Raw genomic sequence first — 144,179 nt, forward strand, 5'->3', positions numbered from 1 at the left:
GATTGGAACACTATCTCAAGTAACACAAAGCACGAGATGGGTTGACTGTATAAGGCCAGAAGGGCTAAGAGGAAGACTGAGGCCATATGTTCCAGACATTGCTGTAAATCTCTGGGCTCATGATCTATTGCAACAATGGAATACACAGATTAGTATTCCTCCTGTATCAGATATGAATGATAAACAAGCTCTTGGTGGTAGAAAAATTTGTGAGGTAATACAGAAGACAGATGCCAACCATACAGGCTATACAGAAACAGAATATGAGTGACAAACCTACAGAGGAACCAAAATTCCTACCCTTAAAATGGCTAAAAGATGAACCTGTCTTCATAGGGCAATGACCTATGACCTCTGAGAAGCTAGAAACTTTAGAAAAGCTGGTTCAGGAACATTAAATGCTGGACATATTGAAGAATTTACCAGTACGTGGAATTCTGCATTTGTTATCAAAAAGAAATCTGGTAACTGAAAGATGCTTACTGATCTGAGAGGTATCAGTAAAGTAATTCAGCCTTTGGGCTCTCTACAGCCTGGGTTGCCATTGCCTTCTATGATGCCTAAAGGATGGCCTAGTATAGTAATTGATCTAAAAGATTGCTTCTTAATTATACTTTTACAAGAAAAAGACAGGGAAAAATTGCCTTCACAGTACCTACCTATAAAAATTGTTAAACAGTTAAGAGATTTCAATAGAAGGTTTTGCCTCAGGGAATGTTAAATAGTTCTATTTTGTGCCAGTCTTTTGTGCAAAAACCTTTAGAAACAATTCACAAGCAATTTCCACAATCCATAATCTACCATTGTATGGGTGACATACTGTTGAATAATTTGAAAGAAAGAACATTGAAAAAGATGTTTGAGGCAGTAAAGGAAATTTAACATCACTGTGAATTACAGACTGCCCCTGAAAAAATACAAATAGGAGATTCTATTAATTATTTAGGTTATAAAATAGATCTACAAAAATTAGAGCATAAAAAGTACAGATCAGGAGAGATAATTACCAGAATCATAACAACATTCAAAAACTACTGGGACAGATTTCTCAACTACAGACAATTATTGAAGTAGAAGGACATGATTTAAATCACTTAAAAATGACCCTAAAAGGAGTCAAGGACTTAAGTAGTCCATGAATATTATCAGCTGAGGCTGAAAAAGAATTAGAATGGGTGGAAAAGAGAATACTAGAAGCACATATGAACCGTGGGGATCCAAAACTAGACTGTATTCTGGTTAATTTACCATCTATAGAATACCCCTCAGGGATTTTAATGCAGATGGAAGATATCATATTAGAATGGATATTTCTGTCACATAAACAGAATAAAAAACTGAAGGCATATATAGAAAAGATCTATAATTTTATTTTAAAAGGAAAATTAAGGCTTCATCAACTAGCTGGAAGGGACCCAACAGATATTATAGTACCTTTAACTAATGAAGAAATATCCTCCTTATGGAAGGATAATGAATATTGGCAAAGGGCTTGAAGTAACGTTTACAAACCATTAGCAACAATTATGCCAAAACTGAGAGAATCAAATAAAACAATTTGAATCCTTCCATGCATTGTAAGAAAAACACCAATCTCTGGAGTTGCTACATTCTACACTGATGCAAACAAGTCAGGAAAAGCAGGTTATAAAACAGGAAATATAAGTAAAGTAGTTCAAAGCTCTTGCAACTCTGCATAAAAGGCAGATCTGTACGCCATTCTCATGGTACTTCTGGATTTTACAGGACCTCCCAATATAGTTATTGATTCTCAATATGCAGAGAGAGTCATCTTACACATTGAGACTGCGATGATATGGAATTAACCTCATTGTTTATACAATTATAGGAAAATATCAGAAATAGAATTCATCCTACATATATTACACACATCAGATCCCATACAAGTCTGCCAGATCCTCTATCACAAGGTAATGATGAGATTGATCATTTATTAATAGGAAGTGTGATAGAAGCTTCATAATTTATAAAAAACAAACAAATAAAACACCATGTTAGTAGCAAGGGCTTAGAAAAGGATTTTTCAATCACTTGGCAACAAGCCAAAGAAATAGTAAGAAACCGCCCCACCTGTTCATTCTATAATCAAACTTCATCACCAGCAGGCAGTAACCCTCAAAGGTATTCACAGAAATGAAATTTGACAAATGTATGTTTTCACTTTCTAGAATTTGGAAGTTTAAATTATGTGCAGCATGCCATAGACACATTTTCAGGGTTCCAATGGGCTACTGCTCTTAGCTCTGAAAGGCTGATTGATTCTGTTATCACACACCTTTAGAGGTGATGGCTGTTATGGGTATACCTGCACAAATAAAAACTGACAATGCTCCAGCGTATATCTCCAGCAAATTGGAACTGTTTTTCAAATATTATAACATAAAGCACATAACTATAAAATCCGACAGGGCAAGCAGTGGTTGAGAGATGTAACTGCACTTTAAAACAAATGCTCCATAAACAGTCAAGGGGAACAAAGACCTCCAAACACAGATTACATAATGCCTGATTAACATTAAACTTTCTTAATTCTAATGAGAAAGGAAAAACAGCTGCAGAAAGACAATAGACTACAGAAAAAAAATTCTGAACTAAATCAGCTGGTATATTTCAAGGATGAAATGGCCTCAGTTTGGAAACAAGGATATGTGTTATGTTGGAGAAGGGATTTTGCCTTTGCATTTGCATTTCCTGATGGTTAAGTATGTTGAGCAATTCCTTTTTCTTGATTGCTTGATTTATTTGCTTTCATAAATTTTATTTAAATTAGAAACAATCTTATTTTACGTACCAATCCCAGTTCCCTCTCACTCCCATCCTCCCATGTCCCCCCACCTAACCCCCATTCCCATCCCCTGTCCACTGTCCAGGGAGGTTGAGGTCTTCCATGAGGGATCATCAAAATCTGTCAAGTCATTTGGGGCAGGGCCTAGGCCTTCCCCTGTGTATCTAGGCTAACAGAATATCCCTCCATGTGAAATGGCTTCCCAAATTCCATTCATGCACTAGGAATACATCCTGGTTCCACTGCCAGAGGCCCCACAGACTACCCAGTGCTGCTAGATGACTTCCATGTTCAGGGGGCCTGGTTTGGTCCCATGTTGGTTCCCCATCTGTCAGACTGGGATCAATGAATTCCCATGTGCTCAGGTCAGCTGTTTCTATGGGTTTGCAGCCATTTTAGATTCTTCTATTCATTATTCTCTATTAAGTTCTGTGTCCCACTTTTTAATTAGATTATTGCTGTTTTGGTGACTAACTTCTTGAGTTCTTCGCATAGTTTGGAAATATGCCCTCTGTCAAATGCAGAGTTGGTGAAGATTTTTACCCATTCTGTGGGTTGCCATTTTGTCTTATTGACTGTGTCTTTTGCCTTTCAGAAGCTTCTCAGTTTAGGGAGGTCCCATTTATTAATTGTCAACCTTAGTGTCTGTGCTACTGGTTTTCTGTTCAGAAAGTGGTCTCCTGTGCCAATTCTTTCAAGGGTACCTCCCACTTTCCCTTCTAAGAGGTTCAGTTTGGCTGGATTTATGTTGAGGTCTTTAATTCATTTGAACTTAAGTTTTGTGCATGGCAATAGACATGGATCTATCCACAGTCTTCTGCATGCCAGCACCATTTGTTGAAGATGCTTTCTTTTTTACATTGTATAATTTTTTGGTCAAAAATACCTGTTAATAGAGGTGTGGGCACATATCAGGGTTTTCACTTATATTCCATTGATCTACCTATCTATTTTATGCCAATACCAAGCTGTTTTCAGGACTATACCACTATAATAGTGATTGAAGTCAGAGAGTGTGATGCCTCTGGAAGTTCCTTTATTCTATAGGTTTGTTTTGGCTATCCTGGGTCTTTTGTTTTTACATATAATATTGAGTATTGTTCTTTCAAGGTCTGTGAAGAATTGTGCTTTTATTTTGATGGGGACTTCATTGAATCTGTAGATTGCTTTTGGCAAGATTGTCATTTTACTGTGTTGATCCTACCTATCCAAGAGCATGGAAGATCTTTCCATTTTCTGGTATCTTCTTTAATTTCTTTCTTTAAAGACTCAAAGTTTTTTCTATACAGGTCTTTCACTTGCTTGGTTAAATTTACCAAGATTTATAATGAAATGATGCAATCTGAGCAGAGCAAATTACAAAATGAAAATGAAAATTTTAAGGAGAGAAAGAGAACCAGGAAGTTTAATAGAGCTAAATTCTATGTTCAAAGATTTAAACAAATTTAAAAAACGGAATAAAGGGAGTGGTGACCTCAGTGTAATATCCACACAGCTAAATTTCCTACTTGTGAAAAGGAACCAAAGAAAACCTTAAAGCCAGCTCTAATCCCATCAGAGGGGATGCAAAGACTGGTGAATCTCTGAGTTGAGGCCAATCTGGCAAGTTTCAGAGCAGTCAAAATTAGGTAGTGAAAGACAGAAAGTTGGTGAAGATGTAATTGAGTGAGATAGCCATGTTCCCGTCCCAGCAAGTGTTGCACCTGCTGTGCAGCCTGTATCCAAGAATGTGTCAAGGTAGTCGGGATAGATGACACAGAGACCAGTCGGTTGCATTAAGAAAACTTTATGTTCCCCAAATCGGCTTAGGAGAACTTCCCAAGAAAAAACGCTTCCCTTCAGAAAATGCTTCTGCCATCCATACAAGCACAAATCTCCAACAGACCTCTCATACACCTCTCACAGCCCTCTCCTTCCTCCTGGCTGGTGGTTAAATCTCTGGTACCAGAATCGGAAAACAGCAGGGAGTAGCTAGCCATTGGGAAGATCAAAGTCAGGGTGATTCAGTGAGCAAGCCTTATCAGGAGCTTATGGCATTGGATTGTTTTCAGTAAACATGTTTTTAGTAAACATTGTCTCGCAGCTGCCTGCTCCCAGGCTGATGGAGAGGTGGGTTTCCAGCCAGGGTCTGTGATCCCCACAAGCAAGAATCAGAATTAGGCAATTTCAGCCATGTGACTCTGGGTTTAGAGTTAAGGACAGAAGAAAGGGAGTGAGGCAAGGGAGGTGTCAGTGGTGTACCTGAATGAAGGCCTATTAAAAGTTCGTCACATGAAGCTGTGAAGTTGAAACCTGAATTACCTTAGAGAACCTAAGATGTTAGAGATGCCAAAGTCATGGGATGCCTACTGAGGAGAGCAACTACAGATAGTGGAAGAAGCACAAGAGAAAACATAGTGTTGCAGTCAACAAAGCTGATTGGGCAGGAGATATGGAGAGCATTCTGATATCAGACATGAAGATGCAGACTTTTAGAAATTTCCCAGCTGGTTTTCAGTCTTGTTTTGGTCCAATATTTCCTTGCTATGCTCCCTTGCCTTCATTTTGGAAAAGCAATGCATAACCTATGCCATTGTATGTTGGAAGCATGTGGTCTGTTTTTATTTATTTTTATTTTATAGGTGATTACAGTTAAGAGATTGTATAAATTGCAAAAGGGACTTTATTTTGGACTTTAAAACATTGTTGAGACTGTGATAGACCATGGGTTCTTTTGAAATTGGACTAAATGAATTTTGAATTTTTATATGGGTGCCAGGGAGTGGAATGTGGTAGTTTGAATGCAACTGATCACCATAATCTCATAGAGAGTGACAGTATTAGGAAGTTTTGTAAAGGGAGGCTTTTCCTTGCTAGCCACTTTGGTTTATCACCCGCCGGTCGCCTGGGCTCTGCCGCGTTGTAGTCCCCAAATAACACACAAGGCGCTGTATTAATTATGAAGCTGTTGGCCTTGCTTGTTTCTTACTGGCTAGCTCTGACTTAAGTAATTACCCCATAATTGTTAATCTAAGTATGTCTCTTACCGGAGAAGTTTCCAGGCTTCCTACTCCATGGCGTTACATCTCGACTCTCCTGTGTTTCTCCTTCCCAGAGTCCTCCTGGACTCCTAGTCCCACCTATCTAGATTCCTATTGGCTCAACAGTGCTTTATTGACATAAGACTTCCCCAACAAGGTTTGGCTTTACTGGACTGGGTATGTCCTTGGTGGAGGAAGTGTGTCACTGTGGGGACAGGCTTGAAAGTTTTCTATGCTCAGAATACTGCCCAGTGTCTCAGTCAACTTCCTTTTGCCTGCAAGATATGGGACTCTCAGCTCAAGCACCATTATGCCTGCATGCCACCATCCTCTCCACCATGATGATAATGAACTGAACTTCTGAACTGTAAGCAAGCTAGTAGGCAGCATCACTCCAAAGGCCTCTGTATCAGCTCCTGTTTCCAGAATCCTGCCCCATTTGAATGCCTGTCCTGACTTTCTTCAGTGATGAACAGCTTGCTGCAGTATAGACTAAATAAACCCTTTCCTCTACAACTTACTTTTTGGTCATGTTATTTTGTCAGAGCAATAGAAACCCTAACAAATATATATATGGAAAACCAAAAAACTTCGAATAGCTGAAACAATCCTATACAATGAAACAACTTCCAGGGGTATCACTATCCCTGATTTCAAGCTCTGCTACAGAGCTATAATAATAAAAACTACATGGTATTGGCATAACAACAGACAGGTAGATCAATAGAAATCGATTGAAGTCTAGAAATAAATTCACACACCCATGACCACCTGATTTTTGACAAAGTCAAAATTATACAATGGAAAAAACAAAGACTCTTAAACAAATGATGCTAGTCTAACTGGATATTAGCATGTAAAAGAATGCAAATAGATTCACATCTATCACCCTGCACAATATTCAAATCCAAGTGGATCAAAGACCTCATTATAAATCTAGATACACTGAACCTGATAGAAGAGAAAATGGTGAATAGCCCTGAATGCATTGGCACAGTGACAAATGTTTGAACAGAACACTAATAGCACAGACACTAAGACTGACAACTAACAAATTGGAACTCATGAATCTCAAAAGATTATATAAGGTCAAGGATACTGTCAATAGGAAAAAATGGCAGCCTACAGAATAGAAAAAGGTTTTCACCAACTTCACATCTGACAGAAGGCCAATTTCCAAAATATATAAAGAATTCAAGAAACTAGACATCAACAAACCAAATAATCCAATTTATAAATGGGATACAGAGCTAAACAGATAATTCTCAAATGAGGAATTTCAATTGGCCAAGAAACACTTAAAGAAATGTTCAACATCATTAGTCATCAGGGAAATATAAATCAAATGACTCTGAGATTCTATCTTATCCATGTCAGAATGGCTAAGGGAAAAAGAAAACCAAAACTGTCAGCTCTTGCTGATAGGATGTGGAGCAAGGGGAACACTCCTCCATTGCTGATGGGAGTACAAACTTATGTGGAGCAAGGGAAACATTCCTCCATGGATGGTGGGAGTACAAACTTGTACAGCCACTATAGAAATCAATATTGTGGTTCCCAGAAACTTGGGCATCAATATAACACAAGACCCAGCCATACCACTCCATCATACCACAGGGAAACTTTCTCAGTTATGCCCATAGCGCCTTTATATTCAGTAGTCAGAATTTAGAAACAACCTAAATGTCCCTCAGTATAAAAACAGATAAAGAAATTGTGGCACACTTACACAATGGAGTATTACTCAGCTATTAAAATCAATAATACTGTGAAATTTGTAGACAAATGGATGGAACAAGAAAAAATTATCCTGAGTGAGCTAACTCAGACCCACAAAGACAAACATGGTATGTACTCACTTATAAGTGGATATTAGTTGTAAAGTAAAGGGTAACCATGCTACATTTCACAGCCCCAAAGAAGATAGGTAAAAAGGAGGGCTCAAAGGGGGGAATAGATGAATATCCCTTTGGAGTGGAAATGGAATAAACATCTCAGGCAGAGGAGGGATGAGTAGATGGGAATGGGAGGGATAGGGTGTGGAGAGGATTGAGGGAGAGAGTACTGGGAGAGATAACTGGAATAGAGATGGAGAAGGAGTATAAAGAGGCACAGATAAGTTGGGAGGGGAAAGGACTGGGAATAGAGGAGGGAGGGAAAATGGAGGCCCAGATGTAAAAAGTCATCAGCATCATCACCATCTTCATCATTATCATTTTTTAAAGAATATGATTAAAAAACAGAACCATAAAATTATGAAGCATGTTGCTGTGGACAGAAGTTTCTGTCCTGCCAGGTCCTGTGACCGTTTAATCCCAAATAAATATGTAGAGACTTATAATAATTATAAACTGTTTGGCCAATAGCTCAGTCTTCTTATTGGCTAGCTCACTATTAATTATTAACCCATTTCTATTAATCTATGTATCTCCATCTGGTCTCATCTTTCCAGAGAATGCCCAGGACTCCTGCCATCCTGGTAGCTACATGGTGTCTCCCTTTTTCTTTCTTTTCCCTGCCATTTTCTTCAGAATTCCCACCTAGCTAAATCGAATTTATTCTTCAACCAATAAAGCCAACACAGGACATCTCCCATCATCTCCTTTTTTATGTCTAAATAAAAAGTAAGGTTTTAACTTTAACATAGTAAAATTATACATAACAAAACAGTTGTCAAGCAAGTACTATCTTTAACAATATGTAGTCCATTAACATTTGGCAACTTTTAAAGAAAATTTTCTATCATCTGTGCTATCTTTGTGAGTTTAAAATTTTATATGTAACTTATCTTTTGCCATAACTAAAGAAAACCATGACCTTAACTATCTGCATTTAACTCCATCAAAGACCCCATAAGGATAGTACATAAACTGTGGAGTTGACAGAGACATCCCACTGACAGGACAGTCATGCAAAGTTTCTCTGTAACTTTGGAGCATCCATCTTCAGCTTATTGGTCCAGAATATCTAACAGACTTTTTGATGAAGCAAGAACCTTGAAGGACTATCCTGTCCCTTTAGAAATCACTTTTATTTGTAACCTGCTTATCCAATTTTGAGACTGTGCTATCAAGCAGTTCAGGCAAGTCTTGTCCAAATGGCTATCCTTGCCATATTAAAGGCAAACTACATAAAGAGTTTCTTCCATGCCCATCTTCCTCTCTGCTGTAATTGGTATTGCCAGGGGCATCTGTGTCTCATTGTTATGAAAAACCCTAATAAACCATTTTAAATGCCATATTCTGGTAGGTCTTTGAAAGGTTTTAAAGAATATCTATCCATTCAAAATATATTTCTGTTTATCTATAAAACCTAACTAACCTAAGTTTTGACTATTATAGTTGACTATCTATAATCTCCATTTAATTATATATTACATTTTTAAAAGAACTGTATAAAACTGTACCTAAACAAGAGTAGAAATATACATATAACAAAATTGACATTAAATTTGTATCAATAAACCAAAATCCATACCAATACAATTTTATATCTCCAGGATATAAATTAGGAGATATAAATAAAATGATTTAAAGTCTTTATAACTCTGTGCAAAAGCCAAAATTGTATGCTATTTTCATGGTGCTTACAGACTTTACAAAATTTCTCAATATAGTTACTGACTATCAATATGCAGAGAGAGTTGTCTTACACATTGAAATTGATGAATTTATTCCTGATGATACAGAATTAACTTCATTATTTATATAATTAAAAGAAATAATCAGGAATAGGAATCATCCCATATATACATCAGATCCCATATGGGTCTACCAGGTCATCTAGCATGAGGTAATGATAAAGTTGATCAATTATTAACAAGAAATATTATGGAGGTCTCAGAATTTCATTAAAAAACACCATGTGAATAGCAAAAGTTTTAAAAAATTTCTCCTTCACTTGGAAACAAGCTAAGGAAATCATTAAAAAATGTCCTACTTGTTCCTTCTATAATCAAGCTCATTTTCTGGCAGGGAGTAACCCTAACGGTATGCATAGAAATGGATGTGTTTCATTTTGCAGAATTTGGAAAATTAAAATATCTACACCATACAATAGGCATGTTTTGAAGATTTCAACAGGCAACTGCTTTAAGCTCTGAAAGGGCTGATTCTGTAATTACACATCTATTAGAAGTAATGGCTATTATGGGTATACCTGCACAAATAAAAACTGGCAATGCTCCAGCATATGTCTCTAGTAAATTGAAACAATTTTTAAAAAATTATAAACCATGTTACAGATGTCCCACACAATCCTACAGGACAAGCAGTTTGTTTTGAGATCTAATCACACCTCAAAAGAAATGCTATAGAAATAGACAGGAGGCACCAAGACCCCACAAAAGAGATTGCGTAGTGTCTTACTTACCTTGAATTTGTTAGTGCTAATGAGAAAGAACAACCACTGTGTAAAGATGTTAGATGATAGAAAAAAAACTTCTGAAGCCAATATACTTCAAGGATGTGCTGATCTCAATGAAAACCAGGATATGCACTATGTTGGGGAAAAGATTTCACTGTTGTTTTTACAGGAGAAGAAAAGCTATGGGTACCATGAAAGCTAAATACAATTCAATTTAAACAGGAAAAACCTCTTGATGAGGTTTTAGCTCATCCATTAGGGTAAATCCCACAAGTTATGGGGAAACCTCACAAAATTTGGGGCAGGTTTCTCCTTGTCTTTGCAGGTAAACAGAAAATACCCATCTTCAAGAAGTCAAAAGACACTGGACATCTAGATGCCTAAAGAAGAAAGGATAGCTATTCAAGAAGAATTACAAAACAAAGAAGAATCTGACTTGTTGTATCAATATCTAATACAGGGTAAGATCTCACTAACTAAATTCCTATATCTCCGTACTTCCCTTAAAAATAGAAGCTGGCTTTGGAGTGGGACTATAGGATTATCCTTCTCTAAAACCAAACATGTTAAAATAAAAATTCAGTTTCTGTCTCATATCAGAAGAGCCAACTAACGTGAGACAGAAGAAAACAAAAATCTAGGAACTATTATTGTCAAAACTTTGTTATCTCTCAAAAATCCTAATTTTCTTCATATTTATGTTCATCTTATTGGTATCTTTCCCTATATTAATACTTATTGAAATGTAAACTTTCCATTTTGATATTAATGTTTAGACTTCCACAGTGAACAATAAGATTTCCTGACATTTATCTCTGAAGTCTCCAGAAACAAAATGGGGCCCCAAACATCCATTCTACTTCATGTCTTTGAAGTAGCAAACAACAGTCAAGGATCAGTGTTGAACCAAAACTGTTCTAGACAACTCCAAATTAGAAAGCTATGAAGGGCCAACTTCTTACAATGCTCTGGTCAGAGCTTCAGATAATAACTTCTGATAAGCCTCACCTATTACTCAGAGACCAGCTACAAATGTTACAGCTAGTCCTCTTGAGACTTAAACATTGCTTTAGTTTTTTCCCCTTTGGAATCCCAAAAGGACACCTGAAGACACCCCAAAACAGCTGTAAGTAATTCTAAGAAAACAAGACCCCTTTTCCCTACAGTTGGCTTAAATGGTATTTTGGTTTCTCCCAAGGATATAGACAATTGTCACCTGCCTAAGGATGGTTTTAGATTGTGTAGGGTTGGGGTTGGAGAATGATATTCAGACTTAGGAATCTCTTTGGAAAAGTATAAGGGGAATGAATGAGATGGGCTATAGGTAGATTAGTATATCTTCTTGCGAACTATTTTAGCAACTATTAACTATAGACAACTTACATTGTTACAGATTCTTGTATATTGATACTTATGTAAAATTACTTTTGTATTCCAATCTTGTATAATTTATATATTGTTTCAAACTTGAAATTATATTTGTCATATTGTACAGGTTTCTCTTTCTGTTTACAATGTTTTTGCACATAAATGTAAAGTTATCTTTATCAGATTGTTTGTAGTATGTTTCTACATGTGCTTAAGATATTTTGTGTATTGATACAATTTAGGATATTTTTATCATGTTGCACTATACAGCTCTATCTCTGGACAAGATATTTCAGTTCTACCTCTGATCTAGATATTTACATGCATGTGTATATATTTATGAATTTGAGGTCATTTTCTTTATGCTGCACATCTGTTTAAAGATTGTATTAATTATATATGGGAAGCTGCAGTCAGTAAATACTATGTTTTTGAGAATTACAGATTATAGCGACCCATGATTCTTATACACAGTGATGTTAGTCAGGTTGTCTGTGTGCTCAGAAATGTAGTCAATATAGATATTTGATCTTCAAACACTTCAAAGGCCTACAGAATATGAAATATAAATATTTTAATAATTTAGAACTCTGTTGACATGAGACACATTTGCTCCTGGCAGCACCAAACTATTCTTGAGAGTATGATGGGTACCTATGAAACTCCATTTGGAGTTCATTTTCTTCTTGGCAATACTTGTCCTTTGGACAAAGAACTGCCCTTGCCTTGACTGTTGACACTGGACTTGCTGTTCTAACTGGACAAGCATGGATAAACAAATAGAAACTTTTGAACCTTGCCAAGTCAGGGTAGGGCAGTCTTTCAAAATTTCCTGCTTCTGATATGGCCTATCAGACAATCTAGGTCTTAGCCAAAGTTGGTTGTCCTGATGTTACTGTGAAACTTTGGGTAACTGTCCAGATAGCCTGTTGTTTCTGTTATTTCTTGTACCTTTAGGAAGTCACAACCAACTTTGCCCTGTAAAACACTCTAATAAATTTCCTTTGTATAAAATTTTTCATTGTATAAATTCTGTTTCTTTGGAGAATCCTGAATAATCAAATTGATGAAAAAAATGGGACATAAAGTTGGGTGGATAGGAAAGTAGGGGTAGATCTGAGAGTGTTGGGGAACTGTGAATATCAGCAAAACATACTGTATAAAATTCTCATAGTATTGATTGAAAAGAATGAAACAAGATTTATTAATGGATATCTTATTTGCAAGGATGCAAAAATTCTTTTTATCTACCTAGAAATCACTATTGGCTATATTCCTATCACACAATATATTGCTGGTCTCTTTCTCACTACATTATATTTACTCTGTGGTATACATGGTGTAAATATGCTCTATTGTTTATAGTCATTGTTAACATTTAGTGTTTAATGTAAAAGTTTTCCCCCAAGAAATAATTTTTACATAATCTATACAATATTTATACATTGTCTACTTTTTCTTAGTGTCTAGGCTTAGCTTCAACATCTAATTTTTAAGTATGTACTTACTCATTTTAGCTTAATTTACTATCTGATTAAGTTAGTAGATTTCCAGAAAATGCCCAAAGACATTCATGAACAGATAATTTCTTACTAAAGATTTATACCACATCGAAGTTGTTCCATATGAGAATGGAAAATACGACTAGGCTTCTTTTGGAATCTTGTTTGAAAGTACAGGAAAGTCCATAGAGGTGTTTCTATTATTTGCCTTTTACTCTACAGAGAATTCACTTTCTACACCGTTGGATGCAGTCAGAAACCCCTGACTGAATAAAGGCTTAAGAAAGCAATGATCCTAGGGCACAAAATAGAAGTTCTAACTGCATTGCTTAAGTAATACAAGTCAAAGGTAAGAATATATAATACAGATACTGATGACAGCCATTCAGGTCATGGTTTTCTTTGTTTGTGATTCTAAGTCATTTTTAAGACTCGTAACCAACCCACTGACTGTAAGATAATGAGCTGAATGAAGTTTCCTTGTGCTATATTCAGAAATGATGCCTAAACCTTCCTAAAAGGGACATATAGCCACTGCATTTTGGTTTCCTAGTGGGGAAGAGGGTAAAAATATATTTCAATAGAATTTACTAAATTGGCTTACATGATAAAGTCTGGGTAGTACAAATAATAGCATATTCACACTTGCTAGTTTGTCTGACCAAGACTCCAGATGACTATGCAGTACAATCTGGAACTGAAGGATTTCTCCAAGAACCACTGATCTTCAGTCCACTTTGGAAGGTTGAAAATTCTGAATATTCTCATAGGAGTGAAGGCTGTAGGTAATAGAAGCAGCAACTGGACAGACAAGAAATAAAATGAACAAGCTAGCAATACTATTTTTATTTCAGACTCTTTTATTTCTGAGCTGTCAGAATATTAGAAAGTGTTGCCTACTGTTAGAAAGGATATTACACGTTAAGTTAATGCTTCCTGGAAATAGCTTTACCAACCACAATCGTAGTTGGTTGCAGAGCCAATAAAATTGACTACCATGATCAACCAAAACAGCCAGCTTATCAGATAAGACACAAAGACACACTTGAATACCCCAAGCACAGGCCCAGAACTAGCTGCATGTCCACTGCATCCGCTCTCAGAATAGGAAGTCAGAATTCTTCTCAAATTCATGAAAGGTTTACAAAGACATAAGGGATAATGAAGTTTCGATTATCTATCATACCAAATAGGAAGAATGGCTAAAATAAAAAATAAATGTGGAAAAAGTAAAATCCAACCAGAAAAAAATCTCAAAAAATTTTATAAAAAATAAAATAATAAGGGGAGAATTTTATCCAGTAATTTGTTATTTTCAGGGCCTGAATTGAAAAGTCTTACTAGAAGCCGGGCGTTGGTGGTGCACGCCTTTAATCCCAGCACTCGGGAGGCAGAGGCCAGCCTGGTCTACAAAGTGAGTTCCAGGACAGCCTCCAAAGCTACAGAGAAACCCTGTCTCGAAAAACCAAAAAAGAAAAAAAGAAAAGAAAAGAAAAGAAAAGTCTTACTAGAAAGAATCTTCCTTGAGAAATTGCCAATGAAAATTCATGATACTCCTGAATATAACCCAAATTACAGAGGTAAGACTATTATTTCCATTCTCTTTGCTTTAACAGACAATGGTAAAGAGGGACCCCAATACACCCAAAATGCTCCAAATAGAGTTCTCTCCTGATATGGCTTTCATGTCACCATTGGCAGGTGACAAGGCGATCAGCACTCTGTTATCCATACAAGACTTTTATTCCTCTCCATGTATAGTGCGGTTCACCACACCACCATTCATTTTTCTCAAGAAAATCCTATTAGAATGCCAATGCCTCCAAAAACAGCTCATCATTCCTCTTGCCCACAATACAGTCATGAATTAGTGGCTTGTCTCTGTCATCTAGGATGAAAGCCTTGAAGCAAAGATTCACTTTTCTTTTTGTCCTGTGTCCCTTGGACTAAACAATTTTTGACTCATACAAATGCATGAGTGAATGAATTGTCTGCTAAGGGTCAAATTATCCACCAACATGAAAAAGACTAAAGAGCTTTTGCTGATTCTCTTACGTGTCCATAGTCTGTATCAAAATTCTATTGTGAAATAATTAATCTTCTATATTTTAAAATTTTTATTCATTTTCATGCCAACCTTAATTAATCTTAGTTATTTGCCTATTTACAAATAATCTTTTGTGAAAAAAGATGCAGGCAGGAAGTAGAGTGCTCATGATGTATCTGTCCTTGTGGCTTACAACACAGTTGGCTATGTTTCATTTTATGTATCGTATTGGTCATGTTTCGTTTTATGTATCTTATTGTGTTTCCTAAAGTAATGAATGAATATATACACAGAAAAAACAATTATTGCAAATGTATAGAAAAATACAATTCATTTTTATTCAATAGAAATATGAAGTAATATAAAATTCAATGACATGAGAAAAAAAATTACTCTGGCAAAAGAAGTCTAGGATCTTTAAAATTCATTTTTTTATCAAAATTCTTTGAAGTATTTTTACCAAGTATTTTTTGATATCATTCCCACTTTAGAAGACTTTCAGTACTTAAAATATAATAAATGCCAAAAAATTATAGAATGCTTAGATGATTATATTGATTAAATTAATTTTTGTGAATAAAAAGTCATGTAAAATGTATAAGGCATATTGAAATTTTGAATAAATTTTTATTGAGCAATGTAACAAGGAAGGCTTTGAAATAAAATTATTGGTTTTCTTTGGAAAAACATATCATAAGTTTAAAACTTAAAAGTAAAACTATAAAATATGAAACTTAAAAGTAAAACAGGAAAATAAAACTCAAATATTTTTAGTGAAAATACTATGTGAATTTAAAGAGTCAGTACAAAGCAGTTAAACTATGAACAAGAAAAACAGATATTTTTAAATTAATTCACAGGAAATAATACTCTTGTTCTAAACTTGGATAAAAACATAAGAGTAAATGATAAAGATAATACTTTATTTGCTAAGCACGTATCTCTATTTCAATAAGTAACTCAACAGGACAGAACACCAACAATTCACATTTTAAAGTTCTTATTATCATGATTTAGGGTCTCTATGAGAATGCCAGAGCAGGCCTCAAGATGGACAGAATCAAGCAGAAATAGCATGATGAATGCTAAGACTGAATGCCCAAACAGACAGAAATTATCTGGGACTACTTCAGAATAAAATCTACAGTTACTGTTTTTCTTTTAAGTTTTGTTTGCAAGAGAAGGATTAATGAATCATAAAGGCAAATGAAGGAGGTAGGGATAGGGCCTGTGAAATTACTTTTGTAATGTTCTTGTCTATAAACTTAGGAGATAAAGTCTAAAAACTTGATTAGGAACTTATAGAGTTAAATCACTATTATTAAAGTGATCTCTACATGGTTCTTGCCAAGTATATTCTAAAATCTTTTGTTCATACTCAACTTCTGGTAAATTGGATAATGTATACACAACTTACTTTAAAAATTCTAGAGAATTACTTGAAATGCTATGAATGGTTCACTGTTGGGCAAACAAGTTTAAATTTTTTAATTAAACAAGAAAAAGGTAAAGTAATAGAGCTAATGCTTTATGTTAGGATTAAGAAAAAATTATACATATACAACTTTGTATATAAAAATAATTGATATATAATATATGCTTATGTACATACATAGGTAAAATTTAATAAATTAACATTAGATACATAAGAGTCACATTTTATAATTATAAGTGAAAATTTAGGTAAATCATTTAATTTTACCATGAAAGGTAAAATAACAACATTTGATGAAATGGGAAGCTATGTATCACATTCTCATATCTAAACTATAGAATTTGTAAGGCACATTTAAATACTTGAAAACAATTTTATTTGTTAGATAGCTGAAGTATTTAAGAAGAAACATTATTATGTTAAATTTTTAAAGGCAGATTAACATTAAGAAAATTTAATTGCTGTAAAAGATGACTCAAAGTGAACTATTAAATGTGATAGATTTATTAAAAGAATAATAACAATTATTAGTTAACACTAAAAGCTTATAGATCAATATATTTTAACTTGAATATGAAGAAAACACTAATTTTAAATATTACAACATTAAATTTAATTTTTATGTCTTCACAAAATTTATCAAGGACATGGGAAAACCTCTCAATGACAAGAGAAAATGTAAGAGTTGGCTAGCTTTGAAACTCATTCTATTCACTTTAAAAGAATGTGTATTAAGTTTTCTCATTCTAAATAAAAGCTTAATATGTATCTCTTAAATTTTGACCTTATTAAACCAACTGAATTTATATACATATATATGCTAAATTATATTTGCATTCTTAAAGTCATCATTTGTAACAAGATAAAAATGACTATTTTTATTTATCATTCTAGAGGAAAAGCAATATCATTGAGTAAATAGCTGTTGATCAGCTTCACAGAATCTACATTCATCTAGGACACATCTCTGAAAGATTATCAATATTAGGTTAAGTGAGGTTTCGAGATGTACTTTAATTATGGGTGAAGTTATCAATGATCTGAGGTCCTAGAATTAATAAAATGAAGAAACCAAGGTGAACACGAATATTCACTGTTCTCTGCTTCCTGACTATTGGTGCAATGTAACCAGTAACCTCTTGATCCTGCTTTCTGGACCATAATGAACTTCATCACAATGATCTGTAAGCCAAAATAAATTATTTTCCCTTAAATTCCTTAGGTATTTTCTTATAGCTACAAGACAATGAATTAATCCAGAAATTGGTACTGAGAAGTGGAGCCATTGATGTAATAAACTTGACCAGTGATTCTTAGGCTTTTGGAATTGGTTTATAGGAGGAACGTTGAAAAGTTTGAACTATGGAAAAGAAATATCTACTCCAATGTTAGAAACAGCTTAATGGGTAATTCTATGAGAGTTTGGGAGATAAAAGTACTGAAAGAAACACAAACAGTGAATCATGAGGTTTCTGAAGGAAAAAAAATTACTCTATGAAGAATTGAGATAGAGTATATTTCTGTGATATCCTGACAAATCTGGCTGCACTTTGCCCATATTCTGGCATGAGATGTTCTAAGTAATTTCATTGCTTTCTGGTTCAAATCAATTAAAAAGAGATTTTTTTTCATTTGGTTTGGTTTTCATTTTGGTTTACAAAGAATGGGGTAATACCTGTTGCATGAGGAGCCTTGTTATGCGATTGTATTTCTCCTGTTACTGATTCAAATAGAAACATTTGTATATCTAAGCCTTGCAGTTACAATATTGCTTAAAATACTTTAGAAGCTAGCATGACTACTGTAGTTCTTCTGCGCTCTTTTGAATCACAAATCACAATTTCCTGAGCTCCTTTCTCCACCTTTGAGAAATGATGATAGTGAATGAGTGATAGTTAAATCCATGAGCACTTGCTGTATCGTAGGAATTAGCAATGAATACAGAGGTAAGCTGGGCACAGTGATAATACATTTTCAATGGAAATTGTCAAATCTAATTTTTGTTCATTTTCCTCATTCATGCATGAATTGCTTTCATGTATTGAGGTAAAATCCAACACTTGAAGATTCATCTTTTTGGGGTCAGTTATTCCCAGAAACAAGCACATCTTACTGGTTACTTGAAAAGTGCCTCAATCTAGAGGAAGTAATACAAACATTGGAATGATTAATTTGTCTTTTCCTTTACTAACAACAAAAATACTTAATCATCCCATAAAATAACATAGAGATGACTGAGACTGTAGCTAATCAAATAAGGCACAAAATAGAGATGTTCTACACACACAGAATCAATGTTTGTGATTTCTCTTAGCTAATAGAAAGCATAGAAACAATCTACTTGATGTTAGATTGGTATACGATTCTCTTTCCTTTATAGCTATTGGCATCAACTTCTAAGAACCACATTGGAAAACATTTCAGCTATGTTAAAATCTCTAGATATTTTTCTATCGTGGTATTATTCTGGTTTCCGTTACTTCAGGGAAGGACAGGACAGACTCTGGAATATCTGCATTTGCTGGGAGAATTTTTGTATCTCTAGGTTGTGTTTTAAGTGAGTTAATAGTAACAAACTTAGTGGTATAGTTGTGCTTGTATATATAATTAATCAGTAGAATTCATTGTCATAAGAAAGGCTGCCTTCTCCTTGAAAAGAGAGAAACAAGCTTCTAGGAGCACATTCATTTCCTTAACAAAGGAATGTGTATTTCTCACAACCTGAGAATATGCTAATTACATCTAAAGGGTAATGCTTCCTCTCCCCAGGTGTCACCATCACTTCCTCTCCCCAAGTGACACCAGCACTTCCATCAAGTACAAATGTAAAGACTATCTTTTGTAAGTCACTTGGAAATTCAGCCGTAGTTACTTCCCATTTCGTTTCCCATTTCGTTTCATTTTTAAAATAGCCAAATCCAAAGGAACAACCTGACCAGTTACTTCCAGCACAATTACAAGAGAGTAATAACCACAAATCTTTGGGGACAGCTCTGCCTCCCAAGTTCCATTCAGCAAAGGTGAAATGACACTGAGACAACTAGTCATTACAAGACAAATGCAGTTCTGGGGAATTGGAAGTAGTTTGCTCTCTGCTTCCTGGCTTTCATATTCCCACACCTAAAATTATCTCCAGTTACAAACCTCAAATGAAGGTGAGTTTTAGTTAATGCTTGGTGAGGGTTTCTTTTCTGGGGAACCAAAGACTGGATGCTAGGTAGACATTTCCAGTACTGTCATGTCTATCAGTCAAAACAAAATATGGAAAATAATAATACACCAAGAGTACCTATGTTCTATTTGAAAAGCCCTCTTGATAATCCAGGTATCACTAATGATTCAAAACCACTCCTAAAAGACTTCCAGAGCAGAATAGCCTTTTTGTAATGTTTTTGAGAAAATGCATGTGTATATCATATTTTTCTATTATTGCAGACCACACTACTACATCAGTCCCAGAGACCTGGCATGTAAATTCTGTCTACCAAAAACCATTGACATCTTAGTATTTCACCTTATAAGGTTCCTTCCACCCTCAACTTTCTGACACATATATGTCCCAGTTCACTTCAAAGTGATTATATCTTGAAGTACAAAGAATCGTTGCATTAACTATCATTTTTAAGCTGTAACACACACACACACACACACACTCATGTGTCAGGGGCATAGAGTACTGATATTGTTAAATATCCACTTCTCCAATATCAGGTATTATTATATAAATGATTTCACTCAACAGGTAAATTTTAGAAATGTCGTTATGACGTCAATTTATAAAATAGGGAAGTAAAAGGACAGGTTAAAAGTTTGAGTTACTCTGCAATCTGGGAATGATTTGTACTATTGCACATTTAGTTCATTCAGTCACAGCTGAAAGTAATCTTTTTAAAAAGTGATAGTTCAGAAATAACACATCAATGACTCTTATTGCTGGGCCTTGTCCTATGCACTATACATGCTTATGCTTTCATCATGGAGCTTATATTCCAGTGGAAAGAGAAGAGATACACAGCACAGGTGAGTAATCATTGTTCACCATGTGTTTAGATGGTAACCATGTCAAGGAGCAAAGCAGAGCAAAGCGTACAGCACAGGATGGGGGCTGTTTGGTTGGACTGAAGTGGTAAGGAAAATCTTCATTAAGAAGGTGACTTTAAATTGAGTGTGATTCATTCACTCAGAGTGAGACAAGAGAATTGCTGTGAGTTCTGAATGCCACTTTGAGCTCTAGATCAGACTAGGTTACAGAGATAGAGACAGAGACATGGAGACAGACAGAAAAACAGAGAGAGAGAAAGAGAAGGGGAGGAAAAAGGAAAGGAGAAGAAAGGAGGGGAGAAGGAGATGGGAGAGGAGGAGAGGAGAGAGGAGAGGAGAGGAGAGGAGAGGAGAGAAGAGAAGAGAAGAGAAGAGAAGAGAAGAGAAGAGAAGAGAAGAGAAGAGAAAAGTGGTGTAAATGGCACTATTACAGGAAGGAGAAAAGAGTTAAAAACAAACATCCAGAGAGAGTCATCACCAGTATGAGAAAAGTCAGCAAAGTCTGCATGGGGAAATGATGAAAGGCAATACAGTTACAATGGAATACCCTTGTAGACTTTAGATACATTTGGTATTTAGTGAGGCACAGAGCTACTAGAAGGTTCTGCAAGAAAAAAGTCTATTTAACATGCCTTATGCAACAGTGCTTTTGGATTACCATGTTAGTGATAGAATGTTCAGCAGAGATGGAGTAAAGAGGACAATGGGGGTCTAGTAATTACACAGGTGCAATAATATTGGCTTTGACATGGAAGACATGGTACTAAGAGACTAAGCATATGAAAATGGAGACCACAGGTTTCCTTATAGTTAGATGAAGGGTAAAAATAGACATAATTTAGCACAGATTTTTGTATTCCGGCATGGAAAGCTGAATTTGTAGACATCATCAAGATGGACAGTAGGAAAACAAAACCAAGGACATTGCCATGAGTTCAGCTTTAGACATTGAATATCCAAAGGTATAAATTGAATTGTTTGGCTTCCTTATACCAGGGTGGAGATGGTGAATTAGTGGTTTGAAGTAAGTGGCAAGAAATTGTTTCAGATCTTTACTTTTAAGAAGACAACATTATCTAAGTACTGTGCACGAACCAATTGCATCACTGGGAGAAAGATGAGGGGAAAAGGGGAGGGGGAGGAAAACATGAGGAATCAGGAAGGTCAAGTTGGGGGAATAATAGAGAGGGAGATCAAGGAAAGAGACACCTGGAATAGAAGGAGTCTTTATGGGCTTTACTAGAAACCTGGTACAAGGGAAATCTCCAGGGATCCACAAGGATGAGCCTAACTAAGAACCTAAGCAGTAGTGGAGAGGCTACCTTAAATGTCCTTCCCCTCTAATGAAATTGGAGATTACCTTAAATGACACCATAGATCCTTTATCCAGTAGCTGATGGAAGCAGAAGCAAAGGTCCACAGCTAAGCACTGAGATAAACTCCTGGAATCCCCCTATAGAAAAGGAGAAGTGATGAGCAAAGGGGTCAAGATCAGAAACAGCTGACCTGAGCAAGTGGGAGTTTAAGGACACTAGTCTGACAGCTGGGTAACCAACATAGGACAGAACCAGGCCCCCTGAATGTGGGTGTCAATTGGGAGTGCCTGGAAAGTCTATAGAACCTCTGGCAGTGGAAACAGTATTTATCCCTAATGCATGAATGGACTTGGAGAGCCCATTCCCTATGGAGGTATACTCTCTCAGCCTAGATACACAGGGGAGGGCCTAGGTCCTGCCCCAAATGATGTGACAGAGTTTCATGATTCCCCATGGGAGGCCTCACCATCCCTGAGGAGTGGATAGGGGTGGGATGAGGAGATTGGTGGGGTCAATGGGAGAGCAGGAGGGAGAGAGAACTGGGATTGGTATGTAAAATAAGATTGTTTTTAATTTAAATAAAAATTAATTAGAAAAACGAAAGAAGACAACAACATAAAAGCATCAGTCATGTCAAAAATGGTCACAGTCATGTGCAGCCTATTCAGGACATGAGCTGAGCTACATGCATGTTTGAGAACAAGACAACTAACAAGTTCCTTATTGGGAACATGTTATTGGTCACTGCTATTAGGTCCATTTCAAAGAAAGTATCTTCCATGCTTATGTGCTTCCCAGGCCATACATGAATCTGTGATACTGTGTGAGTTGTGCCATTCATAGAAATGGAATGGATCTCAAGAAGCCTGGAAAGACTGAATACATTCTTTCCTATGTACCCCTGCTGATGCTACCTCATGACTTGCACTAAAGCCCAAACAGAGTGCTTGGCTTTTAATAGTGGAAGAAAAACCATCTTCTGGAAAAATAAAAGGAAAATTAATAATTTTTAGAAAAATAAATAGAAGTCCAGAGGTTCATACAGAGGTCTGAGACAGAGATTTGAAGTTTAGTAGTACACTTAAAAAATGCAACAAAACAAAAGTTCCAAAACATAAGTTTGTTTCCTTCCAATGTTTAAAAAATAGGGGAGAAGTAGAACCAATGAATGATTAAGCATCTACACAAAGGTAGGTCTAAAATGTAGGACCTGCATTTTCCTGTAGGACATGTAAGAAGTAAGTCCTTCCAGAGTGAATGAATGGTTAACTTGGCCAGGTACCAATAGACGTTTACCACTCACTTTAACAATGTGAAGATCATTAGTAACCACAATATTGATAAAAATAAAGAAATAAGAAATATCGAGTTTGGCAAAGGAGAACTCAGCAAGAGAAGGTTTGAGATTGCAAGTATGGGTAATTCTTCTGAGGAAATTTGTTTTCTTACTTTAATAGAGGGGAAAAAGGATGAAAATGGTTTGTAATTTGCCATCATCTCACTCAATAAATATTTAGTTTTTGTTTGTTTTACATAGAGATTAAATATAGAATCTTGTGAATGTTGATCGCACCTTCTACTATTGAGCTATATACTACAAGACCATTCAATAAATACCTGTTTGATGTTTTCTTGTATTAATTACTAGTCCTTGATGCCAGAGATAAACAACACTCTGAGAAGGTTTTCCCAAAAATCTGAACACTTGGCACAGAAAAGTAAAATAGAATTGTAAAAAGAAGAATGATGAATAGTTACTTGGGACTACCAGCTCAAAAGCACAGCTCAGAACATTCCAGGATCACTTAAATTAATGTAATTCTCTAAGAAGATTCACAGATTTCTCAAAATAGCTATTACAGGGAAAGGATACAAACTGAGACAGTACAAAGAAACGTATGGAGTCTAGTGATATACAAAAACTGGTTATACCAGAAATTTTGAGTGGCAACACTTGTTGAGTATTGCAGTCAAGGAGCTACTCAGATTCTGGTGTCCACAATTTTCTTTTGTTTTGTTTTGTGTTGTATTGTGTTGTTGTTTTGTTTTTGTTTAGCAGTTGGTCTTGTAAAGATGACTAGCTGTTTACCATGATAACTACCAAATTGACCAACTTATGTTACAGAGTCTTCAACCCTTGCAGAAGTCAACTAACATACAATCACCTAACAGAATTCAAAATGCTACAATAAATGTCTCAAGTGACTCACATTTCCAGACCCACATTCCTTTCAGGCTGAATAGTCTAAGTTCTTAAAGACAAATTTCCATCAACAAGCCTGGAGCAAATCTTTTTGGAATAATTTCTCTAGCACAAAATATTAATATCTCATATATATACATGTATTTATCATACCTCTAATACTAATTTCAATCTTTAGAAGAATCTGGCACCTTTTATTAAGCAGATATCTAAGCTTTCAGAAATTCAACTATAATTTCAGGGTATTTCAACAGTTCAATCTTTTTATCTTTCTATTTCTTTGGGTAGAAATCTGCTAGTTGGTTTATGTTATTTGGTTTTCAAGAAGGCTTTGGACTAAATCAATCATGTCTGCATTGGTATACAGCTTAATATGATTTACCAATTTTCCTTCTGAAGAAGAAAAATGTGAAATACATGTAGCAACTGAAAAAAAAATCCTGTCAGTATAGTGGAGTGTGAAAATTTTTAAACATATTGTTTTTCATCATAGAAATTAACATTTTAAGTTATCAAAATATTTCATGTTAACAAAATTAATATTTCAAGTTATAAAAATCAAACATCAATTTGTGACCAAAATGGTATGTCTGCAATGTACAAAGTAAACAATGTACCAAATCCAACCTATGTCCATTGTCATAAAGATTTAGGAACTCCTAAAAAAAAATACCACAGCAAGGTAAATCCCATCGTAAAGATTTTAGATTTACTGTGGTGTTGTGTGACAAACTTTTCCTGGGTAATGCTACATAGACATCTATTCACCAAAGATAGGGATCCCATGACAGACCAAAGGACAGATACCACCAAAGCCTAACTTGGTGAACCATTGAATTTTGTTGAGTTACTTATAGTAATATGGGTGAGAGGTTACTTACAATTTATTCAAAAGACAGAGGCACCACCAAGGCCCATCCCAGCATGGGTGACTGCTAACAAAAAATGGGAACCTGGAGCACACTACACAGCCTGCAGGCAGCTCAGCAGGTTGGATATTGTCCTTTCGTCATGATTAAGTTGTTCTAAACCTTTTCCAGATAGCTGGTCTAGTTTCTGCTTCTTCTAGGCAGCTGGTGGTCACAGAATTTTCTTTGCGACTTGATTTGCATGGTAGTTTCAATAGTAATGGGCCCCATAGGCTTGTAATATGACTCCTTAAGCACAAGGAACTGGAATTGTTTGAAAGGATTAAAAGGATTAGGATGTGTGGTATTGTTGGAGCAAGTTTGGTCTCATTAGAGGACATATGTCAGGGGACTTTAAGATTTCAAAAATCCATGCTAGGCTTTCTCTCGTCTCGCTGCCTCTGAATCAGAAGGCAATGCTCTTAACTACTCCTCCAGCATTTGCCTGCATGCCACCACTCTCCCTGCCATGATCATAAAGGTTAAACCTCCGAAACTGTAAGCAAACCCCTAATTAATTACTGTCATTCATAAGAATTGCTTTGGTCATGGTATCTTTTCACAGCAATAGAACAGTGACTTAGACAGCTTGCCTAAGAGTTGCTCCCAGCAGTCTTCACTCTTAGAAGAGAGGTATCTAGTGAATTTGGTCAGTTTTAGGGACTTACTGAAACTATTTTGAGTTGTTTACCTTTTGTCTTAAAATGCTTCCCTGAAAGACAGAATGTTTCAGTCTTAGAAGAAACTGCTATACAACAAATTGTAACAAAAGCCAGGAAATTCAGTATGTTGTCTTCACTATCAACATATATCATCCCAGCCTGGAAGCAGAACACTCATCTCAAATTTTGATTATATGTACATTCACAGAAGACAAAATAAAGCAAGGATATTCACAAACATTCAAAATTTTGGTTACCACCATTGCATACTAACCTTAAGGCTGCAATAGTGACATCCAGATCTTGGTGGTAAGCAACATCTCTCTAGGTGGACTTAAGGCTCTTTAAACACAAAGGAAATCACGTCTGATACCAGAATCCTAGTAAAATTCCTATGTCATGGATCTTAGAGAAGAACCTACTACCACCATTTACTAACCCAGCATAATTCTTAACTGCATTCTAAATATCTATATTTATACCCACAGATAATTCCAGCTCTTACCCCTTAAAGAAGAAACTTCTCTTTATCACAGAAGGAAACTATTATTAAAAAGTAAAGCCACAACTGGTCAAAATAAGGAGAACAAGCGAGATCTCTGGTTGCCTCGTCCCAATTAATCCATCTACAACACAACTTCTTTAACTTTATACTTTGTAATGACCTTGAGTAACCATGGAAACTTTGCAATCTGTGACCTTCAGTTTTATGTTCTTTCCCTTTAAAAGCTTCCCTTAATTGCTGTTTGGTGTTTCACTTCCTCCTGATGGAGTGAGATACTGACTGGCCAGCTTGAAAATAAAGAAACCTTTGCTTTTGCATCAGGAGAGTCAACTCCTTCTGGAGGTCTGTTTGGAGTTTTGCAAACCTAGCATGACACAATCTTGTGTCATATTCCTAATAACCATAGCATATGCACATGTGGCTAGCTCTGTTCCCTAAATGAGAGGCACTCTCTGCTAATCTTGCCCCGAACAAAAGCAAAGTCATCTACTGGCTCTTTTCACATCTGTTTTCTCAATGACCTCACAGTTTTGACCTTTGTGAACTATGGTTTTGCATTCTCTACCCAGTGTACCTTAGGAACACTATTCTCTCATTGACAAAACAAAACAAAGTTCTTTAGAATCTTTCAAGAAGTGTGACTCATAGGAGCTACCAAAATTGTATAAATCAACTGGTGCTATGACACAGCTCCCAAGTCACATCTGTATCTCATATGTATACTGTCCTTTCTTGGCTGACTCCATTTTTAAAACAGGAGCCATTATGCTGTATTTTTAAAAATAAGTTTCTATAATGTGACAGGTGAGCTGCTCTCTGTTTCTTGGAACCTGAACATGCCCAGTCTATGACCTTAATTTGCTTTTTAGAATACTCTTATCTTCTCTGACCCTCCTTGACACTCTAATTATATGGTAGTTGACCACATGATTTTTTTTAAGTTGCTTTGTTCTTGTTGTTGTTGTTTCCTTCTTGCCCCATTGTCTTCCTTCTATAAAGCTACTCATGATTTTTCTTCTTAAAAGGAGCCCAACAGATGGACTCAGAGCTGCTCTCTCTAACCTGACTTAGGAGGCAGTGGCTGGCCAGCTTGTGGGTGCACCCTAATAAAATTAAGCTTGCTTCAAATTTGGCTCAAATTGTGGTAGTGGTTTTATTCTGGACATTGAGATTAATGCCTTCTCTTCATGAATGCTGATGTTAAAATTTATGTTAAAACGTGTTCTTTATAATCAACAACTTTGCTTCACACAGAGTTCCTGAAATTCACTTCCATGGTTAAGGTAATAACCCCATCTTCAACTAAGTGGATCTCCAAACAGACCTCCTCAGGCTGCTACAGGCTGTTGCAAGGACTGCAAATAGCAAAAGAAGGTGCATTAGAATTAGAGCAAGGCACCAATTGAAGTTACCTGCATGCTTTTCTGAGAAGCTAGAAACTAGGTACTGCTTTCTTTGTGGTTTACATTACAAAAGGGTGGCTTCTAGGTCCTTGAGGAAAAATGTTAATACATAAGGGGAATAGTTAAAAGCTTAAAATTTACATCTCAAAAGAACAGGAAAAGTACAATTCTAGGTTTTTAAAGTCAGTGCTATAAGAAAGAGGATGAAAGAAGATAAAGCTAAGGCTGTGTGAGGGTCTCTGCTTGACTCCAATCCCTGGCTTGCTCTAGCTATGCTCAACAATTTGTTGTTCTTTGAATGTCCTACCTGCTGTCTTATTTTATGTCATAGTTACAAAAACCTTTTTCCTAGTGAAGTAGAGAGCATATTCAAAAAATGTCAATAGCGTCTGTACTCCATGATGTGGGATGGAGCAATTTTAAAATTGCTTCTGAGCCTTTCATCTCTTACCTTGACTAGAGTTTCATCTGACACAAACTCTTCTCCAAGGCTCAACTCTAGTAGAGTATTTATTGTTGCAGTTCAGGTGGTTTTTCTCATGGTCTTTACAAGGATTTCTTAGTGTGCTATGTATGTTTCCTTCTACCAAATTCTTTGCTCTTAATTTATTCCATCTTTCACTGTACTAAACACAAGCATACTTAATCAGTATTTCCTTAGGTTACACTTGGGCACATCAGATTTATGATATTCTTTTTTTGTATAAAATCATTTTTAATGTGTACTTTGGAAGTGTACTCTGAGAAAAATTATAGGGAGAGCAATTTTATTGATACTGTTATGCCCAGTTCACAGGACCCCCCAAAAATCCACCATCAAGGAGGCAACTCACTGAATACAAGAACAAAGGTTTCTTTATTGACAAGCAGCTGCAGGGATTCTGGTCACTTGGGATCAAGCAGATTATGGTTTACAATTAAGGGGCGGGGAGGGGGGTAAAAGGGAAAGTCCAAAAGACTCAAAGTCTCAAGATTACATAGCTTCCAGGATATCATAGGACAAAACAATAACTGTATGTTTGGGCAGGATACAATTAAGTAACATATTGTAGGGGAAATATGTTTGTTATTTGTCTCCTGAGCCAGAGTTTTTTTTACACGCATGAATTGATGGCTATCTGGCCTTCTTTAAGACAGAGAAATGTTGACACAGCTGGTGTGTGTTATCTGGTCCCAGGCCTCTAGTCATTACCCAGTCCTTTGTTTATCCTTACCTGCCAGGCTGCCTTTAGGAACTCAGAGGAGCTTGAAAGTATTCTTTTTCCTATATGGGCCTTGAAGTCTATATTTTTACACTTTTATCAATTGTTCCTATTTCAATAGAAAGACTCAATTTTGAGTTAATGCTTTCTCAGAGGCACAAAGAGAAATTCAAGCAATATTTGTTACTGGTCAAGAAATATATACTAATTAAATATCTAATTATAAAAGATTATAAATTATAATGACAGTAATTAAACACAAGTCTATTTAATTTTGTGGTGTTGCTGCTGATGCGAAAAATACAGCTCTCATCTGTGAATGAAAACTGAAAAGAAGTCATGTATGCAGAGATCAACTGATTATAATTTCAGTGCTATGGAGGGAAAGCTTGTTTTGAGGCTGACACAGACAGCTTGCAGTTACAGATCATCTTAATGTGTTACACCACAATGATATCTTCTGAAAAATTATTCACCTCTTGTTTTTTAGTTAAATAATAATAACAAAGTAATAAATGTCAAACATTATCCTGCTCTATTTTTGATGTCTCATAAACACTAATAAAAGAAAAGACTTTTTTCTTTTTAACAAAAACCCATTTTAAGTCACCGGTTGTAATAAGTTAAATCTTTAACAAGTAATTAACTGAAATTTGGTTAGGAATACAAAAACTATTAATGTAACTGTTAAATATCTAAGATATCATGTTTTCTGTATCTTAACTATAGGTCCCAAGGTTTAATTTAAGATTATCTCACTAAAATTGTTTTCTAAATTTTGCAATAGTAATCTTAAGGTTAAAACATGTTGTAAGTGTTGCTTAAAAATAAATATGGTTGCAACTATTTAAAAGTAATATAAAGGTTATAAAAAGTGGGTTTTATGCTGTCTCATTGGATAAAGCCTTTGCTTTTTGAATAATCAGTCATTGCTTTAACCATAAAAAAAATCTGTTTGGAGTGTTTGGAGTGTGATGCCTACTTAGAGTATGATTGTGAAGCTTATTTTAATAAACAAATATTATCCTATCAGTTTCTTATATTACTAGGATGAACAATGCCTTCAAGGCGCATGTCAATCCTCATGACATCAACAAAGAATTATAGGCAACTGAGGAAAGCTGGGGGTAGGAGAGGTGGCACTCATCAGGGAAGAGAGCAGCAATTGAATGTTTAGTGCCCAACTGTCAACTGTGAAAGCATACATACATGTAATGTTATATGAATTTAACAGATTATATCTGGAAATATATATGCATACATCACACAAACACACACACACACACACACACACACACACATGCAATAACATTTTTTAAAAGGCCATGATTGTGTAGAAGAGTAAGAGTAAGAGCAATAAGGCACCACTGGTGCTACAACAGCAAGACCTGAACATCCTCTACCTGACGTAGAGGAAAATAATTTAAAAATAACTATATGAGGCTAACTGAGGCCCTTAAAGATGAAAGAAAAATCCCTTAAAGAAATGGAGGAAAAGACAAACAAAAATTGGAAGATATTGACAAATCCCTTAAGGAAATCATGAAAAAGCAATCAAACAAGTGAAGGAAATGATTCATCACATGAAATCTGAAATAGAGGCAATAAAGAAAACACAAACCCTGGGAATTCTGGAAATGGAAAATCTGGGTAATCAATCAGGAACCACAAATGCAAGCAGAAAGAACAGAATGCAAGAAACAGAAAAGAGAATTTTAGGCATTGAAGATACCATAGAGGAAATAGATGCATTGGTCAAAGAAAAATTTAAATCCAACAAATCCTTAATATAAAACATGCAGGAAATCTGAGACACCATGAAAAGACCAAACCTAAGAACATTAGGGATGGACAGAGTAGAAGAACTCCAGCCCAAAGGCATAGAAAATATGTTCAACACAATCATAGATGAAAACTTTCCCAACCTAAAGAAGGACATCCTTATGAAAATACAAGAAGCTTACACAATGCCAAATATACGGACTCAAAAAGAAATAGTCCCCTAGCCACATAATAATCAAAACAATAAACATACAGAATAAAGAAAGAATATTAAAAACTGCAAAGAAGAAAGGCAGGCAACATATAAACACATACCTATTAGAATTGTACCTGACTTCTCAATGGAAACAATGAAAGCCAGAAGGTCCTGGTGAGATGTTATACATGCACTAAGGGACCATGACTGCCAGGCCAGCAAAACTTTCAATAACTATAGATGAAGAAAGCAAGGTATTCCATGATAAACCCAAATTAAATAATACCTATCCAAAACTGCAGTCCAACAGAAAGTATTAGAAAGAAAATACCAAGGAAATCACCTACATACACAAGAACACAGGCAATAGATGGGTTTCCAACAGCAAATCACAAAGAAGAGAATTGGATATACAATGTCATCACCAATAACAAAAATACAGGAACTAGCAAGTGCTGGTGATTAATATCCATTAATATAAACAGTCTCAATTCACCTATAAAAAGACACAGACTAACAGAATTCATCCTTATGCTGCATACAAAGAACACACCTCAACTTCACAGACAGACATTACCTCAGAGCAAAGTGTTGGGAAAAATTTTCTAACCAAGTGGACCTGAGAAACAAGCTGGTATAGCTATCCTAAAATCTAACAAAATAGACTTCAAACTAAAGCCAATCAAAAAGATAAAGAAAGGCTTTTCATATCATCACAGGAAAAATCTATCAAGAGGAAATCTCAATACTGAACAACTATGCCCCAAACACAAAAACTCCTGCATTTGTAAAAAAAAAAAAAAAAAAAATTACTAAAGTTTAAACCACAAATCAAGCCCCACACACTAATAGTGGGAGATTTCAACACCTAGCTCTCATCCCTGGACAGATCTGCCACATAATAGCTTAACAGAGAAGTCAGGGAACTAACAGATGTTATGACTCAAAAGAACTTAGCAGAAATCTATAGAACATTCCACCCAAAGACAAAAGAATGTATTTTCTTTTCATCACCTCATGGAACCTTCTTAATAATTGACCACACACTTGGTAACAAAGCAAACCTCAACAGATACAGAAAAGAAATGGAATAAACCCATGCACCCTATCAGATTACCACAGCTTAAAGTTAGAATTCAACAGCAACATTAATTTCAGAAACCCCACAAACACATGGAAATGGAACAGTGATCAACTAAACCACCACTGGGTCAAGGAAGAAATAAAGAAATAAAAGACTTCCTAAAATTTAATGAAAATGACTGCACAACATACCCAAACTTATAGGACACAATGAAAGCAGTGCTGAGAGGAAAGTTCATAGCATTAAATGCCTACATAAAGAAGCTGGAAAAATCCCACACTAGTGAATTAACAAAACATTTTAAAGCACTAGAACAAAAAGAAGCAAACTAACACAGAAGAAGTATACAGCAAGAAATAGTCAAATTGAAGGATGAATCAGTAAAATAGAAACAAAGAAAACAATGCAAAGAATCAATCAGAAAAAGAGTTGGTTCTTTGAGAAATTCAATAAAATAAACAAATCTTTATCCAAACTAACCAAAAGGAAGAGAGAATATCCAAATAAACAAAATCAGAAACAAACAGGGGGACATAACAGCAGACACAGAGGAAATCCAGAGAATTCCAGAGACTTACCTGTTCATACTTTGAAAACCTGAACTCCATGAAGCTGGAAAACTTTGAGGAGATGGACAATTTTCTAGATAAGTACCACATACAAAAATTTAATCAGGAACAGATAAACAACTTAAATATACCTATAACTCCTAAGGAAATAGAAATAGTTATCAATAGTCTCCCAACCAAAAAGAGCTTAGGTCCAGATGGAATCAGTACAGAATTCTACCAGATGTTCAAAGAAGAGCTAATACCAATAGTCCCAAATTAGTCCACACAATAAAAACATAAGGAACATTGCAAAATATTTTTATGAGGTTGCAGTTTCCCCGATACGCAAACTACACAAAGATACAACTAAGAAAGAGAATTACAGACCAATTTCCCTCATGAACATACATGCAAAAATACTCAATAAAATACCGGCAAATCGAATTCAAGAGCACATCAGAAAAATCTTCCATTATGACCAAGTAGGATTCATCCAGGAGATGCTGGGATGAATCCATCAATGTAATCCACTATATATATACCAAATGAAAGAAAAAAAATGCATGATCATCTCGCTAGATGTTGAAAAAGACTGCAAAATTCAACAACTCTTCATGATAAGGGTCTTGAAAGAATAGGGATACAAGGGATACAAGGAAAATACCTAAATTTACTAAAGGTAATATGCAGTAACCCAACAGCCAACATCAAACTAAATGGAGAGAAACTCAAAGCAATCCCCCTGAAATCAGGAACAAGACAAGGGAGTCTACTCTCTCCATATCTGGTAAGTATAGTGCTTGAAGTTCTTGCTCTAACAATAAGACAACAAAAAGAGATCAAAGGGATACAAATTGGAAAAGAAGTCGAACTGTCACTATTTGCTGATGATATGATCGTTTACATTAGTTCCCCCCCAAATTCTTTTTTTTTCTTCCTTTTTTTAAACATTAGAAACAAGTTTGTTTCACATGTCAATCATAACTCCCTCTCCCTCCCCTCCTCCTCATCTCCCCCACTAGACCCCTCCCAGTCCCCCACCCAATTTCCACTCTGATCCCCAGGGAGGGTGAGGCCCTCCATGGTGGAACTCCACAGTAGGTTATGTCATCCAGAGTAGGGTCTAGGCCCTCCTTCAAGAGTCCAGGCTGAGAAAGCATCCCACATTGTGGCATGGGCACTCAAATCTATTTGTATTCCAGCAATAAATACTACCCAAGATCCCATAGATTACCTAGGCATCCTCAGTGAAACCCACATTGAAGTGGTCTGAGTGACCCAAAAAAATTCTACCAGAGAATTCCTACAACTGATAAACATCTTCAGTAATGCAGCAGGATACAAAATTAACTTTAAAAAATCAGTAGCTGTAGAGTCTGTCATTTCACTCAGGGCAGGGTTATGTGGAAGGAAGTGGGGATAGGGTGGGAGGCTGGGGGGGACGAGGGGGTGCAGGAGAAGGGAGAGGGAGAGGGAAATAGGATTGATATGTGAAGCAAGCTATTTAAAATTAAAGTAATAAAAAAATCAGTAGCTCTCATATGTGTAGATGACAAACAGGTTGAGTAGGAAATCAGACAACATCACCCTTAAAAATAGCTAAAAATAATGTAAAAAACTCTAGCTAAACAAGTGAAAGACCTTCATGACAAGAATTTCAAGTTTTTAAAGAAAGAAATTAAAGAACATATCAGAAAATGGAAAGATCTCCCATGCTCTTGGATAGATAGGATCAACCTAATAAAAATGGCAACCCTATGAAAAGTCCCCATCAAGATTCTAGCTCAATTCTTCACAGAACTTGCAAGGACAATACTCAAGTTCATATTCAAAAACAAAAAACCAAGTATAGACGAAACAATCCTGTACAATAAAGAATCATCTGGGGACATCACCATCCCTGACTTCAATATGTACTATAGAGGTATAGTGATAAAAACAGCTTGGTATTGGCATTAAAAACAGACAGGTTGACCAATGTAATTGAATCAAAGAACCCAATATCAACTCACACACCTATATCCACCTAAAGTTTGATGATGAAGCTAAAAGTATAAAATGGCAAAAAGAAAGCATATTCAACAAATGATGCTGGTGTAACTGATTGTCAACATGAAAAGGAATACAAATAGATCATGTCTATTGCCATGCACAAAACTCAAGTCCGAGTGGATCAAAGACCTCAATATAAATCCACCCACACTGACCCTCATAGAAGAGTAAGTGGGAAATACAGACCCTCATAGAAGAGTAAGTGGGAAATACACTTGAATGCATAGGCAGAGGACACCACTTCCTAAATAGAACATCAGTAGCACGGACACTGAGAGTAACAATTAATAAAGGGACCTCCTGAAGCTGAGAAGCTTCTGTAAACGAAAGAGCACTGTCAACAAGACAAAACAACTGCCTACAGAATGGGAAAAGATTTTCATCAACCCTACATCCGACAGAAGGCTGATCTCCAAAATATGCAAAGAACTCAAAAAACTAGAAATCAAACTACCAAATATCCAACTAAAAAGTGGGGTACAGATCTAAACAGAGAATTCTCAACAGAACAATCTCAAATGGCAGAAAGACACTTAAGGAATTGCTCAACATCCTTAGTCATCAGGGAAATGCAAATTAAAACTACTTTGAGATTTATCTTACACCAATCAGAATGGCTAAGATCAAAAACACCAATGACAGCTTATGTTGGAGTGAATGTGGAGAAAAGGGAACACTCCTCCATGGCTGGTGGGAGTGCAAACTTGTACAGCAGCTGTGGAAATCAGTATTGCAATTTCTCAGAAAATTAGGTGTCAATCTACTTCAGGACCCTGAAATACCACTGTTGGGCATATAGCCAAAGAAGGCACATTAACACCACAAGGACTTTTGCTCAACTGTGTTCATAGCAACATTATTCATAATAGCCAAATCTTAGAAACAACCTAGATGCCCCTCAATTGAAGAATGAATACAGAAAATGTGGCATAATTACATGATGGACTATTACTCAGTGGTAAGAAACAATGACATGCTAAAATTTGCAGGCAAATTAATAGAACTAGACAAAACTATCCTGAGTGAGCTAGCCCAAAACCAGAAAGACAAATATACTATTTACTCACTCATAAGTGGATACCACACATAAAGAAAAAGATACCGAGCCTACAATCCACAACCCCAGGGAAGCTAGAATTCTCTCCAGAAACAGACGGAAGCAGATCCAGAATTCCACAACTAATCATTGGGCCAAGCTCCTAGAGCACAACTGAAGTGAAGAAGGAGCAAAAATGTGAACAAAGGAGTCAAGACCATGAAGAGAAACCCACAGAATCAGCTGACCTGAGCTAGTGAGAGACCACTGACTCATGTCTGATAAAGGAGGAAACCTGCATAAGACCAAACTAGACTCCCTTAAGATAGGTGACAATGGATCTACTGGGACAATAAAAGAGGCCACTGGCAGTGGGTCCAAGATCTAACTCCAATGCACAAACCGCCTTAGTGGAGAACATTCTGTATGGAGAGATACTTTGCTCAGCCTAGACACAGGGGTGTGGAAGGGAGAGGTGCCTTGGTCCTGCCTCTGCAAGATGATGAGACAGGCTCAGTAGACTTCCTAGTGGAGTCCTTACCCTCTCTGAGGAGCAGATGTGACATTGGGGTGGGGTGGGAGGAGTGGAGTTTAGGAGGGAGGAGGAGCTGGCATTGGAATGTTAAAAGAATATTAATAAAAAAAAACTATCAGTTTCCTTCTCAAAAATGAAACAATCAAACCACCAAGCTAACAGGCACAGTATATAAACAGAGGGCCTGGTGCAAACCCATGCAGGACCCATGCTTACTGCTTTACTCTCAGTGAGCCCATGTGATTCCTGTTTAGTTGATTCTCTGTTCTCCTGTTGTCCTCCATCCCCGCTGACTTCTACAATCTTTCTTCACCCTCTCCATGGGGTTCCCCAATCTCTGAGGGGAGGGACCAGATGGATACCTCAAATTTAGACTTTCTCTGCATAATGTCTGGCTATGGGTCTCTACCCACTCCCATTTGCTACCAGAGAAATTTTCCATGATGACTACTGGACCTGACACTGATCAGTTAATATAGCAGAATATCATTAGAAATCATTTCCCTGTCCCTGTCCCCCTCCCTGTCCCCCTCCCTGACCCCTCCTGACCCTCCTTCTCATTCCCATCCCCCTTCCCCTCCCCACATCTCCATTTCCCCCTCCATCTCCATCTCCATCATCTCCATCTCTCTCCACCCATCTCTCTTCAGTCATGGTTCTTTCTACCCTAGGTTGCTGGGCTATCCATGCTCATTTTCCTGACCATCCAGGCAATGTAGGGCCTCAAGTAAGAGCAAACACTGGTTGGGCACTTTCACAAGTTCTGTCCTATTATATCCCCAGCACACCTTGCAGACAGGATAGATTGTAGACTGAGGGTTTTGTGTCTGGGTTGGTGTGCAGGTTTCTCTTTCTGTAGTATGAACAGTACCTTCATAGCCAAAATTGCTAGAATGTAGGGGTGAAAGCTAGATGCCCACACCAACTTGACCTCTCCACATTTAACAGGCTATGTGGATGTTGTCCTAACATCAGCCTGGGTTGTTTAGGAATTGCCATGGGGACTCCCTAGGCCAACAATTCAAATGAATGCAACCCAGTTCCACCACGGGAAGCCTTTCCTAGCTAAAAAAGGTGGCTAGTTCAGACTCTGTATCCTCCATTACTAGTGGTCCTCACTAGTACTACCCTCATAGATTCCAGGAAGTTTCAACTGCACTAGGTTACCACCCTCTCAATGCTCTCCAATTTCAGCTGTTTCTACCATCATTCTTTCCCTCCATCCATTCCCCCCACCCTTGATCATTCCCACTTACATCACTTCCTGGCCCCAGTCTACCTGCAAAATTTATTCTGTTTTCTCTTCCCATTGCGGTTCATGCATCTCCCCTCCCTACCTCTGTCGATTGTATCTTGATTATTTTTACTTAACAATTTATACACACTTATAAGTGAGTACATACAATATTTGTCTTTCTGGATCTCAGTTTATCTCACTTGGGGTGGTTTTTTCTACCTGCATCTATTTGCCTGGAAATTTCATGACATTACTGTTTTTAATTGCTGAGTAACACTCTATTGTGTAAACGTACCAACAATTTCTTTATCCATTATTCTGTTGAGGGATACCTAGATTGTTCCAGTTTCTGGCTATTGTAAATAAAGCAGCAATGATAATAGTTTAGCAAGTATCCTTGTGGTAGGATGGAGCATCCTTTGGGTTTATTCCTACAAGCAGTACAGCTGGGTGTTGAGGTGTATCAATACTCAATTTTCTGAGGGACCACTGTTTTGATTTCAATAGAGGCTGTGTAAGTTTACACTCATGCCAACAGTGGAGAAGTGTTTCCCTTCCCTTCACATCCTCAACAGTATGAGCTGGCACTTGTGTTATTGGTCTTAGTCATTTTGACAGGGGTGAGACGTAATCTCCAAGTAGTTTAGATGTGCATTTCCTTGATGTCTATGAATGTTGAACATTTCTTTAAGTGTTTCTCAGAAATTTGCTATTTCTCTGTTGAGAATTCTGTTTTGGACTCTACTCCATTTTTAAATTGGATAATTTTTTTGTTTTTATATGTAGTATTTTTCTTTAGTTCTTAATGTATTTTGGATATTAGTTCTCTATTAAATGTTGAGTTAGCAAAAATCTTTTCCTATTCTATGGGTGATTTTTTGTTCAAGTGATGGTGTCCATTTATTAATAGTTGATCTTAGTGCATGCACTATCAGTGTTCTGTTCAGAAAGTTGTTTCCTATGCCAACATGTTCACGGCTGTTTCCCACCTTTTCTTCTACAATGCTCAGTGTTTTAGGTTGAGATCTTTGATCCACTTAGAATTTTGTGCAGGGCGATAAATATGGGTCTCTTTATATTCTTATACATGCAAACATCCAGTTTGATGAGAACAATTCTTTTCATTGTGTCTTTCTGGCTTCTTTATCAAAAATCAGGTGTCCATAGGTGTATGTATTTGATTCCATTGATCCATTGATCAGTGCATCTATTTTCATGCCAATACCATACCATTTTATTTTTTTACTACAGTGTTGTAGTACAACTTGAAATCAGGAATTATGATACCTCCATCAGTCCTTTTATTGTTCAGAATTGTGTTAGTTATCCTGTTTTTTGTTTGTTTTTGTTTTTCCATATTAAGTTGAGAATTGTCCTTAGAAGGCCCGTAAAGAATTGTCTTCAAATTTGGGGGGTGTATTGCATTGAATCTGTAAATTCCATTTTTATAGGATGGCCATTTTTACTATGTTAATCCTACCAATCTGTGAACATGGGAGATATTTCCATCTTCTGATATCTTCTCCAATTTCTTTCTTCAAAGATTTGAAGTTTTGATCATGCAAGACTTGTCCTTGCTTGGTTAGACTTACCCTAAGATATTTTATTTTATTTGAGGCCATTGTGAAGGGTGTTGTTTCCCTAAATCATGGATTTATCAGCTCTCTTTCCCATTTTTTTCTGTCTCTATTCTTCCCTTAATTAAATAAAGATTGCTCTGGAATAATGATAGCCTGTGACTATAAGACTATGAAACAAATGGATTTTCACCTGCACTGCTAGCTGGAGTGCAGATTGGCACCTTTCTGGATATTACTGAGCAAATATAGATGTTTGAATTATATTTGAAATCATGGTTATATAACATCCAGAAAGGTGCCAATCTGCGCTCTAGTTTATAATCACAGGTTATCATCCCTTCCAGAGGAAAACAAAAAGGAGGAATATTCTCTAAGTTATCTTGTTTTAAGAAGTAGACTCTCAGACTGCTACAGAGCCTCCCCTCCTTGAGGGAGCCATGCACCCCAGATTTCTGGTCTTCTCTTCCACCAACAGTCCCAGGGGACCAAATAAACCAGGCCCTGTATCTGGGCCTACCTTCCAGTGCCTGGTAACTACCTGGGGACTGCCACAGGACCAGGACCAAGAGAACTACCAGAGTATTGGACTTGCTTTCACCCACTGACAGGGAAATCTGGTACCCTAAACATCAGGCCAGTAAGGGGCTCTTTCTGCACCCACTAGAAGAAGGGATGGGAAAGAGACAATGCAAAAACACACACAGCAACAGAAAAACAAATATGACATGCCAGATTCTAGAGACTCCACACCAGCAAGACTCCAACATTCCAATGTAAATGAAGCAGAAGAGAATGACCTTAAAAACAACTTCATAAAAATGATAGAGGCCCTAAAAGAGAAGTAGGAAAATCCCTCAAAAAAATGGAAGCAAAACCAAACCAAAAATGCAAGAAATGGAAGAAAAAATAAAACAAAAAAGTAAAAACATGCAACAAATTGACTAAAACACAAAGCAAAAAATGCCAGAAACAATTCAAACAGTGCAAGGGTTGAAAACTGAAAAAAGACAATAAAAAAATCTGAAGGAAGACTGGAAATAGAAAAGCTGGGCAAACAGTCAGGTAATATAGATGAACACATAACCAAGAATACAAGAGAAGGAAGAGAGAATCTCAAGTGTTGAAGATACACTAGGAGAAACTGATTCATTGACCAACGAAAATCTTAAGTCCAACAAATCCCTAAAACAAAACATCCAAGGAATATGGGACACTAAAACTCAAATCACATATAAAGCACCACACACTTATAGTGGTAGACTTCAACACCCCACTCTCACCACTAGACAGAAATACCAAACAGAAATTTAACAAAGAAGCAAAGGGGCTATTAGAATTTAGGAACCAATTGGGATGAACAGACATCTATAGAACATTCCATCCAAATAAAAAAGAATATACCTTCTTCACAGCACCACATGGAATCTTCCCAAAAATCAACCACATACTCGGCAACATATCAAACATCAACAGGTACAAAAAATTGGAATAACTTCATGCATCTTATCAGACAACCATGTCTTAAAAGTAGAATTCAACAACAACACAAATTGCAGAAAGCCAACAAACTCATGGAAATTGAATAATGCAAAATTGCACCATTCCTGGGTCAAAGAAGAAATAAAAAGAAATTAAAGACTTCCTAGAATTCAATGAGAATGAAGACACAACCTATGGGACACTTTGAAAGCAGTGCTAGAGGGAAGCTCATAGCACTAAGTGCCCACATGAAGAAACTGGGGAATAGTTACACTAGAGAATTAACAGCACAGCTGAAAGCTCTAGAACACAAAGAAGCAAACTCACCCAGGAGGAGTAGATATGAGGAAATAATCAAACTGAGGGCTGAAATCAATAAAGTATAAACTAGGAAAAAAATACAAAGAATCAATGCAACGAAGAGTTGGTTATTTGAGAAAATCAACAAGATAGACAAACCTTTCTCCACACTTACCAAACAGCAGAGGGTGAACATGCAAATTAACAAAACAGAAATGAAAAGGGGGACATAACAATGGACTCTGAGGAAAATCTGAGAATCGTCAAGTCATACTTTGAAAACCTGTAGTCCACAAAACTTGAAAATTTTAAGGAAATGCAAAATTTTCTCGATATCTATCACTTGCCAAAAATAAATCAAGAAGACATAAGCAATTTAAATAGAACTATAACTCCTATGGGAATAGAAGCAGTCATCAAAAGTCTCCCAACCAAAAAAAATCCCAGGTCCAGATGAACTCAGTGCAGAATTCTACCAGAAATTCAATAAACAGCTTATACCAATTCTTCTCAAAGTATTCCATGAAATAGAAGCAGAAGGGTCTTTGCCAAACTCTTTCTACGAGGCTTCAATTACCTTGATCCCCAAGCCACACAAAGACACAACTAAGAAAGAGAACTTCAGACCAATATTCCTCATGAACATTGATGCAAAAATACTCAATAAAATACTGGCAAATCGGATCCAAGAACACAGCAATACAATCATTCACCACGATCAAGTAGGCTTCATCCCAGGGATGCAAGCATGGTTCAACATAAGAAAATCCATCAACGTAATCCACCATATAAACAAGCTGAAAAACAAAAATCACATGATCATCTCACTAGATGCTGAAAAAGCCTGTGACAAAATCCAACACCCCTTCATGATAAAGGTCTTGGAGAGATCTGGGATAACAGGACCATACCTAAATATAATATAAGCTATATACAGCAAACCAATAGCCAACATCAAACTAAATGGACAGAAACTCAATGGAATTCTGCTAAAATCAGGAACAAGACAAGGCTGTCCACTCTCTCCATTCCTTTTCAATATTTTACTTGAATTTCTAGCTAAAGCAAATGACAACAAAAGGAGATCAAGGGGATACAAATTGAAAGGAAGAGGTCAAACTTTCACTATTTGCAGATGATATGATAGTTCACATAAGTGATCCAAAAAACTCTACCAGGGAACTCCTATAGCTGATAAATACTTTTAGCAATGTGGCAGGATACAAGATCAACTCAAGAAAATCAGTAGCCCTACTATATACATACGATGAAAGGGCTGAAAAGAAATCAGAGAAACATCACCCTTTACAATTGCCAAAAACAAACAGAGAGGGACTTGGAATTGACATTTGAAGCAAACTTGTTTCTAAGTTAAATTTAAATTAAAAAAATAAATAATAAATAATTGCCACAAACAACATAAAATACCTTGGGGTAATACTAACCAAACAAGTGAAAGACCTGTATCGCAAGAACTTTGAGTCTTTAAAGAAAGAATTTAAAGAAGCCCTCAGAAAATGAAAAGATCTCCCATGCTCTTGGATAGATAGGATCAATGTAGTAAAAATGGCAATCCTGCCAAAAGCAATCTACAGATTCAATGCAATCCCCATTAAATTACTAGCACAATTCTTCACAGGCCTTAAAAGAACAATAATCAATTTTATATGGAAAAACAAAAGACCCAGGATAGCCAAAACAGCCTTACTCAACAAAGCACCATCTGGAGGCATCACCATCCCTGACCTCAAGCTCTATTATAGAGCTATAGTCCTGAAAACAGCTTGATATTGGCACAAAAATAGACAGGTAGACCAATGGAACTGAATTGAAAACCCTGATTTTAACCCACACGCCTATGAACACTTGATTTTTGACAAAGAAGCTAAAAATATACAATGGAAAACAGAAAGCATCTCCAACAAATGGTGCTGGCATAACAGGATGCTGGCATGTAGAAAACTGCAGATAGATCCATGTCTATTGCCATGCACAAAACTTAAGTCCAAATGGATCAAACACCTCAACATAAATCCAGCCACACTGAAACACTTAGAAGACAAATTAGGTGGTACCCTTGAAAGAATTGATAAAGGAGAGCACTTCCTGAACATAATACCAGTAGCACAGACACTGAGGTCAACAATTAATACATGGGATCTCTTGAAACTGAGAAGCTTCTGTAAGGCAAAGGACACAGTCAACAAGACAAAAAGGCATCCCACAGAATGGGAAAAGATATTCATGAACCCCACATCTGACAGAGGGCTTATCTCCAAAATTTACAAAGAACTCAAGAAGCAAGTCTCCAAAACACCAAAGGATCCAGTTAAAAAGTGGGCTACAGAACTAACCATTAACCAAAGAAAGTATTTCTCTTTAGGACCTAGACCAGCATCTCAAAGCACTGCCTGACCCATCCTTGAGAGACTGAACTCATCTAGGAATCTGTATTCAATCAGTGACTTCAGCACCCAATTCTATTATTGGTCATCATTTTATTGGGCAATTGAAGACCACATACAATGTTGACCTTTACTTAATGATTCTTAATTCCAGAATTTCATTACCATTAGTATACTAAGCCATAGGAAATGTAAGCAGTCAACAAAGATGCTGTGTACATTGGATTTGAAAGTTAAGCAAAGAGGTATACGTTGAATTGGCCTACCACCCAACTCACTAGACATGCACTAGAATGGTTTCTCCTCTTTACATTTTTTTCTTTCCAATTTTGAACCCACAGAGCTATAGCTTCTTCTGAATGCATGGCCTACTATTCTATGTAAGAAATACTTTTTTTTCTTTCTGGTTTCATTTCTTTTCTTTCCATTTCACCATTATGTGAAATTGTACTCAAAGAATAAGACACACTTGATTATATCCAAGATGCTCCTTCAGCTGAACCTTACCTAAATGATGAAATCATGGGCCTTGAGCAATCAAAGGGTGTAAGGAATTGTTGATATGGAATGTCCTATATGCTGCAAATATGTGTTGCTTTTATTGGTTGATGATAAAGCTGTTGTAACCAATGGCCACACAAAATATAACTAGGCAGGAAATCTAAACAAAGACGCTGAAGGAAGGAAGGCTGAGTCAGGGAGATGCTGTGTAGCCACTGAAGGAGTCACATGCTGGAGCATTACCAGTAAGCCACAGCCTCAAGGAATACATAGATTATTAGAAATGGGCTAATTTATAAGAAAGAGCTGGCCAGTAACATGTCTGAGCCACTGGTCAAACAAATATACTTTAATGTTAAGTCTTAGAGTGTTATTTCATAAGTGGCTGAGGTATCCAGTGGGTGGGAGAGGAACTGGTCCAGTGAGACCAGATGATCCAGAGGAAAACATCAAACTACAGATCGTGGTTGATAGAACAAGTGGGAGATGAGAACATATTTTGCAGGTGGGAGAGTTGTGAGTCACCAAGAACTGGGTAGCCAACTGACAACATCTGTGAAAAATCACAATCATTCTCATCTTTATGCTCACGCCTTTGGAGTTCTGGTTCTGAGGTATTGGGGATCTCATGCATAGAAAAAGAGAAGTGTCTACCAATGAAGGCTAACCAGCAATTGACATCCACAAGGAAATGAACATCTCAGATTCCAGCCCCCTGAACCAGAATGTCCTTGAAGGAGCTAGAACTGGATTCTCCCTAACAGCCATCAGAAAAAATCCTAGACTTACTAAGGCTTGTAAAAACCCTAGCCAGCTACTAAACTTTTGTCCTACACAAAATGATAGTTTCAGTTGTTAAGCAATCAAATTAGTGATAATTTGTTACAGGTGCAATGGAAAACCCAACATAAATCTATTGTGAAGAAGATGATAGTTTTAAGTGGCACAAATCCTGATGTAAAATGAAATTAAACTGAAATTTAGCATATTGATAAATTAATAAATACCTTTTCATTGTCTAGATATGTGGAAATAAATGTCAAAAAAACAGTTAAAAATAGTGGATTCAGGGGTTGGAGAGATTGGTAGAGCAGCGTCTTTGCTGCTCTATCAGGAAGACAAGAGTTTGGATCCCAGCATCAATGTCAGGCCCAGCACAAATGCTTGTGGCCATAGCTCCAAGGGCACCCTATTCTACCCTCCTCAGGCACCAGCGTGCATATATGCACAAACACTCGCTTAAGCATACACACAAAAATTTTTAAATGATATAAATAGGTTTCTGTAGAGATCAGAACCTGAGCAATAGGAAGACCTGGGTCTTGATAAGATGATTATTATTATTATTTGATTTTCACATATATGTGCATATACACATAACACACTAATAAAGTGTTAATAGAAAATATGTCAGCATTATGAAAGGCTTTTATTTTCTCTTTGAAATATTTTTTAGGACTTTAAAACTTCAATTATTATGTTTTTTGGTTACAGGGAGGGTCCTTTTGACAGCATAGCCATAAGAGTCTGCATTCTAATACTATGACAACATGTGTGAGACCAAATATTTATTTTGGTTCACAATTCCCAGGGTTTTATTCCATAGGCATTTGGCTCCATCACTTTGGGGCCTGTGCTAAAGCAGAGCATCATTGTGGGGAACATGAGTTGAGCTAGGAAGGAGGGGGACTAGTGGGAAGAGGGAGAGAAAGAATATACAGTTCAAGATAGTCCACTATCCTAATAGCCATTTGAACTATGGGTCTCTTAATGAGTCAATTTATGATGAGGTCAGAAGCCTTATGAGCTAATCACTTCCTACTTCTGATCACTGATGCACAACTGACCAAGATAGAAACATTTTGCTTTAAGGGGAAATTCAGATTCTAGGCACAAAAATCATTCATATTTCTATATTTAACATATTTCTATTTTTAGAATAGCTTATGATGTAATCCAGCACCTAACACAGTCAACATGGCAGCACTCAGCCAATACTGAATAACCATTTAAAAATAGCATTTTTATTTGAAGCACTCCCATGTCCAGTTAGATCTTGTAGTGAATTTTATTTCTTTTAATTACTTCTTTAAGACATTTGGCATTGGCTTTCTAACCATTGGTTGTTGGTATTGACTGCTGGTATGAGCGGTTGAGTTTGCATGGGGAAAAATACAGACAGAAGGAGAAGCAGTCATCGGGATAGTCCCCAGGGCAATCACTGAAAAAAGATCCCAGCCCTGAAAACAATTCCAGATATTGTTCTGTTTCTGTGACTTGTCCTTTCACTCAGGATTTATATTATTACCACATTGCATTTTGTCTTTAGTTGTGAACTGAAAATCATAACTATTCTATATCATGATGATGCTTGTGCTGCCATATTCCCTTATAAACTGCATACTCAACCCAACAAAACATGTCCTGGCAATCCAGCCTCTGAATATTTCTATCCTACATCCATTAATAATGTTGATTTTTTATAGCATCCTGTGAATTGGCAAACAACCAAGTGTACTAAAGTCATATTTTTTTCTGTCTTTTAATTTAATTTCATTTCATTTTTATGAGATTGGTTTATGTTATTTGATTTCTCATTAAATTTTATATTTGTGAGTTTATTTTATGATTTCTCTGATATGCCAAGACTCCCTTGCTGCAAACGACCGTAAAAAGATGGATAACCTTGCAGAAACAGTTTATTTCATTTAAAAAAAGTTTCTATACACTTCTACCAACAGTATTTTGGTATATTCATGATCTGAAGAATAACTTAAGCATCTAAATTCTTTTTGGCTTCTTTTAAAGCCATCCTTCACGTCATGTATGCACTAGTAAAAATGCAGTGTATGAGTGCTTTGCATTTCAAAGGTCTACACTCTGACTAAGACTTGTAAATGAATCTTACCTTATATGCAGAGTTAAGGTGAAACTAAATTGAATACCTCAGACCACTATTCTTGTTTCAAAAAGTATATATGATAGTATTAACTCCCTATTCTTCACAGGTCTAATATGAGAGTGAACAATCTTGATGACATGACCGAAGCCTAGGCACATGCTTTGACTTTATTTCTCATTCTCCCTAGACCATTCATGCAGCTCCATAGTGATTCACAGTATGCCAGCTGATTCACTCTGACTCTTTCACCTAATACCATCCTGTTTGGTTCTATTTGAAAACAAATGAATTGACAACTAAGAAGACTAGTTCACAAGGTTACTATTGTTTGTGATTCAATATCAAAGGAATGCAGGGATTGGAAAAAATGGGTCCAGTGATGCAATGGTTTGCTACAGCACAAGTAATTCTAGCAAACTATTGAGGTATGGCAGGGAAAGCTTACTGAAGTACTCTGCATGATCTAGGCAAAGAAGTAAGGAACTGAATTTAAAAAGGAGCAGGCAGAAAGTGAACTAGTGGTTGTCACAGCTAGAGAAGAGAAGAGAAGAGAAGAGAAGAGAAGAGAAGAGAAGAGAAGAGAAGAGAAGAGAAGAGAAGAGAAGAGAAGAGCGATGGGGAACAGGCAATGACTGCTCAGGGGTAATGATTATGTTTCTTTTAAAAATGTATTATTTTGTGGAGGTGCATATTTACAACCTGTGTGTGTACATGTGTGTCTGTCCTTGTCTTTTTCATCGTTTGAGACAGGGTATCCATTCTTCTTTGATGCTTCAGGACAGCTGGTGATCGTGTGCTCTGGGCTAGCTGGCTTGCAAGTTCCTTGGGATACTTCTGTTTCTGGGGTTACAGACGGAGGAACTGTGGACTGCTTATAGATGACTTCCAGGGATATGAACTGCTGAGGTCATCAGAGTTGTATGGCCAGAACTTTTTACCATTGAACCATTTCTCTGGCTTTCAGTATTATTTTCCTTGGAAGATGAATACAATGTTTTAAAATGTGCACAGTTGGTGGCTTCAAATTTTCTGAATGAATTAAATGATTTTTGAATCATAGTTAAGTGAATTACTTATTGAAATGTTGTGGAGTTACATTCTTCCAGTTATAAAACTTATGTAGTTATGACATGAGTAATTAAAATTAGCATACAAGGATTACCTAATTCCTTGCATTTTATACCATTTTCTAAAAAATGTTTAAAATGAATATGATTTTGATTGAATGTGGGGCTTTAGCTTATAGTAGGAATTCTTAACTCAGGAACCATGCTCCTATCAAAGATAGCGTGTGCTGTGCTCAGTCTGTAATTACTGTTTTTGTGACATTGTTTTGATTCGGTGAAGCACCACGACTGAATAACATGTGGGTTTAAAAGAGATAACCTACACAAGACCAGCTTGCTCTCCCCCTGAATGTTGGCTATAACAGGAAATCACAGTTAGCCAAAAATGGCATAATGTTTCTAGCACAAACATACATAAGATACTAATATCACGAAGAATATTGTGTACGATGCCTAGGTGGAACTAAGACTATCAGATTGAACTACCATGTGAATACCAACTGAGATGATAAATGGTGTGAAAAATGTAATCATTTCAATGGGAGTAGGAGTATTTGGCAAAATCTTAAAGTATTTTTTGACTAAAATATGCTAAAAACTAGGAATAGAATAAAACTTAATATCACAGTGAATACCTGTAAACACCCTTCAAATAACACTCTGCTTATTAGAGAATGAATGAAATGCTTGTCATGACATCAGCCCCAAGATGAAGGTTTTCTTCAACATTGCTATTGAATATCAACTTTGAGGTTCTATCCATGTCAGCTAAGCATGAAGAAAAAAAGAACACTAGACTGAATGGAACATTTGAAGCTGTCTCTATTTGCAAATATGTTCTTGCATGTATGAATTTCTAAGTCCCCCCAAAACTCTTTGAATTCATATAGTTCAGTAAATCAGGGTACAATATCACTATATCAATAAAATTATTGTATAATAAACACATAAAATTGCGTGTTGTAACAGCATGTATCAATGTATAATATAAATAATAACGGTGTACATAAATTTTTTTCTAATTCTTTCCCCCTTTTATTAAAAGTAGATTCTTATACAATATATCCTGATTATGGTTTCCTCTTCCTCTATTCCTTCCAGTTCCTCCCTACATCCCCTCATGCTGATCCACTACCTTTCTGTCTCTCATTAAATAGGCTATTAATCACTAGCATTTATACCTAACACAATAAAATAAAACAAAAATCATTACATCACAGTTGGACAAGGCTTGGATAGAAGGAAAGGAACACAAGAGAATGCACAAGAATCAGAAACCCACTGTTCACACACTCAGGAGTCCCACAGAAATACTAAATCAAAGCTATAATATATATGCAGGGGAATTGTTGCAGACCCATGCAAGCTCTGTACTTGCTGCTTCAGCTTCTGTTAGTTGAACATGTAAAGCATCAGTTCTAAACCTTTGGGTCATGAACACTTTGGGGGTCAAATGACCCTTTCACTGGGATTGCCTAATACCATTGGGAAACCCAGATTCTTATATTGCAATTCATAACAGTAGCAAAGTTACGGTTATGAAGTGGCAATAAAAATAATTTTATGGTTTGGGGTGGTTATCACAACATGAGGAATCGTAGTAAAGGGTCACAGCATTAGGAAGGTCGAGAACCAATGAATAGAGGGACTTAATATCCTGCTGTACTCCATCCCCTCTGACTGTTACACTCTTTTGTTCTTCCATGGGGGGTCCCCTGAGTTCTGAGGGCGATGGATTTGATGGAGATATCCCATTTAGAACTGTGCATTCCAAGTTATCTTTCTCTCTGTGTATAATGTCTGGCAGCATATCTCTGTATTTGTTCCCATCTGCTGCAAGAAAAAGGACACTTCTATGATGATGGCTGAGTGTGGCACTGATCTACTGATTTAGGGATACAGCAGAATATCAATCACTAGGAGCAATTTATCACTACCTTTTGTTTTTTAAACATACCAGTAGTATTTGCTTTTACCTTAAGTTCTGGGATATCCAGCCTGAACTTCTTGCTCACCCAAGCAGTGTTATGCATGGGCTAACGCTTGTGGAGTAGGCCTTAAGTCAAATCAGATATTGATTGGTTACTCCCACAAGCTTTTGCCCACCATTGCCCTACCATGCAGGCAGGACAGCATTCTAGATCAAAGTGCTTGTGAGTGGGTTGGTACTTACAATTCTGTTTTGGTATCCTGGAGAGTATCTTCTCATACCAAAGACTCTGGAATGTAAGGAAGAAAGTTATATGTAGTTACTAACTTGACCTCTCTATGTTCAATGAGCTGTGTGGGTGCTGTATTGAGCAATGTGGTCTGACAGTTTTTGGAGAGTTACCATTGTATTGGCAACAGTCTGGGTTGTCTGGGGATTTCCATGGAACCCTGTTGCCTAACAACTCAATAGTATGTAACATAGTCCCAGTAGTGGAATCTTAGTAAGGTGACAAGAGATGGCCAGTTGGGACTTCATCTTCCTCAGTGTTGAAAAATTCATTAGAGCCTTTCTATATTTTAGGCCCTGTATATCACTGCATCTTATCTGAATATATATGGAGCTCACCACAACATAAGGAACTATATTAAAGGGTCACAGCATTATGAATATAATATCACTACATATTACATACTAGCAATAAGCATTTAAAAAGTCTAAACTACATTTATATTCGCAGAGTACTGAAATATAAAATATTGCTGTGATAAAGTAGAAGATGCACACCCTAAAAACAGTAACTGCTATATAAGAACAGTAAAATAAAGTGACATGGGAAGTTCTTGGGTTGGAAGAAAATAGGGATGAGATGATAGTACTCTTCACATTGGTCTCTCTATTAAATATAATCACTGTCAAAATAAGAACTGCGAGATAGGGAGAAAAGTTACTATCATCTTATAGACCATATACACCCACTATGATCAAGAACTCACAATATCTGCAGACGCCTTCAGTGCAGCTGCAAAAGAATGGGTCTATAACAGTCAGGCATGGATGGAGTACAGAATTGGGAAGTCTTACTCCTTACTTATAAACTATTTGATACTGATAATTTCACGGAGCAGGAAACCATTGCCTTCAGCTGTAGCTAGTCTTTCTCTGTCTTGTCTGCCAGCTCTCAGATAACTACTTGGAGACTTCTTATTGATTATCAAAGCTTAGCTAGTTCTTATAACTTAAATTAACCTGTTGGTTACCTGTACTTTGTAATACCCATACTGCTAACTATGTGTCCCTGGCATCTCCCCACTTTTCTTCCCAGTATCCTCTGTGCCTGGAAATCCTGCCTAGCTATTGGTAGTTCAGCTTTTTATTAAACCAATCAGAGAGATATACCTTTACATGATGTAATCAAATATTCACAACATCCAGCTGAATGTCTCTCGTTGGTCCCACCAGCCCACATTAGACAGTTCCAATCCAGTGGTTACACAATATCCCTAGTCCAGTTAATTCGGTCACAAAACAAAACTAAAAGTCATGAACCTGAGAAAAGAACTGATAGGAATAAAGAATTATGGGGTTGGACAGGAAGAAGATAAGAGATTGGGAGTGAAATCAGAATAAATTATATATATTTACAAAACTGACAAACAACAAAATTCATAAATAAAACTAACACCTGTGTTTAATTTATATATTCTGTCAAATTGCTCCTAAAATAACTGTAGGTATACCCTCATCAACTTACTCTAAAACAAGGAATGAAGAGAATAACTGCATTTTCTGATTTCATGAGTTATTATAAAGTAGCAAGTATCAAATATTGTATTGGCAAAAAGAAAGCCTGGACCCCGTGAAATGACAGACTCTACATATCCCCTATGTGGAAGGAAGTGGCGATAGGGTGGGAGGCTGGGGGGGATGCGGGAGGAGGGGAGGGAGGGGAACTGGGATTGACATGTGAAGCAAGCTATTTAAAATAATGAAAAAAAGAAAAAAGGAAAAATGTCATCTCCTAGATATCTGCAAGTAGTGAATATACGATTACTGTTCCCTGAAAAAAAAGAGAAAAATTTATAAATGTAATAAATTGGAGTGGCCAAAAGAAATCATTTTTTCTTTAAATTTATTTTGATGAATATATCAATAAAGAGGAGGCTTCACAAACAACTATAAGGTAATTAGATATCCACATGAAAAAGTATAAAGTAGCCCTCTACTTTACCTATATAGAATGATAATAAGGTTGATGGCAATTTAAAATTGGAAGTTAAGGAGGGGGAAAGAACAGGGAGGGGGACGGTGATCTTGATCAAAACATTATATACATGTATTAGTCAGGTACTCTAGAGTAGTGGTTCTCAACTTTCCTAATGCTGCAACCCTTTAATGTAATTCTTCATGTGGTGATCAGTTGTGGTATGTTGCTTCACCAGTGAACTTGTAGTGGTGCCCACACCCTATGGATGTGTCTTCAGGAGTCCAGACCTGACCACTTATAAGGTAAGGGAGGGACTGGCTGGATCTCTTGAATTTCAGTGAGAACATTGGAAGGTCAGAGACTGCATCTTCTGGAGCAGGTCGTAGTAATATTATTTACTATTATTTGTGTAAGTGCTTCCCTAATAAATACCTATTTATCATTTATGTTGGGTCTGGTGATCTTCAACCATAAAATTATTTTCATTGCTATTTCATACCTATAATTCTGCTACTGTTATAAATCATAATGTAAATATCTGATATTTCTGATGTTCATAGAAAACCTCCATGAAAGGGTTGTAAAACCCCCAAATGGTTCCTTACCCACAGGCTGAGAGACACTGCTCTAGAGGAACAAATCTAAGAGAATTAATTTATTAGAGTAGCTTACATGTTTTGATCTATTCCAACTATTGCTGTTTCTGGAGGGAATGGCTTAGAATCCAGTAGTTGTTCAGTCTTTGAGACTTCTTGTCTTAGCTGATCCTCAGTGTATGTCAAAATTCTGAAGAAGTAGCGTCTAATGCCAGTGAAGGAATGAACTTGTAAGAATGACAAGGACAAGCAGACAAATGACAAAAGCCCTGTTCTTTGTATAGGCTGCCACCAGAGTAGAAGGTGTGGCCCAGATTAAAGTTGAGTAGTCCAATCTCAAGTGATATTGATTTAAGGTGGGATTTCCTATCCCAAATTATCCAATTAACAAAAAAAGTGCCATGCAAGTGAACCTAGTTTTCTAGTTACTTTGGTTTTTAATTTCTAGTTGATTCCAGATATAGTAACATTGACAGCCAATAATAGCTATCACAATGAATGTATGAAGTTCTCAATAAAAAAAGAACAAAAAGAAAAGAGATTCTGAAACTCTTAGAAGAAAATATGTGTGGGTTTCTGTAATATTATTTGATAGTCTTCTTCATGAAACATCAAAACCATAAAAGAAAAAAAAATAGGAAGATTGGGCATATCCAAATTTAAAGTGACACGTTAAAAAAATCCCACAAACCACAAGCTGAAGGCAATATGGTAGGGGAATATTGTAGGAATATAAAAGGAATATTAATGACTCAAAAATAAAAAGGTAACACAATTATTATAAAATAGACAATCAGTTTGCTTTGTCTCCAGATGAGGTATATAAATGGCCAAAAAGCACACAAAAGATGCTCAATGTTGTGTTCCATTAGTGAAATGCAGCTTTGTGCTTTAGGATCACAAATAAAAAATACAGGTAACAGAAAGTATTGCCAGAAAGTGTGGAACTTGAACACTGATATGAGCATATACCTGTTGGAAAAAGAAATAAAATACTAAAGCGTCCACTTTGGAAGCATTTGATTTAAAGTGCTAAGATTGAGTTGCCATATCATCTAATCTTAGATACATATACTCAAGAGTAATAAAAATATGTATCCTTCAAAATCTCATGTTTATATTAGCAGCAGTGTTATGTATGACAGTCAAAAAATATAAACTACCGAAATGCCCATCAACTGATGAATCATTAAGGGTGGATGTCTACAAAGTAATATATTTTTTATAATCAAAAGTAACACATTGGTAAGACTTGCTTTAAGTGGATGAACATAATACAGTTCCCTGTAAATACTCTAATAACAATTTTACATTTTAAATAATTCCTAATTTAATTTTACTGACTTCATCTTTATTAACTGCTATGTGTAGAGAAAGAGCAAAACTGTATATTAAAGTTGTGAATCAGAACAAAATAGTATAAAACAAAAACTAATAGGTAAGAATCCTCAAATCATATCCTTTAAAAATGGAGGAAAAATAAATGTTTACAAAAACATCCCAAACAAATACAAACAAAAAAACCTGTTGACTTCATAACCAGAAGAATCTTCCCACAAGAAAGAATTACTAACACAATTTCCTCAAAAGAAGGAGAATAATATCATAAAATACAACAGAAAAAAAGCATCAAAGAAAGAATTACTCAACAATAACAAGACATTTGTTTTCTTATTTTTTTAAAAAAAATAGCTTTTAGAATTTTAAAAAGCAGTTATTTGTTATCGGTAAGGCTTGGTCACTGAGAGTTTGACCATGTTCTAATGAGTATATTGGCAACACAAATTGGATTTATAAATGGGTGCCTTAAGGTTTGCTTCAGGTGTGAATTAAAAAGTTTAATCAGTAATTCCTCTCTGTCTCTGTCTCTCTGTCTCTCTCTCTCTGACTGTCCATAACTTTAACTACATTCCACCAATGTATCATCATTGCCACAATTTCAGGATCTTAAATTTACCTTAGTTGCTTCTTAATGTGTCTAAGACTTATTTATCTCTTTTATAACTTAAAAGTTCTTGTAAGCTCCAGGAAGTCTAATTGGACTCACCCAAACAGGTCAGACTCATTCCAATTAAGTATCAGTCAGCCTATCCCTAATCCTGGGACTCTCTTTCCTCATCCTAGGACTCTTTGGGGACCTGCTTCCCTCAACTTGGGAGCCTTTGGGAATCCCCCGGACCTTGGGACCCTCCTTCCTTGATCACCAGAATCTAAGAAAAACTTTCCTAAACTTCATCTTCTGCCTCGTCAGAATCTTGTCAAGTCAAAGCTGTCAGGTCCAAGCAGTGCTGGACAATTCCACAGAGCTCAAACAACAGTAAAGACAATCAGCCACCCCAGGGCAAGCCACTTAGGGATGATGGAAACCCACCAAGTCAGCTTGCAGCAGTTTTGAGAGACTTGACGCTCCCATTCCTGCCCACCTGGTACCCTTAACCCTTCACTTTTTATAATAAACAAAAAGGTGGAATGTTGTCATTTCCAGCATTTCCGGGATCCCATGGCCACTCACATGTGCCATCAGCATTCAGGCAAAATCCCTAGTCATCCCAGGGCTGTGGGGAGCTGCCCCCACATTCTCCATTACAAGATGGCGCCGACCATCCGTTGTCAGTTGGAGTAAACAACCTTGGTGCGCACGTGCCTGCTACTTTTCCATCCCTTACTCTCTGCCTCTCCCGTGGCGTCATATGGGCTGACAAGCAGGAGCCAGTCAGGAGATGACATGTCCGAGGCTGGGACTGCTGAGCTATATAAGGGTTGGGCTTTCCGCTCCCCGGGTCTCTGCTCTGTAAGCTTATGCTCTCCCTCTCAAGACGCATTAAAGCTGTTCTGCAGAAGGATCCTAAGTGTCCCGCGCTGTTGATGTCCCGCGCTACCATCTCGCCAGCAAGAACGACGCGGCACACTTAGGATCCTTCTGCAGAACAGCTTTAATGCATCTTGAGAGGGAGAGCATAAGCTTACAGAGCAGAGACCCGGGGAGCGGAAAGCCCAACCCTTATATAGCTCAGCAGTCCCAGCCTCGGACATGTCATCTCCTGACTGGCTCCTGCTTGTCAGCCCATATGACGCCACGGGAGAGGCAGAGAGTAAGGGATGGAAAAGTAGCAGGCACGTGCGCACCAAGGTTGTTTACTCCAACTGACAATGGGTGTCAGTGCCATCTTGTAACGGAGAATGTGAGGGCGGCTCCCCACACAGGGCCTTATGCACAGGCACAGCATGGTCATATAATCTATGCGAAAAGTATGCGTGGCGTGACTGTGTAAGACCCCACACACATGCACTAAGTGACCTTTAAAAGCAAACACACCCATCCCACTTTCGCTTTCTTGCCAGGTTTCTTCTAGACAACCCTGCACACACACCATCCTTCCTTTCCGTGCTCTTCATTAACAAGTTGGTTTTGTTGTGTATCTTGTGCTCTGTTCTCATGCAGGATGAGTAACAATGGTAGTGTGAATGAAAACTTCTGAGAAGCTGCAACTGGCTGTGAAGGAGAATCCCTGAAAGGAACCTGTCTGCAGAGACTATTAGCTGGTCAGAATTTCAATACAATGGAGAGAGAGATTGGAGAGTTACAGGTCTAGAGGCTAATGACCATTCCATTGGCTACGTTCTGGCCCTCCAGAACTTGCCCTCCTCTATGCCAAAACTAACATCTTGTTACAACTGATTAAAAATAACCTTATTGACCTAGAAGGCAACTAGAAGGTAGGGTGGTGGAGGCATACACCTTTAATTACAGGACTCTGGAGGCAGAGATAGGTGAATCTCTGAGTTCAAGGCCAGCCTGGTCTACAGAGCAAGTTCCAGGACAGGCTCCGTTGACCAGGCTCAAGCTGCAGAGAAATCCAGACTTGAAAATGCACACACACACACACACACACACACAAACACGCAGAGGCAACTAGTGTCTACAAATCCTCCTGGGCCTATAGGAAAAGTCCCCTGCCATTTCAATGTACCTGCCTTTCTAATGTATTCATCAATGTATTTTAAACTTTCCATGATTTATTACTTTCTCTGTTCTGTAATCGGAAAAAAACTTTTTGAAACCGCTTCCACATTGAAACTTGGAATTTGCAGTAACCTAAATCTGTGCTCCTGATCCAGGGTCCCTCAAATGGCTTCAGAAAACAAAACAAAACAAAACAAAACAAAAAAACTACCTTTTGTTCTCTTTAAGATAAGAGCTGTGCTTGTTTTTCACTTTTTTTTGTTTTGCTTTTATGTTTGTTTATTTTTTTTCTATTTGCATCAACAGTGATATAGGGCAGAAAGGGGGAAGGGAGAAGGCTGAACATTTTTTTCTTTTCACCTGTGGTTGGCGATATAGCAGAAAGGCCAAGAATCTAGAAAAATAAAATTATGTTACTTCTGGAGACCTAATGACTTTAGTTTGAGAATCGTCATTGTTAACTAAAATGGAAGAACTTTACAAAATGACCTGGCTCTGGATAAGAAAAGAAATCCTTATCTTCCAGGGCACAAGAGTTTCATTAAAAAAAAAAAAGAACTTTGTTCACTTGAAAGCAAGTCTATTATTCTGGTGTATTTATTAATCCTAAGAAAATAACTCATCCTTTACCTACTGTTGACACTAAGGGTTTTGGGGGGTTTATACTTTTCTTTTGTCTCAAAAAATATATATAATTATTACCTGCTTAGGGTTGGTTTTAAGTTGTGTAGGGTTGGGTATGGAAGGTGATGCTCAGACTCGGGTATCTCTTCTAGATAAATTTAAGGGTATGGATGGGAAAGGTATGGTTAAGATGGGATATAGGTAAGTTAACATATTTTCTAGTGAACTAACTTAGCAACTGTTAACTATAGATAACCTAAATTGTTAGACTCTTGTATGCTGACTATATAGGGTCTTCTTTCTGTTTACGATGTTTTGCACACAAATATAAAACTATCTTGATTTATATACACTTTACATATTGATACAACTTAGGATATTTTATCATGTTGCACTTTACAGTTCTGTCTCTAGTCAAGACATCAGTTCTGTCTCTGTTACTGAGAATTTGTGTTTGTGCATGTGTGTATGTACACATGCATATTAAAATAATTGCTCTTGCTAAATTTTTTTGGGAAGCTTTAGTGATTATACAACTATGTTTCTGAGAATTACAGATTATAATTACCTGTGTTTCTTATACCTATGAGATTAGTCAGACATAGATATTTGGTCTTTAAACAATTCAAAGACCTAAAGAATATAGCATTTAAATATTTTAATATTAGTACTCCGTTGACAGAAGACACAATTGGTCCTGACAGCACCAAGCTATTCCAGAAAGTATGTTGGGCACCAATGACACTTCTTCTGGAGTCCATTCTTACCTCAACCAATGGCCTCTTGGGTGAAGAAACTGTGCCCACCTCGACTGCTGACTTTGGACATGCTGTCCTACTGTGCTTGTAGGAGACATACTTAGAGATGACTGAACCCTGACAAGACAGGATAAGACACTCTTTCAACCTCCCTGCTTCTGTGCTGGTCAGTTACTGTAAGCCTTAGCCAAAGCTGGTTGCCCCTACACTGCTGTGAGACTTCGGTGATGTTTCCATTTCACTTGCACCCTCGGAAGTCACTTGCTTGCACTTCCTGCATATCCTAGTATTGCTGTTTTCCTTCTCAGGTCTTTGATGAGGTTGAAGATTAGACTGTCACAATTATTGCCCTCTGTCCCTAGATAGAGATACTAGGTACAAGACTTAAACTTTCCAGTTTAGGACAACTTCATAGTAATCTGTTACGACTTTACACTAGGACCATATATATAGTGTTTGCCAATTGCTCTATGTTGCTTTACTGGCAGTAGGTCTTAAATTGTGAATGATTTTACTTTTCCTTCTCCTAGCACATACTTGATATTTGATATCATTGTGTATAGTTTTTGTATCAAACCTAAATCTACTTCTTTAGACTAAAAGGTGAATTGTAGTGACATATTAAACACCACACCCACATCTGTAGCACTGACCATGCCTTTTGGGGCATGGTCTCAGGTGCTCAGAGCCCCTTCAAGTCACAGAGAGCATCAGGGAGGCAGCATGTGCATTCCTAGAGCTGGAGCAATGCAACAGTCACTTCTTTCCTGTGTAAGTTCCTTTTCCCCAAATAAACTCCACTTCATTTTGTACTAAGTCTAGTGAATCCTGATTCCCAAACATGATACAAATGGATTGAAACTTTGAAAATGTCAGAAATAATAATCAGCCTAGGTGAAAATAAGGGTTTGACCAATCCTTCACATTTCTTTTAAGTGAATTCTACCCCATAATCTGAAAACTATAAGTTAAAGAAAGTATATTTTAGTGGGCCTGATCATAGGAGAAAAAAATGATTTAAGTGAAATATAAATTACTTTTTCTGTTCCCTTTTTATCTGGCTAAGAAAGATCTCCTCCATCTAGATCACAGAATAGACTTCCCAATTCTCAAAACCTGAATCAAACGCCAGTGATGAAAATAACTTAGTACAACTCAATATTCCCAATAAATCTAACCAAAGTCAAAGAAGATTGAAAGAAAGCAATTTGGACATATTTTCGGCAGAAGAGTAAGAACAGGAAGGAAAGAAGAAGAAAGGGAGATGTGGAAGAGCACACACACCAAGCCATCATCTGGGTTATACCCAAGATTTCTCTTCATTTTTCATCTCCAAGATACATTTAAAGAAGCAGATATGAAAATGTCTTGAAATGAAAATCATCACAATTATTATGTTAAAGTCAGTTCTTTGGCATGCTGCTGTAAAGTTTTTTTTTAATTTCCAGCTAGCAATTTTGAGAAAGAGTTCTATTTGTATAATGGAATTACACAATGGAGTATAACTCAGCAGTAAAAATCAATGACATCTTGAAATTTGCAGGCAAATGGATAGAACTAGAAAAAAAAAGACATCCTGAGTGAGGTAATCCAGACCCAGAAAGACAATCATGATATGTACTCACTCATGAGTAGATAAATTTAGATGAAGAGCAAAGGATAACCAGGGTATAATCCACAACCCAAGAGAAACTAGGTAAGAAGGAGGACCCTAAGAGGGACACACATGGAGGTCACCAGGAAGGGAAAATAATTAAGATCTCCTGGGTAAACTGGAATGGTGGTAGAAGGGAGGAGATGGAGGATGGGAAAATGAGGATCAAGACAGAATTGGGGGAGCTATAGAGGGGGAAGCAATGAAAGAGATATCTTGATAGAGAAGCCATTATGGGATTAAGGAGAAACTGCGTACTAGAGAAATTCAGAGGAATCTACAAGGATTACCCCAAATAAAAATCTTAGTAATAATGGAGAGAGTGTCTGAATGGGCCTTTCCCTTAAATCAGATTAGTGACTACCTAATTGTCATCATAGAACCCACATCCAGTAACTGATGGAAGCAGACTCAGTGACTCACAGTCAAACACCAGGCTGAGCTTCTGAAGTTCAGTTGAAGAGAGGAAGCAGGGATTATATGAACAAAGGGGGTCAAGATCATGATTGGGAAAACCACAGAGACAGCTGACTCAAGATAGAGGGAGCTCATGGACCATGGACTTACAACTGGGAAACCTTCTTAGGACCAAACTAGACTCTGAATTTGGGTGATAGTTATGTGACATTATATGTTGGGGGGCCTCACAATGGCAGATTTTTGGAAGTCATTTCCTATGGTGGGATACCTTGCTCAGCCTTGATACAGTGGGAGTGGCTTGGTCCTGCCTCAACTTGGTATGTCAGGCTTTGTTGATACCCCAAGGAAGGCCTTAACCCCTGTGAGGTGTGGATGGGAAGTGGGAAGGGAGGAGGGAGAAAGGGAGGGAGGGGCAACTGGGGTTGGGATGTAAAATGAAAGATAAAATTTCTTAAGTTAAAAAAAATAAAAGCTTCAAGAAAGAAAAGGCAAAAGTCCAACCTCAATTGGTTGCTGATTTCAAATTGTAAATATTGATAAATGAACCAGTTGGGGGCCCAGAAAAAAGGAATCACTGCAAAGTAATTGTAGTGTACAAATTAGAAACAATTGATAAAGTGTAGGTACGGTTAGAAAATTCAAAATGGTACTAAGTACCCTAGAGATGACAGCACTGGAGGGAGGTAGGATATTGCGTATGGTCCTTAATGGGCGGGAGAGGTGCTCACCCAGGAGGTAGTAGAAGTTTCAGAAAGGCCACCTGAGAAGATAGATAGCTTTTTTAAAGGTATGCAGCCCATTTTTATTGACAATGCAAAAAAGAGAGTCAAGAGAAACAACACTCTGACCTCCGTGTCTTTTATCACCTAACTTACGGCTGGCAAAGGCCAATGATCAAATCTATGTGGAAGCCAGAGATGCAAGAAGCATCTTCAATGCACTTTATACAGGAAGGTCCACCTCCAGGAATAGAAATCAGCATGGAACATGGAAAGCAGGTTTTGGAGGCACAGACAACATCTATAAATTGCCACTCTGATTATATGCATCTGTGGATGTTTACATACACTCCTACCAGAAACAAAAGTATTACTCACTGACCACTGAATATATCTGAAAAAGGAGAAAGAATAATATTAAACAGGAAAGTAACATTGCCCCAAACAAAGCATACATAACTAAAATTTTAACTTTATAATCAAAACTTTATTCCTGGTGAGCCATGCTTGCTATTTATGACATTACCTCATTGTGAGGGTTGTACATCTATTGTGTAAGGCCAGGATGTATAAGGCCCAAATCCTTGTTTTTTTTTTCTTATTGATTTCCTTTATTTTCTAATGATCAGGCTAATTGTGTAAAAGAATATTAGAAAACATTGCAATAGAGCCTATATTCCCCTGAGAAAAATTGTAACTTAGAAGTATTTATCTCTTGTGTGCTTAAATTCAAATAGCCACTGAAATTAAATTCTCAGTGTATTCATTGGAACAGTATTCCTTCCATGGATAGAAGATATACCAATAGGCCATTTGACACAATACTAAGTAAGAGATTTCAGTCAACAAGACAAAAAGGCAGTCCACATAATGGGAAAAAAATATTCACTAACCCCACATCTGACAGAGGGCTGATCTCCAAAATTTAGAAAGAACTCAAGAAGCTAGTCTCCAAAACACCAAAGGATCCAATTAAAAAGTGGGCTAGAGAACTAGAGAATTCTCAATAGGGGTGACTAAAATGGCTGAGAGACACTTGAGAAAGTGCTCAACCTCCTTAGCCATCAGGGAAATGCAAATCAAAACAACTCTGAGATACCATCTTATTCCTGTCAGAATGGCTAAAATCAAAAACACTAATGACATGTGGACAGGATGTGGAGAAAGGTAAACACTACTTCACTGCTTGTGGGGGTGTTGACTTGTACAATCACTTTGGAAATCAGTATGGAGATTCCTCAGGAAAATGGGAATCAATCTACCACAAGACCCAGCAATTCCACTCTTAGGCATATATCCAAAAGATGCAAATTCATACAACAAGGACATCTGCTCCACTATGCTCATAGCAGCATTATTTGTAATAGCCAGAACCTGGAAGCAACCTAGATGCCCTTCAACTGAAGAGTGGATAGAGAAAATGTGGTACATTTACACAATGGAGTATTACTCAGCAGAAAAAACAATGGAATCTTGAAATTTGCAGGTAAATGGATGGCACTAGAAGAAACCATCCTGAGTTAGGTAACCCAGTCACAAAAAGACAAACACGGTATGTACTCACTCATATATGGATTTTAGACATGGATCAGCATAGTGCCAGTCTGCACTTCCACTGACAGAGAGCCGGGAAACAGGAAAGAACCTAAGAGAGATATGCATGGTACCCCAGAGAAGAGGAATGAGGCAAGATCCTTTGAACAGATTGGGAACATGGCAAGGGGTGGGGGGGAGTGGGAGCTGGGAAGAAGAGAGTGGGAGAAGAGGAAGAGAGAGTAGGCCATGGGGGAAAAGGAAGGTTGAGTGGGGGATAGAATAGGGGAAGAACAGGATGAGAAATACCATAAAAGAGGGAGTCATAGGTTAGAAAACAGATCTGGCACCAGTGAGACCTCTAGTGATCTAAAGGGATGACACCAACTGGCAAGCTAAGCAATAGTTAAACACTGAACTGAACCCATGGAACCCAGTGACAGAGAGAGAGGAGCGATGAGCAAATTGGCAAGGAATGGGCTGGCAAAACCAGCAGAGATGGCTGATCTGAATAAGGGGGAACTCTTGACACCAGACCAACAGCTGGGAGGCCAGCATGGGGCTGATCCAGACCCCCTGAGTATGAGAGTCAGTGAGGAGGCCTGGGCAACCTATGGGGCCCTGGGCAGTGGGTCAGTGTTTATCCCTCAAATATTAACAGATATCGTGTGTCCATAACACAAAGAGGGATGCTCTCTCAGCGTGGACTCTTAGGTGAGTGCCTGGACCCTGCCCTGAGTGAAATGACAGACTCTGGATATGCCCTATGTGGAAGAAAGTGGGGATAGGGTATAATGCTGGGGGCGATGATGGGGGGGGTGCGGGAGAATGGGAGGGAGAGGGAATTGGGATTGACATGTGAAGCAAGCTACTTAAAATTAAAGTAATAAAAAAATAAAAATAAATAAAAACTAAGTAAATAAAAATAAAGAAAAAAAGGGGGGAGAGAAAGAACATGATGTCAAGTGAGTCAGGAGGTAGGGAGGATCTGTAAAATGTTGGGGAAGGGGAAAGGGTATGAACAAAATGCATTGTATGGAAAAATTCATTTAAAAGGGCTGCAACCTCTTTAGTGTGAGTCTAAGTCACAATGTGGACTAGTAAATTTTTGTACAACTTAAGACCCAAATTTAGACACCATTTACTAATTTACAGACTTCTGCTGCAATGCATGATTTTAAGATTCAGGATGTCACATAATGCCTAGCATGTGATGGCAGATACAGTTAATACAGTGGATTGTGCTCTCTTATAAGATATTCAGTACTTATATGGTGTCAAACCACAAATTGGTTGTCAAGTTGTGTGCAAAGATGGTATAGCCTTAGATAAAATTTCTAAGGATTTGCCTCTGGCTTGCCTGGTCCAAGTTACTGAGCATTGTGCATACCAGTTTTCATTGCCATAGGCAAGTCTGCTTCCTTAGCTCAGTTTAAGGCACAAGGCCAAAGTTTCATACAACCTGTACCACACCTTGATCTGATTAACGTGCTTTCTTATCACACTCAAAAATAATGTTTCAGGTTACCAAGAAATGGCCATAGGAAACAGAAAAAGGGGAGATTCCTTTCAGCTTCCCAAAAGTTCCTCAGGTGTCATATTTTGAGATAGAAGATTCATTTATCTGACTCACATTAAGATGTACATACTAAAGTCACTAGGGTTCCATATCTTATATAGTGTATCTTCTAAATCATCATAGGTTACAGACATAATTTCAGCTTGTTCATGCCGTTAGGTGATGACCACTTCTTTCCATCAGGTACAGTACTAGCAGGGTGTCTTGTGGAATATGAAAGTAAGCCAACTATCATTGATGGATGCTGTATCAGAAAATGAAAACTGACCTAGAGGAGATAAGGCCTGAACAGATAAACCATTTCATTGTGTAAAGTGAAACTAATTCTGATTGTCTTTGTTCACAGGTCTGTGGGGAAGAATTTTCCAAGTGTGTCCCTGGTGCCAGGAGTTTTTTGATGTTTGGCCATTTGCTTAGTTGTTTTTTTTTTTTCAGTGACATGCAGATTTTAGAAGAGATCTGTAGCCCGCATCACTACCTAATTAACAGTGTGACTTTCTAGCTGTTCTCAATCTGAGTTGAATATGTTTTGACAGACTCTTTAGTTCTGCATTCATCTCCCAAGCCTGTGCTGTCCCTTTATGACATGATGTGGAAGGAAACTATGCTCCCAAGTGAACTTTTTATTATAGCAGCTTTCACTTCAAAAGCAAAAGCTCTGGGAAATTCTGAACCTATGTTTTGCCACTCTGTTCCATCAGGAAATAGAAAATAACCACAGGGTGTGTTCAGTCCCAGGGAACCAAAAGTTAGACAGTTAGTCCAGGACTCCACTCTTGACCTGAACAGGCATTCTCTATGACTGGCTGATCATGATAAAATTAATGAATAGCAGAAACTCAAAACTAGGACCTATGAAGCCAAGAAGATTATAGATATTTCCCTTTTAGAATCTGTAGCCATTCAACATATAATAAAAACACTTTCACATCCATGTTTACTAGTGCACTACGGACCCAGCCTAGAAGTTTACAGCAGATAAAAGGATAAAGAAAACACAGAACATACGTATGATGGAATTTTATTCACTTATAAGTAAGAATGAAATTATGTCAGTTACAAGTATATATATGTAACTAGAGATCATCAAATTAAATTGAATATACCGGACAGGAAAGAAATGTAGTACATGTTTTCTCTCATATAAGGAATATCGATATAAATATATATTATGTAATTAAATATCTGATATGAAAGTAGAAAATGGACTGTGGAGGGGGAGAAAGAGGTATAAAGGCAAGGGCGAGAAGTGAATATAAAAGGATAGTGAGTGAAAGAAAATAAAATATGTCCTTCCACATGCAGAATCACTCTATATACTTACATGTATACTCAATGCATACATGTGACAAGAGAGAAAATGGGGGTTATTTGGAAGGATCAAGGAGTCTAGGAATAAAAGGAAAGAGAGATGGGGGAGTAAAGTGGGATGAATGAGAGTGAGGTAAGATGACACATGTGTGGAATGTCTCAATAAAGTTGATTAATTTTATAGTAACCCAATAAAATCACCTAATAAAAAACACATAAAAGGAGCTTTGCACCCAGTTGTGGTAGCTCATACCTATAATCCTCCCACCAAGAGGATATGGTAAGAACAGCAGGAGTCTCTTTCTAAAAGAAGGAGGTGTTATGAGTACATTACATGGGAGAAAAGCTTTTTATATTGGATCTTAGCGATAGGCCTTGGTCTTTACCACACGGAATACTACATTTTACACAGAGAAAGTAAATCATGGGTGAGTATTGAGAGGCTTATGTACTCTGACAAGATGTAGTAGGTGATCAATATGGTATAAATTAAAAAAATAGGAGTGACTGGGAATGTTATTAAAATAGGTCAATACTCTGTAAGAAGTATCTTTAAAAATGTATTAAGGAGTCACAGTGTGCTTGATAGGCAATAAGAAAACAGTTTCACATTTTAGGGAGTATCTATCATTCAGAATTCAGTTTTCTCAGAAATATTAATTTCAGTAGATTGTAGTGCATACCTGTGGAATCCTTATGCTAGTCAGGCAGGAATAATTAAAAAGAAAGAATGGGGGCGGAGGAAGGAAGAAAGGAAGGAAGGAAGGAAGGAAGGGAGAAAGAAGAAAGACAATTTTTAGAAGATGATTTTTCAGTTAATAATTAATGTTGGGAGCTGTGCAGCCTAGTTTCAGGCCAGTATGTGATTGCTTGTCCAGTGGGTCTCCAGATGAGACCACTCAGCGACGACTGGTAGACTTCAGGACAGCACCAAATAATGCTGGGACCACTCGACATGTATGTTCTCTTCTCTCTGCTAATACTGGTGGTATATACTCTTGGCAGTTTTCGTGTCATTTTCTCTATCATACATTGGAAACATGTGATCATTCCTGGAAGCCCAGTGTCGTCGTCGTCGTCGTCGTCGTCGTCGTCGTCGTCGTCGTCGTCGTCGTCTTCTTCTTCTTCTTCTTCTTCTTCTTCTTCTTCTTCTTCTTCTTCTTCTTCTTCTTCTTCTTCTTCTTCTTCTTCTTCTTCTTCTTCTTCTTCTCCTCCTCCTCCTCCTCCTCCTCCTCCTTCTCCTCCTCTTCCTCCTCCTTCTTCTCTTATTTTTAACCCTTTTTCTTTTTTATTTAAATTAGAAACAATCTTATTTTATCAGTCCCAGGTCCCTCTCCCTCTCATCCTCTCATCCCCCCCCAACGACCCCCATCCCATCGCTCTTCTGCTCCATAGAAAGGTTAAGGCCTTGACAGAGAATAATGCAAGTCTGCCACATCATTTTGTTCCAGGCATAGGCCCTCCCCTAGTGTGTCAAGCATGAGAGAGTAACCCACTATGGGGAATGGGCTCGCAATGTCCATTCCTACACTAGGGATAACTACTGTTCCACTACCATAGGCCCCATAGAATTCCCAGGTCTCCTAACCAGTTTACGAGGCCTGGTTCTGTTCTATGCTGCTTTCGAAACTGTCAGTCTGAGGTACATGAGTTCAATTCTTTTGCCTGTGAATTTCAAGATGCCATTTTTTTTTCCACTGATTAATACTCCATTGTGTAAATGTACTATATTTTCTTTAACTACTCTTCAGTTGAGGGGCATCTAGGATGCTTCTAAGTTATGCATATTACAAATAATGCCACTATGAACATAGTTGAACAGATGTCCTTGTTGTAAGAATGTGCATCCTTAGGGTATATGCCTAAGAGTAGAATTGCTGGATCTTGAGGCAGACTGATTCCCATTTTCCTGAGGAACTGCAATATTGATTTCCAAAGTGGCTGCAGAAGTTTGCACTCCCACCAGCAGTGAAGGAGTGTTCCCATTTCTTCACATCCTCTCCAGCATAAATTGTCATTGGTGTTTTTTATTTTAGCCATTCTGACACGAACAAGATGGTATCTGAGTTGTTTTGATTTGCATTTCCCTGGTAACTAAGGATATTGGGCACTTTTTAAAGTGTCTTTCAGTCATTTTAGGTTTCTCTATTGAAAATTCTCTATTTAGTTCTACAGCCCAATTTTTAATTGCATTGTTTGGTGTCTTGGTGACTACCTTATTGAGCTCTTTGTATGTTTTAGAAATAAGCCTTCTGCCAGATGTGGGGTGGTAAATATCTGTCGGCTGCCTTTTATCTAGTTGTCTATGTCCTTTGCCTTGCAGAACCTTCTCAGTTTCAGGAGGTCCCATTTTTTAATTGTGGATATCAGTGTCTCCACTACAGGTGTTATGTTCAGGAAGTTATCTCCTGTACGAAATCATTCAAGGGTACATCCAACTTTCTCTTCTAAGAGGTTCACTGTGAGTATGTTTATGTTGAGTTCTTGATTCATTTGAACTTAAGTTTTATGCATGGAGATAGATATGGATCTATTTGGGATCTTCTACATGTCAACATCCAGTTATGCCAGCACCATTGTTGAAAATGCTTTCTTTTTTCCATTGTTTAATTTTAACTTCTGGTGGGCAGGTTTATATCAGGGTTTTCAATTCGATTCCATTGATCTACCTGTCTATTTTTGTGCCAATATCAAGCTGTTTTCAATACTATAGCTCTATTAAGAGCTTAAACTCAAGGATGGTGAGGCCGCATAAAATTGTTTTATTGTACAGGGGTGTTTTGGTTATCTTAGGTTTTTTGCTTTCCAATTTTTAGAGGAATTGTGTTGAGTTTCTGTCCATTTAGTTTGATGTTGGCTGTTGGTTTGCTGTATATTGCTTTTTATTATGTGTAAATATGTAACTGTTATTATTGGTCAGTTTAAGACCTTTATCATGAAGGAGTGTTGTACTTTGTCAAAGGCTTTTTCAGCATCTAGTGAGATGATCATGTGATTTTTCTTTTTCAGTTTGTTTATATGGTTGATTACATTGATGGATTTTCATATGTTGAACCATCCCTGCATCCCTGTGTTGAAGCCTACCTGATCATGGTGGATGATTTTTCTGATGTTTTCTTGGATTTAATTTGCCAGTATTTTATTGAGTATTTTTGCAACAACGTTCATAAGGGAGATTAGTTTATAGTTATCTTTCTTAATTATGTCTTTGTGTGGTTTGGGTACCAAGGTAATTGTCGCTTCATAGAAAGAGTTTGGCTATGATCTTCTGCTTCTATTGTGTGGAACAGTTTGAGGAGTGTTGGTATTAGCTCTTATTTGAATCTCTGGTAGAACTATTCACTGAAGCCATCTGGCCCTGGGATTTTTTTGGTTGGGAGGCTTTTGATGACTGCTTCTATTTCATTACAGATTGTAGGTCTATTTAAATTGCTCATCTGTTCTTGATTTAATTTTGGTAAGTGATATCTATCCAGAAAATTGTCCATTTCCTTTAAATTTTTGAATTTTGTGGAGTACAATTTTTCAAAGTATGACCTGATGATTCTCTGGATTTTCTCAGTGTCATCTATTATGTCCCTCTTTTCATTTCTGATTTTGTTAATTTGCATGATCTCTCTCTCTGCCTTTTCATTTCTTTGGGTAAAGGTTTGTATATCCTACGGATTTTCTGGAAGAACCAACTTTGTTTCACTAATTCTTTGTATTGTTGTCCTAGTTTCTACTTTATTGATTTTAGCCCTTAATTTAATTATTTACTGGTGTCTACTCCTCAGTGGTGAGTTTACTTCCTTTTATTCCTGAGCTTTCAGTTGTGCTGTTAATTCTCTAGTGTGACTACTCGCCAGTTACTTCATGTGGGCACTTGGTGCTATGAAATTTCCTCTTAGCACTGCTTTCAAAGTGTCCCATAAGTTTGGGTATGTTGTGTCTTCACTTTCATTGAATTCTAGGAAGTCTTTAATTTCTTTCTCTATTTCTTCCTTGACCCAGGAATGGTGCAACTGTGCATTGTTCAATGTCCATGAGTTCCTACGGTTTCTTCAGTTTGTGTTATTGTTGAATTCTAACTTTAAATCATGGGGTATCCAATAGGATACAGGGGGCTTAGTCCATTTTTTTTAATCTCTTTTGCTATGTTGCTGAGTATGTGGTCCATTTTAGAGAAGGTTCCACATGGCGCTGAGAAGAAGGTATGTTCTTTTGTTTTTTGGTGGAATGTTCTATAGATGTCTGTTAAATCCAATTGGATCATAACTTCTGTTAGTTCCCTTGTTTCTTTGTTAAGTTTCTGTCCATTGGTCCTAAGTGTGTGATGTTTTATATGTGATTTATGTTTAGTAATATATTTTTTACACATTTGCATGCCTTTTTTTGGGGACATAGATTTTCAGAATTGAGACTTCATTGTGATGGATTTTTCCTGTGATGAATATGAAATGAACTTCTTCATCTCTTTTAATTGATTTTCATTTGAGGTCTGTTAGATGTTAGCATTGTTACACTAGCTTGTTTCTTGGGTCCATTTGAATGGAAATTATTTTCCCAACTCTTTACTCTGAGGTAATGTCTGTCTTTGAAGTACATGTGTATTTCTTGTATGCAGCAGAAGGATGGATTCTGTCTTCATATCCGTTCTGTTAGCATGTGTCTTTTTATAGGCAAATTAAGACCATTAATATTGAGGGAGATTAAGGACCATTGAGTGTTATTCTTGTTTGTTTTTTATTTGTTGTTGGTGGTGTTATTGTTTGTGGATTTATCCCCCCTTTTTCTTTTGGCTTTTGGTAAAGTGGGATTATCTATTGCCTATGTTTTTGTGAGTGTAGTTAACTTCATTAAGTTGGAGGTTTCCTTCCAGAACTTTCTGTAGGTCTGGTTTAGTGAATATGTATTGTTTATATCTGGTTTTGTCTTGGAATATCTTGATTTCTCCATCTTTAGTGATTGAAGTCTTTGCTGTGTATGGTAGTCTGCCCTGGCTTCCATGGTCTTTTTGTGTTAGTAGACTATCTATCCAGGCTTTTAGAGTGTCCATGGAGAAGTCAAGTGTAGTTCTGATAGGTCAGTCTTTATATGTTACTTGACTTTTTCCCTTAGTGCTCTTAACATTCTTTCTTTATTCTGTATTTTTGATGTTTTGATTATTATGTGGCAAGGGGCCTTTTTTGTGGTCCACTCTATTTGATGTTCTGTAAGCTTCTTGTACTTTCATTGGCATGTCTTTCTTTTTGGTTGGGAAAGTATTTATCTGTGATTTTGTTAAATATGTTTTCTGCACTTTTGAGTTGGGTTTCTTCACCTTCATCTATACCTATTATTCTTAGGTTTGGCCTTTTCTTGATGTCCCATATTTCCTGGATATTTTGTGTTAGAGATATTTTGTACTTAAGATTTTCTTTGGTCATTGAATCTATTTCTCTTAGTGTATTCAATGCCTTAGATTGTCTTCCATCTCTTGTATTCTGTTGGTTATTCTGTGTTTGTAGTTCCTGATTGTCTATCCAGCGTTTCTATTTCCAGCATTCCCACAGACTGTTTTTTTTTTGTTGTTGTTGTTATTGTCTCTATTTCAACTTTCAAGCCTGGAACTTTTTGAATTGTTTCCTTCACTTGTTTGCTGTTTTTCTTGGCTTTTGTTTATTTGTTTATTTCTTGCAATTGTTGGTTTGTCTTTTACTCCATTCCTTGAATTTTTTTTGTTTTTTCTCCCATTTCTTTAAGGAATTTTCTCATTTCCTCTTTGAGGGTCTATATCATCTCTATAAGTTGTTTTTAAAGTCATTCTCTTCTGCTTCATCTGTGTTGGTGTGCTCACGTCTTGCTGGTGTAGAGTCCCTAGACTCTGGTGGTATCATACGGGTCTTTCTGTTGTTGAATATGTATGTTCTTATATTGTCATCTTCCCTACCCTTCTTCCAGTAGGTGTTGTTGGGGGTGGGGTCTCTCCCTATCCTGGTGTGTATGGGTCCAAAGTTCTCTTCTGGTGTGTGCAAGCAGGTCCAATACTCTGATGAGTTGTCTCTTCCCTTGGGTGGATTCAGGATTAGCATCATGAAGTAGGCAGACTCTGGATAGCTTGGTTTGTGGGGACAGGTTCAAGTGTGTGCATTCCCAAATCCAGGAGAGTCTGAGAAAGGCAAATTGAAGGCAGGCAAGAAACAGGCCTAGAATCACCTCTTCCCATGGATGGAGGCAGGACTATCAGATTGTGAACGGTTTGGTCTGCCAAAATGGGCAGTTCCTGGCCCAAGAGAATCTGAGACACTCCTTTCTTTTTTCAAGAATATTTTCACCTAAAATTATTTGGGAGCTGATGATCCTTAGGTTTCTTGTCTTCAAATGCCTGCTGCCACTTTGGACCTGGGAACTCTTCTGTGCTGACAGGATCAAAGGAACTTACATCTATTTCTCTAAGTATGTTATAAACAGGACTGTTCTTGAAAATGTGTGCCTATGTCGATCACCTTTTAGTTTTGTAAAGACAGGATGTATGTGGCTCAATATTTGGTCAAGCTAGCAAAACAATAAGTGCTCTTTTGGTTTAAAATGTTTTTATGTAAAAGTTGGGAAAAACATGTTTGACACATTTGTTTTTCTCACAGTTTAACCTTGGAGGGTTGGAAAAACTTGCTTGTTAGTATAGAAAAACATTCTTGTTTTGATGTATAAATAAAGACTGCTGGAGCTACTTGGGCCTGGCTGCGTATATGAAATTCATCTGATGGTTGGACAGTTTCTTCACACTGACACTGACACCCTTTCCCCATCTCAGGACCTGGACCCAGGCTGCAGTAGGACTGTGCCAAATTTAGCTTAGGCTTTGCAAATTTTCTGATAATCCATCACCAGAAAGATTGACTCTATAGGAAAGGGGGACTAAGAGAGTCAATTCAGTGAGTCATTGTAAGCTTCAAATAACCTGCTAAGACTATAATTCAGAATCCATCTCTCATGCAAGGCATTGCAAGCGAACCAACTTTCTTGTCACCCTATCATTACTCCTCCACACTTAGTGATAAAAAGAAAAGAGGAAGATATTATATGATGTATTTATTAGTGATGGAAAATTCTATGTCATAGAAATTGCTTGCAAGCCTTTAACATTTACTTCTATTATCTGTAGAAAAATCGCTAAGAGTAAACAAATGCAAGTGATAAAAGGTAAAAGACAAAAGAAAACATCTCTAAAAAAGTGTTTCATGCAAAGAACTTTTTTTGAATGTTGCTATTGCTGTGAAGAGATATGATGACCATGGCAACTCTTACAAAGGAAAACATTTAATCATGGTTCAGAAGTTTAGACCATTATTGTCATGATGCAACATGGCAGATGCAGCAGACATGGTACTGGAGAAGGAGCTGAGAGTGAAAAGAAGTTACATCTTCATCCTGAAGGCAACAGGAAGTGCATGAATCACTGGGTGTGGCTTGGCATGACACGCCAAAGCCCACCCCCACAGTGATACACTTCCTCCTACAAAGCCATACCTTCTCCAACAAAGCCACACCTCCTAGTAGTGTCACTTCCTATGAGGTAATAGGGGCCAATTACATTCAAACTACCACATATTTCAGTGACATTGTTGCGCAAGAAATTTTCTCATAAAGTCTCACTAGCATGACACATACAAGGCAGATTAGTTTTCATTTCTATCACAACAAACAGTCACTGAGCATCCCTGGACAATAACATTATTATCTTATAGTATACATAGGTCCAAATTCTAACTAAGACCTTAAATGTCTAAAATCAAGGTGCCAGCCTAAGGGAGTTTGCCTCTTACTAGAGTCCTGAGGGAGAGTTCCTTCTGGATCATCAGTTGTTGGTCATAGTTTCATTCCTCATGCTTCTAGAAATAAGCTCCCAATGCCTTTGTTGGCTACTATGACTAGAGAGGTCCCAGAAAATTAATCCAAAGTAAGTTCCATCACTGGATTTACCTATGCAAACCCCTCTTGTAATATATCATAATGTAGACAAATATTAGATCATGGGCAATATTAAAGAACCATTACTTGAACTGAAACAAGTTTTCATCATGTCAAAATTATTCCATATAATAAGAAAGTTTGAATATTTTTCCCTAGGAGGGGCATCTCATCTCTGTATTAGAATTGTTTATCAGCATGCTCAGTAGAGACAGTCCAGGAGCATGGCCTCTGATGTGAGTATCCCAACACCCCAAATCAGTACATAACACACAAACCAACGCTATTCTGGGAAATTCTGACGCCCTCCTGGAAACCTATACTGTTTCTCCATCTTGGCTCAGAAACAACCTTCTTCCCATTGTAGCTCCCATAAAACAAGTCACCCAAGATCTCAGGGAAGTGTGGCTGAGAGGCTAGAACACTCACATACTAAATGTCTGTCAGTGCCCTCAACAGATTTTATTTTAGCCCCTTCCTCTGTCTCATCTCTGAGTGATCTCTTTGTGGACTTAAGTACCAGAAAACCCTGGACAGAGATCTTAATCTGCTTCTGCTGACTTTGAAAATCCCATATTTTCTGCCACAACCACCAAACCCATCACGTACACACCAAGACTCCAGAGCTCAAAGACATGGTCAGCACCTGCTTTCCAAGGGGCGAACGCTGCTGACAAGACATTATCCCTTGACCTTATATGGCAAGTCTCCAGGACAATGAACATATTAATTTCTGCCACTTAACAATCCTTCCATAGCATGTGTCAAAGCAATCTACGTTACACACCTCAGTTCTTGTGTGTTCTAAAATTCTTGTAAATAGCCTCCTACATAACAGAGAAACCAAAATCAAGAGTGTGAAGCATACTGAAACAATGTTTATAAAAATGGATATAAAACAGTTTTTTAAAATGTGCTTTTTCATAGGTAAGCATGCATTCACAGTTCCTTTGGTAACTGTGTTCTCAAGGACAGTGACCTACAATGCAATTGAGATTGGGCAATTGTTAATCTAAACCCAGCCATGCCTCATTCTCTGTTGCAGGGATTCTTTCAAGGACACACCTATGACCCAGTCTGAAACTGAGATCAAGGGGCATTTATATAACATTTGTAAAACAAAAGCAGACAACTTTTCTGTGGGATTTAGATTGTTTAGAGTTGTATGGCCAGTTCTAAATACATAAAGACGGCAGTCTACACACAGAAATAACAGAGAAATAAGAAAAACTAAGTTCTATTTGAATATTGGGAAGTCTAGGCAGGCTCCCTGAAGTGCACCACTATTCTTAGGTCCTCATTTAAAAAGGGGAAAAAAAGAAAACAAAAATAGGGGAAGGAAGGAGAGAGGAGGGGATACAGAAGGCAAAAGGAAGAAAGAGAAAAGAAAGGAAAACAATTCCTTGTTTAAAGCAACATGATTTTTCTATCACACTAAGTTTGTGGATCTTAGATTGCGTAAAATTCAAGTTGTGCTCAGAGAAAAATTTGAGATTTCATAAAATATTATATAACCAAAATAGAAATAAGAATCGAAGCTTTTTCTGTGTTTTTTTTTGAAATGTGAGGAACATAGAAAAAAAAAAGAGCTGATTCTAAATCTTAGAGTAAATTTTAACATTTGATAAATGAGTTAAAAATCACCAAGTAATGTTGAAATAATCCTTTTTGTTTTGGAAAACAAGCATACATTTTTAAAAACTCTTTTGACATTAAAATATAATTATATCATTTCTCTCTTTCCTTTCCTGCCTCCAAACCAGCCTATATGCCCTCCTGCATGTTCTCTTTCTAAGCTCATGGCCTCTTTTTCTTTAGCTGTTATTACATACATATGGGTTAAATACCTAAATGTAACCTGCTTAGCCTGTGTCATGCTACTTGTATGCACACGTCTTCAGGGTTAACCATTGATACTGTGCAACAAAATGGTGTGTTCTTCCCTCAACATTTTATTCAGTCTGATTATTACACTGTTGTTACTGCTGAAATATCACTGCCAAAATATGAGATCTAAAAGCACAACGGACAGAGCCCCGTTTGTGTAATTCCTAACCAATAGCTCTGAAGTCAGTTGACCTGAAGCAGTACACATGTGAGATCCAATGTGCAACCTGAAGTGAAAGAACAGCTTTAGATTTAGGAGAAAATAAATGTATTTCACACAAAGACAGCTTAGGGGCTTTAAGAACATTAATGCTAATGCAGGAAATGCTATTTCAAAGCAAGATTTTCAGATGGATATTTAAATTTGGACTTTGTAAAAATAATCACAAAGAACAGAGATTAGCATTACTCTGCACTCAATCTTTTAATTGGCCATCGATCATGGATTTGCCCTGGGCATTCTCAGAATAGGCACAGTGTTGCTTACTAGTCATCAATAATTTCCTAAATTAGAGATTCACTAATTGGAGAACTGACATATGCTAAAAACTAGAAAAGGATGAATACCAAAAGCTAGGTTAATCTCACATTACTCTTAGATTTATTTTTTAATTGAACAGTATTTTTTAATCATTTCTTTATTCATAAAATTTCTCTTTTACTTTATTCATCTTAGGCAATTGACATGTTAAGCCTCTCTAAGTATATAAATTTAACTGGAAAATGTTTCTTACATTGCTCCAAACTGCTGGAAATTGAAACCGCAAGTTTTGATATATATTTTCAGAGAAATTTATTTTTATTATACCCTGGAAAAGCTTGTCTCCTGAACGCTTAAGGCCACTCAGTCCACCAGCTTTCATAATTCAATTCAAATACTTGGAAACTGAAAGGAAATTTGAAGTCCAAATTCAAGTTCCAACTGTAGAAAATAGCACTTCGCCATCCTTTCTTCATATTTCCAATGCCATGAGTCAAATCATTTCTTATGCTTTTAGAGAGAACATTTTACCTACAATAGTTCATAATTATATTCAGTTAATTAACATTACCTCTTTTACATGCATCCTTCACTTTAAAAGAAAGGATTCTGTGTCTTCCCACGGTGACTAATTTTTGAGTTAAAGTTAAATGCTTAAGAGGAAAAACAATTTAAGCATGGACCTAATCAATATTCAGGGTGCCACCAAGCCTACATTAGCATACAATGGATTCAGAATCCACACTGATAAATTATTTTGTTATTGATGGTTTGTGTCACTTCTGGACTTCTACTGGCTTCAAGCTGGTCTTCAAGTTAAAACATAAAAAATGTTTAAGAGGATGAACAAATGTTATGCGAGTTTTCTTTTCTACTTCTCGCCTACACATTAGCCTGGAAGTTTTAAGACATTTTTTGAAAATTAGTTGCCCATAATTTAGGCTGCACTCTCAGCAAAGCTGGGACATGTAGACAACTCAGGGTACATCAGGAGTATGCTGAAGGAATGCTTCAACAAGGCAGTTGAAATGATACTAGTACCACTGCCATTTTCATCTTGCTGGAGCCTTTGTTGTTGAAAAAACAGCTCCTAAGCCTTGCAAGTGAAAAGAAAATGTAAAGTAAGAACACTTGTCACATAAATTTTAAGGATTATAGAGGCCCATTTTGCTTTTGTATATTGAGAAAATGACATTATTTCCCAGATGCAAAATTCTTTGTAGTAGCTTCACATTTGGAGTGATGGAAGCTGAATATGAAAAATTTTAGACTTGCTCAAAGTAGTGTACAGTTACTTAGTGTAGCAATAGGTACTGGTGTGACCCACTTCCAAATTAGGTACTCTGACATTTACCATTCTGACTCCTCATGACCCTCAAGATCCTTCAGGGAGATATGTGTCCTCTCAGGTTGAAATATTAACAATGGACAGGCACGGCTAGCTTATTAAGATTTCCCTTTATCTCAGTTATTTGTTTTCTACCAAGCAAATTATCTAAATTTTATTTCAATCTGAGTGGGCTCTCTCACCACCATCCTTATATCTGTGTCTTGCTATCTATCTGTTGGGGTTACATTGCTGTGGTTTCCAAAGCTTTAAAACATACTTGATAAATATTTAACAACTATTTCTTTGGCAAGAAATCCTCCAAAATTTCATTTTAAGAAATAAAATTGGCTGTTATTGACACCTGAAAGCAAGATGGGTGAAAAGAACTTGGGACTGGTATTCAGATACAATGAAACAGACATATCAAATTACAGATTATATTATCTACCCCAGAAGATTGCATTCCTTTGTGAGTAAAATAAACACAATAATACTAATAAATCTACACTTTCTTTCAGAGTGGCCCCTGTGAGTCATGGTCCTTCATTCACTATAAACATTCCACTCCTTCAAGTCCCAGCAGACTGTTTGGGAGATGAGCTGGGAGCTAAGTTAGCTATCTCTGTTTGAAATACTGAATGCAAAAATATTTTTTAGTCTACAAAGTGCTTAATTATCATGATTTTATTTCACCATTCTCTCCTGCACCTCTCTTTCCCTGTCTTTACTCTTTTGCAATTTTGCTGCATATAAGTTTAAATATATACCTAAGGGTATGAGATGATATAGACAGCTCTGGTAGACATCATTACCTGCCTTCTACACTCATCAGCCCATTAGCAAACTGTATTTATTGTTCACTCAGGACTCATTTCTCCCATTCCAATAGCTTCAACTCAAGTCTAGAATGTCTTATTTCACCTGAGTCTCCAGTGTTTAAAGAATTCAGCACATTTGAAAAACTAGAGTTTAATTATTACTTACAAAAACAACTATGATAGCTCTTGTCTTCAAATTTCTTCTGGTCCCTTTAAAGAAAATTTTGTACAGTTTGTCTGAATTGGGCCCCAATATTGTTAACCCATTAAATGTAATGTGTACTTGAGTCCTCTCTGGACCAGATACTGCTCCATCATTCATTTTCTTTGCTTTACTATTTATATTTGAAGAACTATAGAATTTTCTGATGGAATCTTATTAATTTGGTGATGCAGGACATCCTTCAGTATATTCTTCCCCCTGTGCTACTTATAAACTGGTATTGGTAAGCAAAGGCTTGATAATATTTTACTTCTTCGATCATCTTCTTCCCTCAGAGGAGAGCTATATCATATATCTCTCTTCATAGTATGGCAGAAGTCATCAACAACAAGTGACTAGATATATCAAAATTCTAAATCAATGTAAAACTAATTCTGTTGTTCTTTTCTTCATTTACTGACTGCAATAGATTATACAAATAATAATCTTTGTTAACAATTATTTGTTTTTAAGTGAATTATAACTCATCAGTTATCCAGATAGTTAACTATTTCCCTGTCATGTTTCTATAGAAACCAAATAAGTTTTCATTTGGAAGAGATAAAATAACATTGATGAAGATCTTTTTTTTTTTTTTTTTTTTTTTTTTTTGGTTTTTCGAGACAGGATTTCTCTGTATTGTTTTGGAAGCTCTTCTGGAACTAGCTCCGTAGATCAGGCTGGCCTCGAACTCACAGAGATCTGCCTGTCTCTGTCTCCCAAGTGCTGAGATTAAAGGCATGCGCCACCAATGCCTGGCCTTGATGCAGAATTTAAGCAAGGTAAAATTCATACTTTTAAACATATAGCCTTGAATAAGATAAATATGTGGCCATCAAAAAAATCTCTGCAGTGAAAACATACAAACATCACTTTTCTATGCTAGAATACATATGAATGAATTACATGAGTCTGGTTCTTCTCCTACAATGTATTTGTTCTTTATAATAAGTATCAGCAATTTATTAATTTTTGGATGAGTGGTAGTCTATCCTATGGCCAGTCCATATTTTATCCTTTCACCAGTGGAGGGAATATGTGTTTTTCTTAACTTTGGGTACTTATTAATAAAACTACTACAAACATTTATGTTAGAGAATTTTATCATTATATTTATATTATTTTTAGTTACACGTGTGTGTGTGTGTGTGTTGCATGTGCAAACACACACACGTGTGGACAAAACCAGTAAAACTCACCTTCAGTGATTATTGAAGGATTGGAATGCTACAACTCCAATTACAATCTATCTGGTCTATACTCAGACCCGTTTAATAACTCTCCCATTCCCACTTCTGGATCTGAGCTATTACCCTTATGACTATCTGGTGAAATGTTATCCAGTCTCTAATTTTCGCCAATCAAAAAAATGTAAGAATATCACTAGATAGCATCTGAGACTTACAGCAAAGATTTCTCCATTTTGTTTTAGCCTGCCTACTTGATGTTTCTACCAATGTATTCTGAGAGTGTCATGATTTATGACTTTGCATTGCCATGAAAACTTCATGTAATTGCTACTACATTTGTACAAAGGACTGGAGTAAGCTGAATCAATGTTGCCTGGTAATGGTACTCATATTTGACTCCAGGTTAAAAAAATTGTCTCATCTCATTTGTGATGAGAGTTGTGGTATTCATGCCAACAATGAATGAGAGTTCCTTGTTCTATATCCTCAGAAGCACTATGTATTGTGGGAAATTCCTGTGTTATCCTTCTCAAGATGTGTGCTGTGATAACTCAGTGGACCTTAACTTGAAATTCCTCACTGAAGGGTGATGTTAAACAACTTTTCTTGTGTTTATTTGCCATTTGTGTATCTTTTAAGTGAAATATCTATAAAAAAGATTTCATCTATTTTTGTTTTACTGTCTTTGTTTTGATTTCTTATTGCTCAATATAAGTGTTATGAATACCTTCTTCAAATGTCTGTTGTGTGTGAGAGTTTGTATTTATCCTATATTGTCACATATGATGTATCCCCAGAGTTACTGCCTGTCTTTTTACTTTACCTTTATATTTGGTATCCCAGCTAAGAAACTTGACTTAAGCACAGTGTAGAACTATTTTCTGCTATTTGCCTTCTCTGTTGTGAATTTAGAAATTAGCATGTAGGTCTATTTTGTGTTGATTTTTTTCTATGCTATGTGTTATGGTCAAGTACTTTTCTTTCTATAACCCCACCCCCTTTTTAAATGTGAGTCTGTTTTTCCACTATATATATATCTAGGAGAAAATCTAGATTTACATTGTATTGTCCTTCCATCTCCAATATAACAATATGCAATATAATTATTTCATAAAGTGACATATTTTCTTTACACTTAAGAGTTTATTATAACTGTCCTGTGGCTTAGCATATGGCACATGTAACGATGAAAAGATTTGCTGCTTTGGTGATGGGAACTGTCTGCAAATTAAAAAAAAAAACGCTAGTTATCCTCAGGCAAATAAATCATTCATCATTTTTAGACAATAAGCTAAATGGACTTTGTGAGTACAGTCGAAAAGCTGTAATTTACATATTACCCTTCTTACAGTAGTTTATGGCATATTCCCTTAAAGGAGAAAAGGGACTTACAAAAATGAAATAAGGTAATTGTGGTTTAAATATGTAATTAGGTAATTTCTCTCTAAATATAGACAATAAAATAAGTTTTAAAAGGTTTTACCAACCATTATTGGTCTGCTGGCTACTCAATTCATATTAATATACCTCTCCTCTCCCTCCCATTTTTGGCCTTTCTCCCTCACTCTCCTGCCATTATTCCATTACCATTGTATGTTTCCTGAAGGGCCTGGGTGTTTCAGATCTATTCTTATTTTTAATGTTTAACTCCATGTAGAAAGGTACACTTTAAATTCAATTTGGGGGTAATTTTAATAGAATATTTGCATCATAAAATTCTTGTAAATTAAAACTATTTACTCTAAGTATACCTTTCCACATGTATACTTCCGCTTTACACCAAAGTCTAATACCCTGGCCGACCAGGAATGAGACCACAGAGGCACATGGAATAACCCTGGGTAGAAGGCTGAGACAGTAAGTCAATAATTTGTTCATTGATACTATTAAAAAACCTGAAACCTCACAAAATTATCACTACTTACAGAGAAAACCTACGACCTAAGCCATCAGCTGAGTTTCTGTTTGGCATCTCGAGGCTCAGGCAACGTTTCCCAGGTAGTTCACATTTGGTAGTGTGCCACTAACAAAATCCATCCTAGAACTATACCAAAGAAAGCAGACTGTCCCTTCAGACAGGTACCGCTACTCCACCTGCTCCCGTTTCCTCTTTCACTAGTTAGGGTTTTTTTGCCTCTTTTTAGAATAGGCAAAAATATCTCCCTTTCTTTTCTGACAAGATTTTCTATAAATTCTTATATATTTTTTACTACCAAAACATCTTTTATTTTTATTTTGAATGATATTATTATTATGTTATTTATTTTTTTCTTTTTTTATTATTTTAATTTTAAATAGCTTGTTTCACATGTCATCCCAGTTCCCTCCCCTCCTCCCAACATGCCCCCACCTCCCACTCTATTGCCACTTCCTTCCAAATAGGGGATATCTAGACTCTGTCATTTCACTCAGGGCAGGCTCCAGGCACTCCCCTAAGAGTGCGGGCTGAGAAAGCATCCCTCCTTGTGTTATGGACACATGATGACTGTTTGTATGCCAGGGATAAACACTGATCCACTACCCAGGGCCCCATAGGTTGCCTAGGCCTCCTCACTGACTCTCACATTCAGGGGGTCTTGATCAGTCTCATACTGGCCTCCCAGCTGTCAGTCTGGGGTCCAAGAGCTCTCCGTGTTCAGATCAGCTGTCTCTGCTGGTTTTGCCAGCCCATTTTTGCCAATTTGCACATCGCTCCTCTCTCTCTGTCACTGGGTTCCTTGGGTTCAGTTCATATTTTTTTTCATTTTTTATTTTAATTTTAAATAGCTTGTTTTACATTTCAATCCCAGTTCCCTCTCCCTCCCCTCCTCCCGCACTTCCCTTCCCCCCCTCCCTCCCACCCTATTGCCAAATCCTTCCACATAGGGGATATCTAGAGTCTGTCATTTTACTCTGGGTAGGGTCCAGGCACTCCCCTAAGAGTCCAGGCTGAGAGAGCATCCCTCTTTGTGCTATAGGCACACGAAGACAGTTTGTATACCAGGGATAGACACTGATCCACAGCTCAGGGCCCCATAGGTTGCCCAAGCCTTCTCGCTGACACTCACATTTGGGGGGTCCAGATCAGTCCCATGCTGGCCTCCCCACTGTCGGTCTGGGTTCCAAGAGCTCTCCCCTGTTCAGATCAGCTGTCTCTGCTGGTTTTGCCAGCCCATTCTTTGCCAATTTGCTCATCACTCCTCTCTCTGTTCAGTTCATATTTAACTGTGGGTGTTTGCCTCTGCTTCTATCAGTCACTGGATAAAGGCTCCAGAATGGTTATGGACATCAAGTTTATTATCAGGAATGGGCATTCGAGGTGGTCTCTTCACTATTGCTTAGCTTGCCAGTTGGTATCATCCCTTTAGATCACTAGAGGTCACACTGGTGCCTGATCTGTCTTCTAACCTATGATTCCCTCTCCAACCCTACTCAACCTTCCTGTTCCCCCATGACCTACTCTGACCTACTCTCTCTTCCTCTTCTCCCTCTCTCTTCTTCCCAGCTCCCACTCCCCCCCCTACACCGTGTTCCCCATCTGTTCAGAAGATCTTGCCTCCTTCCTCTTCTCTGGGGTACCATGCATATCTCTCTTAGGTTCTTTCCTGTTTCCCAGACTCTCTGTCAGTGGAAGTGCAGACTGGCACTATCCTGACCCATGTCTAAAACCCATATATGAGTGAGTACATAGCATGTTTGTCTTTTTTCGACTGGGTTACCTCACTCAGGATGGTTTCTTCTAGTGCCATCCATTTACCTACGAATTTCAATATTCCATTGTTTTTTTTTCTGCTGAGTAATACTCCACTGTGTAAATGTACCACATTTTCTCTATCCACTCTTGAATTAAGGGACATCTAGGTTGCTTCCAGGTTCTGGCTATTAAAAATAATGCTGCTATGAACATAGTGGACCAGATGTCCTTGTTGTATTAATTTTCATCTTTTGGATATATGATTAAGAGTGGAATTGCTGGATCTTGTGGTAGATTGATTCCCATTTTCCTGAGGAATCTCCATATTGATTTCCAAAGTGGTTGTACAAGTCTCAGTGTCTGTGCCACTGTTGTTATGTTCAGGAAGTGGTCTCCTGTACCAACTTGTTGAAGAGTATCTGCCACTTTATCTTCTAAGAGTTTCAGTGTGGTTGGATTTATGTTGAGATCTTTGATCCATTTGGACTTAAGTTTTGTACAAGTCGATAGACAAGGATGTATCTGCAGTCTTCTGCATGCCAATACCCAGTTATGCCAGCACCATTTGTTGAAGATGCTTTCTTTTTTCCATTGTATAGTTTTAGCTTCTTTGTCAAAAATCAAGTGTTCATAGGTGTGTGGGTTAAAATCAGGATTTTCAATTCGGTTCCATTGGTCTACCTGTCTATTTTTGTGCCAATACCAAGCTGTTTTCAGGACTATAGCTCTATAATAGAGCTTGAAGTCAGGTATGGTGATGCCTCCTGAAGTTGCTTTATTGTATAGGGTTGTTCTGGCTATCCTGGGCCTTTTGTTTTTCCATATAATGTTGATTATTGTTCTTTCCAGGTCCTTGAAGAATTGTGATGGAATTTTGATAGGGATTGCATTGAATCTGTAGACTGCTTTTGGCAAGATTGTCATTTTTTATTATGTTGATACTATCAATCCAAGAGCATGGAAGATCTTTCAATTTTCTGGTATCCTCTTTGAATTCTTTCTTTAAAGACTCAAAGTTCTTGATATACAGGTCTTTCATTTCTTTGGTTAACATTATCCCAAGATATTTGTTGCTGTTTATGGCTATTGTAAAGGTTGATGTTTCTCTGATTTCTTTCTCAGCAATTTCATCATCTGTATATAATAGGGCCACTGATTTTTTTGAGTTAACCTTGTATCCTGCCACTTTGCTGAAGGTGTTTATCAGCTCTAGGAGTTCACTTGCAGAGTTTTTTGGGTCACTTATGTAAATTATCATATCATCTGCAAATAGTGAAAGCTTGACTTCTTCTTTTCCTATTTGTATTCCGTTGATCTCCTTTAGTTGTCTTATTGCTGTAGCTAGAACTTCAAGTACAATATTGAAGAGATATGGAGAGGGTGGACTGCCTTGTCTTGTTCCTGATTTTAGAGGAATTGCATTGAGTTTCTCTCCATTTAGTTTGATGTTAGCTGTTGGTTTACTGTTTATTGCTTTTACTATGTTCAGGTATGTTCATGTTAGTCCTGATCTCTGTAGGACCTTTATCATGAGGGGGTGCTGGATTTTGTCAAAGGTTTTTCAGCATCTAGTGAGATAATCATGTGGTTTTTCTTTCGCAGTTTGTTTATATGGTGGATTACATTGGTAGATTTTCTAATGTTGAACTATCCCTGCATTCCTGGGATGAAGCCTACTTGATCATGGTGGATGATTTTTCTGATGTGTTCTTGAATCTGGTTTGCTAGTATTTTTGGATCGATGTTCATGAGGGAAATTGGTCTATAGTTCTCTTTCTTAGTTGTGTCTTTGTGTGGCTTGGGTATCAAGGTAATTGTAGCCTTGTAAAAAGAGTTTGGCAGTGAGCCTCCTGCTTCTATTGTGTGGAATACTTTGAGGAGTATTGGAATTAGCTCTTCTTTGAATTTTTGGTAGAATTCTGCATTGAAGTCATCTGGGCCAGGGCTTTTTTTGTTTGGGAGACTTTTGATGACTGCTTCAATTTCATTAAGGGTTATACGTCTGTTTAGATTGTTTATCTGCTCTTGATTTAGTTTTGGCAAGTGATATCTATTCAGGAAATTGTCCATTTCCTTTAAATTTTCAAATTTTGTGGAGTACAGATTTTCAAAGTATGCCTTCATGATTCTCTCGATTTCCTCAGTGTCTGTTGTTATGTCCCCCTTTTCATTTCTGATTTTTTTAATTAGCATGCTCTCTCTGTGTGTTTTGGTTAGTTTGGACAGAGGTTTATCTATTTTGTTGATTTTCTCAAAGAACCAACTCTTTGTTTCATTGATTCTTCTCAATGTTTTCCTGGTTTCTACTTGATTGATTTCAGCCCTCAATTTGGTTATTTCCTGGCATCAGCTCCTCCTGGGTGAGTTTGCTTCTTTTTGTTTTAGAACATTCAACGGTGCTATTAATTCTCTAGTGTGTTCTCCAGTTTCTTCATGTGGGCACTTAGTGCTACAAACTTTCCTCTAAGTTTGGATATGTTTTGTCTTCATTCTTGTTGAATTCCAGGAAGTCTTTGTTTTTTATTTCTTCATCTACCCAGGGATGGTGTAATTGTGCATTGTTCAATTTCCATGTGTTTGAAGGGTTTCTGCAATTTGTGTTACTGTTGAATTCTAATTTTAATGCATGGTGGTCTTATAAGATATAGGGGATTATTTCAATTTTTTTGTATCTGTGGAGATTTGCTATGTTTCCTATTTTGTGGTCAATTTTAGAAAAGGTTCCATGTGGCACCGAGAAGAGGGTATATCCTCTTGTGTTTGGGTGGAATGTTCTATAGATATCTTTTAAACCTGCTTCGGTCATGACTTCTATTAGTTCTTTTGTTTCTTTGTTAAGTTTCTGTCTGCAGGCCCTGTCTAGCGGTGAGAGCAGAGTGTTGAATTCTCCTACTATTAGTGTGTGATATTTTATGTGCAATTTGAGCTTCAGTAATATTTCTTTCACAAATGTAGGTGCCTTTGTATTTGGGGGCATAGATGTTCACAATTGAGACTTCATCTTGATGGACTTTTCCTTTGATGAATATGAAATGTCCCTCTTCATCACTTTTGATTGATTTAAATTTGAAGTCTAGTTTGTTAGATATTAGGATTGCTACACCTGCTTGTTTCTTGGGTCCGTTTGATTGGAAAATCTTTTCCCAACCTTTTACCCTGAGGTAACATCTGTCTTTTATGTTGAGATGTGTTTCTTGTATGCAGCAGAAGGATGGTTTATGTCTTCGTATTCATTCTGCTAGTCTGTGTCTTTATATAGGCAAGTTAAGACCGTTGACATTGAGGGATATTAATGAGCACTGATTGATGATTCTTGTTTGTGCTTGATTTATTGGTAGTGGTGTTATTGTGTGTGGGTTCTCCTCCCTTTCTCTTTTGGTATTTGGTAAAGTGGCATTATCTATTTCCCATGTCTTTGTGAGTGTAATTATCTTCGTTGGATCTAGGTTTGCTTTTCAGCACTTTCTGTAGAGCTGGATCTATGGATTCGTATTGTTTAATCTGACTTTGTCATGGAATATTTTGTTTTCTCCATCTATGGTAATTGAAAGCTTTGCTGTATATAATAGTCTGGGCTGGCATCCTTGTTCCCTTAGTATTTGTAGGACATCTGTCCAGGATCTTCTGGCTTTCATAGTTTCCATTGAGAAGTCTGGTGTAATTCGGATAGGTCTGCCTTTATATGTTACTTGGCCTTTTTCTTTAGCTGCTCTTAATATTTTCCCTTTATTCTGTACGTTTGATATTTTGATTATTATATGGCAAGGTGACTTCTTTTTCTTGTCCAGCCTATTTTGTGTTCTGTAAGATTCTTTTATTTTCATAGGCATATCCTTCTTTAGGTTAGGGAAGTGTTCTTCTATGATTTTGTTGAATATGTTTTCTGTACCTTTGAGATGTATTTCTTCACCTTCTTCTATACCTATTATTCTCAGGTTTGGCTTCTTCATGCTGTCCCATATTTCCTGGATATTTTGTGTTATGGATTTGTTGGTTTTGAGATTATCTTTGGTTGACGACTGTATATCCTCTAATGAGTCTTCAACACCTGAGATTCTCTCCTCTATCTCTTGTATTCTATTGGTGATACTTGCATCTATAGTTCCTGATTGTTTACCCAGCTTTTCTATTTCCAGCATCCCCTTGTTCTGTGTTTTCTTTATTGTTTCTATTTCATCTCTCAATCCTTCAACTGTTTGAGTTGTTTCCTTCATTTGTTTGGTTGGTTTTTTCTTGGTACTCTTTAGATTCTTTGAGAGATTTGTTTATTTCTTGAATTTTCCCCCATTTCATGGATTTTTTGTGTGATGATTGAGGTCCTTAAGGAAGAAATGAATAAATTCCTTAAAATAAATTCAGAAAAATACAAACAGCTGGGCAAAAATAAAAATACCTTAAAGAAAGCCAAGAAAAAGTAAACAAACAGTTGAAGGATACACATAAAACTGTGATGACCTGATAATGGAAATAGAAGCAATAAAGAAAACACAAACTGGGGTAATTCTAGAAATGAAAAATCCAGGTACTTTATCAGGAACCACAGATGCAATAATTACCAGAAGAATATAAGAGATAGAAGACAGTATCTCAGGTATAGAAAATACATTAGAAGAAACTGATACAGTAGACAAAGAAAATAGTAAACTAAAAAGTTATTAACACAAAAGATTCAGAAAATATTTAGTACCATGAAAAGACTAAACCAAAGAATAATATGAATAGTAGAAGGAAAAGATCCACAGCTCAAATGCCCAGACAATATCTTCAGCAAAATCATAGAATAAAAATTTCCTAACCTAAAGAGACTTGTATAAAAGTACAAGAATCCTAAAGAACAACAAATAAATTGTTCCAGAAAAGAAAGTCACCCTGCCACTTAATAAGCAAAACAGTAAACATATAGAACAAATAATATTAAAATCTACCAAGTCTCAGTGGAGACTCTAAACACCAGAAGGGCATGAACAGATGTTTTGCAGAATCTAAGAGGACACAGATGCTAGGCAAGACTACTATACCCAGCAAAGTTTTCACTTACCACAGTTGGAGAAGGGAGGCTATTTCATGACAATGTCAAATTTAAACAATATCTTACTATACAATCAAGGCCTACAGAAGGTGATAGAAGGAAAACTCTAACCTAAGGAGGTTAACTACAGCCATGAAAACCCAAGTAATAATCTCACACTTGCAAAATCAAAAGAAAGGAACACAGGCACTCTCTCTCTCTCTCTCTCTCTCTCTCTCTCTCTCTCTCTCTCATTCTCTCCTTCTCTCTCTCTCTCTCTCTCACACACACACATACACACACACACACACACACACATTACCAACATCAACAACAAAATAACAGGAATTAACAATCACTGATCATTAATATTACTCAATATCAGTGTACTCAATTCTCTAATGAAAAGCATGGGTTTCTAACAGAATGGAAGTTAAAACAGAATCCATCCTTGTGCTTCATAAAAGAAACTTACTTATCAATATCAAAAACAGACATTATCTCACAGTAAGGGTTAGAAAAAGATTTTCTAAGCAAATGGACCCAAGAAGCAAGCTGGTGTAGACACTCAAATATCTAACAAAATAGACTTCAAACTAAAATTAATCCAAAAGATGGGGAGGAATACTTCAGATGTATCAAAGAAAAAATCCACCAGGACGATGTCTCAGTTCTGAACATCTACGCCCCAAACACAAGGGAACCCAGCTTGTAAAGGAAACATTACTAAAACTTAAATCACATATCAAGCCCAAATATTAATGGTGGGAGACTTTCAACTCACTACTGTCACCAATGGAAAGGTCATCCAGAAATTAAATGAGACATAGTGGAATTAACAGATGCAATAAATCAAATGGATCTAACAGATACTACAGAACATTTTGCCCAAACACAAAAGACTATACCGTCTCAGCAACTCACGGAACCATCTCTAAAATTGATCACATACTTGTTCACAAAACAAGCCAAAACAGATACAAGAAAATAAACCCCTGTATCTTATCAGAAGTCAAATTTATACTTTAGAAAAAGAAAGCATTTTAGACAAATGGTGCTGTTATAACTGAATATCAAGATGTTGAAGAATGCAAATAGATCCATATCTATTTGCCTGCACAAAACTCAAGTCCAAGTGGATAAAAGACCTCAAAAAATCCAGATACACTGAATCTGATAGAAGAGAAAGTGGGGAATAGCCAGTCTTGAATGCATTGGCACAGGAGACAACTTCCTGAACAGAAAACCAATAATACAGGTATTAAGTTCAACAGTTAGCAAATGGGACCTCATTAAACTGGAAAGCTTTTGTAAGGCAAAGGATACTACCAATAAGACATAAGGGCAATTTACAGAATGGGAAAATATATTCACCAACCCCATATTAGACAGAAGACTAATTTCCAAAATATAAAGAACTAGACATCTAAAAATCAAATTGTACCAGACTTTTTCTTTTGGGCCACAAACCAGCTCCCAAATCATTTAATTAGTTTTTAAAGATTGGCCTAAGTTAGACTTGTTTCTGGCTATCTCTTTTAATTTAAATTAACCTCTTTTTCTTCATTTAGATTCTGCGTCAGGTTTTTTACTTTCTGTGTATCTTACATTCACTGCTTCTGTGTCTGCTGGATGGTTGCCCCAGGCTTGTCCCTTATTCTCTCTTCCTTCTTCTCCTGTTCTTCCCCTCTTGGGCCTAGATTTCTCCTTTTTATTCTCTCTTCCTGACAGCCTCACCTATCTCTCTTCTGCCTAGCTATTGGCTATTCAGCTCTTTATTAGACCAATAAGTTGCCTTAGGCAAGCGAGGTGAAACAAATGCAGCATATCTTAACACATACAAGTAAAATAACACACATTTACACAGATAAACTAATATTCTACATCATAAACAAATATAACACGTCTTTTCCCAGTTAAAACAATATTCCATAACACAAGAGATGAGCTAGAAAACTACAAAGGTGACCCTAGCTGAGACTACTAGCAATGAGGCATATGGAACCTGAACTGGTCATCTCCAGTAACCCAGAAACACTTACATTGGAGGGATTGGGACACAACCCAACCACGTAACCTTCAGCCTACAATTTGTCCTGCTTACAAGATGTATTGGAGTATAACTGTGCAGAGATTGTGGCAGTGACCAACCAATGACTGGATCAACTAGAGACCCCTGGCCGGAGAAGGAGCCCACCCTTCACACTGCCTAGAGCACCAGACCCCAGAGGATGGATTGTAGGCAAAGTTTTCCCATCCTGTCAACAGCTTCCAAATTATCACACAAAAGTTTATATTAATTGTAAATGCTCAACCAATAGTTCAGGTTTATTACTAGCTAACTCATACATTTTAAATTAACCCATATTTCTTATGCTCCTTCTGTCACATGGATCATGGCTTTTGCTATCCTCCAGTATGTCCTGCTGCCTCTGCAACTCCTGTTGACTCACTTCACTTTGATCACCCCAACTATATTTTTCTATATATTTTTGCCTGGATATTGGCCATTCGACTTTATTAGCCAATGAGAATAATACATATTCATAATGTACAAAAGGACTATTCCACAGCCCTGGATATCCCATAGACATAAGATAGAACCACACGTAACTGTCAAAAATCAATGAAATATTATTAATAATAATTTTCTAATAGTATTAGATTGGTGCTTAGCCCAACCATCATCAGAGAGCCTTCATCCAGCAACTTATGGAAGTAGATGTAGAGACCCACTGCCAAGCATTAGGTGGAGCTCAGGGAATCCTGCAAAAGACAGAAAGAAAGGGTTATAGGAGCCAGTGGACTCAAGGACACCAGGAGAAAATCCACAGAATCAACTACCCTAGGCTCATAGGGGCTCACAGAGTCTGAACCAACAGAGAGCCTGCATGGGGCTGATCTAGGTCCTCTGCATAGCTTCCTCTTCTTGTGGACTCCTAACAATGGGAACAGAGGCTGTAAATGACTCTTTTGACAGCTTTGGGGACCCTTATTCTCATACTAAGCTTCCTTGTCTAGCCTTAAACTTGATATGCCATATTTGTTTGATATTCAAGGGAGGCCTGCCCTTTTCTGATTAAAAAGAGAAGAGGAGTTGATTTGGGGGTGCAGATGGGAGGTGTGGGGGCTGCACTGTGTAGAGAAGAAGGAGGCAAAACAGTCGTCAGGTTATAAAATAGATGATAGATAGATAGATAGATAGATAGATAGATAGATAGATAGATAATAAAAACAAAAATAGTGGATTCCTGGAGTTCCTGTTGTGGTTGAACAGAAGATTAAGCTTAGCAAAATGTGGTTATCAGGACTGGGGAGCAGTTGGGTGAAGTCAACTAAAGCAAAAATGGAGTCACTGTGGTTGGTTCAGCTGATCCAGGACTAGATAACACCAGTTTCTCAACAGAAGAAGCCTGAGGAGTTGCCAGGGACACTTCCCAAAACTTTCTTTACTTTCTTAACATTTCAGAATAATTTCTTTCTTTTATGTCCACACAAAGAAAAATACTTCTGTTCTTTTTTCTACTCAGTACAACAGAATTAAGTCTAGGAAGTTAAAGGGTTTAAATGTAGTAATTATTCCAATTTATACAATTTAATATTCCTAGTTGTAGTTCAGTTCCATTGAGGACCAGAGCCTCCACTTTTATAGTCCCTAGTGTCTGTCTCTAATCTACTCTGCCTTGACTGCTCTCAATTCCTTGATTTAATAAACTGTTCTGGAGTAGAAATTAGCCAGCCTTGTCAGTTTGCATATAAACTTTAATGACCCTCTCAGCTAACATTGAAGCTATCAAATGTACTTTATAATCTGAGTGCCTTTAGGGACAAATGTCTCCCAGTAGAACTGTGTCCTCTTTGTAGGAGAAACACAATAGAATGAATTAGAATACATGTTTCTTCCCCAAATGCCAGGGTAGAATTAACTTGCCAGGCCTGGTGGAAATTAAAACTTAACTGCTCAGCAGAGACTCACATATTATATGTTTGAATAATAGGAAATGTTAACTAAATGGTTGGCTCACAGTAGGCACTTAGTAAATATTTGAAGAATTACTAAATTAATACCTCTCTTTTCGCATTCTTAGTGGGACCTGTATAAACCTTGTTGCCTAGTAACTGTTCTATGAGTCTGTCCCCAATCCCAAAATAGAAGTATAATTTTCATTTATAATTTATAAATTACTTCTGTGGGTATAATTATAGATTGTAGGGGTATTTTGTAAAAATGTAGGTTCAGCTTCAAACAGTTTCTAATAAACAAGTCCTTTCAAAATAATAGACAGTAAAAATTTTTCTCCATTTATTTGTTCAATGAATGCCAAATACTCAAGTCTGAATAAGTGAGGTGTGTTTCTGTAGCAGATAGCCTAAAACTCAATTACTTGGAATAATAAAATGTCTTCAACTTACACCGAATCCCTGGTAACTCACACTGTATGGCAGTTCTATGCACTATCATTATACATTGAACCAAGTAAACAGAAATCTAATCTCACTCAGTTTTCCTTGGTTATATGGAAAGAAAAAGAGACGAAATGGTGAGTCAGCACTAGTTCTGGAAGGCACTCTTGGGGTGACATGTCATATCCCTCAAAACACAATGGAACAAAGAAAGTCACATAGATACCTCTAGACCAAACAGAAAAATACACACACACACACACACACACACACACACACACACACACACACACATATATATATATATATATATATATATATATATATATACGTAAAATCACCAACACACTGTTTAAGATCACATAAAATATCAGGGCGTAAGGTGAACAGGGACTCAAACTTCTACAATCATCTGGTCTCACTTAATGAGATAAAATATGAAAGTTGGCATAGGCTTTCTGTAGTATCATCTCCTTGGGGTTAGGACTAGTATTGACTTAATGTCCACCTCATCTGAAAAAAATATGCTTCAACCCTTGGTTGCATATGATGACCATATATCCACAAATCGATTGGAAAATAAACAGGAATCTCTTTTAACAAAAACTGAATAAACACTTTAGAGAGATGTAAATACAATCCCTGCCCAAATTTTTTCCTGCTTAGTTTTTCCCTTCTAGAATTTCTGTAATTAATGGATATAGAAGGGAAACTGCTCTTTTCATGCCCAAGGTATGTCTATGTGTTGTCTACTCTCTGTCTAAAACACTGAGTCTGTGAGCACAGGTGAAAAAAGCCATCTCAGTTTCCTTCCTCTTCTTGCCTGAGGTTTATACTGGAACCAGAGGAGTTAGCAACTAGCAATGAATGTCTCATGAAATAAAGAGTGCCACATAAACCTATGAAAGACTAAATTCAGAGCAGAGGAACTGGAGAAGCGATGGGAGACAAACTTGATGAGTTGGCCAAAAGTTGTAGAGGTAATAAAATTGTCCCTCTCTCCCTAATTATGTCCAGCTGTTTTGTCAGTAGTGGTCATTTAATATTTTATACCAGTTTATTTCTCCTGAATCCCAGAAAGTCTCTAATTTCATGTCTATGACTGAAGCCTATACAAGTCAGCAAAGTTACCCTTGAACAGACTTTCTGATATGACAATGTTGTTCAGAGACATTTGGACATGAAGATAACCCATAGGTTTTGAGGTCAGGTTGACAATACATTTAATACTGGCTCTATTGATTACTGATATCTTTTGCACTGAGCTCTTTTATCATTCCTTCCAAATGATGACTGCCACCATACTATAATGTCACCTTGGATAAAGTGAGAAGGAATGCAGAAGGGCACACACCTGTCACAGAGCTGCTTCCTCAGCTCCAGAGTGACCCACATGACCTTCCTGCTGGACATCCATCCAAATTCCCACTCTTTAGTTTCTACTTTCATACAAAAAATATACAACCTATGACTACTCTGAGAAATGTTTGGTTATTCTATAAACAATGATATAAAATGATGCTGGTAACCAGACTAAGATACTCTCTTTAATGCAATATGAGTTTTGAAATGAAATAAAGCCTTAAAGAATTACTTTAAATCGCATGTAAGTACCATAATCTAGAATTTCTGACTTTCAGGCCATGTGACTCTGAATAACCCTCATTTATGCTTAGGGAATTTACCTCCTATTAAAGCCAGTGTTTTGTTTTCATTTGATTGTTCTTTTAATTTTGCAACAATCTTGGCACACACCTTTAATCCCAGCACTCAGGAGGCAGAGGCAGGCAGATCTCTGTGAGTTCAGAGACCAGTCTGGTCTACACGAGCTAGTTCCAGGACAGCCTTCAAAGCCACAGAAAAACCCATCTCAAAAAACCAAAAAAATTTTTTTTGTCAATGAGCATTTTTCTAGTGTGTGAAAATAAGCCCTGATCAACCATAATATTCTAGTATTTGTTGTGGAATGCAATAGAAGGATACAAAATTTGTATTAAATGCAACATAATCTGAGCTGTGTTCTCCAAAGATTGGAATATGGAAAGAGCTAAGAAGTGTCCCAATAGCACCCATGCACAAATGAAGACTTTGTGGCAGTCTGAGTTAAAGTCTGAGAATAAGTTGAAACTCTTACAAGTGGTGGATTCACACTTCAAATTCCCAGCTACCAGACGCCAGAGACTTTGCTTTTCTCATCAGGGCAAGATCATTTTTGCCTTCTCTGACATCATGCTCCAAAGGATGTCATTGTTATGAATATTGCTAACTCTTTGTTGTGTCTGTTTGTGTAACACTGATTTTAAGCTCCTAGAGAAAAAGAAGCATGCATCATTTCCCCTTTTAAACTTTTAGCATTAAAAGTACTTGAGATTTAAGTAGGATGTCAATAATACTGTATAATAAATCAGAAGGCAGAGAAAGGAAGAGAGAGGAATGATGGAAGGGGAGGGGAAAAGAAAGAAAATAGAAATTGAATCTACCATTAATCTCAGATTCTGCATGAGGCTTGAATAATAATTATGTTGTAGTACCTTTTCTATCATAAACAGTACAATAATTTGAAATTTAACATCATTGAGAAAACTCTTAATGATTTGCCATTCCCTACTCTATTTGTGCACCATGCCAAAGAAAGTACATTACACTGAGAAAGACAGTTTTTCCTCTTGCACACTCAACTGATAATGTGCAGATCAGCAGAGGAAAAATGATTCTCCACTTTATTTTTAAAATACTTGGAAGTATCACAGAAAACAATTGAAGGCACAGAGACCTGAATATAATTGAAGTCTGTGTGCCAGGTATGTCCTGCACTACCGTCTCGCCAGCAAGAACAACACAGGACACTCAGATCCTTCTGCACTAAAGCTTTAATACATCTTGAGAGATAGATGATCAGCTTCTGAGAGGGAGACCCCAAGCTAAGAAACCCAGCCCCTTATATAAGCATAGGAGCTCCGAGTGAGACGTGTAGAGCCGGGATTGGTGGTTTGCTCATCACCCCAGATGACGCCACAGGAGAGGCACAGCTTAAACGATAAACTCCAACTGACAGCAGATGTCAGCGCCATCTTCTAATGGCGATAGCGATAGCGAGGGTGGCTCCTCACATCTCCCCCTATTCATTTATTTTTGAAGCCATAGGACACCCACAACTTTGGAGTGGAGATAGAGGTCAAATCCCCATGTGCAAATTTGGAACATGTACAAAGCTCCTCTCCAGGGTCTTATCCCCAGAGGGAGCCCTGACCAGTCCCGATGTCGTTTTTCTGGGGGAAGGAGATCATGACATAGAACCTTCATGCAAGATGACTTATCTCCCAGGAGAAAGTCGTTATACCGCAGACCTCTCCTGTGCAGTGCTTAGCCTTGCAACTCCTTGGGCTGCTGAAGCCTACCCACTCTATCCCGTGCAATGAGACTAGCCTCGTGGGGTGCAAGAGCCGGGAGGCCAGCGACCTATTGCTTTAACATGGTTAACCAAATGTCAGGGGAGGCTCCGTGTTCTAAGGCAGCAAGTGCTTGTGCCACCACCACATTGTCTCCTTTTGTTTGGGCTCTGAGCTTACACACCATCCAAAGCATCAACACTATTCCACAGCAGAGAACTAGGCTAAATGATCCCACCCCCACCCATTCCTTAAAATAAGAAAATGCAGATGAAATCCAGGAGGAGAGGCCTTCCATCAGAGAAAGATCCAGACGCGTCGAATTCACTTGCAGGATCGCCACTCTCAACTCATGGAGTGTCTGCTCAAACTCAAAAGTCCAATTCTGTAATAAATGTTGAGACAGAGCTTTTGGCAGGTTAGCTGCTCTTGTAAAATTCTCATATTGTACTGAAGTGACACAAAGGCCAGGCAACTTTTGTTCACATCCCAATTGGGCCATCTGCCACAATATATCCAATTGTTCCTGAACCAAATTAATCTGTTGGTTTACCAACATAAGGCCTCCTTGTATCTGAGAATTGGCAGTGGCCTGTTTATCTAGGGCCATGGTCACAGTGGCCGATAGTTCATTAATGGTTTGAGTTGTCTGCACAGTGGCGGAAAGTGCAAGGGCCAAGGCGGTAATCGAAGCAGTACCCGGGGCGGTGGCTATCAGGCCCACAATAATAGCAGAGATCCCAAAAATCTCGCTTTTCCCTAAACAAACTCAAACTACTTGGCACCTCAACAGGAACTGGAACAAATCGAGGCATGCGCATTACCAAAGCAAAAGGGTGCTTAATAGCATCCCAGCATAATGCATAAAAACAATTCTAAGCAGAGCAATTTATTTCTTTCTGATTCTTACCTAAGGTATCATTACTCACAACCCAAATAAAGGGCAGCCAAACACAAATTGGAGCAGCTGAATAATTAGTTCTCTTAAAAGGGGTATACTTAACATTGGAGGAGGACCAATCAGATGATCCAGAGCTCTGTCCCTCACTCAGACTGTTGCCTAATGCCCCTTTCCAATCAAAAGTAATCTGTCCCTTCTCACTATATCCTCCAGCAATCATTGCCATAGGAGAAAGATCAGTACAGCTTCCATTAATTCAAAAGGATTAGCATTAGATCTTTCTGGATCCATATGAATAAAATTATCCTTTAATGAAGAAATCACAGTAAAGCACAAGCTTCCTACCAATGACAAGGTTCTCTCATCCTGAAAACTCTGTATCTGAGGATCTAAAGGCAAAAAGGCAAGCCCCAACTCTCTATTAGTTGTGAAAAATCTAGGGAACTCCTGGGCATTCTGCATCACTGGCATCGGTAGGGGGAAGGTAGACATGATGGCCCACCGTAACTCTCCCATCATACTAGGAACCATCATCCCGAGTAGGAGAGTCTTCATCACCCACTTGGCCTCCATCCTTCTTATTCTGGAGTTGTGAAGGAGCTCTTCGAGTGAGTCTTTCAGGGATCCACAGGGGGTTTTCTTCCTCCTGTGGAAAAACACACACAGCTCCCCTGGATCTTATTAGAATAGGATCCGGGCATTTCCATTCATTAGTTAGCACATCTTTCCATTTTACAAATTCTTTTGGCCTATCAGGCTCTAAACTGTGGCAATCAGCCGCAGTGTGGCCTTGGGCATCAGAGTTCAAGAAATTAAGGGTAAAAAGTGCCATGGACACAGCAACTCTTGGTACCGAGGGTAGAACATCCTCAATACTCCCCTTTTGTTTAATCAGATATGATTTGAGTGTACGATGGGCACGTTCCACAATGCCCTGTCCTTGAGGGTTATAAGGTAGGCCAGTTAGATGGGTAACATCCATTTGCCGACAAAACTGTCGGAATTTTTGAGAGGTATATGCTGGTCCATTGTCTGTTTTTAAAATTCTGGGTTTTCCCCAAGCACTCCAGGCCTCAAGGCAATGTTGAATCACATATGAGGCCTTTTCCCCTGTTAGGGGCGTGGCAAACATTATGCCAGAACAGGTTTCAACAGAAACATGAACATATTGAAGCCTTCCAAAAGAGGGAATATGAGTAACATCCATCTGCCACATCTGCAATGGTCTAATGCCACGTGGGTTTATTCCCACGTGGGGAGCAGGTTTGTAACACATCCCGTCCCCATAAATTTACAGGGAGTGGCAACACATAGGGGGTAAAACATCCCTGTTTGCCCTCAGCGTTCCGCCAGGTTAAGGCTGAGGCACTGATGGCAGGAGAGGACTGGTATCCAAGACCTTGTAGAGAATGAGATGAAACAACAGTGGGCCAAGACTTCGGCCACCAATGGAGTGAAATAATGCTTTTTGTCTGCTCCCGTATCCATTATCCCTTCAAATTCTTTTCCATTAATTAACAATTTTATTGTAGGTCTCTCATTTAGGGGTATAGCCAGATAGGCTGAATCACTTCCAGAAGATCCCATAGCCCTTTTTTGTAAAGTGCAGGTTTCTCCATCCCCGAGGGAGGGCAGCAACACCAGTTGTGCAATTCTATCTCCCTGCTTTATAGAAAATACACCCCAAGGGCTAGAACAGAGAACTTGAATATCCTCTTTATGATACGGGTCAACAATCCCAGGATATATAATGAGTCCCTGTAAAGTTAAGGAGCCACGGCCCAGAATAAGCCCAATGGTGGCAGGGGGCAAAGGTCCAGGGGAATGGACTGGGACCGGTTGAACATTCATTTGGGGCATGAGTAAGAAGTCGGAGGCGGCACACAAGTCCATTCCGGGGGTTCCTCGGAAGCCTCTACTTCCTCTTGATTGCTTTTCTGAAATCGGTTCCCATATTTCTGAGGGCCCTGGGACCATGGGCCCTGTGACCCGTTTTTTGATTGGGGTACCTTGGGTTCTTCAATAGGGGGCAGAAGCCTCCCTTTCATATCCCGGACTGACCTGCATTCACTAGCCCTATGATAACCTTAACCACAACGACGGCAAAGCTCCAGTTCTCTTGTTCTTTCAGGGGCTTGACAATCTTTCTTAAGGTGCCCCATTTTCCCACAATTAAAACAAGCTTTTCGACTAGATAAATCTCTACGCCTGTGCGTTTGTAAAATGGCGGCAGCTAGTCCTGCATTGGTTAGGGGTCCCCCCAGCTCCCTGCACACTCTGAGCCAATCTTGTAAACCTTTGCTTTTGCGAGGGGCAATAGCCGCTCGACATTCCTGGGTTGCTTGTTCATAGACAAGTTGCTCAATTAGGGGCATAGCTTGTTCTGAATCACCAAAGATGCGACCGGCGGCCTCGGTCATTCTGGCCTCAAAGTCTGAAAATGGCTCTTGGGGTCCTTGGACAATCTTTGTAAGGTGTCCACTGGATTCTCCCCTTTTTGTGAGGGCATTCCATGCTTTAATAGCGGCGGCCGACACCTGACCATAGAAGCCCCAGATGTAGTTGGTTTGATTAAGGGCATGTTGACCCTGATCTGTCAGCATTTCAAATGTCCACTGCCTCTGATTCTCATCTTCAGCCGTGGAATTAACTCTAGCTTGCACCTGGGCTGCATCATACCAGAGAGCCTTCCATTCCATGTATTGTCCCATGTTGGGAAGCACTGCTTTCACTGTCGTCTGCCAGTCAGTGGGAGTCATGGCAAAATTAGCAAGCCTTTCCACCTGTATTGTGGTAAAGTTAGCATTGACCCCATAATTACGAACGGATTCGGCCAATTCTTTGATTTGATTGTAATCTACGGGGGTATGTACTCTTCCGCCTTCCGCATTCTCGAATATTGGAAAAGCCATTTGTATTTTTCTCCGTTCCTCTAAAGGTAAAAAGGAGTCAGTACCAGTATTCAGCCGAAGCTCATACTGCTGAGGCGCCGAGGGGCGTGAGCCCGCCGGATTTATAGGCGGTGGCCTCACATTCATTTTTGTTTTCAGCGGCCGGTGTCTATCAGGGTGATATCTTTCTTCCTCATACCGTGCCACCTCCTCCTCTAGACCACCTTCTTCGCTAGAATCCAGAGTGTCAGAATCAGAATTATCTAGCTCCAAGGCTTCTAGCTCTACTGTAGGGTATAGGCTAGATTCTGGCTTTTTCTTTTTCTTAGATTTGTTAGGGGGTGAATGATCACTCCCTTCTTTCTCTCTCCCTTTCTTAACTTCTTGGGGAGGGCCTTTTTTCTTAGACATGTCTTTCCTTTTGCGAGCTCCCATTCTCTCACTCCGTTCAGTTTCTGACATGCTATCCTGAACTTCCTCTAAGGTTCCCTGACTTTCTAGTATAGCAGGGTGACAGGCCTCATCCTCCAAGCAGTTTTTAACTAGCTTCCAAATGGCTTTGGTACCTAAGCGGAGATCTCCTTCTGCATGCTTCCAGTCTAGTTCTTTACCTAGCTTGTTCCATGAGGCCACAGTGAGGGACCCGGAACAAGCATACCATGGTGCCACTCTATCTACCTCCTTCACAAAATTTTGAAGTGTTCGTGGTGCAATTTTGAGATCTCTTTGTTTTAGCACAGTCTGTAGGGCAGTAACCACTGACTGTGACAACCCCATCTCGCTAGCGGCTTATCTAAAGAACAGCGCTCGACTCCTTTACCAGACTGACAGCACCGTTCTGTCAGCACCAGCCATGATGAAGAAGGACAAACAGGACTAGCACCAAAGCCTCCACTGACCCGTCCCACGGTGATGACAAACTAAGGCCAAAGTCGAGAAAAGGGGTGTTCAGGATAAAGCATACCTCTCTGAACTTACGTCCCTGCAGTTCTGAATCCTCCCCGTCTTCCGAGGGGTCTCCCGCGGCGCCGGCGATGTTGAAGAGTTCCCGGGTTTCGGCACCAGATGTCCTGCGCTACCATCTCGCCAGCAAGAGCGACGCAGGACACTCGGATCCTTCTGCAGTAAAGCTTTAATACATCTTGAGAGATAGATGATCAGCTTCTGAGAGGGAGACCCCAAGCTAAGAAACCCAGCCCCTTATATAAGCCTAGGAGCTCCGAGTGAGACGTGTAGAGCCGGGATTGGTGGTTTGCTCATCACCCCAGATGACGCCACGGGAGAGGCACAGCTTAAACGGTAAACTCCTACTGACAGCAGATGTCAGTGCCATCTTCTAATGGCGATAGCGATAGCGAGGGCGGCTCCTCACACAGGTACATACTTATGAATTTGTGTGGTGGTGACCAGGAACTGTACAGTGAAAAGGGATTCTTTAATAATTAATGTCTGTTACAGAGACTTAGTTCAACATATTTCTAGTCCTCCTTATAAGGAAGAGTGAATCATGTTTAAAATATAAACCCCTGTCAGCTTTACAAAAGGGAATCTGTCTTCCTTTGATGCAAAGAAAAGAAAACCAGGGTGTGGGGGGAATACAGCCAGGTTTTCCTCTGCTGTCTCAATTGCCTTCAACACGAAATACTACTTTTCCCAAGGTGACATTCTCATCATCTTCCTTGTCAGTGAGTTTGACAAACATGTAAAACTGCAACACAGTCTTTTAAAAACTACAGTGATGATGGTGTGAGTCAGACCCTGTCTACACTGTTTATGACGCCGTCAGATATAAAATTTACATGTCAGTTAATATAATTTTAATTTAATTTTTTATTTTACCTGTAGGTGTGGTTTGCCTTATGCATATCTGTGTACAGCAGGTGTGCATTGACTGAAAAGTCCAGAAGAAGGAGTCAGCCCTCGGGGCCTGGAGTACAAGATTGTGAGTGACCATGTGGGTGTCAAGAATTAAACCCAGGTATTCTGGAAAGGAAGCCAGTGCCCTTAACCATGGAGCCATCACTCCGACTTTACATGACAATTTTTAATTGCATGTTTTTAACGTAGAAAACTCATCCCTGGAATATACCCAGAGGCAATAAGAAATACATATGAACGTTTTTATGTGCTTGTTAATCAAAGTCCATGACACCTGTAAAATAAGAGAGGTAAACTGCTCGAGCCCATGAGTAAATAAATAAGTATATGGATTAAAGCTGTCCTCTGTGAACTTGGTACACACTTGTAGTCTCCATCTCTATTTGATAACATGGTGGGTCTTCTGAGTCAACATTTAGCTAAAGTATTGATAGAGCATATACGTAATATGAGAATGTACTGGGAAAGAATATGTGAGATTTTTATGTAAAATTATCTCTTAACATAATTTTTCATAGGAAGATGTTTATATTCACTGTCATTTCTAGTAGTATCTTGTATATTATTTTAACTTTACATATTATTTTGCTTTATTTTTATGACACATTGAGTAATTTTTATTAGAAAAGTATTTTAAAATTTTAGAAAACATCAATAAAATTTTTGATATTTTTAGCAGTGCTGAGGATTGAAATGAGCTGCCCTAATATATGCTAGGCATCCTCTTCCCCTGAGCATTCCCAGAACCTCTGTGAATTTTTAATGAAATAAATCCTGGGCTATTTGAAAACGTTTTGATATAAAATAATGAGACATTTTCTTTAGTAAGTGTGTTCACTGAATGGACTAACTGGTCCTCAGTCAATCTTTGGCTCACCGTTGTATAAAACCATAATATGATGTTTCCTGAGGCTTCAATTTATTTTTACCTTTTTACATGCCTTTAAAAGATTGATTTCACTGTAATGTTAATTACAGTGTATGAAAATTGAAGTCCTTTTTAGTAAATGTGAAAATAAAAACACAGCATCAAATAATTACACAAATTTTTCAGTCCTAAGCATACAGTCTTCTAATAGTACCCTGTGCTATAAGGTTCAGAGTATTTCTTGTGCAACTCGGGGGCACCGGTCATTGCCCCAACTGTTCATAAAGGAGAAAAATTCAAAGACTTCCCAGTCTCCATAGCAAAATTATGAGGATTAATTTTTCTCATGTTTAAAAGCTAAATAATTAAAATATATAAGCATAAATATTAGAATTTCATTTCTTAAAAATAAAAAATAAAATTAGGCACAAATGAGATTCAACCATTTGAAAACACAGTAAATGATACCTCAAGATAAAGTTACTATAAATCTCAGAGGAAAACAGCTTCCTTGCTATTTTTAAATGCGCCAGATATCTACCATGACATCTCCTTGTTAAACCATTCTTCTACAGCACTACCTGCCCTTACTCACTCATCCCAGAACCTCTCAAGTTTACTTCTTAGATTGTGGCCTGGTCCCCGGGCTCCCTGCTTTGAGGCTTGCTAGCTCACAAGACATCTGAGTTGTCTTCCTTTCTCACAGCTATACACATAAATCCTTTCCAGTAGAGGGAGTCTAGTCTCCCTGACTCATCTCTTATGAAAAATAATATTAGACAATGAAGCTATTGTTTGCCCAGTCCTGCTTTTTTATCCATTGAAGCCTAATATGTTATATGCCTGATGCCTCATTCTTTCATCCTTCCTTGGCCCAGGACCTTGAACCTGTTTTGTATCCAATACATTTAAATTCTGAGTTGTTTATTAGTTCTAATCTTTTCTGGGACATTTCATACATTTTAACTGATAGTCAACCGTCTTCCTCTTCAGAAAATAATCATCTTATTTTAAAGGAGATGTATATATTCTGGGAAATTTTAATTGAACTCAAAGTACTAAACATTTTAATAATTAAGTTGTGCTATCTTGAAAATGAATTAAGGACTTGTTCTAGTCTCGGAAAAAAAACCTGAGGGAAAATTTACAAAAAGTAACATATTTCCCATATATCACGTATCACAAACATCACGAGTAAGGGTACTTCTCTGGCTTGCTTCTTTTTATAAACTCTTGGGACAGTGTCACTCATACTTATCACCTCGATTAATCTAATATGCACAACCCCTCACACTCATTGTTCAGAGATGTGCCTTGGAGGTATTTCATATATATATATATATATATAATTTTAAATTGTTCTTATTTTTTTATTTTAGAAGCACTCTTATTTACATATCAATGCCTCCATTCCCTGGTCCTCCCATCCTCCTATGCTCAACACCAACATCACAACCAACCCCTACCCACTCCACAGGGATAGTGAAGCCTTCCACGGGGTACCATCAAAAGTCCATCACATCATTTGGGGGAGGCCCAGGCCCTCCTTCAAGTATCTGGGCTGCAATAGTATCCCTCCATATGGAATGTGCTCCCAAAGACCAACACTGGCTCCAATGTTAGAGATCCCATACACTGCCTTGGCCTCCTAGCTAGCACCCACATTCAGAGTGGTTCAGTCCGTCTCTGTGCTCTCACTAGGTCAGATCAACTGTTTCTGTGGGTTTCTCCAGTACTGTCTTGGCTCCTTTGTTCATCCATCCTCCCTCTCAGCAACTGGATTTCAGGAGTATGACTCAGTATTTAGCTGTGAGTGCCTGTTTTCTGCCTTGATCAGCTACTAGATAAAGACTCTAGGAATAGAAACCAAGATAGTAATCAATCTCATTCTAGGGGAAGGACATCAAAGGCATTGGAGGTGTTTCTAAATCTACTCAAGTTAACAATAAAAATTGGCCATTACAGTCCCCTTAGAGGTAAACAAATGCAAGAATATATACATTCTTCTTGGATGTAGGTTCTTTGACTTTAAAAATTCTCCATAGGAAAAGTTGATCTCTTGTTGTCATGGAACTTGCTATGTAGACCAGACTGTCTTCAAATTCACAGAGATCCACCTGCCTCTGCCTCCCGAGTTCTGGGATTAAATAAATTATTCACCAACCCGGTCTGAATAGGATACTTTAATATCAATTTGTCAGAGATCTAGTTTTGAAAATTACAAGAGAAAAATTTATCTTGACAACAATGATTAAGTTTGCAAAAGTGCAATCAGCCCACATTGCAGTCTACGCCCCCCTACGACCTGCAGTTGAGGTGAGTGGGGGTCAGCTCAGGCCCTACTCCCCACATTCCTCCCTGGAGCTTCCTGGGACTGCTCCTCTTATAGTGTGCCTGCCCGGGCAGACTGAACCATCCAGAGTCTGCTCACACCTCAGTCTATGCTCCCACCTCCCATTGAGGTGAGTGTCGGCCCTGCTCAAGCCAATTTTCCCCCATCCCCTCCTTGGAGCTTCTTGGGTCTGCTCTGCATGGAGTAAAACGACCAGGGGTGGCTGTACCATCTGAAGTCTACCCACATCTCAGTCTTGGCCCTGCTACGCTCTCTGTGTGAAGTGCTTGTGGGTCCTGCTCTGGTCCAACTATCCCGCCATCCCCTCCTTGGAGCTTCATGGGTCTGATCCATGTGTAGTGCACCCAACCTGCCGAGTGGACCATCTAGAGTGTGCCCACATCACAGCCTTGGAACCCCGATACCCTCTGGGTGAGGAGAACACTAGGAGAGGCTGGATCATCCAGTGTTGCAAAGACCGAAGTCTTGGACCACCGAGAGACAAGAGGAAATGGATAGACCCCATATGAATCCACTAAAAGAAGGGAGCGGGGGATGACCCTAAAAACCAGTTTATGAAGATGATAGAGACCATCAAAAAGGAGATGAGAATATCCCTTAAAGAAATGGAAGACAAAATACAGGAAATTGAGGAAAGGACAAAACAAAAAATTCAAGACATAAACAAATCTCTTAAAGAAGCAAGGAAAGCTAAGAAAAAACAACCAAACAAGTGAAGGAAACAATTCAAACAGTTCAAGGCTTGAAAGCTGAAATAGAAACAATAAAGAAAACCCAGAATGAGGCAGCATTCGAAATAGAAAAGGCTGGGTAAATGATCAGAATCTACAGATGTAAGTATAACAAATAGAAACAAGAGACAGAAGAGAGAAACTCAGGTGTTGAAGGCTCACTGGAAGAGTGAAAATCTTAAGTTCAACAAATCCCTAACAAAAAATATCCAGGAAATATAGAACACCATGAAAGGGCTAAACCTAAGAATAATGGGTAAAAAGAAGGTGAAGAAATACAGGCCAAGGGTACAACATATTCAACAAAAGCATACAAGAAAACTTTCACAACCTAAAGAAGGACATGCCTATGAAAGTACAAGAAGCTTATAGAACACCAAATAGAATGAACCACAAAAATTGTCCCCTTACCACATAACTGGAAGAAACCAACCTGAGTAAGGCAGCCCAGTTACAGAAAGACAAGCATGGTATGTACTCACTCATATATGTATATTAGACATAGAGCAAAGGACTAGCAGCCTACAATCCACACTACCAGAGAAACTAGGAAACAAGGGGATCCCTAAGAGAGAAATATATGGTCCCCCAAAGAAGGGGAAAGAGACAAGAACTCCTGAGTAAATTAGGAACCCAGAGGGAGAGGGGAAGGTGATAGGAAAAAGAGAAGGGAAGAAGAGAAGGGGGGAGGAGAACAAGAGGGATCAGGAAGACTGAGACAGGGGAAGAATAGAGGAGCACAAGAAAATAGATACTTTAATAGGGAGATCCAGTATAGGTTTAAAGACAAATCTGGCACTAGAATAATGTTCAGAGATTCACAAAGATGATCCCAACTAAAAATCTAGGTAGTAGTAGAGAGGCCGCTTTTGATGTCCTTCCCCTGAAATGAGATTGATGAGTACCTTAATTGCCATCCTAGAGCCTTTATCCAGTAGCTGATAGAAACAGAAGCGAGCACCCACAGCTAAACACTGAGCCATACTCCTGGAATCCAGTTGTAGAGACAGAGAAGGGATGAGCAAATGAATCAAGACAGTGCTGGAGAAAACTACAGAAACAGTTGACCTGACCTAGTAAGAGCACAGGACCCCAGTTGTAAAGCTGGGGAACCAGCATTGGACCGAACTAAGCCATTTGAATGTGGGTGCCATTTAGGAGGCTGGGGCAGGCTATGTGACCTATAACAATGGAACCAGTATTTATCCCTAGTACACAAATGGACTTTGGGAGCCCATTCCCTATGGAGGGATACTATTTCAGCCCAGATACATGGAGGAGGGCGTAGGCCCTCCCCCAAATGATTTGACAACCTTTCATGATCCTCCACAGAAGGCCTCACTATCCTTGAGGAGGGGATGGGGGTGGGCTGGGGGGATTGTTAAGGGACATGAGAAGATGGGAGGGAGAGGTAAAGAGGGGATTGATATGTAAAATGTTTGTTTCTTTAAAAAAATTAGTTTGCAAAAGTGATGATAGCTAAAATTGAGCTTCCTGAATCTGTGTTTGTGCCAACAGTTCTCAAAGGCAGGAGCATAGCCATGCAGTACAGCCTGAATTTGCCACAGCTGCTAACTCTAAACTGCACTCATCATAGTGAAAGAATCGCATCTTCCTCATTTCTTAGTTTATGTATTCTATGATTCCTGCTATTACAATCAAATTGTTCTCAAATTTACCATAGTGGGAAAGTTTCAAGTTACATATATGTATAATTTTGTTTCTCAAACTTTTGGAAATTGATGACAGTGTTGACAGAAATCTTACCTCTGACTTTTGGCAAGTTTAGGTTGGCAAAAATCAAAGACACTCTCAAAGTGCAAGTATTTTTAAATATTCATAGAAGCAAGCAACTTTCGGCATGTTCTATGAGAACCTCAATACAATATATAGAAATTACTATTGTGTATTACTAATGCAACAATTACTCTTATTATTGTTTCACAGTGTATTGTAATGAACTTAATAAAATAGTGAACCAGCTGACTGACAAATTCCCATCTTCCATATTCAATCTGGAGAACTTCACAAAGAATAACAATACTCTGTCTCTCTGTGTCTGTCTCTGTCTCTCATCTATCATCTATGATCTATCTATTTATCTCTCTATCATCTATCATCTCTTTCACCTTCTTTGTGCCTTCTCCTGAGTACCACATAGTCAGGGGTTTTGCTCCATCACATATCTTAGTATTTTACTCTTATCACACACATAACAATAATGGAAACAAGTGACCACAGATTGAGCCAAAATAACAACCCAGTGGTTTTCATCCAGTATTTTATTAAAGCAATAGAAAGCCAACTGCCATTAATTTTTTACTGAGAAGTGGGATTGATGTAGTAGTTCACTTGACACTGTTGTTTTTGGCTCTCTTAAACTAGCTTTTAAGAGGAATAGGAACAAGTTTGGAGTTCGGAGACAGAGAAACCCTAGAATACTGTAGGTAAAGTGCTCAGACAAATCTGAGGCACTAAAGGATACCTGAATGCTAATAGGAATGTCGACAATTAGACTTCATTTTGAGGTTGCAGAGAGACAGGAGGCCTGAAAACTGAACTAGATCATATTCTTTTTGTACTTGTTTTTATCCATGCTCTGAGAATATGTAAGAGACTGAGTTTTATGACAGAGGAAACTTCAAGCATGGCAGGATTTAAACAACAGTGTAGGCATTGCTGCCTGCTTTTGGGAGGATATGAAGTGACAACGAAGAGCAAAAAGCTGAGCAAAAAGATTTTTATTGCTTTTATTTTTTGACAGAAAAGAATATGTTTAAGGTATTTAAAGTTCAGAACAAAGACAGAATAATCATTGAAAAAAATCATCATTAAGGCAAAGCCAGTACTTAGCACACAGACAGCTGAAAAGATGTCTTGAAAGATGAATTGTCCAGCCTCCACCCACCAGCCTGTACAAGATTTAAAATCCTCAAAAGCTTTTGCTGCTCTAGTGCAGTGCATGCTGTTGGCTAACACTGGCACTGTCTGTATGATGCTCGTTTCATAAGCATGTACAATGTGTCATCACTAAAATTTCCACTGAGTTTTCAAAGGATAGGTTGGAAGACAAAACACCATTTGACTGAGTCAGAGTCCTGGCTGACAGCACCTGAGAGGATGATATATGAAGCAAGAAGACACAGGAATATTCTCGGAGGATGGAATGCCAGCTGAAAAAGTCATAGCCAGCAGGTGGAGCAAAGAGAGAGGCCATGAGGACTAAAGATAGCAAGACCATAAGGGTAGGGAAACCCAAGGCTTTCTGAGCTCACTTCCCGTCACTTGTCCCAGGTGCCAGTTATGGAGCTATGCTTTGGTCTGGCTGTGGTGATCTATTTCCTTGATGTTTTTCTCCTTCTGGCTTTGAGAATGTGTGAATTTAACCATGTGTCACAGTGTATGTTTAGTATATAATTTCTTTTTCTCTTTATAGACACTCAGAGCTAAGAAATTCCTTCAGTCTTATATTAGCTACTTACTCAGGCCACTGAGGACAAATACCCAACAGGAAGCAATTGAAGGAAGAAAGCATAAATTCTAGCTCACAGTATGAAGGATACATTCCATAAAGAGAGGGAAAGCATAGTGGCAGGAGAGGGAGGCCAACATCAACAGTCAGGAAGCAAAAAGGAAAAAAAGAACTCAGGCTGGACACAACCTTGTGACCATCCCAGGACCTACTTCCTTCATCAAGTTTCCACCTTCTAAAGGATTTATGTTTTGAACTAGGAAGCAAGGGTACAAACAAGGGACATTTTACATTCATATCAGAAACTTTATAGGAGATGTTGAACTTTGGAACTCAAGCAAAACTGGAGCCTATTGAAGTTTGGAGAAACTTGAAGATACAGAAAATATCCTTTGAACTGTTCAGAAGACATGAGCCTTTGGAGGCTACGGAGAGAATATTGCAGTTTGAATATAAATGCCTCCTGCAAGGGTGCATATGTTAACTGATTGAATCCAACAGTGCTCAGATGGTGCTTTTGGAATGTGACTGGCTCTGATATCATCAATGGATTAATACACTGAAGCACTCAGGATGGCATTATTGGGTGGAAGTGAAATTTTAGGTGGTGAGACCTCTTTAGAGACCGTAAGTCACCTTCCTTTCTGACACAGGATGAGCAGCTTCGATCAACTCCTGGTACCCCTCTGCTACTAAAAACATATAGTACCCAGTGACCCTGAACAGAAATATCTAATGTTGTAAAGCAAAAGAAACTCTCTTTAATTTGGTATTTTCTCATAGTGCTGGAACACTATCTACATGACCTGTGAGGTCACACTCTTCTTAAGGGTGATATGTATTCTTATGCTTTGCATTTTTAGCCATACATCTTTGTGTTGATCAGACACTAGCTAAACAAAAGTCATTTTTTTTCTGTAAGTGAAGGATTCTTGGCATTAGTTCCACTAACCATGTCTGAAACTCAACTTTTTAATTCCTAAGTAATAACAAAAACTCCTGTATAATCATAATTTTATTTAAAGATGTCTTGAAATATAGGTTTCTTTATGTTGTTAAACTGCACTTGAAGAAATCTTTTCCTTTGTGCCATGTCCACTGTATCTTGTTATTATCCTCAGTACCTAGAAGTACTCATCCTTTTGTAGGAGTTTAATGAATATTATATATGTTAAAGCAAAGCAAAGCAAATGTATCAAGGCTGTCATATAAATAATTATATATATGTATGCATATATGTGTGTGATAACAATTATATCATAAAATGCATTTTTCAAAATTGGAGTACTTGTTATAAAATAAGTGCATCACTTATTAAGGAGATATCAGGTACTTTAGAAAATGAACAAAATGTTTCCTTCCATCTAAAGGACTTTCTGCTTACTTAAAAATAAAGAAGCTCAGAACACTGGGGAGCCCATTCTGGTTCAGTTAAGCCAGAGCCTGCCAGCATCCTGGTCTCCCTCCACCCAGGAGGAAGTAAGCTTAGGCCTGTTTCTGGCCCACCTTCCCAGTGCCCTGCTTGGAGCCTCCTGAGGCCTGGGGACTGCACAGTGGGGAACCCATCCCAGAAGTCCAGCCCACTGAGAGACTTCCAGAATCCTGGTCCTGCATCCACCCATGGGTAGAGGTAGGCATGGTCCTGTTTCCAGGCCACCAGGGGTTGCAGTGCCCTGCTCAGAACCTCCTGAGGCCTGAGGACTGCACACTGGGGAAACTGTCCTGGCAGAACAGCCCATTCAGGGTCTGCCAATGACCATGTACTAGTCCCACCACCACAGACAGAAAGAGGAGAGCCATCAGAGTATTGGCCCTGTTTGTACCCACTAGAAGGGAACCTTGGTCCTTTACCCACCAGAAGAGGAGGAAACTCCACCTGTACTCACTGGAAGAAGGAATTGGAAGAAGACAATATAAAACACATTCAACAAAAGAAAAACAGACATGACACCACCAGTGTCTAGGGACTCTACACCAGCAAGACCTGAACATCACAACACAGATGAGGCAGAAGAGAACGACCTTAAAAACAACTTCAGAAAAATGATAGAGGCCCTCAATGAGGACATGAGAAAATCACTTAAAGAAGTAGAAGAAAAAGCACACCAAAAAATACAAGAAACAAACAAAATTTTTAGAGAAAGCCAAGAAAAAAAACAATCAAACAAATTAAGGAAACAGTTCAAGACCTGAAAACTGAAAGAGAGACAATAAAGAAAACAAAAACTGAGGGGATGCTGGAAATAGAAAAGCTGGGTAAATGATCAGGAACTACAGATGGAAGCATAACCAATAGAATAAAAGAGATGGAAGAGAGATTCTCAGTCATTGAAGATTCACTAGGAGAAATAGATTCATCAACCAAGTAAAATCTTAAGTACAAAAAAATCCCTAACACAAAATATCGAGGAAATATGGAACACCGTGAAAAGACAAAACCTAAGAATAATAGGTATAGCTCAACAACAGAAAAACAAATATGACACCACCAGAGTTAGAGATTCTACACCAGTAAGAACTGAACACCCCAATGCAGATGAAGCAGAAGGGAATGACCTTAAAAACACCTTCATGAAAATGACAGAGGCTCTCAAAGAGGATGTGAGAAAATCCCTTAAAGAAATGGAAGAAAAAGCAAACCAAAAAATGCAAGAAATAGAAGAAAAAACAAACCAAAAATTCCAAAAAATGGAAGAAAAGGAGGAAAACACAAAGCAAAAATTACAAGAAACAAATTAAACAATGCAAGGACTGAAAGTTGACATGGAGACAATAGAAAACACAGTCTGAAGGAATGCTGGAAATCAAAAAACTAGGGAAATGGACAGGTACTACAGACGGAAACATAATTAATAGACTACAAGAGATGGAAGAGAGAATCTCAGGTGTTGAAGACACACTAGGAGAAATAGATTCATCAATCAAAGAAAATTTGAAGTCCAAGAAATCCCTAACACAAAACGTCCAGGAAATATGGGACACCATGAAAAGACCAAACCTAAGAATAATAGGTATGGAAGAAGGTGAAGAAACCCAGCTCAAAGGGACAGAAAACAAAATCATAGAAGAAACCTTTTCCAACCTTAAGAAAGACATGCCAATGAAGGTACAAGAATCTTATAGAACACCAAATACAGTGGATCACAAAAAAGTCTCCTCGTCACATAATAATCAAGACCCCAATCATACAAAATAAAGAAAGACTTTATCATACTTAGAGCAGCTAAGGAAAAAGGTCAAATAACATATAAAGGCAAACCTAAAAGAATTACACCTGACTTCCAAATGGAAACTTTGAAAGCCAGAAGGTCCTGGATAGATATTCTATCAACACTAAGAGACCATGGATGCCAGCCGAGACTACTATACCCAACAAAGCTTTCAATCACTATAGATGGAAAAAAAAGATATGACAAAACCATATTTAAACAATACATACTTTCTAACACAGTCTTACAGAAAGTTCTGGAAGGAAAACTCCAAGCCAAGGAAGTTAACTACAACCAGAAAAACATAGGCAATACCTAATCCATATACAATTCCACCAGCAACAACAATTCCAAAACAAACAAGAATGAACAATCAATGGTTATTAATATCCATTAATATTAATTGTCTTAACTCGATCATTCAAAGGCACAAGCTAAAAGACTGGATTCAAAGACAGAATCCATCCATCTGCTGCATACAAGAAACACACTTCAGCTTCAAAGACAGACGTTACCTCAGAGTTAAGGGTTTGGAAAAGATTTTCTAATCAAATGGACCCAAGAAACAAGCAGGGGTAGCAATCCTAATATCTAACAAACTAGACTTTAAACTTACATCAATCAAAAGAGATGAAAGAGGTCATTTCATACTCATCACAGGAGAAATCCACCAGGATGAAGTCTCAATAGGTACAAAAAAATTGGAATAACTCCATGCATCTTATCAGACCACCATGTTTTAAAGCTAGAATTCAACAACACAAATTGCAGAAACCCTATAAACTCATGGAAATTGAATAATGCATAATTGCCCCACTCCTGGGTCAAAGAAGAAATAAAAAAAGAAATTAAGGACTTCCTAGAATTCAGTGAGAATGAAGACACAATATACCCAAACTTGTAGACACTTTGAAAGCAGTGCTAAGAGGAAAGTTCATAGCAGTAAGTGACCACATGAAGAGAATAGTTACACTAGAGAATTAGCAGCACAACTGAATGCAAAGAAGCAAACTCACTCAGGAGAAGTAGGTGCCAGGAAATAATCAAATTGTGTGCTGAACTCAATAAAGTATAAACTAGGAAAACAATACAAAGAATTAATGCAACAAAGAGTTGGTTCTTTGAGAAAATCAACAAAATACACAAAACATTGTCCAAACTTACCAAATAGCAGAACGTGAACATGCAAATTAACAAAATCAAAAAATGAAAAGGGGAAAACAACAACGGACACTGAGGTCATATTTTGAAAACGTGTACTCCAAAAAATTCGAAAATTGAAAGAAATGGACAATTTTCTAGATAGATATCACCTGCCAAAATAAATCAAGAACAGATAAGAAATTTAAATAAACCTATCACCCCTAAGGAAATAGAAATAGTGATCAAAAGACTCCCAACCAAAAAAAGCCCAGGGCCAGAAGGAATCAGTGCAGAATTCTACCAGAAATTCAAAGAACAGCTTATACCAATTCGCCTCAAAGTGTTCCATGCAATAGAAGCAGAAGGTCTTTATCAAACTCTTTTTTACAAGGCTTCAATAACCTTGATACCCAACTTACACAAAGACACAACTAAGAAAGAGAACTTCAGACCAATATCACTTATGAAAATTGATGCAAAAACACTTAATAAAATACTGGAAAATCAGATCCAAGAACACATCAGAAAACTCATCTACCATGATCAAGTAGGTTTCATCCCAGGGATACAGAGATAGTTCAACATATGAAAATGCATCAAAGTAATCCACCATATAAACACCTTGAGATACAAAAATAATACTATATGCTGAAAAAGCCTTTGACAAAATCCAACACCCCTGCATGATAAATGTCTTGGAGTGATCTGGAATAACAGGTACATACCTAAACATAATAAAAGCTATATACAGCAAACCAACAGCCAACATCAAGCTAAATGGACAAAAACACAAAGCAATTCCTATAACATCAGGAACAAGACAAGGTTGCCCACTCTCTGAATACCTCATCAATATTGTGCTTGAAGTTCTAGCCAGAGCAATAAGACAACAAAAGGAGATCAAGAGGATACAAATTGGAACAGAAGAGGTTAAATCTTCACTATTTGCAGATGATATGATAGTCTGCATAAGTGACCCGAAAAATTCTACCAGGGAAATAGTACAACTGATAAATACCTTCAGGAAAGTGGCAGGATACAAGATCAACTCATGTGTAGATTAAACACAATCACCATTAAAATCCCAGCACAATTCTTCACAGACTTTGAAAGAACAACTCTCAACTTTATGTGGAAAAACAAAAGACCCAGGATAGCCAAAGCAACCCTGTTCAACAATGCAACGTCCAGAGACAAGACTTCAAGCTCTATTATAGAGCTACAGTCTTGAAAACAGCTTGGTATTTACACAAAAATAGACACATAGAAAAATGAAATTGAACTGAAAACCCGGATATTAACCCACACACGTATGATCACTTGGTTTTTGACAAAGAAGCTAAAATTATACAATGGATACAATGCTAAAATAAGGCATGCTGGCATAACTGGAGGTTGGCATGTAGAAGACGGCAGACAGATCCATGTCTGTCACCATGCACAAAGCATAAGTCCAATTGGATCAAAGACCTCAACATAAATCCAGCCACACTAAACCTCTTAGAAGAGAACTAACCCTTGAATACATTGGTGCAGGAGACAGCTTACTTAATGTAACCCCATTAGCACAGACACTGAGATCCACAATTAATAAATGGGACCTCCTAAAACTGAGAAGCTTCTGCAAAGCAAAGGACACAGTCAACAAGACAAAAAGGCAGCCCACAGAATTGGAAAAGATATTCACTAACCCCACATCTGATAGAGGGCTGACCTACAAAATCTACAAAAAACTCAAAAAGCAAGTCTCCAAAGCACCAAAGGATCCAATTAAAAGTGGGCTACAGAACAAAATAGAGAATTCTCAATAGAGGAGGCTAAAATGGCTGAGAGGCACTTGAGAAAGTGCTTAACATCCTTAGCCATCCGGGAAATGCAAATCAAAACAACTCTGAGATACCATCTTACTCCTGTCAGAATGGCTAAAATCAAAAACACCAATGACAGTATATGCTGGAGAGGATGTGGAGAAAAGAGAATATTCCTCCACTGCTGCTGGGAGTGCCAACTTGCACAGCCACTATGGAAATCAGTAAGGAGATTTCTCAGGAAAATGGGAATCCATCTACTACAAGACCCCACAATTCCACTCTTAGACATATACCCAAAAGATGCACATTCATACAGCAAGCATGTCTGTTCTACTATGTTCATAGCAGCACTATTTGCAATGGCCAGAACCTGGAAACACCCTAGATGCCCCTCAACAGAAGAGTGGATAGAGACAATGTGTTACATTTACACAATGGAGTACTACTCAGTGGAAAAAAACAATGGAATCCTGAAATTTGCAGGCAAATGGATGGCACTAGAAGAAACCATGCTGAATGAGGTAACCCAGTCACAAAAAGACTAACATGGTATGTCCTCACTCGTTTATGGATTTTGACATGAATCAGGGGAATGGCAGCCTACAATACCACTGCCAGACAGGGAAACAGGAAGGACCCTAAGAGAGATATACATGGTACCCCAGAGAAGGTGGAATGAGGCAAGATCTCCTGAGCAGACTGGGAGCACAGGGAGAGGGGGTAGCCAAGAAAAAGAGAGGGGGAGCAGGAAGTTTGAGTTCCGGGAAGAATAGAGGAGACCAGGATGGGAGATACCATAATAGAAGGAGTCATTCTAGATTTGACGGGAGATCTGGCAAGGATGACACCAAAGCAGTAGTGGAGAGGCTACTTTAAATGCCCGTCAATGATAATGATTTTGACAACTATCTTACTTACCATCCTAGAACCTCCATCCAGTGACAGATGGAAGCAGAGGCAGACACCCACAGCTAAACACTGACCTGAACTCCTGGAACCCAGTGACAGAGAGGGAGGACTGATTGAGCAAAGGGGTCAAGACCTGGCTGGTGAAACCCACAGAAACAGCTGACCTGAACAAGGGGGAGATCTTGGACCCCAGACTGATGGCTGAGAGGCCAGCATGGGACTAATTCATACCCCCTGAATGTGGGTGTTAGTGAGGAGACCTAGGCAATCTATGAGGCTTTGGGTAGTAAATCAGTATTTATCCCTGGCACACTAATGGACTTTGGGTGCCCATCCCACAATGAGGGATGCTTTATCAATCTGGACACTTGGGGGAGGGCCTGGGCCCTCTCCACAACAAAATGACAGACTCTAGAGATCTCCCATGGAGGGTCTTACCATCCCTAGGGAATGGAGTAGGGATTGGGTAGGGGTGCTTGGGGGAGGAGTGGGGGGGAGTGGACATGGAGGGAAGAGATAGGGACCTGGGACTGACATGGGAAGTAAGCTTGTTTCTAATTTAAATATATAATTAAAAAGTGTAAAAAAAAGAAGGAAGGAAGGAAGGAAGGAAGGAAGGAAGGAAGAAAGAAAGAAAGAAAGAAAGAAAGAAAGAAAGAAAGAAAGAAAGAAAGAAAGGAGGTCTGAAGAGAATTTCTGGCACTAAGGAAATGTCCAGATATCTACAAGGATGACCCCAACTAATGATCTAAGTGATAATGGAGAGGCTACCTTAAATGTTCTTCTCAGATAATGAGTTAGATAACTACTTTATATGCCATCCTGGAGCCTTCATCCAGTAGTTGATGGAAGCAGAAGCAGACACCCACAGCTAAACACTGAACTAAACTCCTGGAATCGCAGAGATGGAGGAGTGATGAGCAAAGGGGTACAGACCAGGCTGGAGAAATCCACAGAAACAGCTGACCTGAACAAGGTCATGAACCCCAGACCAATATCTGGGAAACCAGCATAGGACTTGTCCAGACCCCTGAATGTGGGTGCCAGTTAGAAGGCCTTGAAAATCTATGGGGCCTCTGGTAGTGGATCAGCATTTATCCCTAGTACACAAATGGACTTTGTGAGCCCACTCCACACAGAGGGATACTCTCTCAGCCTAGACACATGGGTTGGGTCTATGTCCTGTGCCAAATTATAGGACAGACTTTGAAGATCCCCCATGAATGGCCTCACCCTCCCTGGAGAGCATTAAGGGGATGGGATAAGGGGTCTTGGGGGGCAGGGTTGGAGGGGAGGGAGAGGTATGTGGGATTGACATGTAAAACAAGCTTATTTATAATTTAAATAAAATTTAAAAATCAACAAACTCAATTTCATTATTTCTGCACATCAAGGTCAGTTTTGATGTGACTCCAGAAAAGAGTTAATTTACAGTAGTACACAAATGTTATTAATAATTAAAAAATCCATGTCATGGATCCCCCTTGGAAGGGGAAATAGACAAGTTCTCCTTAGCAAGTTGGGAACATGGGGAGTAGAGTAAGGGGGAAGGGGAGAGGGAAGGAAAGAAGGTGAGTGAGGAGGAGAACATGAGGGAATGGGATGGGAAAGTTGGCGGAAGGACAGAGAGGGAGAGCAAGGAAAGAGATATCTTGATAGGGGGAGATGTTATGGGGTTAGGAAGAAACCTGACCCTAATGAAATTCCCAGGAATACACAAGGATGACCCCCAACTAAGACCCTAAGCATTAGTAGAGAGGGTACCTGAACTGACATTCCCCTGCAATCAGATTGAGGACTACCTTAATTGCCATCACAGAACCTTCATCCAGTAATTGATGGAAGCAGATGTGGAGATCCACAACTCAGCACTGGACTGAGCTCTTGGAGTTCTGTTGAAGAGAGGGAGCAGCGATAATATGAGGGAAACCCACAGAAACAGCTGACCGGAGCCAATGAGAGCTCATTGACTGTGGACTGACAGCTAGGGAACCTGCATAGACCTGAACTAGGCCCCTGAATGCAGGTGACAATAGTGTGGCTTGGGCAGTTTATGGGGCCACTGGCAGTGGGAACAGGATCCAACCCTAGTACATGAACTGACTTTGTGCGAGAGATACCTTGCTTAGCCTAGGAGTGAGGTTGGGGGTGCGGGTGGGAGGGCTTAGTCCTGCCTCAACATGGTGATGGGACAGACTTCGTTGACTTCCCATGGGAGGCCTTAACCTCTTTGAGGAGTGAATGGGGGTGGGGTGGAGGGAAAGATGAGGGGAGTGGGAGGAGAAGAAAAAAATTTTAAAAATTCATGTCAGGTTCCAAAGACTCTTCTTGGAGAAGAAGGCAACAATAACCCTTGTTACCACAAAAAAAAAAAAAAACCTGTTTCTAAGCCAATGGGGCCTAATAAGCTTCCCAGCTCTTGTCACACTGAAAGGCTAATGTACCACATTCTCCACTCAGAGTAGAGGGGAGAGCATAAATCAGAATTTAAAGAACACTACATGGGGTGTCTCCTACATATTAAGTCTTACAACAGCATTGCAAAATAAGTTTTGTAGCAAATATAATTAGACTGGGAGCTGATATGACAACTACTTGCCTCTAGTTCCCATGATGATTTACTGCTTCTATTCCAGAGAAATGAGAATCATGAGTGTTGCTTTATCTCCAAATGATGGCAAAGATCCATTTTATATGTCTGTTCACTTTTCACTATTATCAAAACATTCTCCATCTTTGAATTTTAAAAAATTATACATTAATGATTTTTAAAGAAAATGAAAATGTGTTTGGGAAAAAGCTATACAACATGTTCTGCTTGTGTCTGCACTGGAATTTTTTTTTTTGAGAATAGAATAGAAATTTATTTAAATCTGACATGACTCCAAAACTGCTATTACATTAGTGTTTATAGACAATGAAAGTTATAATTCAGAAAAATTACAGAAATATAAGATATGAAGATGTTATCATTATAGTAAAATAGATTCTTGGGTTTTTTGGCTGGTGGATCTTAGTTTAGCTTTGCATGGCTTTTTTCCCCCTTTTTTAACTTAAATTAGAAACAAGCTTTTTAACATGTCAATCCCAGTTCCTTCTCCCTTCCCTCCTCCCCTGCCCCTCATCAACCCCTTATCCTATCCTCTTTCTGCTCCCCAGGGAGGGTGAGGCCTTCCATAGGGGATTTTCAAAGTCTGTCATATCATTTGGAGCAGGGCCTGGGCCCTCCTCCATGCTTTCACTGGATTTTTTTTGCTTTTTGTTTTTTGGGGTTTTTTTTTGGTTTTTCGACAGGGTTTCTCTGTATTGTTTTGGAGCCTGTCCTGGAACTCACTCGGTAGACCAGGCTGGTCTCAAACTCACAGAGATCCAACTGCCTCTGCCTCCCGAGTGCTGGGATTAAAGGCATGTGCTACCAACGCCCGGCTCTGCACTGGATTTTTAAACAGCTTAAATCTTGTGCTGTTTTCTGTCAAAGTTTGTTAGAATTTTGAATAATTCTTGGTGTAATGTCTACAAAGCACTTACTTAGTGTATACTGTAGCCAGCACACTGCGAGGGTCTTCATTTGCCTTTTCTGACATATTAATTTCTCTGTACCTGCATTTTACAGACTATATTTAATCTAAAATATTTATTTAACTCATGCAATGTCACTCAGGAAATGAAGACAAGACTGTAGAGGAAGAGATTTCAAGTACTTTAGTATTTGAAACTATGACAGAGGACTAACCTGTCTGATTTAATATCTTTTCTCTTTACAGAATATCACTCTACTTTTGTCACACAAAAAGAGAGCTCACCCAGGAAGCACATAGCTTCACTCAAATTGTTAGTGTAATTGGTTTGCTTGTGTCTACACTGCTCATGGCTGTTTCCCCTGAAAAATTTATATGACGCAAAATCATAAATACATAGGATGTTTCAGAGTAATTTCAAAAGCAGACAATAAAAGGAGAATAACTGCTTATCTCGTGGTTTTCAAAGAATATTTCTGTGTACCTCAAAGTAGGAAAGATCAAATATAGTGAAATTTATTATGAAAAGAAAGCTATTCAATAAAAGTACACCTTGAGTAAGGTGTGTTGGGTGCTACATTCTGTAAACCAAGCAATCAGGATGTGCAAGTAGGACAGTTTTCAGTGTCAGACCAGCCTGGGTTAAAACAGCAAGATCTTTCCTCAAAACATCAAAGCAACCAGCATGGGACTGATCCAGACGCCCTGAACATGGGTGTCAGAGAGGAGGCCTCAGCAATCTACGGGGACTCTGGTAGTAGATCAGTATTTATCCCTAGCATACGAATGGATTTTTGGGAACCTATTCCACATAAAGGGATACTCTCTCAGCCTAGACACACAGGGGAGAGCCTAGGCCCTGCTCCAAATGACATGACAGACTTTGAAGATCCCCCATGGAAGGTCTCACCCTCTCTGAAGAGCAGAAAGGGGATAGGATAGGTGGCTAGTGGAGGGCAGAGGAGGAGAGGAGGGAGAGGGAACTGGGGTTGACATGTAAAACAAGGTTGTTTCTAATTCAAATTTAAAAAATAGGAAAAAAAACATCAAAGCAAATACACACCATCAACAGAAAACTGTGTCTCTGACCTGGTTTCATGTTACAGTATCTCTCATCCTAGACTCTCAAGTTTGGCAAAACAATGTCACTGATGTTAAATTTCATCATGACCGGTCATGCTTTTTAGGGTTTTTTTGAGGTGCAATAAACTTCTGAAAACACTGCAAAGAGTTTAATTGAGGCCCATTCAGGTTTGCTCACCATGTATTAATTTTCTAAAGCAAAGATTTCATTCTCTCTCTGTCTCTCTCTGTCTCTCTCTCTGTCTCTCTCTCTGTCTCTCTGTCTCTCTCTCTCTCTCTCTCTCTCTCTCTCTCTCTCTCACACACACACACACACACCACTTGAACCATGCTTGAGTGCTCTATTCAGCCAATAACAATCTAATAGCAATATAAATCACATTGGCACAGTTTTAGCTTCTGGCAAAACAAAAGTGAATAAGATGCATCTCCAGGGAAAGTAATAGTCTCAGTGGCAGGGGAAGAAGTAGATCTATCTTTGTAAAAGTACTTTGTGGACACAGCAGGGGATTCTGGAAGGATAAAAGTTATTTCTTGCTGTTGCAATGCTGGTTCCTAAAGGGAGAACTAGCTTTTGCCTCATTGTATACTTCATGTTGAGTTAGTTCTGTTTCACTGTGATAAAATACTAGAGACAAGGGAGGAAGGATTTATTCTCACTCACAGTTCCACAAGCTTCCCTCTAAGGTCACCTAGATCCCTTGCTTTGGGCCTGTGAGGAGGCAGAATTTATGGTGACTGGAGCATATATGTAAGAGGCTGCTCCCTTGTGATACAGGAAGGAGAGAGAGAGAGAGAAGAGGGGGCCTGGGACAAACTATTCCTTTTCGGGTCACACCTCTAGTGACCTATTTCCTCCTAATTAGACTTTGCCTCTTATTTTCTACTACCCCGTCAATACTATCATGCCAACAGCGTGTTAAGTGATTTGTCCACTGATGAAGCCGTAGATTGCAAGATCACCCTTGGGTTTGAAAGACCCTTCCACAGGGGTCTTCTAAGACCATCAGAAATATCAGATACTTACAGTGTGACTCATAGCAGTAACACAATTACAGTTATGAAGTAAGAATGAAAATAAGTTTATGGTTGAGGGTCACCACAACATGAGGAACTGTACTAAAGGGGTCACAGCATTAGGATGGTTGAGAACCACTGGTCTAGAGCCTTTTAACCATACATGAAGCAGAAGTAGTGTCTTACTCTTACTCTGTCTCCTACTCCTCATCCTTGCCCTCTCTCTCCTCCTTACCCTCTCTCCAGATCCCCATTACCTTATTGCTTTCCAAAGCCTCTTCTCTGAGAAGCTCTGTGCTGGAACATAAGCCTTGGAGGCCACATCCATTCACAATACAATATGTGCTCCAGGTGAAATCAGTTTTTTTTCAAATAATTTAACATGTCTTCCCAATTCTAAGTTATGTGAATTGTTTCCAATCATATAAGATTTGAAAATGCAATCGGAAAAGTTATTTATAAATTCTTGACCAGCCTACCTCTCATTTCTCATTGCCTTAAAACATACATCATCCTTTTAGCAATACTAGAAAACACAAAGAAACAATGTAAAATTACTATCTATATGACTTTATATAGACTTTTCCTTCTTTCTAAAATATTATTATCCATTCTAGTCAATCCCATGCAAGATTTTCTCTTAACATGTTCCCTTACCTAATACTTGTCTTCTGTCTTTGAGTCCTTCTCCAGAAATCTCTCCCGAGCCTAGAATCTAATTTCCTCACACATTCCCTGACTCCTACCAAAATAACAGAGGTGTTGATGTTAAAGCAGGAGACTGAAGACTCAGGCCTTCCTGAGGACTATTCACAGTCTATAAACAAGACGGATTATTTTCCCTTATCAAGAGGATATGTTTCTCAAAAGAGGAGGTGGGGCAGAGAACAAAATCAAAGGATGCAAAGTTCTCAAGAATAACCACATAAACTACCTGAACTCCTATTGACAGAAAGATAAAGAGCCACACCATGGGGGCAAAGACTCTCTGGAGTAGTCAGCAATGACTAGAGACTACAGTCATTTTTGCCTTCTTAACACCCACTCATGGTCATCTTCTAATATTAAAAATTAGTAACAGGACTTTAACCATTTCCTTCCTTATTTTATTCCCCAATAATTTACCCTAGAATGCTAAAGAAATTTACACAGTTTTAATAATAATTTTATATGTATAACAGAAAATGGTTTATGTCTAATATCAAAACATTTAATTAAGGACATCTAACTGAAAGAGTATGCAAGACCCTACATATTGCAAATGTAAACATTTTGTTTGAATTTTAATTGTAAATACCTGAGACAATATCATTATAGTCGAAAAATAACTTTTTAATTTGAAGTTTTCAATTGTGAAGAGAATTCCTAGAAAAATAAAAGCTACAAAGGCTGATTAACTATTTAGAAGGTCAGTGATTTCGTGAGACTGTGATGTTATAAGTCCAGAGACAAATTATCTTGGGGCATATTTTCCTTAATGTTTTTAAAATTTGATATAATTGCATCATTTATCTTCTTCCCTTTACTTCCTCCAACCCCTCACATGTGCTGTCCGCCCCCATGTTCTAACTCAAGTCAAGCTCATGACCTCCTTTTGATTGCTGATATATAAGAGAGAGACAGAGACAGAGACAGTGACAGAGAGAGAGAGACAGAGAGTGTATACAAATGTAAGTTGCTCAGTCCTATGCAATGTTACCTGTATGTAAATGATCCCAGGGTAACTATGTGGTATTGTATAACCAACTGGGGTGTTCTTTCCTAGGAAAGATAATTTTGCAGTTGTTCATAGTTCTTTGTCCAGGAATAATATTCTGTGGGCTTTCCATATTTGAGCATCTTTAGTCCCCTTAACCACCCTTCATTGCAGAGGACCAATAGCAACATCTGTTGTATGTGATCTAAAATCTTTGTGATGATTAGGTAAATCCCTTGTGGCATACAGCCAGAAATATTGTTTCCATCACTCAAAAGGGTAAAATAGCAATGGCAAACTTTTCCCTGACTTTCTATAACCTGCCTTCCTGATGTACCCATGTATTTGAAAAATATCTTGATTTGTAATTTTCTTTGTTGTGTTATGTAAAACCTTAACAAAACTGTTACCACATTGGAATGCAGTATCTGAGGAAACCCTGAACATGCCTTCCAAGACCACTCTCACTATTATTTGTCTCGAGACTAAATCATCTCTTTCTTTTGTTATTTTGAGGTAAAGGTTTTTTCTTTTTTTACATAACCTACTTAATTCTTTTAGTAATAATGAAGCATTTTTATGGTTTTTATATTTATTTATATTTATTTTCTTTGTGTGTGTGTGTGTGTGTGTGTGTGTGTGTGTGTGTGTGTGTGTAGGTATGTGAATTTGAATACCTACACAGGCTAGAAGAGGGCACCTGATCCCCTGGAGTAGAGTAACAAGCAGTTGTGAGCCACCCAATGTCAGTGGTAGGGACAAAAAGCAACATGTGCTCTTAACCACTGAGCCATCTTTACAGCCCCTCTTAATAATTTAAGCAGCTGAATGAAACATCTCAGATCACATGGTAATATCAACAAAGTACTCACAACATGAGGTATCTTAAAAAATGTCTGAACAGTTGTCATCAATATTCAAACTACCTGACTACCTAAACATTATTAAGATTAATTTTTATATTAGTATACAAAGAAATGGGTTACATCAAGGCATGTGTTACTTATATGTAAGAAAGATGAACTATATGTTGTAATTTTAGTACAATGCTCACGTGCACTGTCAAGTCTTTATAAGTGCACATTCATCCTACATTTATTAAATACAATTTTATATAGAGTAATTTAAAAGATATTTTAATGTCATATTTAATGCCAATATTCTTTGAGATGTAGGGATAAGAATATCAGAAGCTGTGTTTAGCTTTTATAAGATACTTGAGAATTAAACAGATCTAAAATAATGAATGAAAAAATGCCTAAGACAGGGAGGAAGTTCATGTGAGAAGTGAAGAAAACAAGTGCAGAAACACATAGTTTAAATCATGTGAAGATTTATTACATAAAAAATGGTGGCCAGATGTTCTCTAACCTCAGTGAGATAGTCCAAAGAAAATTGTCTTAAGCTGCATTAGGAAAATTTGGCTCCACATAAGAAGTATTGGGTTTGAGAGTGAAGGGAGAATGTCTCCTAAGGGGAGTATGGTTGCTCCATTCCAAGAAAGAAGTTCTGTGCAAACACACATAGAGAAACATGATCTCTTGCATATACAAAATGGGCTTCTCAGAGGTGGTCTTCTAAGCAAGTGCCTTCCTGATAAAAGTTGCCAGAACCATCCTCTGGGCAGAAATGAATAATTTTATACAAGAATTCTGAGATGAGACCAAACTATTTTAAAAACCTTTGGTATTCCTTTCATGGCAGTTTCTCATAAGTGTATACTGTCTGAGATGATCTACTTGACCTCTTTTACAGAAGCATCAATCATTGTAGTGAAAATAGTCTTCTCAGTCAATTTATGTAGAATTTTTTATCATTATTGTACATACAAAATGTAAGGTCAATGAGCTGACAATATGCAGGAAAGCCATTACTCAAGCTTCCAAGGTTGACAAGCATAGCTTCAAAACACAAAGGCTCCCACACATCAAAGGACGACATCAATCATGTGGGGAGGCAACCTACATACTAGGAAAACAATATTTGCCAAATCTATATCTGATCATATACTGGTTTCTATAATACACAAAAATACACATAAATAAAATCTAAACATAAAAAATCAAACATCCCAATTAAATATGCCCTATGGAGCTGAACAAAGATTTTGCAAAAGAAATACAAATGCCTAAGAAATAGCTTTTCAAATCTTCACCATTCTTAGTCATCTGGGAAATGCAATTAAAACTACTACAACCAGAATAGATAAGATCAAGAAAACAAGTGTGGCATGTATATAAAATGTACTCCTTCATTCACTCCACTTTATTGAGGGAATACAAACTGATGCATCTAATATGGAAATAAATACAGATTTTTTCAAAGTGATATAAATATAACTACCATATAATCCAGCCAAAGCACTGTTGGGCATATACCAGAAGAATTCTAGATCATGCTATAGAGACACTTGCTCATGCATGTCCGTGATACTCTATTCATAATAGTTATGAAGTGAAAACAGCATAAATTACAATCACATTATTGGAGACAGAGGACTAATGACCTTTCCAGAAGCTATAGGGTATTAAAAATCCCAATGCTGTATAAGAATTACCTCCCATTGGGTTGTTCAATGGGGGCAAAAGACAGCACTAAATAATGCAGGTAATCAATTTTTCTCTTTTTTTTTAATCCTTCAGAACTTGATGATAGAACCATATTGCTTAAGACATCACACACTTGAATCATGGGACTGAAGGAAACAAGTTGGCTGGTTTTCACATTGCTGGAAGGTGCTATGCAGGTCACTAGAGGAAAAAAGTAACAGCAATACCATGCTGTGAACCTTGCAAACTGTAATAAGGACCAATATAGCATGATATGCCTAATGGTAAAATATTGCAATGAATATAAAAGGGATAGCCAACACTTTCTTTTTTCACTTTTTATGTTTATTTTTATTTTCATATATATTTTTATTTAAATTAGAAACAATCTTGTTTTACATATCAATCCCAGTTCCCTCTCCCTCCCACCCTCCCATACTCCCTTCTGACCTCCCCCCATCCCACTCTCTCATCCACTTTCCAAGGAGGGTGACACCTTCCATGGGGATCATCAAAGTCTGTCACACCACTTGAGATGGGGCCTGGGCCCTCTCCCGTGTGTCTAGGCTGGGAGAATATCCTTCCATAAGGAATGGGCTCACAAAGTCCATTTGTACTCTAGGGATAAATACTAGTTCCACTGGCAGAGGTTCCATAGACTTCCCAGACCTCCTAACTGACACCCACATTCAGGGAGCCTGGTTCAGTCCTATGCTGGTTCCCCAGCTGTCAGACTAGGGTCCTGAACTCCCACTTGCTCAGGTCAGCTGTTTCTATGGATTTCCCCAGCATGCATGGTCTTGACCCCTTTGCTCATCACTCCAGTCTGTCTACAACTTGATTTGAGGAGTTCAGCTCAGTGCTTACTTGTGGTTCTCTGCTTCGGCTTCAATCAGATACTGGCTGAAGGCTCACCAATCTCATTATAGGGGATGGGCATTTAAGGTAGCATTTCCACTATTGCTTAGATTCTTAGTTGGGGTCACCCTTGTGGATTTCTGAACATTCCCTAGTGCCAGATTTCTCTTTAAATCTATAGTGGCTCCCTATATTAAGGCGTCTCTTTTCTTGCTCTCCTCTATTCTTCCCCAGACTCAATCTTCCTGATCCCTTATGGTGTCCCTCCCTCCCCCCCCCCCCGGTTTTCCCTTTCTCTTTTTCCTACCTCATTCCACCACCCCCCCAGCTGTGCTCCCAATTTGCTCAGGAGCTCTTGTCCCTTTCCCCTTCTACAGGGAACCATGCATGTCTCTCTTAGGGTCCTCCTTGTGTCCCAGCTTCTCTGGAGGTGTGAATTGTAGGCTAGTAATCCTTTGCTCTATGTCTAATATCCATACATGAGTGAGAACATGCTTTTCTTTCTGTGACTGGGTTACCTCACTCAGGATGGTTTCTTGTAGTTACATCCATTTGTCTGCAGACTTCAAGATTCATCTTTTCCCCTGAGTAGTACTCCATTGTGTAAATGTACCACATTTTCTTTATCCATTCATCAGTTGTTTCCAGGTTTTGGATATTACAAATAATGCTGCTATGAACATAGCTGAACAGATGTCCTTGTTGTATGAATGTACATCCTTTAGTTATATGCCTAAGAGTAGAACTGCTTTCTGGTTAGATTTAAGACCTGCTTCATAAGATGGAGCTCATACTTGGTACTGCTAACTGAGCTAAGTATCTATGGCTGGATTGGTTCCAGGTCTTGTCAAAGAAATTATTGCTATCACTTTGTTAAATGGAAATAGTATCTAACACTAAATATTTCCTTTATACTCATCAACACCCATCAGAATAGCTTTTTTCAGTTAATGACAGTTAGTACTGTCATAATTCTCATACTGCAGATAATTAGGGACTGTTGGCATGCTACATAATATTCCCTTCCACAAGGGCTCAGGGATCATAGATGAAGAGGAAGCAAAAAGTATAAGAATCACAGGTTACAGAGGAGTGCTACTGAACAGTTTTCCAGACATGATGGGGACTATTGAACACATGAATTCACACTGGATGTAGTTGCATGCACAAGGACTAGATAGATCAAGTCAGTCAAAATTCTAGAATAGATAAAGAGAGCATAGGTTCACAAAGTTCTACTACTAGGGTTATTAGCAGTGGATGGCTTCTCGGGGAAAAGAAAGTTTTCTTCTGGGATGCAACCTCTGGTAATTTGTCAATGTTCCCATGATGGCCTTGAATGGATGCATATACTGGTATCACTAATTGGACACCATGAATTTAAAAAGTCAATAGAAATTTGGAGGGAAATATAGTAGGGTGGTTCAAGTAGAAGTTGGAGGGAAGATAATGAATGGTGAGTTTGGTCAAAACACATTGTATACATGATTGAAATTTGCAGAAATAAAAAACATTTTGATCTTCTCAACAGAACAATCTCAAATGGCTGAAAGACACTTAAGGAAATGCTCAATATCCTTAGTCATCAGGGAAATGCAAATCAAAACCACTCTGAGATTGCATCTTACACCATTCAGAATGGTAAAGGTCAAAAACACCAATGACACGATATGCTGGAGAGAATACGGAGAAAAGGGAGCACTCCTCCAATGCTGGTGAGAGTGCAAATTTGTACAACAGCTGTGGAAATCAGTATGGTGATTTCTCAGAAAATTAGGGATCAATCTACCTCAAGACCCTGCAATAATACTGTTGGGCATATATATACCCAAAGGAGGCACATCATACCATAAGGACATTTGCTCAACTGTATTCATAGCAACATTATTTGTAACAGCCAGATTTTGTAAATGGCATAGATGTCCCTTAACTGAAAAATGTGGTATATTTACTCAATGGAGTACTACTCAGTGGTAAGATAAAGGACATCCTAAAATTCACAGGCAAGTGGACAGAACTAGAAAAAAAAATCCTGAGTGAGGTAACTCAAAAGCAGAAAGAAAACATAGTATGTACTCACTCATAAATGGATACCAAACATAAAGCGAAAGATACCCAGCCTACAATCCATAACCCCAGAGAAACTAGAACCCTCTTCCAGAAACAGATGGAAGCAGATGCAGAAATCCACAACTAACCATTGAGCCAAGCTCCTGGAGTACAATCAAAGTGAGGGAGGAGCAATAATATAAACAAAGAAGCTAAGACCACAATAGGAAACCCACAGAATCAGCTGACCTGAACTAGTGAGAGACCACTGACTCAGATCAGACAAGTGGGAAACCTGCATAAGACTGAACTAGAATCTGTTAATATAGGTTGCAATGGTGTGACTGGGACAATATATGAGGCCACTGGCAGTGGGTCCAAGACCTAACACTAATGCACAAACTGACTTAGTAGAACCCATTATATCTGGAGAGATACCTTGCTCAACCTAGACACAGGGGTTTGGGGGTGGAGAGGTGCCTTGGTACTGCCTCAAAGAGATGATGGGACAGACTAAGTAGACTTCTTTGGGGAGGCCTTATCCCCTCCAATGGGAAGAGGGGGGCAATGGGGAGATCAGGAGGAGAGGAATGAGGGGGAACTGGAATGTAAAAAATAAATTAATTTAAAAAAAGACACACTGAATCAAACTTCACACTTAGCTTTGTTCCCAGACAGAACAAAGCATCAGTCAACACAGAAAAATATTCAGAGTATATCTGTGAACCTGATTTCACAAGTATAAAATCAATTCCTTCAAAGTAAGTCATGCATTATTTTGATCTATAAGACACTGAATATCATTCATTCCTTTTGTTAGAAATTTAAAACTTAATAAGTTAGTTAAGTTTGTGTAATATGGCTAAAAAAAAAATGAAAAGGGAAAGGATAAGTAAAATACAAGGTATAATGGCCAAACAATCTGGCACCCATTTCATGCTTTTAAATATTTTTCTCATTCTGAATATTTTTTGTTTTTTAAGACAGGATTTCTCTGTAGCTTTGGAGGCTGTCCTGGAACTCATTCAGTAGATGAGACTGGCCTCGAACTCACAGAGATCCACTTGCCTCTGTCTTCCGAGTGCTGGGATTAAACGGGTGAGCCACCACTGCCCAGCTTCATTCTGATTTTTTAATTACTATTGAATATTAAATTTTCTACAGATTCAACTGTCAAGCCCTTTTCCATAAAAATGAATAAAAAAGCAAATGAGGAAGAGGTACTTGAGAATTGTAGAAAATGGAAGAGATATTAGTTTTAAATGATTTGGGGGGATTTATTTGATAAGTTGAAAAACATGATGATGTTAAATCTTCCTAAATGGTTGTACCTTCAGGAAAAAAGCTACAATAGCAACTGTTGAAAGGAGAGTGACCCCAATTGTGCAGAGCTAAGCTCACACTTCCGAGCATGATAGGGTATGAAATAACACCAGAGATAATAGCAGCAACCAAACCATCTTAGACATAGGCAAAGAATGCTTTAATTTCTATTCAACAACATAGCAAGCTATCAGGGACTTTAAAACAAGATCAGTGTGACAGCAATGTCGTCTGATTAAGTTTTTTAAAAATGTTTTATACTATTTCAAGAAAATAAGACTGTGAGAGTGAGATTATGGAAACCAGGCAGAAGCCTATTGATATTTCTCAGGGAAGACAAGATGATAATAGTACAACTAAAGCATCCTTGTACATGGGTATGACCCATCCGGCGAGGACAGTCAACATAAGATCAGGGACACCTAGGAGAAAATTGGGGACAAGCGATGCAAGGAACGGACAGCAAGTCAACATGGCTGATCAAGCTGACGGCCTTTATTCTTTCCAAAGGGGTTTATATAGGGGCCATAGGTGGGAAGTGGGGAGGGGTGGGGTGGGGGTGTTGACTGCAGCTGCCAGGAGGCTGGCAGGGCAAAGGTCAGTGGGAGGGGTAGGCCATCCTGTGTCACCTGGTAACCTAACTGCAGGTTTCAATTCTATCTTTCACAATCTATCCTCTATTGCTCAAGTTTATCCCTGGAATGACTTGGTAATTTTCACTAGGCTTTATCTCTGACTGACAGATAAGCCGCGAGCCTGTTTCTTGGAACTTGATTCATATCTAAAGCGGTGGTATTTCTTCATGGGGGTCTGGGGTCATGTCCTCCATGTGACAGGGTGAAGGGGTTTCTAAGTAACTTAACTGTAGGAAGAAGAGTTGTTAACTGACCTAGCTGCAGATTGCTATCAATTATTCCTGTGAGCCCTAATTCTATTTGTTAAGGAGTTGGAAAGGGCAGGAAAATTGATAACAAAATGGGCTATACTTGAAAGAGTTGGCAGTATTTACAAGAGGTCCTAAGTAACAATGACTGCTCCCCACATGGGTACATAGAAAGAACAGGCCCTCCACATCTTCAGACCTCTCACCCACAGAGCCCACCAATAGCAGATCAGTTTCTAAAAATATTTTCATTATTCAATAATGAGCAATACTACTACATAGCAATTATGCTGGGTCAGTCACTATTTCCTAGAACAAAGGTCACTCTCAATGATTTAGTAACAGACCTATGATGTAGGCTTAGTCAACTGAAGTCCTTCGAAAGCATTCAATATTGTAAGTTGGTGACAATGGCCCTTTTTCATGGCAGTTCACTAAAACCAAAAATGGACATTTTTTTATCTCACTGTTTCCAGTACACATGTTTCTAAGAGATGTGTTCAACAGAAGACTAAGCAGCAAAGGCCAGGTAGATAAAACAAGTGAGATGATAAATTTTCAATCCACGGTTGATCTTTCCTCTCACAGGTCAAAATAGTTTGAGTTGCAGGTTTTGGTCACTAGCAAGTAAGTGATTCAAACCAACAAAATTTTCTTTCTTTTTCTCCCTTGGGTCTAGGAAAGAAACTAACAACAAGCAGAGGTTATACATTAAGAAGTTCTGGTTTTAATTATATGGTCACTAAGAATATTTTTCAATTTCTATCATAGAGTGAAAGCTTGTACTTATGTGTTACAAGCACAGAAATGTGATCCCATAGTTAATGCAAGAAGTGTCTCTTGCCAGACACAGACACAGTGTTGTCTGTCTTTAAAATATCATATTAATGAGAAATTTAAAACCAGGCATGTTTAAGTCTCCATTGGTGTCCTGCATTACTTCATCATTAATGGAAATGGCAAAAACTCAATAAAAATTACTTCCAGAACAAGAATGACGACTACACTTTTTAAACAAATGTCATATAAAAATAATTGGCTTTAATCAAAGCATAGACCATTGCTATGATGCCACATTTATAGTTAACCTTGGGGATTTCTTCTTTTATAATAGAATAATTTCTAACTAGACATAAGTACATTTCCTGAAAATTAAATCCACAAGTCTAATACCTTGAAAATAAAACCAGGTGTGAATGGCTTTCACTAATAATAAATTATGCCAAGATACACTATCCAACTGTGCTTTAGAATTTCAAGCAATCTCAAAATATATTCAGGCACTAGAGGCTTAAAGATATTCAAGTTATGTTTCCTTATATCTTTAATACCCAATTTAAACCAGTTTACTAAAATGAAGACAGAATTTCTTGTTAAACATTATTAATCTCCTAAAAACTGTTGTTTGACAACATTCCCACTATGTAATGACTAGATCATTCCGTCTTTGACATGAGCTATGAATATTTTTCCAATGCTAATTTATTAGGCATAAATTTATAAACAATGAATGGCTCAGATGTGAATTCATTCTTATGGATACAGTGAAGAGGCACTAAGGTCATCTAACAAAGTTGAATTCATATCTCCTTTTGCCACTTGAATAATGTAATTGCTATTGCCTGAGTGCCTTAGGTGGTGTTTCAGCCATGAATGGGTTATTGTGATGATTCATCCTTTCTATCTTCTATCTTGTAAGGAAACAGTATTTTCCTCCTCCAGAAGATACAAAAGACCCCATCCTGGAAATACAGGCTCTTGTCAGACAGCAAATCTGCCTTTAGAACTGTGAAAAATAAACCTAACCTTGCAGTATGCAGCAGTGTGCTGGAGTGGCAGAGTGTAACTAAGACATTCCTCATAAGGCAGTTAGTGAATGCTCCATTAGCTGATCTGTTCACTGGGTTTGAGCAGATGGCCTACACCTTAGACTGCAATGTGAATGAAACTCTTCAGGCAAAGTCTTAATTTTTTGACCTACTGTAGAACAAAAATGATGGATTAAGTATGCATGTCACTCAAAAACACCTTCATTTCTCAAAACTAAGTACTCGTTTTAGAGTAGGATTTAAATTACCTTCTTCACAATTAAATATTTTAAAAATATTTAGATATGTCTATAAATTGACATGTAAATATAGCAAACATTTCATGAAGACCTGTGGTTCCAGCAGTACAGAACACACTGCAGGATTCCTGTAAATGCGAAAAGCTATGTATACTTTTATGGGAGGAACTTTTACAGTTAATACCGGATTGTGAGGCTGAACTTTATTGGACGCGAACAAAGTTTGAAAATGTCAGGCAACACAGACCAGAGATAAATGAATCCAAAGAAACAGAATAAATACCAATTAACCATTATCAAAGAAGATAAGGGTAAATGTATAATACATTTACAATATAGCATAGATCTCCAGGACTTTACTTCTAAAATTAACTCATCTAGAAACATTATGTGGACTAATGATGATATAAAAAGTAATTTCACAAAAATTAACATGACCTCCTTTTTAGCACAATCAGGTAATTTCTCCAAAATTAGGCAGAAGTAAGAATATGTTTAATACTGCTATATAATAATATAAACAAGTATAACGTTTATCCCAGAGGATAGATGTGTTTAGCCTTTTAAACTTTCAACTGCTGATATTCTAAAGTTCAAACTAATATTTTTATTCACTTCCTGAGCTATGTGGAGAAATATCCTAACAAGACTAATAATAACAATACAAGAAAATGGAAATCAGAAGCTGAAAAGGTTAACTATAATCCTAGCTGAAATGACACCATGTCCCAGTAGTAGTGACCCACATGACTCAGGGTAGAAAAGGACTTCACATATATTAGAATTGTCACATGAGATAGGATAATTCTGTAATTAAAACCATCTACAGTAGGAGAGCATCAATGTCAATATTTATAGAAGCAGTAATTGTTGAATTATATAGTCTACATTCATAAAGCTAATTTATAGTTCACGGTAAATATGTGTTCCATGTGAGGGTTTGGTAAGAGTATGTTACTGCAATACAATAGTAAAATAGAAATGAGAATTGCAGCACTACTAGTATTGCTATACTAGTCCTGATTAAAATTTTGACTAATTGTGTTTCAGAAATAAATGAAAACTGTAAAAATTAAAGATTTAAAAAAATAAAGTTATAAATAAGAGGAGGTCACAGGACATTTTTAAATTGGCTAAAATATAATGTCCATGAAAATCTGCTGTAATGAAGGAAATAAGAAGAGAAGTAACTGTGTTTACTCTATTAAATCTCAACATGTGTAATCATTTTGTTTCTTAATTCAAAAAAATTGGCATGTCTTCAATATGATAGCATTTTATATACATAAAAATAAACATTGTACAGAAATGAAATTTTTATACACTTTGTGCAAAACAAAGAAAATTAGTGAACTAAAAACAGGAAAGGAGAGGAAAGGTCTACTTTTAAGAAATGAGGTCATAATGTCATGGCATATTTGAAATTAACCCAAAGTAAAAAGAAATGATGACATTTTATCAAGAGTGTGCTATCCATTTAACAAGGTTTTTTTTTCAGTTTATTTCTGAATGGCCTGAGCAATTTGGCAGAGTGCAGACATACGGAATTCCATTTGGAAAAATAATGTAAAACCAAATGATGAGCAGTCTAGAATAATTTGCTGGGTCTCATGCAAATTAGAAATGTAGGGTCCCTTGATCAAATATTACTTAGAATTTTAGAATTAATATTGAGAATATTGATTGCCAGGTGATAATTGTAACTATTAAAACACTAGGCCACAGGTCTTTGTTTGTTTGTTAAAGCACATAATAAGAAGCCTATTGAAATCTGAGGGTAGAAGCAGAGGCAAACACACAACTAAGCACTGAACTGAACCCAAGGAACCCAGTGACAGAGAGAGAGGAGCGATGAGCAAATTGGCAAAGCATGGGCTGGCAAAACCAGCAGGGACAGCTGATCTGAACAGGGGAGAGCTCTTGGACCCCAGACCGACAGCTGGGAGGCCAGCATGGGACTGATCCAGACCCCCTGAATGTGAGAGTCAGTGAGGAGGCCTGGGCAACCTATGGGGCCCTGGGCAGTAGATCAGTGTTTATCCCTGGCATACAAATGGGCTTCGTGTGTCCATAACACAAAGAGGGATGATCTCTCAGCCTGGTCTCTTCTGGGAGTGCCTGGACCCTGCCCTGAGTGAAATGACAAACTCTAGATATCCCCTATGTGGAAGGAAGTGGCAATAGGATGGGAGGCTGGGGGGGATAATGGGGGATGCGGGAGGAAGGGAGGGAGAGGGAACGGGGATTGACATGTGAAGCAAGCTATTTAAAATTAAAATAATAAAAAAAACTGAGGGCAGATGCTTAACCTACTCTAGGAAGATAATTTTTCTAGCAATAGTTAGCTGATGAATATTCACTCTGATGACTCAAATGCCCTTGTTTGTGATATGCAATGCACCATCTTGTATGGAGGGCATCAGTCACTTCTCCACCATTACAGAATTTCCTTTCTTGCTCACACAGTATTTTACTGAACTTTATGTAAGTTAACTTTATGGAAGCCGTGTCCTAATTTATCAGTCCTGGAAACTGTGAACTTTTTTTCTCTAAAGGACCTAAATGGAGACTTATTACAAAATTATACTTACAAATTTTAGCTCAACAGTTTATCTAAGATTATATGTCATACAAGATATTACATGGAAAACATCTCATTAAAAATAGAGGTCCGATTAAACAATATTATTCTCAAAGTCACATTTTCTACTCTCACACTGTGAAATGTTCTTGAAGTTAATTACTGATATCATTTGTGCTTAGAGGTGTATATATGTTCAACATGGTTGTCTAAGCTCATCCCCCATAATAGAAATAACATCTTATTTGACCCTTTGAAGAGTCACAATTTAGTTCCTATAGCACCATCACTGTATTTGAATGCATTCACATTTGGGATTATAAATTACTCGAAAAAAGCTCTTTTTGTCTCCTGAATTTGTAATCTAATGTTATGGCTTAGTTGAAGGGATTGCTCCTTTTTGGTAATCTTCATAGTTCTAAACTTCAAGACTTCATTCTGTAGTTTTTATTGCACACTGTCAGAATGTCATTCACATCATTCACTCCCATAGTATCTCTGGATCATAGCTTCTTCGTTTATTTTTTGCAAAAATTCCAATTCCTCATATTTACTTGAGTATAGCACGTGTGTGTGTGTGTGTGTGTGTGTGTGTGTGTGTGTGCGCGCGCGCTTACATGTGTGCTTTGCCTGCATCTATAAATTTTTTCATAAAACCACAATTATTTTCCTACCGGAAATTCACTCTGTGGAAAATCATTTGAACTGAGGTAGAAGCTGCAGTAGAAGACAGAAAAGGCATTATTATACTGAGTGTCTATCCACAAACCTCAATCCAGAATGAGAACTCTAAGAATACTAAGTTCATGATTATAATATCTACAACTCTTATCCCTACTAATTGTTGTGAACGAGTTTCTCAAAATTATAGGTTTCTCAAAAATCTCTAAATCCACTTGTCACCAGGTACATCCTTCCTCTTTTCCTGTGCCTCACCACCACATAGTCAGGTAGTCTCTGCTGAGGAGAGAAACAGACCACTTAAAAAGTGTTACATTGTAGATATATCAACTGAGACTAGGCACCCCACAATAACCTTCTTTTTGTTGCAAAAAGAAGGAATGTTTTTGTTCGCTTTGTTTTTTTTTTAATTTATTAATTTTTTTTATTTTCCATTTTAAATTTAGATAAGAAACAAGGTTGCTTCACAAGTCAGTATGAGGTCCCTCTCCCTTTCCCTCCCCTCCTCCCGTGCCCTCCCCCCCATCTCCCCCCCGTTATCCCCTCATTCCCCCAGGGAGGGTGAGGCCCTCCATGGGGGTGTCCATAGTCTGTCATTTCATATAGGGCAGGGCCTAGACCCTTCCCAAAGAGTTCAGGGTGAGAGTGCACCTCACATTGTTCTATGGGAGTCCAGAGACCGTGGGTATACTTGGGATGGGTACTGATCTGCTGTCCAAGGCTCAATAGATTACCTAGGCCTCCTCACTGACACCCGGATTCAGGGGGTCTTGATCAGTCCCATGCTGGATTCCCAGGCTAATGCCTGGGATTCAAGAGTTAACCTTTGTCTGGTCAGCTGTTTCTGGGGGTTCAACCAGCCCAGTCTTAATCCCTTTGATCATCAGTCCTCCCTCTCTGATACTGGCTTTCTTGAGTTCAGCTCAGTACTTAACCAGCCAGTAAATGAAGTTTCTGTTTCCCAGACTCTCTGGCAATAGGATTGTAGGCTGGCACTCCCCAGATCTATGTCTAAAATCCATATATGAGAGAGTACATGCCATGTTTCTCTTTTTGTGACTGGGTTACCTCACTCAGGATGGTTTCTTCTAGCGTCATCCATTTGCCTGCGAATCTCATGATTCCATTATTTTTTTCTGCTGAATAGTACTCCATTGTGTAGATGTACCACATTTTCTCTATCCATTCTTCGGGTGAGGGACATCTAGGTTGCTTCCAAGTTCTGGCTATTACGAATAAAGCTGCTATGAACATAGTGGAACAGACATCTTTGTTATATGAATGGGCATCTTTTGGATATATGCCTAAGAGTGCAGTTGCTGGGTCTTGTGGTAGGTTTATTCCCATTTTTCTGAGGAATCTCCATACTGCTTTCCAAAGTGGCTGAACCAGTTGGCACTCCCACCAGCAATGGAGGAGTGTCCCCTTTCACCACATCCTCTCCAGCATAAATTGTCATTGGTGTTTTTGATTTTAGCCATTCTGACAGGAGTGAGATGGTATCTCAGAGTTGCTTTGATTTGCATTTCCCGGATGGCTAAGGATGTTGAGCACTTTCTCAAGTGCCTCTCAGCCATTTTAGACTCCTCTATTGAAAACTCTCTATTTAGTTCTGCAGCCCACTTCTTAATTGGGTCCTTTGCTGTTTTGGAGACTTGCTTCTTGAGTTCTTTGTAAATTTTGGAGATCAACCCTCTGTCAGATGTGGGATTAGTGAATATTTTTTCCCATTCTGTGGGCTGCCTTTTTGTCTTGCTGACTGTGTCCTTTGCCTTACAGAAGCTTCTCAGTTTCAGTAGGTCCCATTTATTAATTGTTGATCTCACTGTCTGTGCTACTGGTGTTATGTTCAGGACGCTGTCTCCTGTACCAATTCGTTCAAGGGTACCACCCACTTTCTCTTCTAAGAGGTTCAGTGTGGCTGGATTTATGTTGAGGTCTTTGATCCATTTGGACTTAAGTTTTGTGCATGGCGATAAACATGGATCGATCCGCATTTTTCTACATGCCAGTCTCCAATTATGCCAGCACCATTTGTTGAAGATGCTTTCTTTATTCCATTGTATATTTTTAGCTTCTTTGTCAAAGATCAGATGTTCGTACGTGTGTGGGTTAATACCCGGATTTTCAATTCGATTCCATTGGTCTGCCTGTCTATTTTTGTGCCAATACCAAGCTGTTTTCAGGACTATAGCTCTATAATAGAGCTTGAGGTCAGGGATAGTGATGCCTCCGGACGTTGCCTTGTTGAACAGGGTTGTTTTGGCTATCCTGGGTCTTTTGTTTTTCCATACAAAATTGATTATTGTTCTTTCAAGGTCTGTGAAGAATTGTGCTGGGATTTTAATGGGGATAGCATTGAATCTGTAGATTGCTTTTGGCAGGATTGCCATTTTTACTACATTGATCCTACCTATCCAAGAGCATGGGAGATCTTTCCATTTTCTGAGGGCTTCTTTAATTTCTTTCTTTAAAGATTCAAAGTTCTTACGATACAGGTCTTTCACTTGTTTGGTTAGCGTTACCCCAAGGTATTTTATGTTGTTTGTGGCAATTGTAAAGGGTGATGTTTCTCTGATTTCTCTTTCAGCCCTTTTATCATCTGTATATAGTAGGGCTACTGACTTTCTTGAGTTGATCTTGTAACCTGCCACTTTGCTGAAGGTGTTTTGATGTAGAGTGAAAGCTACAAATATTTGTAGGTAGAAAAGATACGCACTCAGAACACAGTTTAGAATTATGCAAATAAAAGTTAATAATAAAGCATCAATAGAAGGTTTCCCTCTAGGTTTCATGAGTTTACTAGACCTGGGCAGTTATCTAGGTTTCCAGTACTAGGTGTTACTCCCTCTTGTTCAGCGGGTCATAATTAGAGAGCTATTGATTAGCACCAAGGTAGTAGTACTCTCAGGGTTATTTTGACATGTTTTTTGTTATTGTTGTGAGCCACAAGCATCACAGCTGGGTAGAACTATTGTTTTATTCACATCTTTGGAAGCTTGCATGGTGCCTTCTGGTACCACAAATGCTGGTGCTCAGGAAGGAGACTATTAATTCAGATCTAGCTCAGGTCTTCTAGGTGTCATCTATAAAGTGCATCCCGTCTCCAACAATAAGGGCCAATTTTTTCATCGCTCCTCTCTCTCTGTCCCTGGGTTCCTTGGGTTCAGTTCAGTGCTTAACTGTGGGTGTTTGCCTCTGCTTCCATCAGTCACTGGATGAAGGCTCTAGCATGGTTATAGACATCAAGATCATTATCAAGAATGGGCATTTGAGGTGGTCTCTCCACTATTGCTTAGCTTGCCAATTGTTGTCATCCCTGTAGAACACTAGAGGTCACATTGGTGTCTGATCTGTCTTCTAACCTATGATTCCCTCTTCCCCCTATTCTACCCCACCCACTCAGCCTTCCTGTTCCCCCATGACATACTCACTCTTCCTCTTCTCCCCCTATCTTCTTCCCAGCTCCCAAACCCCCTGACCCCTCGCCATCTTCCCCATCTATTCAGAAGATCTTGCCTCATTCCTCTTTCTTGGGTACCATGTATCTTTTAGGTTATTTCCTGTTTCCCAGACTCACTGTCAGGGGAAGTGCAGACTAGCACTATCCTGGTACATGTCTAAAATGCATATATGAGTGAGTACATACCATGTTTATCTTTTTGTGACTGGATAACCTCACTCAGGATGGTTTCTTCCAGTGCTATCCATTTACCTGCGAATTTCAAAATTCCATTGTGTTTTTTTGCTGAGTAATACTTCATTGTGTAAATGTACCACGTTTTCTCAATCCACTCTTCAGTTGAGGGGCATCTAGGTGGCTTCCAGGTTCTGGCTATTACAAGTAATGCTGCTATGAACATAGTGGAACAGATGCCCTTGTTGTATGAATTTGCCTCTTTTTGATATATGCCTAAGAGTGGAATTGCTGGATCTTGTGGTAGATTGATTCCCATTTTCTTGAGAAATCTCCATACTGATTTCCAAAGTGGCTGTACGAGTTGGCACTACCACCAGCAGTGGAGGAGTGATCCCCTCTCTCCACATCCTCTCCAGCATAAATTGTCTTCGGTGTTTTTTATTTTAGCCATTCTGACAGGAGTAAGATGGTATCTCAAAGATGTTTTGATTTGCATTTCCCTGATGGCTAAGGATGTTGAGCACTTTCTTACGTGTCTCTTGGTCATATTAGCCTCCTCTATTAAGAATTCTCTATTTAGTTCTGTACCCCACCTTTTAATTGGATCCTTTGGTGTTTTGGAGACTTGCTTCTTGACTTCTTTGTAAATTGTGGAGATCAACCGTCTGTCAGATGTGGGGTTAGTGAATATCTTTTCCTATTCTGTGGACTGCCTTTTTGTCTTGTTGACTGTGTCCTTTGCCTTACAGAAGCTTTTCAGTTTCAGGAGGTCCCATTTGTTAATAGTCACTCTCAGTGTCTGTGCCACTGGTGTTATGTTCAGGAAGTGGTCTTCTGTACCAACTAGTTTAAGAGTATCTTCCACTTTCTCTTCTAAAAGTTTCAGTGTGGCTGGATTTATGTTGAGATCTTTGATCCATTTGGACTTAAGTTTTGCACAAGATGATAAACATGGATCTATCTGCAGTCTTCTGCATACTAGTACCCAGTTATGCCAGCACCATTTGTTGAAGATGCTTTCTTTTTCCATTGTATAGTTTTAGCTTCTTTGTCAAACATCAAGTGTTCGTAGGTGTGTGGGTTAAAAATCAGGGTTTTCAATTTGGTTCCAATGGTCTACCTGCCTATTTTTGTGCCAATACCAAGCTGTTTTCAGGACTGTAGCTCTATACTAGAGCTTGAAGTCAGGTATGGGGATGCCTCCTGAAGTTCCTTTATCATATAGGGTTGTTTTGGCTATCCTGGGCCTTTTGTTTTTCCATATAATGTTGATTATTGTTCTTTCCAGGTCCTTGAAGAATTGTGCCAGAATTTTGATAGGGATTGCATTGAATCTGTAGACGGCTTTTGTTAAGATTGCCATTTTTATTATGTTGATCCTACCAATCCAAGAACATGGTAGATCTTTCCATTTTCTGGTATCCTCTTTGATTTCTTTCTTTAAAGACTCAAAGTTCTTAAGATACAGGTCTTTCACTTCCTTGGTTAACATTATCCCCAGATATTTGTTGCTGTTTATGGCTATTGTAAAGGGTGATGTTTCTCTGATTTCTTTCTCAGTCACTTCATCATCTGTATATAATAGGGCCACTGATTTTTTTGAGTTTACCTTGTGTCCTGCCACTTTGCTGAAAGTGTTTATCAACTCTAGGAGTTCCCTTGCGGAGTTTTTCGGGTCACTTATGTAAACTATCATATCATCTGCAAATAATGAAAGCTTGACTTCTTCTTTTCCTATTTGTATCACCTTAGTCTCCTTTTGTTGTCTTATTGCTGTAGCTAGAACTTCAAGTACAATTTTGAAGAGATATGGAGAGAGTGGACAGCCTTGTCTTGTTCCTGATTTTAGAGGAATTGCATTGAGTTTCTCTCCATTTAGTTTGATGTTAGCTGTTGGTTTACTTATATTGCTTTTATTATATTCAGGTATGTTCTTGATATCCCTGATCACTCTAGGACCTTTATCATGAAGGCATGCTGGATTTTGTCAAAGGCTTTTCCAGCATCTAGTGAGATGATCATGTGGTTTTTCTTTCGTGGTTTCTTTATATGGTGGATTACATTGATAGATTTTCTAATGTTGAACCATCCCTGCATTCCTGGGATGAAGCCTACTTAATCATGGTGGATGATTTTTCTGATGGGTTCTTGAATTCGGTTTGCTAGTATTTTATTGAGTATTTTTGCATCGATGTTCATGAGGGAAATTGGTCTATAGTTCTCTTTCTTAGTTGTGTCTTTGTGTGGCTTGGGTATCAAGGAAATTGTAGCCTTGTAAAAAGAGTTTGGCAGTGAGCCTCCTGCTTGTATTGTGTGGAATACTTAGAGGAGTATTGGAATTAGCTCTTCTTTGAATTTCTGGTAGAATTCTGCATTGAAGCCATCTGGGCCAGGGCTTTTTTTGTTTGGGAGACTTTTGATGACTGCTTCTATTTCAATAGGGGCATATGTCTGTTTAGATTGTTTATCTGCTCTTGATTTAGTTTTGGCAAGTGATATCTATCCAGGAAATTGTCCATTTACTTTAAATTTTCGAATTTTGTGGATTACAGATTTTCAAAGTATGCCCTGATGATTCTCTGGATTTCCTCAGAGTCTGTTGTTATGTCCCCCCTTTTCGTTTCTGATTTTGTTAATTAGCATGCTCTCTCTCTTTTGGTTAGTTTGGACAGAGGTTTGTCTGTCTTGCTGATTTTCTCAAAGAACCAACTCTTCCTTGCATTGATTCTTTGTATTGTTTTCCAAGTTTGTACTTTATTGATTTCAGCATTCAATTTGATTATTTCCTGGCATCTGCTCCTCCTGGGTGAGTTTGCTTCTTTTTGTTCTAAAACATTCAACTGTGCTATTAATTCTCTAGTATGACTGTTCCCCAGTTTCTTCATGTGGGCACTTAGTGCTATGAACTTTCCTCTCAGCACTGCTTTCAAAGTGTCCCATAAGTTTGTGTATGTTGTGTCTTCATTCTCATTGAATCTCAGGAAGTCTTTAATTTCTTTTTTTATTTCTTCCTTTACCCAGGGATGGTGCAATTGTGCATTGTTCAATTTCCATGAGTTTGTAGGTTTTCTGCAATTTGTGTTATTGTTGAATTTTAATTTTAATGCATGGTGGTCTGATAAGATACAGGGGGTTATTCCAATTTTTTTGTATCTGTGGAGATTTGCTATGTTTCCTATTATGTGGTTAATTTTAGAAAAGGTTCCACGTGGCACTGAGAAGAAGGTATATCCTTTTGCGTTTGGGTGGAATGTTCTATAGATGTCTGTTAAACCCAGTTGGGTCATAACTTCCATTAGTTCTTTTGTTTCTTTGTTAAGTTTGTGAAGCTATTTTGTGTAGTTTCTCCTCCCTTTTTTTTTTTGGTGTTTTGTAAAGTGGGATTATATATTGCCTGTGTCTTTGTGAGTGTAGTTATCTTCCTTGGATCTAGGTTTTCCTTCTAGCAGTTTCTGTAGAGCTGGACTGATGGATATGTATTGTTTAAATCTGGCTTTGTCATGGAATATTTTGTTTTCTCCATCTATGATAATTGAAAGCTTTGCTGGATATAGTAGTCTGGGCTGGCATCCTTGTTCCCTTAGCATTTGTAGGACATCTATACAGGCTCTTCTGGCTTTCATCGTTTCCATTGAGAAGTCAGGTGTAATTCGGATAGGTCTGCTTTTATATGTTACTTGGCCTTTTTCTTTAGCTGCTCTTAATATTTTGTCTTTATTCTGTAGGTTTGATGTTTTGATTATTTTATGGGGAGGTGACTTCTTTTTCTGGTCCAGACTATTTGGTGTTCTGTAAGATTCTTGTATTTTCATAGGCATATCCTTCTTTAGGTTAGGGAAGTTTTCTTCTATGATTTTGTTGAATATGTTTTCTGTACCTTTGAGCTGTATTTCTTCGCCTTCTTCTATACCTATTATTCTCAGGTTTGGCTTCTTCACGGTGTCCCATATTTCCTGGATATTTTGTGTTAGGGAATTGTTGGTTTTGAGATTTTCTTTGGTTGACAACTGTATATCCTCTAATGAGTCTTCAACATCTGAGATTCTCTCTTCTATCTCTTCTATTCAATTGGTGATAGTTGCATCTGTAGTTCCTGATCATTTACCCAGCTTTTCTATTTCCAGAATCCCCTCATTTGTGGGAACACCAGACCTTAAGCAGAGACCCACTTCCCCTTCTGCCTGGGAGTAGGCAGCTGTAAGACAATGTTTACTAAAAACATGTTTACTAAAAACAATACAATGCCCGGGGCAATACGTTCCTGGAAAAGGCCTGCCCGCAGAAACCACCCTGACCTCGACCTTGTCCAAAGACTAACCACCTCTTCTGCCACGCCCAGATCAGTTTCTGGGGTCAGAGCAGAACCAGCCAGGGTAGAGGAGAGAGCAGAAGCTTCTCTGGTGGGAGCCTTTCTTAGGAAGTTTTCTTGAACCTTTTTGGGGCCTGCTTAAAGTTTTCTTTACATCGTTGAACAAGTCTCTGTGTTGTCAATCCCCGACACCCTCCGCACGTTCTCGGACACAGGCCGCGCAGCAGACGCGACACTCATTCTGTGTTTTCTTTATCGTTTCTATTTCAGCTTTCAATCCTTCAACTGTTTGAGTTGTTTCCTTCATTTGTTTGGTTGTTTTTTCTTGGTGCTCTTTAGATTCTTTGAGAGATTTGTTTATTTCTTGAATTTTTCCCCCATTTCATGGATTTTTTTGCTTGTTTTTTCTTCTATTTCTTTAAGGGATTTCCTCGTTTCTTCTTTGAGGATCTCTATCATCTTCACAAAATAATTTTTAAGGTCTGTCTCCTCTGCTTCGTCTATATAGTGCTTTTCAGGTCTTGCTGGCATTGGTTCCCTAGATTCTGGTGGAGCCATGTTGGTCTTTCTATTTCTGAGTGAGCTCTTATTCTATCTTCTTCCCATCTCTTCTTCCAGTGGGTGCTGGTGGGGTCTTTCCGTCTCCACTGGTCTCCTTCC

The sequence above is a fragment of the Mesocricetus auratus genome, unplaced genomic scaffold (genome assembly GCF_017639785.1).
Source record: "Mesocricetus auratus isolate SY011 unplaced genomic scaffold, BCM_Maur_2.0 Super-Scaffold_100044, whole genome shotgun sequence".
Lineage (NCBI taxonomy): Eukaryota > Metazoa > Chordata > Mammalia > Rodentia > Cricetidae > Mesocricetus > Mesocricetus auratus.